This window comes from Dermacentor silvarum, chromosome 1 (genome assembly GCF_013339745.2).
Source record: "Dermacentor silvarum isolate Dsil-2018 chromosome 1, BIME_Dsil_1.4, whole genome shotgun sequence".
NCBI lineage: Eukaryota > Metazoa > Arthropoda > Arachnida > Ixodida > Ixodidae > Dermacentor > Dermacentor silvarum.
The window spans coordinates 344,104,058-344,237,027 of record NC_051154.1 but is presented as its reverse complement, the minus strand read 5'-3'; the positions used below and the strand labels follow the sequence as shown (position 1 = coordinate 344,237,027).

General features: G+C 45.4%; 1 protein-coding gene across 6 annotated transcripts; it reads left to right on the top strand.

The window, feature by feature from the left end:
* The first annotated feature begins 12,470 nt into the window (after positions 1-12,470).
* LOC119437380 (uncharacterized) lies at positions 12,471-100,212 on the top strand. 6 transcript variants are annotated; one of them, XM_049660487.1, is made up of 14 exons: positions 12,471-12,607; positions 18,244-18,310; positions 21,218-21,270; positions 33,018-33,149; positions 35,418-35,453; positions 41,182-41,216; positions 48,549-48,566; positions 51,128-51,209; positions 60,719-60,804; positions 65,226-65,283; positions 73,647-73,812; positions 80,923-81,150; positions 90,033-90,109; positions 100,053-100,212. In XM_049660487.1, the coding sequence occupies exons 2-13, from the start codon at positions 18,292-18,294 to the stop codon at positions 90,089-90,091; spliced, it is 972 nt and encodes a 323-aa protein (XP_049516444.1). In that variant the 5' UTR covers positions 12,471-12,607; positions 18,244-18,291; the 3' UTR covers positions 90,092-90,109; positions 100,053-100,212. The 6 variants fall into 6 exon arrangements, with proteins under 6 accessions (XP_049516444.1, XP_037560334.1, XP_037560336.1 ...); XM_037704406.2 differs by lacking the exon at positions 12,471-12,607 and adding an exon at positions 13,126-13,632; XM_037704408.2 differs by lacking the exons at positions 12,471-12,607; positions 35,418-35,453 and adding an exon at positions 13,127-13,632.
* Positions 100,213-132,970: the final 32,758 nt, after the last annotated feature.

Here is a 132,970-nt window from a genome sequence, read left to right as displayed (position 1 = left end):
CCAACGGCGCGACCTTGATGCGGCCCAATCCACTTCGACCGCAGCGCCGCCCCAGTATTTTTCCACGTCGGGCGCCTCACTGCAAAGCATGCGCCGCCCCAGCCGCTCGTCCCACTCGACCATATTCTAGTACACTCTACTTCTAGCAACTTACTAGCAACTGGAAAGACGCGCCACCCGGGACGATCGTAGCGGCGAGAAACTTGCTCGCCGGCCCCGCCCCGACGGCAGCGCAAACTCGTGACGTAGATACGGTGACGTAGCGTTTTCTTGGTTATTTACAATCCTTCCTTGAGGTCAATGTCGCGAGGTGCTGCGCTTTGCGGGTAGCTGCGCACACGTACTTTTAAAATTGATTTTAAATATGTTCTAAGCTATATTCACCGCTGATATTTTGTAGGCGATGAGTGTGTGTCCACCTAAATCGATATCATGAGTTATCTCGACTTCAAATTTTTGTGTCAGTGCTCCTTTAATATAATATAGATTATTGATATCTTTATATATAGTTATGTAATACTTTGACAAAACTGTAGTTTGATTATTATGCTTAGTTGCGCTTCAGCATGCATGGCCTAATTAAACACGCTTCATCTTCAGCCAAACATGAGCGCAGTGATATAAGGCCGATGTTTAAATTTATTTACATGTCTATAAGCGTGCCTGTTCTGTCCCTACATTTTTGCCGCATGCTCTTTTTTTAGAAACTCCTACTATATAAGAAAAAATAGAATTGTGCAAGCTGTAATTAATAACCGCACGAGCACCCAAAACGAACCACTCAATTGTACGTGTATAGCGGTGGTTGTTGCATGCAAGGCCTTCTCACTCGACGAACAGTTGTAAAACATTTGCATCAGCCACCGGCATCGTTCTCACGCATTTTAAGTCTAGTAGACTTCAAATCACTATGTCTATGTTAGCCTCCTGCAAGAGGCCGAAGGATTTGCTCAACACAGCGAGCAGTGAGTGCGGTTGGCAAACCAACATGATACACACAATTACTTCGTGCTTAGATCGGCATTCCCTATTTTGCCCTTTAAGACACAACATACAAAGGGGATCGCATAAAGAGAATCAAACAGCTATTTGTAAGTACACAATTTCCGTAACGTCGGTGAATGCGTCGTAAATGACTGGACCTACGAGACTTAAAAAAAAAAAAAGAGTTCATATGTCCTCCTTTCGCGGCAAAATAAAACAGAACACGGGATAACGACACAATCAGACTCCGCATGGTCATGCCGCATGCTTGGACCACTTCGACCCACACGCTAATAGAACAAACAGATCTATAACACAGCATTTAGTACTGCCTCGGGGGCTCGCACAGTCTGCAGCTGGTCGTTCGACCACTCGAAAAGTGTGATTCACACTGTACGGTATGCGGCTATTATACATAATTGCAGCGAAAATCATTGGTGCTCCGCTTATTTATTTTCGCACCTCCCTTAATATTGTCACTTTGGCTTTTGGGTATTCCCCGCATGTCTTATCTTGCAATGGGCAAAAAATTCTTTTCATCGCATTACAAAATTCGTAGATTACTACGAGATCGATTTAGTTCGTAGCTGCAGGTTTTAGGGAGGAATATCTCCTAACGTGCAATCTTAAGAGGCACGTGTATAAGAAACGTTTGAGAAGCTTAATTGACCAATAAATATTCATTATATGCTCGAAAATCGCTTCATTGCGCAAATGTATCCGTAACTTATTGTTGAACATATCACTCTGCTAAAAGTAAAAGGCAGCCATGAGCGTAATACTGCGCACTGGGCACGCGTTTTAATTAAACGCCCTCGCCTTCATTATGAACATTTGGCTGCTTCAACAAATACTACATAAAAGTGTAAAACAGTGCTGTGCAGAAGGTTAGCGTAACTCCAAGGATTTTGTGCATATACGCATTACCCGACGGTCTATAACACATAATTAATATCGTGTTTTGCCCAGAATACGTCACTGGGCCAGCTATCCGATTGGCTGCCCAGGGCGCGTCATCGATAATTTTTTCAACATTATGGCGAACAAATGTTGTTCGTAATAGTTTAGATGTTAGTAAATTTGTTTCTATAAAAAGAAAGTAACAGAAAGAGAATGCACAAGGATATGTATCACTACACAAAAAGCACTTCCGGCCCACAGCCGTCGGGTAATGCGTATATGCACAAAATCCTTGGAGTTAAGCTAACCTTCTGCACAGCACTGTTTTACACTTTTATGTAGTATTTGTTGAAGCAGCCAAATGTTCATAATGAAGGCGAGGGCGTTTAATTAAAACGCGTGCCCAGTGCGCAGTATTACGCTCATGGCTGCCTTTTACTTTTAGCAGAGTGATATGTTCAACAATAAGTTACGGATACATTTGCGCAATGAAGCGATTTTCGAGCATATAATGAATATTTATTGGTCAATTAAGCTTCTCAAACGTTTCTTATACATGTGCCTCTTAAAATTGCACGTTAGGAGATATTCCTCCCTAAAACCTGCAGCTACGAACTAAATTGATCTCGTAGTAATCTACGAATTTTGTAATGCGATGAAAAGAATTTTTTGCCCATTTCAAGATAAGACATGCGGGGAATACCAATACATAAAAGCCAAAGTGATAATATTAAGGGAAGTGCGAAAATAATAATCGGAACGCCAATGATTTTCGCTGCAATTATGTTCTCTTACAGACATGTTGAAAGTGGCGTTCGTCTTGTGATACTATCTCGGGATACGCCTTAGTCGCTGACTGGCTTCAATTCGGCAATTGCAAAATGTGTCCTTAAACAATAAAATTAAGAAGCGAATTTAGTTATTTATAACGTTAGCAAGTGATTATTCCTGGCGTTATCCGCTATTCCTGACGTCCGCCGATGCGGATAGTGTATATCGCTGAAAAAAACGTTGTCTTCGTCTCCGCAGCACTGCTTCTACAAGAATTACTGAATCATTCAGTGCGGCAGCCAGTGTAAAAGGTCTCGCACTTAAGCCTTACCAAATGAGTCACGATTACCTAAAAGAGTGGGGCCCTGGACCGAGAGGGTCCGACCACCCCTGCTTAAAATCTTTTCCGTTGCAATAAAGTTTCTATTATTATTATTATCATCATAGAGCTTTCAAGTCGCAGCCTGAATATAATTCTACTATAACGTCGGTGCTGCCATTTGTACAATTAAATATACCTGCTGTCGCAACACCCGAATGTGACAGTCGATCATGCACTCTGGGTGAGTCTGCGTGTTCGCGGCGATTGCTTCCGGCCATAGCATGAAGGTCATAAGCGCGTACGCATTCGGCAGCTGGCACCACAGACGACGCCTTCGCGAGTTACCTGTCGCATAGAGCGACAGCATTTCTTTCTTTTTCTTGTCTTTTTTTCTTTGGCTTGTTGTTGTACTTGCGAGCAACATGGCGAAGTGCATTCACACAAAATACATTGCACCAATTCTGTTCGTAAGAGCAGGTCCGAGCCGATCGACATGTTTGACATGTATTATTAGCGAAGGAGGCTGGCCGATGGCGAACAGTAGTTGTGAAGAATTCGGCCCCAGAAGAGGAAGAAAAAAAGAAAAAGAATTTTTTTTCCAAGGGTGACCGGATTTTGCTGTCGCAGAGAGATTATCCGGCCAGGTCAGAGCGCCCACCAATTTACCAATTTTCATCGCCTCTCCCTCACCGCTTGATCCCCGTATGGAGCTATGCCATTTTCGATGAAAAAAAAATTAGTGTGGCACTAATTTTCTAAAGGCGTCGCCATTAAATGACAGAATTTCGCACACAACCTTATGTCATCTTGTTTACGGGCGAGGGCTTTCTTGATATCTACAACGAATCCTGGCGAGACGGCATGCTTCCTAGGGGCTGGCCATAGTTCCGCCGCTAAACCTTGGCTAGTTCCCTTTGGAACTTTCTTCAAGCCGCCCAGTCGCATTCGCTATATCTTTGTGGGCATAGTGACGGAGAGGCTGCACGTCGGACGTCTGAAGTACTGGTTCCTGGAGTACCACAACGTTTACAAACCATGTGGCGCACTTCTGACGTCGTCACTCAACACTAGAAATGTCGTCGATTTGGTAACGTATACTAACGCGCTCAGTATGAGCTACAATACGCGACCGCTTTTCCACGAACTTTCGCGTTGTATAGGTTATACTAAGCGCGATATAGCATATACGTTCAGCACGAAAAAAAGCTGGGCGTGTTTCTGAGCAGATTTATTCCTCGGCGTCAAAGGGCGTATGACAACGTTGCGCACGAAGTCATCCTCGCCGCTCTCGAAGCGGTAGGCGAGGGCAGTGCATGGTATGTTTCTCTCTCTCTCTCTCTCTCAGCAATCGTTCTTTGTGAGCACCAAGGATGGATCTTCTTCGCATTAGACCTGCCCCACGGCGTCCCTCAGGGCTGCCTATACTGAGCCCTACGTTGTTCAGTTTCAGGTTACTTGGTCTCCTTGATCCCTTTCCAAGCACAGCTAAATTATTAATCTACGCGGATGACACGATGAGTCCTCAAAGTCGAAGACAATCGCATGTGAAGACAGCTCCATTTTTTTGGATACGTCCCGAGCGCCGGTGTTCTGAAATATCATTAAATTTGGCATGCTAATTTCGCGTTCCCAGGCGAGTGACAGTCGTCACAAAAGTGACCCCCCTCCCCCCACCTTCATTCAACGCGGCTGATTGCGTGGGAAAGGGAGAAGCTTTGCCAACCGAGAGCAGTATTAAGCGAAGCTGTTTATCATCAGCTATGGCCCCACTTCTAAACTGTCATGCTATACGGTATCATCTAGGTCGAGAGGGTCGAAACTCCCGCCTCTGAATGTGAAATTAGAGAACTGAAGTCCAAATTTAATTATGAACATTTCAGAATACAAAATAATACTCTAGACGTATGCAGCACAGTGCAGTTGTCTTCGAGTACGATTATCTTGATATAAATGTATACAATAATAACAAAATTAGGAACGCTAATTAACAAAGGTTTGTTAATTATGTATTTCCTGACCCTACTTCTTCAGGAAAATTGTCTCCGCCATAGCGCATAAACCACTTGTGCAAGCAGCATTTGCGCAGTTACTATTGCCTTTTGATTGAAATTATTGGTATAGTTCAACGTTGAAGGACCTGTATAAACCAAGGCACATGCCGAGAATGACAGCGGTCAAACTGAAATATTGAATGCACAAACATCCGGTACACTTGCAGAGTATCTCTTTGTAGAACGTCGCTGCCGTTAGCCTCCGCGACCACATCAACCCTCTCTTCTGTCCCTTCTGCGTAACTGTGTCAATGCGGGGACACCAACTAACTTCGTTTTCACATGTAGCTCTCCAAGGTATGTGCTTAGTGACATAGCTGGAAGAATGTTATAGTTTATAGGTCAGGCTGATGTTTGCCGCAACCGACACTGGAAAGACCAATAAAGATCACATTCTAATTTTTTTTAGCATACACTTTTAGGAAGTCAAGTTCTCTTTGCAATTCGAGGAATCGTAGAGCTTTTTTTTTTCAAAATTAGGTAGAAAAGTGTGTTAGCACTCCACCAATTCATTTATCGCAACGTGAACTTGACTTCCTCAATATATATGTTTCAAAAAGTTGACATTTAGTTGCACATATTGTGCGCGTAGCAAGCCACGTATATATTATTATTATCGGCAAGGTGAACTTAACGCTATTGGGTGAATTTTGAATTTCCGAATAAACTTAGTTGAAAGTTGTCACTTGTGGTGTGCATTTCATGTGCCTTCGTGTCCTCGTATTTTGTGCGCCATAGCTAGGTTAGCTATGCACATACTATAATCAGGTGTGCCGTTTCGAACAGGCCGGGCCTGCGGCCACTCTATAGGGACGCCAACCCTAATCTAGGATAATCATGTGGATTAAACCACGACAGTCTGGCACAAAGAAAATATTTTAACTGAAGTAGAGAGGGAAGAATATTCTAGCGCTACAGGTACCTACACTTTTACTCTGCGCTGAGATGAAAAAAAAATTACTAAAACACGTCCACGGCTTGCAATGATTAAGAGTGTATAGCGGTCGTACGGAAAGTTCTAGCAGCATAGCGTGCGCAACGAATTTAATTAAGGGAGCCAAACTATTTTACAGCACCCCCCCCCCCACCACCCCCCTTTCACTTCCTTTTTTTGCGTGCATACTATCCGCCCTAGAACATTTCGCGTTCATGCAACGAAAAATTTAAAGCTATCATATAATATTTATTATTTATATAATTATTACTTCTCACACTTCTACATTATGATGCGCTAGGCCGTTGTGCAGTGCGTATTTTGTCTACAGCTTATTTTAAACTACCTGCAGCCATGCACCAAGCACTATAATATAAACTAATGCAAAGAAGCGATATTATAAGGGCTTTCTGATTTTTTTTTTTTTTTAAAGAAAGTCCACAAGGCGTTGATGGCCCAACGGTCATAAATGTGTAGATTTCTTTTCAGAAGTAACACGAATTAAGGACCCTCAGACAGTTGCGTCTTCCTAAAATTGAAAAACATCCCTCCAGAAAAATATTGCAGTCTGTTTTTTTTTTTCATATAAGACAGTGACGCCTCAGGTTGCCACAAACATAGATAATCTGAGTAAAGGTTCTCGCACTTAAACATCCTGTCCTTACCTATATTTAAAGGGCCTCTCACCAGGTCTGGCCAGTTTGAGCTGACAACAATCGCGTCTGCTAAGTGTTACATTGCTACGCGCCGCGGAAAGAGCTTAAATTTCAAACCAAACGCCGTTCGCCCTTCTCGCGGGCGCCGCGCTCCCGGCCGGAGAGTGACGTCAGTCGCGCAAGATCACAACAAACATCGCCGTCATGGAGGAAGGAAAGCGCAGGAGAGGCCCCGGCGACACTGTACTACAGTGTACTAGAACACTGTAACTGTACCCCGGCCAGCATGGACGTGTTGGAGAAGTGTGGCGCAAGTCACGTGCTGTTTTTCGCAAAGGAGCACTGGGACGGGTACCCCAAACGTCAACGTTGCCATAGCAACTGCGCTCCTGAAGCTCTCGCTGCTACTCTCGGCCTCTGAAAAGTGAGATAAGATTTTTCCGCCGGTGTTTTTCGCGCAGCGCATTTTGTTCGCGAGAAAAGCTGACTTCGGAGTGTGGTGTGTAAGCTTGAAAGCTATGTTTTGGGTCTGTGAGTGTGAGTGCCAGCCAGCAGCAGATACACTCAAGCAATCACGGCGCGGGTGTTCGTCGTCTTCTTCAATGTACCACGGAACAACACAGAGCGCGTCTGCTTCATCAAAACTGCTATAAAGTTTTGTAGGCTTTGCTTTGACGCGCGTCGGCCGCACACACTTCTGGCGGTTGGTAACAATGCCAGTTGAAAACTCGCGCCCTGCTTGTGCCTATCAGCTCCGGTAGAGTGACCACTCTAGCTCCGACGAGTTGATTGGAGGCGCAAAGGAAGATGGCACACCAACATGACAGCACTTCCGGCTTCAAAAACATGACGTCAGAGCCTCTCCTATTTTGTTTCTTGCCTTGATTACAGTGTACTAGAAGGGGGCTGTGGGCTTACTCTCTGGCAGAGGCTATGCGATGCGGCGGCTCCACGAATGTCGCAAATAAGAGCTTCTCCGATACCCGAGCGGCGGCGCTGGCGTCGGTTTCAATGGCAGCAAGATAGAATTTGAGGAGCGATTGAGAGAGATGGCAGAAAAGCGGTGGGCAAGGAGAGTTTTCAGTTATTTGTACATGAGGAATGTTGATACAAAATGGAGGAAGCTGACCAGAAAACTGTCAATCAAATATTTGGACTGCAGGAGGGGTGCAAACCAGGAAACAGCGGTTAAGAAAAAGGTTAAGGAAACAGAGAGGGGTCTGTGGAAAACAGGGATGCAGACGAAATCAGCACTGGGCACATACCGAACTTTCAAGCAAGAAATTGCCAAAGAAAATATCTACGATAATTCTAGGGGAAGCTCTTTGTTGTTTGAAGCCAGGACGGGAGTATTGCGGACTAAGATGTACCGAGTCAAGTACCAAGGTATAGACACGTTGTGCTGTGCGTGTGGAGAAGAAGAGGAAACGGCTGAACACCTCATACTTTTCTGTAAGGGGCTTAACCCTACAGTGCAAGGCAACGGGGCTGATTTTTTCAAAGCATTGGGGTTTAGGGACAGTGAAGGCAAAATAGACTTTAAGCGGGTAGAAATGACCAAGCAGAGGTTATCTGATTGGTGGATAAAATTAAGGCAGGGGTGAAATTTCACCCACCACAAAGTACAAATTATGTTATGGTCATGGCTAGGTGGCGTATGCCACCGCCCGATTTAAAGGGTTCAGCCTCATCCATCCATCCATCCATCCTTGGAACGTGGGTGCGACGGCGCAGCTGCCTAGTGCCCGCCCAGTGCGCGATCATATTAGTTGGAGTTGCTGAGCTGCGTTGTTTTTTCTGTGGACGTCGTCGCGTGGGTTTTTTTTTTTTTCCTTCAGTGTTTTTTTTTTTTTTTTTTTTTTTGCACATAGCATGCAAGAGATTAGTATGCCTTGCAGTAACTGAGCCATGCCGCGGCATCGACAAAACCACTGTTACGCGCCTGGGTGCCAAACAGGCTATGTTTATGTGAAGGATGGGCCGAATTTGTCCTTGTTTGGCATCCCGAAGGATAAAAATAGGCGGAAAGAGTGGGAAAAGAACCTCCATAGAACCTCCCCTGGACGACACGAGCGCAGTATGCGAGCTCCATATCGAGCCACGTTTTGTGCTCAACTCCAACACAGTTCCTGATCACTGTGAATTGTTTTTCTTTTTATGGTGTAGTTAGGTCAGTTAGCGAAGGAAACTGCGAGGAAGGTACACTGGCCTCCCTACTGGAATTTGGCTCTTCGAAGCATCATGTGACAGAAATTAGTGCAGTCAAACTGCAGCTAGCGCTACTGCCACAGAGGCCACACAAACGTGGTACCCCAGCATTGCACAGGCCTGCGGGTTTCAAACGACCATAACCAGCACGTGGCCAGAAGCGACTCGAGGCTCACTTACCACATTGCGAGCTATGTTGCGCGGAAGTGTATTGTCAATTCCATCACAAAATAGCAAGAATGCATAAAGCTGCTCACTATGACGCCACCAGGCGAAAGTTTTCAACTTGCCCGGCTAACAATCTTCTGTGACCGAGGAGGCCTCCTTTATTCCTCCAGTCAGCTGTACGGCTTTGTGAAAATTCTAGATGATCTTTTCACAGAATGCTTCTCTCAGAGTGAGCTACACTCGGACAGCGTTATGGATATGCTGGCAGTTGTTAAGAGTAAGCTTTCCCTCGAAGTTGGCTGCAATGCGCACGCTCTTAGCCTCAGAGCTAAAATAATTAGTTTTTACATTGTCACACGTCTCCATTTTTATATGAAAGAAATTAACTGTGACAAGGCAGGAAAGCGGCAGAGGCTCAAGCAGCTGAAGTTGAGCCGTTGCACATGAGTTGAAGTGCATGAAACAATGGCTTGCTGTACTTCTTGCAAATAAAAGCTTTGTGTCAGCAACAGCCCTGTTAACTTCATTTTGCTTACCCTTATATAACTGTACATAAGCACAGGCCTGAGCCTTTGTCAAGTGAACTAGTTTTCACTTTTTGTTCAGGCCTCCCTCCATTTCTTTATGGAAAAAACAAACCTAATTTGATTTAATAAATCTTTGCCGGCGTAATGATGCTTAACAATAAGCGCGCAGAAGGCTACTGTGAAACATGGAACAACTAAAGTGGAACAATGACATATTTAAGCCATATATACAAATTCATTTTGGCTCAGCAAAGGCACAAATCTGGTTAGCATGCCTGATTTTTTTTAGCCCACCGGAGTAGTATGCGCGCACTGTTTTCTGTCTGACAAAATTTTACATTAGGTCGACACTGCATGAAACCGTATATTTGGTCACCGTCCCTTTCATTCAAAATTTTCTTTCAATTTTTTTTACGATTGCCCGATGATTCGGAAAACTCGAAGGCCCCTTCCACATAAGCAAAATCCGTCAGCGACGACCTCTTTGCCCAAAAGGTTCAAGAGTTAGGATAGGACAGCAAATTGCCCAAGAGTTGCCGTCTTCCTTTTCCACAAGATACTATTATGGCAAATATCATGTGGCCTAAACAAACATAGTGCTTGCTAAAGATATGTAAAGACTGTCAAGTATGCCAAAATTACAAACAAATAAGAGTGTGAACTGCTTCGAACTGAACCGACACAAACGCAAGGAAAATCAAAGCTTCTGCAAGCAAAGCTTCCATTGAAGTTGCCAGTGGCGCCACCTCTTGGATGCGACGCTGACTGCGTCAGAGGAGCGGCTGAGTGAGCCCACTGCCCCCTTCTAGTACACTGTACCTTGATGATCGCCGTGCTGTGGCGTCCCTCTCAGTGACACGTGACTTTGAGAATTATTCAAGGAAACAACAGTTCTTTGTTCAGTCTGTTGCTTCAATAGCCGAATTAAAGTTTAGAAAAATAATAACGCCTGTAAACCGAATGTCTGCGTGTGTTTGTTTTACTTCGCACCGTAGCAAGAGAGATGCACTTCCGTTTCGTCTGCTTGCTCCCACGTCGTGCAGTCGCGCGCACAGACACCGAAACGATGCCATTTTCTACCATGTTCCAGCGCGCGATCGTGCTCTGTGATCCGCTTGTGTCGGCCTCGGTGTTCGTGTGACACTGAGTTGCACCGCTAGTCAGGTGTCCTCGTGCACAGCGCGTAAAATCTTGCGCTGCGAAACCGCAACAGACGCCACAGCTCGCGCGCGACACCGTCAACGGAAGTGAGCCGCCCAGCAAAAAAAAAAAAAAAAAAAAAAAGCGAGGGGGAAAGATGTTAATAAAAAATTAAACAGAAGAAGGCGGGACCGGTGACGTTTGCAATTCGACGTTCCGGCCGTCGTGAAGTTGAATTACAGCTGAATGGAATCGTAAACTCAGCAGCTTTGAGGTATGTAGCACGAGCCGCAAAGGCCAGCTGCTTTCTCTTCAGTGTTTACTTCAGCAAATTAGTTTTTCAAAAGGGAAGCAAAAAAAAAATGAAGAGGGAGGGAATTTTGAAACCGGCAAGAATAAGATCATGGCATGTCGAAAGAAGAAGAAAAAAAAAAAAGGAAAATACAGCCATGCTTGAGTGAACTAAAAATCTGGGGAAAATGCATACAGAGCCAGAGCAGATCAACCAGCCTGTCCTCGACAAAGTGCTCTATATTATAGCTCCTAGCTGAGCTGGAACCAGCAAGATATTTTCCTTAATTGTCTACCGCAGGAATCTGCCTTAAAACTTCAAGACGTACAGTGGGGACAGAGGTCGCTAAAAGAGATAAACCGTGCTAGCACAGCACCGGTGAGAAAAAACCAATGGCAGATATTCCTCTGAGAAACAACACTTGGATTGTGTAAATTGGGAGCTATCACGGGGAAAAAAAGTGCGTAACCGACCCCTTACTTTATGAATGCGTGATCTTTTATTAAGACTTTCACGAAGCGGCAATAAAACTCGGAAGAAAAACTCAAATCAAACCGCAACTCCGTCTAACGAAAACTATACAAACGCACGAATGTCACCAACGCACGCAATAAACCTCTCCAGAGAGGCGCGTTCCTTCGAGATTGACTTTTAGAGTGGTCAAAGATCAATAGAAGCTAGTAGAGAACACAGAGGGATAATTCCACTGGATAACTTTTACAGACGCTACGTAATTCAATTAAGTAAAGGCGATCGTCGTTATGGCAGCTTGGCCTTTTAAATTCTTGTCCGTTCAAAATTTAGGTACATTTATATATATATATATATATATATATATATATATATATGGCATCGTTAAAAACAGACAGCGCCAGAACTGACTGAACATTATTAATTATTCTGTGAGATCTGTCGTTCCCACAGAAGTGAAAATTGTCCGAACTGCGAAAAATACTTCTGACACTTTTTTCCTGAGTAAGACTTTCGGCGAAGGGTTGTTTGTTACGCAGGGACGACGACGACAATGATGATGAACCTCTGCCATGGCTCCTTATATAACCTCCTTGGCTCATACCCACTAAGGGGGATACGCCAAGAATCGGGCGGCAGGAGGTAGCTCAAGAAAATTCTGATAATTGAGAATGAGAAAATCAAGGTAAAAAAAAAAAACAGAGGGGATATTGGAATAACTAGACTAGTATGCGAGCGAGAAGTCAGACTAACTGAAGGGTCAATTTTAAAAGAGGTTACAATCAAGGAGAAAAAAATATATTAATAAAGAATTTGGAGAAAGACATCGAGTGCACGCACATCGCGGGCGGCATTTTCGTCTTTCTTTTCTCTTTTGTGCCACCATTTCCATGTGGCTGTCATGTACTTGGTGTGAAAGGCAGGAGATTTCTCTCCAGGCGGAATATCTCGATTTGTCAATTGCACGTGACCTTCGCCGCTGCGGAGCTGGGGCACGCGATAGTCGGACGTCACCTGGAGTGATGACCGCAAATTGAGGTTCCTGTCACGAGCGAGTGCATGGCACGCGAGCAGCCGCAGCAGTGCGCAAGCTAGAAGCGAAGGACAACGCTGCTGTTCTTCCGAGGCTGGTCGTATCCGCGGTGACGCTACCTGACTGCTGTATATGCAGGCATAATTGCAGGTAAGACACCGCGGTTCTCAATCGTTCAGGGCCGACACGAGTGCTCGCGTTGTAGCAGGCGTAGGTCATCATGAAGGCAAACCCAATCGAGCTTTGTCTTACGAAGACGCCAGCTCGCATTATTTCTTTCTGAATGCGTTTAACGACTCTTACGACTGTCTTTTACAATAACGAACAGCAGCGATTGATTCGTCGATGAGAATAAGGCGCTAACGAAGTTCAATGGAGCACGGTGGCTATTGAGCAGCAGCATGCAGCAGTCTCAGGAAAGGTCGGTCAGGTTAAAGCTTTAGGTCAGCAAGATTCGCCACTGGCGGTCGTGGCTTTCAAAGCGAAACTAGATAGATGTGCGTAAAATGCGATCGATACGCGAGATCGTGGTGCAAGCAGACCACAATTTTTGCTAAATAATTAATGGCAGAGTTGCAGGAACGCTATGTCTAGGACTATCGAGGCCCCGACCTCCTCGTCTCAGCGCCGACAAATCCAGCGTGGCGTTGCGGCCGCCGCCGAGCAGCGAAGCAACACTGCGCTCATGGCGGCGCCTTCGCGTTGTCGTCGTGTTTCAGCTCATATTCGCTGGACGCGGCGGCAGCGGCATGAAACCACGGATTGACTGAGAAACGCACGACCGCGTTCGGTGGCGTGGCGACGCAACGTTTGCAGGCGACTTTGGGATCAACCGAGACCTGACAAGCACCGCCTGCAACGCTTTCACCGATCGGCGTTCGTTGTGCGGACACTGCCGGCAAGCACTCACCGCTGTTCCCTTCTTCGCTCCTGCTGGTCTTCGTTACGGTCGCTTGGTCTTTGCGGCGGTGGTTTGCGTGCACACACACACACGTGCGCGCGTGGTCGCAGCTGCTGTGCTCGTAACTCATCGCTTGAGAGTGATTTGTGTGGCAACCGCGCTGGACGTCATGGCCCACAGCGGAGGGGGCGGCGAGGACGCGACGACGCCCGGCGAAGCGCAGCAGCCGTCTTCGCCCGTGGAGATCACGCAGCAGCCCCGAGTGACGTTCGACGTAAGCTGCCCGCCAAGCCGGCATATCGGCCGCTCGTCCAGAACGGCGTGCGACCGGTCAAGCAGTTCGACCGGGCGAATGGCAGCTCAGCCTCTTGAGGCTCGCGCGCCGGGCTTGCGTTCACGAAACGGACCGCATGCGCGCGTTCGTCAGATGATGATGCGCCGTCGGCATGCCGTCAGCACGCACGGCAAGCTAAATTAAGCTGAGCTTTTCTCGCCACGCGTTTCTGCTTCCATCCTACGAAATGGTCAATAAGAAAATAGCGGGCCCTCGTCCGTAGCCGTTAAATTGTCGCAGGTAACTGCTGGAAATAGTAAGATGTGGTGAACATGCAGATATTAAAGGTTTCAGAGTACAAAAGAAAGAACACGAAACCAGGTGTTTTGTGTTCTTTCAGTACAGTGCCTATTTTGTGCCTTGCTACTTTTCCTTAGCTTGAAAGCTGCACATTATCCTGCGAACATGGCTTACTGTGTGTAAAGGGGAAGAGAGTGCTTATTTTCCGCTCTGTCGCCAAAATAGTTATTCTCGTGTTAAACTCTTGTTAGCACATGAGGATGTGCAGGCTGTGCCATTTAATGCGTGGTTGAGGAATCAGCAGAGCTGTGGCAGTGGCCAGAACAATTTATGACTTTACATTATTCATGTATCTGCCAAAAGCATATTTAGCTTATGTCACATTGATATGTTATCACTGGTGCTTGGCTATTAAGCTTTTGGAGAGTGTCATGCAAATGTGCCTCAAGTATGGCAACAACACTACATTACAAGTAGTGTAGCAGAAGTAATTCGTTGTGCACTTTTGCCTGAATTTCGTGCACAGAAAGTAAATGTAGGGGACTTAATGCTAGCGCAGCATTTGGTGGCATGTTATTTTTGCTTCCAAAGAAAAATAACACAATCTTATTTTTGATAGGTCTCCCTCCAGCAGCCTGTCAAAATCTGTAATGTAACCTATGCCACCGCTGGCACGCAGTTAAATTGGTGAGGAAGATCCAGGTTGAGGTGGTCTGTTTCTCAGTTGCACACCTATCCCTATTTGTGTCACTGTGTAGCTTAGCAGAATTTCGCCACCTGCTAAGAGTTTTCATTTCTTTCATGTCCATCCTTCACCATTTACTATCAATGCCAATTGAAATGCAGACAGCAAACAAAGCAGGGGGGGTGTATGGCTTTCAGTAGATGCAGCACAGCCTAGCGCAAAGCAGCAGTCATAAGTATGGATGACCGTCTGTGATGTGTCACATTCAGAGCTCTGTAAATCGGTGCCACACAGGCACTGACATTCATTTCATGCCTCAGCCATCTCGGCTCATGCGAGTAGGTGAGCGGCACTCATAGGTGCGTCAGAGTGCTCGTTCTGGTGCTGTCACTTGGTCCCTGTAGTGTCTTTTTACTTCTCTTCTCCATTCCCATTCTTGCTAATACAGCAGCACTGATGGCTAGCACAGGACCTCAGTTTGAAGAAATCGGGCGCCTCGTGAGCACTCAACGGGGTTCGATTTCCTAAAATTGAAGTTCTTAGCTTGCTCCCAATACTGTAATATTAACTAGAATTGGAGGGAGGAAAGAAGCAGACAAATTTTTTTATCAACTTCTTGGCTTCTATATCATCCTCAGTGGTATCTTGTTGCCTTTTCTTAGGCAAGTCTTGTTTCTTCTCTCCTCGAACTCCAACACGTGTTGTCTTGTTTTTAGTGTTGTGCTTATTGCTTCTCATTGCATGGGCAAACCGTTTTGCCTTCTCTTTCTCAGCCTTGGCTGCAATATCTGTGACCTTACTCGCTCTAGATATGGTTATTCCCAAGGCAACCTTTCCTCATCACTCCGCACATCCTTCTTATCATCCGCATTTCAAGTTGTAGCCACTTTACATTCATTGCAGAAAGCACTTCAGTTCCGGGCAGTGTTGCTGATCAGGGTATAGTGTCGTGCGCTTTGTTAACAAGTTCTCGTGGCAAAGATCTCTTTAAAGGCTTATTGATGTAAAACAGCTGCTCCACCAACCAGAAGTTATTCTGGTTGGCATAGCAGATTGCAAAAAAAAAAACAAGGACATAGACTTCATTCTGTCTTCGTCCTTAGCTGGTGACTGCAGAGTAGCATTTGTGCGAATGTATTGAATGGGATTTGCGAAAGAAAATGCAGGTGAAAGGACTGTAGTCTGTGCAGGTTGGTATACATTTACATTGTGAACAAAGCCCCAGCAGACAAAAAAAGAAGAAAGGCAGACACACAGATGCACTCTGTTACTGTGTGTGCCTGTTTTCTGCCTGTCCTACATCTTTGTCTGCTGGCATTTCTTTCCTAAAATGAAGTTTGGGAGAATATGTTTGCAACTGGGAAAAGTGATCTCTTGACCAAAGTATTTTTCCTGCAGATGGTGTCATGTGATTCCTTATACAGTGCATAGAACATTAATGATGTGTGGTGTTTTATGGCGCAAGGGCCATGGCCAAAGAGCGCCATGACAAATGGTATGTTATCGATAAATTGCAGATGGCGCGGACAATGCATTCCTAATGGTAGAGTGCATAGAACATTAAAATGGCTGATGTAGTACCGTATTTATTCACCTTTGATGCACCTTCAATTTGCACTCTATTTTCATGGCCACAGAGTGAGACAGACAGTAATGCCGATTTGTTCTCACATGGAAAATGAAAATTTATTGTATCTGAGCTACAGTTGACCAGGCGTCACTCATCGTTGCTGTGAGAGGCCTCCTCATCACTACCAACAGCCTAGAGCATCCGATGTCCAGATGTCGGTCGTATTTGAGATACACCACATTTCCTAAATGTCTTGCAGTGCCTAATGAGCTTATGGAATTGGGTTCAAAGCTACTGCTGCTTCCATAGCAGCAGCAACAAGCAGATTAATTTAAAAATTTTTAATGCCAATGACGATAACTTGTCATTTTTGTCATTTTGATTTCATGCTTGAATCTAACACGCATGTCATTTCTTAGTACATTTTTTCAGAAAAAAGGTGTCCATTAGAGTAGAGTAAATATGGTAATTGTAGATAGTAAGTTTACTGTTGCGGACAGGTGGACAAAGAACACGAAGGACATGAAATGCAGCTCTGCGTACCTACTAATCTTTACCTGCAAACGTAAACACTTATACGAGAACACTCACAATGAGATTACGGGCAATCATTCACATGTATGACAATGCATACAGCACAAAGGTAACTATCATGCCCATCTGCCACCCCTTTCTAGATACAACAGCTCCTTATCTGCGAGCTGAGCTGATGCTATGCATACACATGTGTCACCTAAGCGCACCATTTCCACTGCTTGAATGATTTCACTGTTGGTTTTGTCTAAATTCTGCTCAACAGCAAAACAATCGTCTAACAGTTTTTTGTCCATTCATCCACAACAGTGCATTGATTGTTATAGCTAACAATTGCCAACTTGACCAAGTCAATGCTGTGTGCTTTAAGTAACGCGTGAAATGTTTGAAAGCTGTGGGTCCTTATACCACGTCCTACACGCACTGGTTACCATCTTTGCTTGGCAGTCTGGCAAGAGCAAGGCATACCTGCTGATGAGTTAAATTGTTAGCGCTAACAAAGATTCCTGTATTTACGGACACTCATATAGCTGGAGAAGCTGCATATTGTAACATGTGCTTGAAGGCCTGCTGTGTGAAGGCTTTTGGCCACTGATTGGTGTCAGTGCTTTGTTCTGTGGTATACAGGGTGTCCTAGCTATCACGCAGCACGATTTAAAAAAGAGGAACGGCGTTACGCGAAGCAAACCTAGTGCGTATTGTTTCTAGTGCAGTGGAATAGCCGCCAGTAAGTTTTTTGTTACTGTGATTTAATTAGCTAATTGCAATTAATTATCTAACTCGAGAAGTACTGCCCTAATTGTCAAAGTGTCAATGAGAAAATTGTAGAGCAACACGAAAAACTCCCGATACAGCTTTCTGTTGCTCAGTATGTGCTACATAAAAGTGTTTTTTCGAGTGCGAAAGGAGCCCGCGAATACACGCAAAGTGCCTCGAGGGACCAGTCGCGCGGCAATTCTGCGTGTATTCGCGGGCTCCTTTTGCACTCGGAACAACACATTTATGTAGCACGTATTGAGCAACAGAAAGCTGTATTGGGGGGGTTTTCATGTTGCTCTACAATTTTCGCATTGACACTTTGACAATTAGGACACTACTTCTCGAATTAGATAATTAATTACAATTAGCTAATTAAATCTCAGTAACGAAAAAAATACTGGCGGCTACTCCACTGTACTGGAAACAATATGCACTAGGTTTGCTTCGCGTAACGACGTTCCTCTTTTTTTAAATCGTGCTGCGTGATAGCTGGGACACCCTGTATGTTGTCAGTGCCACTGTATGCGCTGGTTAACCACTGACTTCACATGCGGTTGGCTAGTGTGTTCAAAGTTAAGTGGCATACAGAAAAGGCACAGCCTGTGCTCAGGTTAAAGCTTTTGCATCTGTGCTACTGTTCAATAACTGGCACTGAATTTAGACCATTAGACTGTGTATCACCAAATAAAAAAAATCACTCACTGGTTAGTATCACAGTAGCTTTCAAAAATGAAATAACTATTGGTGTTCATGTCCGTTGTAGCTGGCAACGGTTACACGGCGGTGCTCGCCTGAGCAACAAGACACTCACATGGATGAAGAACTGCAGGGTGAGTTCTTTGACTGAGAAAGTCCAAGGAACAACATTTGTGCCGTCACTTGTGTTGCATTACAAAGTGCTCCTGTCCAGCACACCTGTCCAACTTTTCACTTCTTTCTTTGCACTGTCTGGGCAAAACGTTTATAACTGTTCCTGCTATGTTCAAACAATCTGCACGCTGTGAGTAGCTCACAGTCATATAGCCGGTGCGGCTGCTTTCTTCAAGTAAAAACAGCTGCTTTCTTTTTGCATGGTCATTGCTATCATCTACAGTGGATTCTGCACTACACTAGCATTGCCAGCAAGTACCTTTGCCTGATTGCTTTATTCCAAGCACCCAAGGAACTGGTGGACTGAATAGAGTAAGGCAGAAGTGACAAGAAGTAAATGTGACGGCATGCATTGACATTGCTTCTTGCATGTGTTGTTGAGCATGTGGCATGAGCCCAGGTTGACCGTGCATCGTGACCCAATACAAGAGCATGACCTGTGTTCTCTGAGCATGATGATAACTTGTGTTCCTTTTGTGTAATACTGGTGCTTTCATCGTTTTTGTTACCTAACATAATGTGCGAGAAGGGACCTGAGAAAATTTTAGGCTGGGTAGCCACAAATAAGCCGCCGGAGAGTTTAAAACTGAGCTTGGTTGGTACGTATTCGTGAGAATACATAGGGACTGTGCGAAAACACGGCACAAAATTAAGACAACACGAGCACCTTTGTTTGATCTTGTCCTGTTTTTTAGCACAGTCCCCAATGTTTTCGTACACAAATAGGCCACTGAGTGCAGCGCACTGCCGCAGAATATATACTTTTGAAAGCTGCTTGCAGTGACCTGAGTTTAGGTGCACTGTATATTGTGCTTAAAACTTTAAACAAGCATCTTTAAGCATGCTTTTGGGCCATGTTATCTGTTGAGTAATTCTCAGCATTTCTTTCACTTGGTGTGATGATCATGAATCAGTGATAAGTTGAACTGGTCACAAATTGCTGACCAGCTCATGAAACGGTTTATGTGGTCATCATTTGAATGAGGATCATATTGAGAGTGATGCCAGAATTTGTGGTCGCTGTCTTTTCATTTCACATTTCTGCGGTCAGTCTTGTTGATACATTTGATAACTGTGCATGATTAAAATAACTCAAGTGTGGACAGTGTGCCTGTGCATGGATGTCTTTTGCTGCTTTTGCTTTCACTGCCCCAGCTGATCCTTCAAAGGGATGTATTGAGAATACAGTCTCGGGAGGTGTGATGCAATCATTTCAGTGCTCATATAGACTTGGCAGTATTATGCTGACCATTGATCTATGTTCCCCAAGCAGCGTCTGTCCAAAAGCAAAACAGAAATGTATTTGCAGCACACCTCCCTTCATGCTTCCTTTATGGTACGTTCCACCGTTGTGCAGGGTGGTCAATGGGAGCATCAAGGTAATACAGTAGTACCCCGCTGATGCGTTTTTCACAGAACCGTAAAAAAAAACTAAAAAAAACGTAAGAGCCGGGAAACTCAAGAGCCGAAAAACAGGAAAAATTGAGAAATGAGAGCAGTGTCGAACTGCATACAAGATTATTTGAATTCTTACGTGTGAAAAAATTCGTAGTTTCGCCCTAAAGCTAAAGCATCGATTGTAATAGCAAATTAGCCGAGAGCCATACAAAGTAAGGATAGTAGCTTTATCGTCCGTATAAACTTATAAACATTCACTTATTAACTATATCAACAAGCATGATGTCAGCGCCCACAGGTAAACATGAAGACATCACACTCGATAAGCGCAGATATGCGCTGTCAAACGCTTGCGTGAGGAAGCGGCGCTGCAGCAGCTAGCGAAGTGACCTTCGTGCTGTTTATCGCTTCGACGCAAACTGAGCGCCGAGAACACACAGCACGCACAAAGCTACGAGCCGCCGACGCACTTACACTGCCTAGACCCTGCCCCCAACGCAGATCGCTTTCAAGATAAAGTCCGCGCGACCGCTTGCTGCCACGCAGTACGCAGTTGATGCCAGAGTACAAAGCCACCCGCTATCCCCCTTACTCCCTCACTGGTGCCTCGTGCGCAATGGAAGAAGGCATGCTTCCTCCCTGCTTTTCTTTCTTGCGTGCGTGAGATTAAGACGTGGACGTTGGCTCCCCTCGCACGCTTTCACTCCCACATGCAGCATACAGCGCGCAGCAACGTCGTTATCGCCCTTGGACTTTACATGGAACATCTATGCGCCAAAACCAATTTTAGGGCCACAACGCGTCATAGACACCATCTTTAGATAGCAAATACGGATCTCAAAGGCCATGCTTTTGCTGGCAGAAACTGAAAATATGTCATAGGTGCCGCCCCCGGCACTTTGGGCGGCTAATGCCATCATCGAGCCACCAAGCCAAGCGACATGAAAAGTCAAAATGGCCGCGTGGCAGTTGGCAAGGTATGATGCGGGAACAGTCCCACAGTTGCGACGCAAACGGCGGGGTTACCAATGCATTGGGTTCTATGGGAGCTGTGCCGGGACCGGCCGGAAACGACGTAACAGCCAGGAAAACGCAGCACCCGGGAACGTAACAGCGGGGTTCTACTGTAATAAAGCAATGGTTACTGCAAAAGCACAGTTTGAGGCGTGATTTGCTGATGCCTGTTAAATGTTTCTTTTGTTTGAGATTCTGCCCCTTTCTTGCTCCATTACAAAACCAATGGTAGTTAGACAATGTTGAATATATTGGCCACCCCTGTGATGGTACATTATCAGCTGCAACGTTTTCGATCATAGCTATTCACTTCTGCAGCAGAACCAATGCACAACATGCATAATGTTTTGCATTTGGCCAGCAAATATGAACAAGATAACCTCACTCTACTTAGCACAATTTGTAAACTATCCATGTTGTCAGCATGATCTTAACTGTTCTCTTGACTGACACAGCTCTGGGGCTTTGGGAGGAAGACATGACTGAGGAGCAAAAGGTGGAGCTGCTGGTAAGTGATGACACATGCTACTACAGCTTTCTGGTGTGTTTTGTTGAGCAACTGCAGTTTTTGCTTCATCAGAAAATAGTCTCTCGAGTAGTGGTAACACCTGCAGGTCCATATTTTTGTTTTAATTTTCTGACTTAACGTGAGAAGCTTGTCTTATTGCTCAGTGAACTCAGCAGGCACGACACAGATATGGATGACAGTAGGACAAACATGGACGACAAACTGCATTGTCAAGCGTGTTCCCTTTGTGTTGATTGATAAATTTATTGCACCATGAACCACTAACTCAAACACGAAACATTCTGAAAGTCATATTGCAAAGTGGTGTATTCAGACGGTTAGCTTTCAATACCTTGCATGTTCACTTGCAAACTATTTGCCATAACCGAATTTGAAATTACTGAAAGTTCAGTGCTTTGTGTTAATTAGCAGAGGGTGCGTTAGTGTGGTAAATGCTAATTCCTGGCACAGCCCTCCAAATTATTTCATTCATGACAGGAGCTGCAATGGGTCACTTTTTTCCTGTGACAAAGGCGCGTGCTAATGTAAGGGTGTTTCTGAAAGTACTAATACATCCCGTTTATTGCTTTAGAAACCACAATCATGGCCGCTGGATAAAAAAAAGGTGCGGCCTGCTGCGTGGGGCGCGCTGCAATGGGAGCGAACGTGACGGCCGTAGTTGCATTGTCGGCCGCTTGGCTGTGCCGAACGGCGCTAGCTGAGGGGGATGGAACGCTTCGGCTTGCACGCGCGACGGTGTTCCAAGCGCGTTCCTGACGCATTTGCTATGCCGATGCCAGACAACAGACCCCGGCGTGTGGCGCCGCGGCGGATCACATGGTTTTCGATGCACGCGGCAGGCCGCACTTTTTTTTTTATCCAGCGGCCGTGCCACAATCAACACAGGCATCACAACATTTCACACTACTGATCAACAGCTACACCACCCTATCATATTTACTTGTGTGAAGGCCTAACTGTTTTTCTGGATTTCTGATAGGGTGTGGGCTTTACACGAGGCAGGCTTATGGGTACTCATTGTAGCCTCGAACTGTGCTCAGACTGTTACGCAGCATAAAGCAACCACTAGCAATTGACTATGAACACTTTTATTCAGTAGTCCTCGTCGCTTCTGCTGCACTCGTAGTTTTTTCAAGCGAAGCTTGTTATGACTCACAGATTTCGGTGGCGTCCATCTATGACCAAATTATCATCAGCATTGGCTCGAGCGTCGTAGTCTTCTTTCGCAGCTTCTTCTTGGTTTGCGTTCGTGCTCGGTACGTGCTCGTGCCACTGCTCCCGCGTTCGTCGTCTGCTTCTACAGCTGGCTGCGTTGCCGCTAATCATTCCAGCACAGAATTTGACTTCTCCTCTGTTGTTGTAATTGGGGATGCGGCATTTATGAGTGTATGAGCCATGCATTGTCTTACGTAACGGGCAGATTTAATTTTGAAGCAATTTTATGGAAATCCATCCAGAATGAACGCGCTCGGGAAAGGGCTCGTCGTTGACGTGCCGATTCTAGCGTGAGGGCTTCCAAAGCCCAGGCGAAACGTCAGCGAAGAGCCGTAGACGCTGAGTTGCGGGAGCGCGATGTTGAGGCCAAACGTCAGTGTCGTCTTGCCCTCCAGGAACCTGATAACAGTAGTGCATGCCTCGGCAATGCTAGTGCCAACTTTCCCAGTGTGACAGGCCAGGTTTTAATGCGATTTTCTCAACCGGAACCTTGGAGCCAGCTGCAGTGCATGTGACTGGTTGTGGTTTGAGCACAACGTGGCACTCGTCAGTGCAATTCGTTCGGAGGAACACAGAAGAAACACACGACAAGCTTCACTTATCCCGATTTCCTCGACAGGGGAGGGGCTACTGATTTATTTGATGAGCTCGCCTATCAGTGCTCTTCCATAGTTGGTCATATTCCGTACCATCCATTACTGTTTGCGATTTCCATCACCTCGAGGCTCTTGATGACAGTCTTGAACAAAACTTGTGGTGTCTCACACGTGCTCTTGGGACAAAGGAACTGACAACACAGTAGTACAAACAATCAAAAGGGCATTTATTGGTCCTTTCATACCCTATTGCACCCTAGCCACATCACTATGCCGATGGGGGCGTGACAAATCGAGGAAGTCCCGACTCATCACGACCGGATAGCGAGCGAATATGTTCGCCCCATGCTAGACACCATCGCCTAGTCGTTCACGCGAACGGTGGCGGGTTCAAACGATCCGAGTTCGTCCAATCCGGTGTCCTGCTCTTAGCCTCGCGAGTCCGTCTCGCGAAGTGTGGATCGGCGCACGTGCGAAACGTCCGCATTGCTCGTCAACGTCAATCCAAAGCAGAACAGCCTTCTCCCTTTTGCACCCGCGTGATCCCCGTCGTCAGGTGGCGTTAGCAGCGCAACCCTCGCGCCCTCTCTCGTAACATCCACGCCGACCGCCGGTGGCGCTTAGCTACGCGTAGAAGCCATATTACAGGAGACGCGAGAGCCATGGAGAAAACAACATCAGGGGACGCATGAGAGTCGCGCATCCCCACATCCCCCAAACCTTAAATCGCTACATACTCCGGCAAAACATGTCACACGGTCTAACATCAACGCGTGCTTCGCGAACAAGATTTAGTACATGCGGCAGTGGCCACGCTGAGAAAATGTCCTTGCGCTGTCCACAACCTGCACGCCAACAGTGTGTCTGGGGCACACCACTGGCATCCGTTAGCTACAGGAGCAGCTCTGCAGACTCGACGGCACAACTCCAGGCTATGCTCCAGGCCAGGATCCGAAAACGGCGGCGCTCTGCTGGCGAGAGCTACAGTAGCCATTCGTGAATGCCGGCTCTTTTCCCAGCCGCCGAGGTTTGCGAGCCGGACACAGGCGGCCGCCAAAGTCGCTTCGTCGAACTGGCCACTGGCATCTCCGTTGCCAGGGGTAGCTCATTTGTAGGCCGGGGCACCTACGCAGGCAATGTGCAGGTGGCCGCAAACCAAGGTTGACTCCGCTCACGCTGCGTACACTCAGCGCACTCGACAAACATTAAAGTAGTGCAAGGGATAGGAATTCGGCATGCACATCCCATGTGGTACGGTGTTCAATACGGCTAGCTAAAGATCAGGCGGCCACTCAGATGCTAAGTTCACGTGAACAAAGCTCGCTTTCTTGAGTCGAATGAGTAATTTCAATTCGGGGTGCGAGGCGAACTACAATGAGGGAAGCAAAGTGTGACACCTCAACACCATGGTCCACCAGGTTGTGTCACTGCACGTGCGACAGGCTGCTTCGTAAAGCCTTTGGCCTAATGTGTCGCTACCCTGACAACAACAGGCATCCAAAAACAACACCTAAAATAGGCACAAGAACAGGCAGCTGCGAGGAGACGTTAGCTCTATGAGGTGATCCTACTCTGCTCGCTGCACACAGCATCCGAGTTGACTGTGGCCACCGTCCCAGACGGTGTCAGAGTGCCCGGTGCCAGGCCGCAATACCAGATAGCCCGTAGCGGCACCCGTGGTCCGCGACCACCTGGTTCCCAGAGCCGCGCCTTCCAAAGTCAAAAAGATAGAAGAAACTATTTACATAAAAAATTCGGACCACCCACAAGGCTTCCGTACTCACTCGCTTCAAGCTTGCAGATGCTTCGCAGGCGCTAGGCCTCGCTCTCCAAGGATGCAGACCACGTGGCTCTCGTACCGACGAGTGTTCTTCAAAACACCCGCGAAAAGGCTTAGCATGTTTAAATGTTCAAACACGCTACAGTAACCGTCGCCTCGCTCAAGAAAGCACACTGCCAGCGATCAAAATGCACACTAGGACTACGCTTCGGTTCAAACAAAGGTTGTCTCGAACTAAGCAAAAACTGTCAAAATTATCGTCCGATCTCCCAAGAGCCCCACGTTGGGCGCCAGATGTGGGGTTTCACATGTGCTCTTTGGACAAAGGAACGACAACACAGTAGTACAAACAGTCAAAAGAGCATTTATTGCTCCTTTCATACACTATTGCACCCTAGCCACATTACTACGCCGATAGGCACGCGACAAATCGAAGTCCGACTCACCGCGACCGGATAGCGGGCGAATATGTTCATCCCATGCTAGACACCATCGCCTAGTCATTCACGTGTACAGTCACGCGAACGGTGGCGGGTTCGAACGATCTGAGTTCGTCCATTCCGGTGTCCTGCTACTAGCCTCGCGAGACGGTCTCGCGAAGCGTGGATCGGCGCACGCTTGGAACGTCCGTATCGCTCACCGACGTCAATCCAAAGCGGAACAGCCTTCTCCCTTTTGTGCCTGCGTATCCCCCCTGTCAGGTGGCATTAGCAGCGCAACCTTCACGCCCTCTCTTGTAACATCCACGCTGACCGCCACCGGCGCTTAGCTACGCAGAGAAGCCATATTACAGGAGACGTGAGAGCCATGGAGAAAACATCATCAGGGGACGCATGAGAGTCGCGCATCCTCACAAACTGCACAACACGCATTCAAAATCTATATGCACACTTCTTGCAGTGATGCCCTGTTAATGTGCCCGAAAGAATGAGACAGCTAAACCTGCTAAACATTGCGCTACGGCACAGCCGATACGGTTGGAACACTCTGGATCTATGCCACTTGATGGCACTCTTGGGGGATACAGTGATAACGATGGCATCGTCAGCAGGACAGTAACTAGTGCCATGTAGTAGCAGCTTGCGGAAACTAACTAGCATGCGGTGGTGGCCTACAAGAATGCAACAACGTGCTGGTGCGATCTCGGAGGCCACGCATTTATCAAATTGCACTTCTAGAAACCGTTTTTTTTTCTTTCTAATTGTCCTCCAAAGTGGGGGTACGAGCCTTATATGAGGGCAGATGTAATCAAAATGCAAAAACACCCGTGTACATTGCCCATTTAGGTGCACACTAAAGAACCCCAGGTGGTCGAAATTATTCCAGACTACGGCATGCCTCATAATCAGATCGTGGATTTGGCACATAAAACCCCATAATTTAATTATTTTTTTTCACAAGAGGACAGACCAAATATGAGTAAATATGGTATTTTTTGACATTTCATGCACCTTTGGCTATGCATGTTGGCTAGCATTGTACAAGGTTTCCTGTTCCTCGCTGATAAATTTCGTTTTCCTCGTGTTGGTTATCCACTGTTTCTCAGTACATATGATGGCATCATTGCTAGAAGAATGTCCCGCACATAGTTCATGTTTGATCTCCTTGAAGCGGTGGAAACCAGGTGCGAAATCCAGTCTGTATTGTGTGTGCAGTAACGCACTCCAATCAAGGCCATGCGGGGCATGGCTGCAATTTCTTAAAACTGGTAACTGCGCTTGAGTTGCAAGAGAAAGGTTCCCTTCATCCGTGGTCTGACTTGAAATTCAAGGGTACTGTTATTGATGTTCGTAGAGTTATTTGCTGGACGAGTTGGTTCATATTAGTGGGTGGAAGAAACCAGTGGAAAAACATGAAGACAAAGAAGAACTACACAGAACAAGCACTGGACTTACAACTGAAAGTTTAATGAAAATGGTAGTCCCAACATAGAACCAGCAGTGCATGCGTCAACTTCAGCAATCTGACCCGGAACAAAGCTAACAAACAGGTATAGTAAGCTAGTCAAGCATTTCAAGACGTGTGCCAACTATCTAAAAACACGACCTCTGTTTCTGTGGGGAGTACTGAAGGATCACTCACGCATGAAATTTTGCCCTGTTTCTTGATTTCAAACACTTCACAAATTTACCGTTCATTCTTACTCTTTCCTTTGCCAATAATGCCTACTGATTTGAAATCTGGCATGCAGCCACAGCTCTTGCAGTGTAAAGGTAAGTTGCCACCAGTGCCTGTGGGGAGTGGATACCGGTGTTCGAACAGCCTGTTATTTATACATAGGCCACATGACAGAGGTATTTGGTACACGGCCGGCACCACGCGTTTTGTGTAGATGTTGGCATGCTTCTTTCCACAGATGCTGCTAGGGCCCGTTTTACTTGGTGCTATGTGCTTGCAAAGCCTGGAGGGCTTGCACAGCGCAAATAGCACAAGTCTTATGCCATTCCTTGTGGCTACCTTCTTGAGGCTGTGAGAAGTGCCATGTAAATATGGCATCACAGTTGTGTTGAACGCTTTTTGGACAGCTGCGTTATTTGCTCCATACCTGTTCTTTTTCTTCATCTTATTAAATGCAGTCTCAGCCACTGCCATCCATAAAGAAGCTGGGTACCCTGCGGACATTTGCCTGGCTACTTGCTCATGGAAACTAAGCTGCATGGAATAGGCACAACTTTTCTTTAAAGCATTCATGAGGCACAAGGAAGCAGTACCTCTCTTCACAAGTGTTGAGTGGCAAGATTCATAAGGAAAGGCAAGATTCATGCTTTTCTTGCTCTTGATGCATAATGCCAACAGAAATGGCCCTCCCTATTAAAATTTACCAATAGGTCAAGAAACCGTATCGAGTGCTTTGAAAAGCCTGGTGACCACATGACCTGTTTGGTGTTCAGTGCTCTATGGATGTTGTCTGCAATCCAATAAGCTTTGGGCCAATAGCGCGTTGTCGATTGATGTTGAGGACCTTTTTTATTCTATCCCGACAGTTGAACTATCTTTAGCAGTTCGTGAACTAATTGAACAAGGAGAGGTCAAGTTTATCAACTCTTGCTGTTTAACAGTCGATTCTTTCGCTTCTTTCGTTCTATCTGGCCAACACTGTGGTTTCATTTAATGACAGTGCTTCATGTTCAAAGAAAAGGAATTTGTATGGGCTCAAGTGTAGCTCCCATGCTTTGGCAGATATTTTTATGAAAACTTGACATTTTTAATAGCAGGTTACAGAATGAGAGGATTGTGCACGTTTTTAGGTATGTGGATGATTTAGTGCTTTTAAATCTTAATCAAAGTGACAGCATTGACTCACTTGCTGAAGAAATTTTAATGACTTTTGGATGATGCTTTCAGGATCTCAGGTTCACTTGCGAACTTTGCCAAGATCACTCGATACGGTTTCTTGACCTATTGGTAAACTTTAATAGAGAGGGCCATATCTGTTGGCATCACACACCAAGAACAAGAAAAGCATGAATCTTGCCTTTCTGTATGAATCTTGACCACATAAAGCCAACAGGCAATGAAGCCAAGGAAAGCATCGGGGAAATTAGGTGTGGTTGAAATTGGAATGTAGAAAAAATAATGAAGAAAAGGGAAATGAAAGTGGACGAAAAGACAACTTGTCGCCGGCGGGAGCCGAACACGCAACCTCCGCATTACGCGTGCTTTGCACTACCAATTGTGCTAGGGTGATGGCCACCAATTTGTCCACTAACTTGGGCATTTATGTTTACTAGATCTGGCCTTAGGAGTGTTAGTCAGCGCCACTCAGAACTATGGTGGGCAGATGTGGAACATCCTTTTTAGCGCGATGGCATCGCTTAACACGTAATCTGGGGAGAGCAGGCACGTGGCTTATAAACCCTTGCATGCTATCGTAATGACATCATGGCTGCCAGATTTGAGACCCTCGCAATGAATAAACGAGAGTCTGTTGGCTTTATGTCGTCGTGATTAACAAAATCGAGCCCCTGGGTTCCCCCTTCTTCTCTCATTTATGAATCTTGCCACTCAAAACTTGTGAAGAGAGGTATTGCTTCCTTGTGCCTCATGAATGCTTTAAAGAAAAGTTGTGCCTATTCCATGCAGCTTAGTTTCCATGAGCAAGTAGCCAGGCTAATGCCCGCAGGGTACCCAACTTCTTTGTTGATGGCCGTGGCCGTGGTATGGAGCGAATAGCGCAGCCGTTGTCCCAAAAGTGTTCAACACTACGGTGAAAAGGACAAAAGCTAATGCGAGAGTGTACTCCTCACAGATAAATAGGTCGCGTTTTTAGATTGTTGGCGCACGTCCTAATCACTGAAATGATGGCTTACTATGCCTGTTTGTTTGCTTTGTTCTGAGTCAGATTGCTGAAGTTGGCGCATGCGCTGCTGGTTCAATGGCGGGACTAACATTTTCATTAAACTTTCAGTTGTAAGTCCAGCACTTGTCCTGTGTAGTTCTTTTTTGTATATCCTGTTTTCCGTTAGTTTCTTTCATCTACTAGTGTTACTGATCAATCACATTTGCGAGATTTTGTCGGACTTGTCGGTTATATGTCCTGACAGCATTGGCACTGTGCCGCACTCGCTATCTTTGCAAAAGGCTAGAAACTCAGTTGGCCATATATGCAGTAGAACCTCGTTGATATGATCCCGTTTCCTACGATTTCCTGGCACCAACGTTCGCAATCGAGAACACGAAAAATTACCTAATACATTTACGCTTCTTTTTACTGGTTAATGCATTAACCCAGTAAACACAATTTTTTGCACCAACATTCAGTACATCGCCAAACTGCAATCTTGTGATAAGTTTTCCAGCTGCTAGATCGTGTGTGAGCAAGACGCGAGGCACACGTGATCGAGAACAGTAGGCGGCCACCATGGCAGCTTCCCCACAATACTCGTCCACCCATGGCCGGCATGCGCTCAGTTTTCGCTTCTGTTATCAGCAAATTACCTTGCGAATTGTTGCACATCACATTGACAGATATCGCTGCCAGCCCTATGCGATAAGCATCTTCACCTTAGTAATGTGCGTTGTTGGGTGAGTTCACTTATCTGTTTCACAGCGCGTGTAGCATAGTGCCATTGGAAGCGTACTGCAAACTTTTAATAGGCGATAATTTAAACGTGCTGCTGTACCTTGCTGCAGGCAGCGAGAAGTGTCATGTTTTGCTCTGGCGGCATTGTGTTCTGGCATTGTGCGCCAGCGTGATTTCATTTCTTTTTCCTTGCCATCTTAAAACGCTACGCAATAGGAAAACAACAAAGCGTGTTTCAGGCACTCGAGCCCTGACAGCTCAGCACGCATCAGTGTCTAGGACCACTACAATTTTCGCTGAGTGGGCACGTCAAAAGGTACCGCCAAAATGCCCAACTCGAAGAAGCTGCTGACCCAGGCCTAATTAAAAGAGCGCGAATTTAAGCTTGCCAAAGCTGCAAGAACGACAACGTGCGTCTTCGGCCACTTAGGCCCCTCAAGCTCGTTGTGTCGTTTCGTGCTGCAACGATTCACGCAACGCTTCAGCATTACAGTAGTTGTCAACTACAGTTGAGCCTGCCAAATTTTTTACGGGACTTCAGGTCGTACGTTTTCCCGGTTAGTATGTCTTTTTCTAGTGTTTTTTTCCAAAACGTATGAACGAGGTTTTACTGTACTTCAACGCTTCCAGCGCAGAGTCACGAAGAATCTAGGGACTGCTTATATCCCCAAAAAGAATTGCTTGATAACTAACGTTAACCCAGGGCTTTTAACTTGTAGTCAGGGTTACACTGTAGCATTCAGAGTTGCCTAGTATATGCACAGTCCAAGAAATCCAGGTAGGATCACTTGTTTTTTTTTTCTTTTGTCAGAGAGGGCACTGCACGTAACTTTTGTCTGCAGAAGGCTTCATCTTCAAGTTATTTAGATCACATGTGACCACTGCCATTTTTACACAGAACACCTTACCACAATTCGTCACTGGTAATGGTTTTATCTAGGAAGTTGTCATATTTAACCTCATATTGGTTCAGTAGGTCTTGCAGATGCTCGTTCTGCTCTTCTGTAATCATTTCGAAGACTTCTGTGGTGCATACTATGGGATATTGGAACTTTTCCAGCATTGTTTGCACAATGCAGTTGAAAGCGATATCAAGCGCCTTAGTTGTAACCCACCAATTTATGTGAGTGAGCAGGTTGAGGCATTCTTGATTTTGTGGTGTGACAGCTGTGTATGGCCGTCCTGAATGTGGCTCGTCTTTCATATTGCTGACCTCAGTCCTTCATCACTCCACCTGTCTTCTTGCTGTTCTCACACATCTGCTGTTTGTTCTCCACAAACATTTCCACAAGCTTGAGTGAATGTCAGTGGGTGCAGTATTTCCTGCGTGCAGAACTTCACTCACATTTATTTGTGTCCTGCTATACTACATACGCAAGTAATGCCAAATGACATGTTGTCAGATTGTCTGTCAGATTGTTCTGGTCTGTTGCATGATATTAGAATTTACTTGATTTTGACGAGAGGTTCCACTCCTCACTGCTTACTACAAGCACCTGCATGTACTCTGGGCGTATTTGCAAAGACTGCCAAGAACGTGAAACAAACGACGTGTTTCCAGATGTCTGATCCTAGTTTTTTAGCTTGGCTTTGAAAAAAATTCAATTTTATTTTTATTTCTCTATATTAGAAAAAATTTGGCAGTCTGCGTGTAAGCACGAGATACTAGGGTTAGGATAATGTAACGCTTGTATTCCAATGCTATTCCTTATCGCGCTTCAGCATGGTGCGGCATTCCACCTACATTATTGCAGGATCAGCTGGTTGTGGATGGGGCATGACGAGAAAGAAATAGAATCAACTGAAAGGAAGCCTTACAATATACTGACCTAGGAAACATTGCCTTCAGTGTGACCTTGGTGGAATTGTTTGTTTTTGCAAATAGCTTCTTGCCAGCACTTGGAAATACCACTGTCGCGTAGCAACTGCAAGCGTATTTGCTGTATGCCGTGATGCACACATGTGACTACCAACTGGCGGGGCTGTTGACTGTAGCCGTAATGTAGTGATGAGGCACCAAAATGCTCTGTTAGCATGCACCTTTTTAATCGCACTGTGAAAGCGTTTCTTTTTTTTTTTTCATAACAGCACTTTGAGAAAGCTTATCATTGGCTGCTGTGGCTGTGTCACAGTGCCTTTTGTTATCTTGCATTTCACTGACTTGCAATGAACTGCCTGCGGCCCTTAATTTCCTACCTTCATTTTTCCTTTCTTAATACAACAAAACTAGTACTACTATTACTTATTGTGAGCCAATTACTCGCTGCCTTGGGGAAGGCCATAGGTGTAGCAGCCATTTTGTCGGATGCATTTAGGAAGGCACATTCAAGCCAAATGTAACATGAATTGTAAAGGAACTAAAAACACCTTTTTTTTTATAACTATTCTTGGCAAAAATAATGTGCTCACGCTATGTGACGGGCAGCCAAGCATTCAGGGGCCATATTCTCAGTCTCTCACTATTTTCTAAAGGCTCTCACTATTGTGCGGTAAACGGCCAATGCAACACTTCACTGGTGTGATGGGCATCCAATCAGTGACTTAGCCAGTTGGCATGTGCTAAAATTCATATATCAGGAAGTGGTCTCAAACAAGCATACAGCCCCTGTAGCCACAATACATTACCTCTAAAAGAGGAATTGTGCCAGTGTTACAGGTATGTGAGAGAATTGAAAGAGAAATGTGTATGCCACTTTCTGTCCTGTTTGATTCTCACCAGCTATACTGTGCAGTGGCATCCGTAACTGCAGCTGGACCTGCTGTGGTACCCCAGTGGCTACGGAGTTGCGCTGCTGAGCTTGAGGTCATTAGTTCGATTCTGGCTGCAGCGGCTGCATTTCAATGTGTGTGAAATGCAAAACCGTGTTAAAGAAGCCCAGGTGGTCAAAATTAATCTGGTGTTCCCCCGCTGTGGCGTGCCTCTTAATAAGATTGTGGCTTTGGTATGTAGAATGCACAAATTTAATTCGTTAATTTTTTGCAGGTGGTTCTTGAAGTTTTGTTTGTTGTAGTAAAAGCGGTGTGGTTTATTTGTGCCAGCAAGCAAAAAAAAAAAAAAGATGCAGAGGCCTGGTTGTCCTCTCCAATGCATTTACCATCATGTGCTGTGCAGAGGGTCGTGGCTGCTTCCAAAGAGACAGCACAGAGGGAGGAGGCCGTGAGGCAGGGCCACTTTGCACCAGTCAAGCACCATGTCCCACCAGTGTCGACTGAAACCCGGGACCACATTACTTGGGACAGAAAGGTGCCTTTCTTATTTACTAGATAATTTTTTTTTGTCTCTTCTACAGCGATTATTCTTTTTCTTTTTTCATGGGATGTGGAATGTGCTTTTGAAGTCGTCACAGAATGTTAACTTCTGCTCCTGAGGAAGGGCATGCCAGTACACAATATCGAAGCAAAAGGCCTGTGAACAAGGGTGCTTTCAAACTTATGATGCTCATTCCTCTGATCCACATGGATTATGGCAGCGACTGACCAACACTCGTTAATTGCAAAGTAGTAAATATGGAGTGACGTTGCATTAAAAGACAAACATTCAACGCTATCAACTTTCAGTAAGGTTTTTCAGCAGGGAAAACCGCAATATCTGAGATGTTGTGTGAGGACATCAAAGCAGCCAGAGGAAAAGAAAAGTAGCAGTTCTAGGCACTCTTGTTCAGTGAAAGACTTTTACTCTTAGCTCATTTTAATTCCTCTGTTCCAATCCAGAAAAAGAAGTGCCAAAACAAAGATTAGATAACTTATGTGTGGAATGTGCTCTGTGGAATCTCAGAAAGTGGTTTTAGATAGTCAGCCTTGCCCATTTGACATAGCTAGTGTTATGCAGTCGTGCTTCATTAACATGGACACTTTGGTTCCCACACCATACTGTCGGTAAAGCAATTCGTCCATAATAATGAATGAGAATTTCACAAAGTCTGACCAAGTTGAAGCGCATTATTCTTGTTGCCGTTACCAAGAAATTGCGGTGCAATACCATGCTGTGATGGCAGACTTCACATTGATGGTATTCCCAATGATGGAGCCTTCAGTCAAAGAAAGAGCATCCAAAAGAAGGAGTGCAGCTAGAAGAGCTACAGCTTGTTGACAAAGCAAGCACATAAGAATAAAAGCTGCTTTGTCTCCACTGACTTCTGTGCACGAGAGTCCAGTAGAGCAGCTGAAAGAATGACGTAGAAGGACGAGACTTCTTTTCAGTAAGTGCACACACTTCAGAAAACACTTGAACACCGATACCATCGCATAAGTGTCACTATGGAAGACATTGTCTACTTGACACCATGGTCTACTTGACAGCACTGGCCAGTACTGTCAAGTAGACCATGGTGGGTCTTGCTGCTGGCAGAAAGCTGCACATATTTAACTGCCTGTATTTACAGAGCTTTTAGCTCCTTTCATTTAGAGGAGGCCCTGTATGTACCAACACTCTCCATATTAAACAGACAAAAATACATGAGCTCATGTGGCTGTTGTGCATTTTTGCTTGGTCCATTACATTTGAAATGTTTGGTTCCTGCAAAAATTGTTCATAGCTCAAGCAGGTCATCCGTAATAATGAGGGTCATAATAGCGAGGCACGACTGTATTTTACTAGCTTCCTGGTCAGAGAATTTTTGGCAAGTTAAGTCTGGGAAAACCTGGATAAAGAGAAATGGGTTTCAGAATTAAGTATCTACTGAACACTTGGAATTACGTTCACTCCATTACAAAGGCCTTTCTTGTTGATATCCAATTGCCACTGTCCTCTGCCCACCAAGCCTACACTATACCTGGTAGTAGTTCTCTCATTTTTTAGACCCAAGCTATCAAACAATCTCTGATCACACCCAACTGTTGTTGCTTGTCTAATGTAATTTTCACAAACTGAACAGCACAATCTTATTTGGTAAATGTAGAAATTCTTATGCTTAGCTTTTCTGTGTATACCAATGACACAGTTAGCAAATTGCTGATTTGCCTTGCAAGACTCTGAAGCAGGCTTCTAGCCTAGTCCCAAGACAATCAGAGGGATCTTGCATGCTATTAATATTAAGCTGCCCTGTCTACCACTGTATCGGCAGTGTCAGTAGGGTTTCACTGTCTTGAGGGAACCAGTGAAAATGCATAGAAGCTCTGTTGTGGTTAATTCCAGTGGTTACCTCTACATTTTGATGTTATGCACCATGTCGGGACTGTGTGCTTGTTATGCAGCAACAAGGATCTGAGAAACTCGTGAATTACTATCTTGTCTATAAAAGTCAAGTACATTTGCATGGTCGTTGAAATGCTGAATGGGGGAATACTAAACAGTTCAGAAATGACTAGTAGTGTTCTCATTGTGAAAGAAAGCGTTTTAAATGAGTTTTCTCTTTTGGTCTTTCTATTTTTTGATGAAATTGAGGAATTCAGCTCAACCTTGATACATTATAACAAAATTGTGGTTGCAGCAGAAAGTTTTGCTAAAAATTGTGAATTTTGTCAAGTCAAGGTTTTTATATGTCTCAGCAGCAAAAAAAACATTGCTTCACAGGTTCCTGTAACTGTCCTGGTGAATAACATGAAGTCCGTAAGCATTTATGAAAAGAATCTCTTGGGAATGTCGACCAGTAATTACAGGTTGAAAGGCAATGGTGCATGTGGTTTAGATTGTGCTGAGAGCAAAGCTTTTGTGTGGATTGTGTATTTGCTGGTGGTTGCCATCTCATGATTCCATACGTGTGCGTGTGTCATCAACATCATGGCCTGCCAGTGCTAAGCAGCCATTTTCTTGTTTACGACATTATTTTGGGTCGCAAAGCAAAATGTTCAGTCAATTCGCCTGCACCACTGTGAACCAGTTTACGGCAGTTCACGAGAAGTTCATAAATTGTGCAGCTCGATTTCTGCGGTGCAGGCGTTATGTTTTGTCTGACTAATGTGCACCAAGTGTGTAAGTTTCAGAGGTCCTGAACCCCTGGTATTATCGACGTCGTGAGGCATAAATACACCCTGCTCTTGAGTAAATACAGTGAAATCTCGATATAACGAACTTCAGGGGACCGTGGTAAATGGTTTGTTATTCTGAAAAGTTGTTATAGTGAAAGCCCCTAAATTAAACATTCCGTCCATTAACTTATCAGTTCATAAAATGTCATCATATGAGCTATCCATGAAGACGTCGCTGTTGGCTCTCGGCCCGCGCTGTTGCTATTTACCATAGATTCCCGCGCCACGCACCACCGAAGCACCGTGTAATGAGAGTGACGCGCTCAAAACAGATGCTGACGTCGAGAAAACTACCAACAAAAAGGAAGCTCCATGTCGCCTCTAATGCGCAATGTTTCTTGTTTGTTTATTTTCACAATCCTTGCCGTGGACACCGCAACTGTCTCCCTTGTGACATGCCGCTGTCACCGATTTGCGTGATCGTCGCGCTGCTTTCGAGTCTTTTTCGTAGCTTGTGGAGTGATTATCATGAGCGATTGACCTTTCGAGAGGCGGCCGCTTTCCGACGTGCCGATGCTGTGTGCCAGCGTAGTTTCTTTCTTTTATTTTTTTCTCGGGCGCCGTCTCAGGTTTTCCGGACCCGTGCGCCGCGGCGTCCGCTTGCTGCGCCTTGTCGTCTGCTAGCCTCCTGATTCGGTTGCCATGACTGGATACATGGAAATCTAAGAATGCCAGATTTTGGAATATGGGTTCGTAGTACTGAGGCGTTGTTAACATGACACAGAAACTAAATAACGATCGTTATTCTGAAAAGTTCGTTAATGTGGGGTTCATAGCAACGAGATTTCACTGTACAGCATACGTGCGCAAGCGGGGTTTCAGCGGCACTTGCTCCCGTGTTTTGTGTTTTCTGCAGTGCAGCTGCTTCGCACATACCATATTTACACGATTGTAAGTCGACTCGAATGTAGGTCGACCCCCCCAAAATTGCATGTCTCAAAAAAAAATTGTGTGTGTGTGTGTGTGTGTGTGTGGGAAGGGGGGGGGAGAAAAACCACGTGAGTGCATTTCACACAAGGGAAATTTATTGATGGGGTTTTTAAGACTACGCATCGTCACTAGAGTTGACCTCACTGGTACTGCTGCCGTCATAGCTGCTGCGGTCCCACAGCACATCGTCATCAAAAGTGAGTCCACACTTCGCGAACGACCGCACCACGACATCGCGCGGTACAGCCCCCCACGCAGAGAGGACCCACCCGCACACAGTAGCCAGAGAGGCCAAATTTTCTCGCGCTGAAGGCGCCACTGCCGCACCACACGTTCACCGACTCCAGACTTGCGTCCCGCTGCGCAGTTGTTAGTTTCCTCAACATGGAGGATAGCAGCCCGTTTGAACGCTGCTGAGAACGAGCGCTGAAAGTTCTTGGCACTCATGACAGGCGCGACGATTCAGCACAACAGCAGAAGTGACAGACGCGCGCCGTCGTCGAAAACAATCGTATCTCAAAGAAAAGCTCTTCCGCCAACTACTAATACCCTCCAAACAACGGCTCTTCCGCCAACTACCAATACCCCCCTAACGGCGGCTCTTCCGCCAGCTACCAATACCCCCTAAACGGCGGCTCTTCCATGATCGATGCTCCCACAAGAGCCGTGCGCTCGTGGTGCGCGCAATCAAAATGTATGCAATACAGTAAATTATTACGCTACGCTTCTACCGTAACCATAAAAACGTAGGTGCAAAGTTGTAACCACGCCGTAGCGCCCCTGATTTCTCATTTCTCTTGCCGTTACTAGCGGTACACGGTTCAGTTTCGATTCTAAGTCGACCCCCCAACATTGGATTGCCAAATTTGAAAAAAAGGGTCGACCTACAATCGTGTAAATACGGTATACATCTGCACCAAGTCGGTACCGACTGTAGAGAGAGTGCAGCAAGATCGCCATGAACCAGCCTGGCACCTTTGGAAACAAACAGCGTAGTTCGGACGATGCCAGTGCTGCACCGCTGAAAAAAATGGCAGGGTGCAGCACCTTGTGACTTTCTTCAGGTGGTGTAGGTGACTCGAACAGACCTAAAGATTATCATAGCGCTATCTGGAATAACATTGACATGGTGCAATGACACCAAAATAGTGCTTATTCCTTTTGTTGTTGCTGAGGCACTCGTAAGCTCACTTTCAGTTGATGTTTTTCCTCTTGTGACTGCTTGCTGACACATTTGAGAGCATATCCACCAGACCACAAGCACAAATGTGGCATGCTGAATGTGGTTTCGGTACTGGCACGACAGACGACAAAGTAACATGTTCCATCATTCGCTCAATTATGAGAGAGGATGCATGCAAATAATGAATGCTCTGTTGGCTGATGTTTTTCTTCAACTTATCACAAAGGCTATCACAAAGGCGGAGTACGAACTCCGCCTTTATGAAAGTGAACACCCAATCATGTGTCCTGCAATCTGCAGCAGCCGATTATTGCGCAGCCGTGAGGTGACTACAATAAGCTTAACACATGCTAATGCCAACTGCAGGTGCTGCTTTGAGCTTTCTTAGCCGACTGTTGCCATGGATTCAGATTCATAGTTCTTTCAACCACCGATTGCTGACTCAAGCAGCTGTCAAGCCTTTCCTAGTTGCAGGTTGGCGGCCAATGTAGAGTGCAGGACACGTGCTCGTGTGTTTCCTTTCATAGAAGCAGCATGTGTACTATTGTGCGCAGTGTGAGTTGTAACGTGAAAGCGCCTGGCAAAGCGGTTGTGCATTGTAGCTCATACTGAGCACGATAGTACTATCGACCCAAAAAGTTTTTACGGACCACGGGATCTCAGAAAACGCTAAATGTCTGGGCAGCCTTTAAAAGTAGCTAGTAAAACTGTACATCACAATGTTGTTCGCATATACCAGTAAAGGCTGGAAATGGGAATACCGGGGTGCGTTTTGAGGCTGCGGAGATATTCAGCTTTTTGTCAGATCTCTTGGTCCGTAAACTTTTTTTGGTCGATAGTAGAGGCATGTGATGTGCAAGGACTTGATAAAATTGAAACAGAACAAAATTAGTTAACTAAATTGGTGGGAAAAAGTACATGATCAATGGAACTAAGGTCAGGAAACTAAAAAAGTTTGTTTAATCACACATTTTGCTAAATTGAGCTTACTTTAGTGAGAGTTGACTAGCGAATTTCTTTTTTTTTTTACACATTTGCTTTTTTTTGTCTATTGATTGTCGGGAATGTCGTAGCAGTCATTTGAAATATACCAGGAGCCCTGTTGGCTGACTTATAATGTGGTGTGGCAGTTTCTAATACATGAGTTAGTCTAATGCAAAGCTTGATTCTTGCTCCTAATCGCTTAGATTGTGTATGATATTGGTGAATGAGCTATTTGTCGGCGCTACTGTCACTTGCAGTGAAGTGGTACCCAGGTCATGGAGCTACATTTTGACAGCAGAAACCTTGCTAGCTTTCAATGCAATAGTGTACTGAAAGGAAAGAAACAAAAAATTTGTGCTTTTTTCTGTTCTTTTTCAAGTAAAGAGGCTATGGGGATGCACTCGAACCCATTTACAACAATATTCAAGTGCCAAGAAAATCCTATTGTTATAACTGATAATGGTTTTAACCGGGTTGCATGAAAAAAGTGGAGGGGACAAACATTAAAACATTTTAATTAGACGGACAGAAGTGCAGCGGGGGGGAACCCCCATAAAGCATTACTCGTTATAACTATACTCAGATGTAACAATGCGCATCAGCCGCACCTTCAACTTTTGTGTGTGTTTATGGTAAAATTAACCATTTACTACTGTTCCCATGCCACATTATTGACTATAGCAAATAAATCTGGCGACTGGGTGTCTGTGTCGAAAATAAAAGAAATGCAAAATCCAGGGGAGGGGGGGATGTCAGCTGCTTTGCCACACCCAGCTTTGTGCCGAGCACCCCGCATGCCTTTGTCACAGTCATGACAAAGGCATGCGGGGACAAAGTCCCCCATCTCCCTTCCACACCTCTGAGGTCAGCAAAAAGATGAATGGGAGATGGGCGCAAGAGGCCAGTGATGCGATAAAGGCATGCCATGCGGGGTGCGCAGCACGAAGGTGGGTGTGGCAAAGCAGCTTGCATTTTTTTTTCTGGCTCAGACACACAGTAGTCAGATTTTATTGTTCTTATAACCAATTATGTGGCATGGGAGCATTGTAGTCAGCGGTTTATTTTAGGATAGAACACATACAAAAGTTGACAGTGCATCGGCCGATATATTGTTAAAAATTGGTATCGTTATAAGTGGGGTTTAACTGTATATGCTCTGCACTGCAACATCTAAATAAGAGCTTTTTGATTCTTGTGGCTGTAATCAGCTCATGAGTGGTTCATGGCACCAGTGTTGGGAGCAGTTCAGATGATGCACCAAATGCAACATGCTGATCAAGCACGTTGCTCAATTGCCTGGAGCAGGTTTTTCAATGTAGCGCAAACTTCCAGTCCATGCGTAAGAACTACTTTTTGAAAGCTTTGCATGTTGTGTGCCATAAAGGCTTCTTGCTCACTTTGGCAGTATGGATAAGCTAACCTAATTGACCCACACTGGTCTATTGTGTGAATACATGGCAACATCCTGGCAACAGCAGCAACAGCAAAATTTAAAAGTTGAAGGGGCAATTCCTGCTAGATGCATACAGAAACATTGTGTTTAGGACGCTTTCACACATCTATGGAAATGCCAGCTTAGTCAAAATATGTTACCTTCTCACCTAGGTGAGTGTTCTCTACAAGACGCTGTGCACTGTGGCTGTACTGGCTCACCAGCAGGTTTAAACATTCTCTGCACCATGGTGGCACCATACCTGCACTGCAGTAAAGAACCATAGAGCCACGGGGCAAGCTTTTGCACTGGATAATCTAGGGCTATGGTTCAGCGCACCATGAACTAGCACATGCAGCACATTGGGCCACCTGTAAATTGCAGAAAACAATTGTTTGCAGTTGACTCATCTCTACAAAATTATGTGCCTGCCCTTTTGAATGACCTTGGGCCATAGATTCAACTCCTTGCTATGATGGCTGCATTTTGATGGCGGCAAAGTCCAAAAATGTTTTGTGTACTTATAGATGAATGCCAGGTGATCAAGATTAATACGGAACCTTTCACAACAGTGTCATTCATAGCCCTATCATTGTTTTCGTTTTGTTACAACCCATGAATTTATTAGAAAATAACCTGTTTTTTAAATAGACAGGGTGTAATTTTAGGAGCTAAATGTACTGACTGGAGGCACTTGTGCAAATTGCTCGGTGTTGAACAGAGCTCAAACATTGATTGAAGTCAATGCATCTCACACTCTTTACCTTACCAATTTTTCAGAGCCCAGCAAAGGGAGGCCATGCAACGTCACCACAGTGAGTAGTTGTCAGTGTAGCCTTGATTACATTGAACACTGATCATCCATCAAATTTGTCCCAGCTGTAGTGCAACCATTCGATGCATTCTTGGGGGCTTGTGTGAATGGTTTATTTTAAAACATTACAAGCTCCCAGTTGCATGACATGTTACTGCCACCTCCTGAACAATGGCTTCAGGCAGGTGGGGGCTCCTTACGCTGCTCTTCCCTGTGACCCAAGTTGTCTACCAGCTCGGGTCACTGCGTATGCGCCCTGATAGACAACTTGCTGCTGTCTGACCTAGTAGACAACCATTGGGTACGTGCCACTGGGCATGTGCCCATGCAGACAACTTACACCCCATAATTACATAAGTGTAATCATTAATATCTCTACCAGTAACGAATTTCCCATCCCCAAATTACATATGCACCACCACTTGAATGCTAATCTCTATAATGTAGAGTCGTAGGTAGTCATCCCCCAAGGATGTGTTCTGCCTGCAGGTCATTGTACCAGAATGACACTGGAAATGTCAAAGATGACTACAATGTAGTTATTTTTGCCATTTTCCAGTGTTTCAAGCAAAATGACAAACTCCCCTATGTGGCCCTATATTATGGTTCCAAACTAGTATGGTGGCATTTGATGCAGCTGTACGGCTATTACTGTTTAGAATCAGTGTGAGTTCCTTTGCAGTAGTAGCTTGGCTGGTATGTTTTTTTCCAGCTACATTCACGATACTATTGCTGTCACATTAAGCCATAGCTTCATTAAAGGTGGCACTGAAATGTTTTTCTTGAAACCCGAGAAACAGGCTGGAACAGGTGTGATGGCTTTCAGTGAATATATATTCCCAAAATGTTTTTTATACTTCTATCGCCCAGGTGTACAAAGTCATGCAAACAGTACAAAAGAACTCAAAAGAGTTCAGGGTTTCTGGTATGCAAAGTGACCTCGGGGCGCTATTTCTAAAACTTCCCAACGAGCGCATTGTTTACTTTCCTCGTTCCCCCTTAACTCACCAGTTCCTCTTAGCTGGAATGACGCTGATAGCAGTGCCCTGCCCTTTGCTCCTGTCTTGCTTTTTCTTCTTTCCACGGTGCACTTATGGTAACCTTTGAGTTTAACGTCTGACAAGGTTGCCCTGGAGCGACAAAAGAGCAGCGACAGGACGAATGAGAGGCATTTACAACTGCTGATTCTGTTTTCTAGAAGATCTAGTAGGGTTGGCAATCATGCATGAGCTTTACCGCATGAGTAATTCATGGTCATGAGCGATTACCCAATGGCTCGGAGCCATCTATGGGTCGTCGCACTAGCTCTATTAGTCATCAAAAAAAAAAAGATCTGGGGCTTCAAAAGCCGCAGGAGAACTGCTCGAGAGGGTAGGCATCCAGCTGCATGCAGCAAAATATTTGGCTCGCACATTCATGGCAGCATTGTCTGCAAATCAAGAACTTTTCCTACCATGCTCAGAAAGTGGTTCAGTGCCCCTTTAACGATCCAGTATGTGATTCAGCAATTTTAATACAAAAGCCTGCCATGCAGTTATGGGCTCTCAGGAGCAAATACTGACTGAAAGGTGCATTCAGTAGAGGAAAGGCTTGCCGTTTATGCGAATGCTTCCCATTTTTTTGCTTTTCCTGGAAAAAATGACAGATGATCTTCAGCAACAAAGATAGTTATGTCAAGGTAAAATGTAGGAAGCAGCATCAATGACGTAGAAACTTGGACCGGTTGGTGTAGCAAAATTGAGATTTTTTAGGACGAGCGCTTAAACGAAGGAAAAAGAAAGTGCTATGTGTTTGTCCTTTTCATTGTGCTTTGTATAATGCGCTGGTCCTACAACATCTGAAGTAGGAAGCAGGTTGCTGTGCAAGTTTCGTGACCGTGATTCAGCACATGGGCTGAGTCTGTGCACAGAGCCATGTTCTGCTCTTACATAGCACATTTCAGTGAGGGTTTGGGCTAACCTGTAAGCCCATTACCAGCCCACAAACCAGGCTTCAACGTCACCACCTTCCCTCTTGTGGTGTGGGCCTGGCATAAAGGGCATCATATGGGATGGGCGAGCTACGTAGAAAGCCAGACTGACCGCATTGCCAATTGTTTGCACAGAACTGTAGTGCTGTGTTGAGCACTGAGTATTACAAGCTACTTGTCATTGCACTTGCTGTGCACTTTGGGTGAAAGAGCTGAATTTAAGCGCTTGCAATGAATACTAAGCAAAGAATATCATGCAAAAGAATGCCTCAACTCCGCGACTGTTGTCAGACATTTTCCTTGGTAACAAAACTTATGAAGAGCCACAAGGGAATTTGCTAAAAGCAGCAGATCTAAAGGTATACCTTCAAATCTTGTCAGCAAATGTTTGCATGGTGAGTTACAGTAAAAGGCCTGCAGACACACAGCGAGTCATGTGTTTTGTTTTTCTCGGCCCTGAATTGGGTTGGGTATGTGCGTTGCAGAAGTGAACCACGAAGATGCCAGCACAGTGCAATTTGCAAAGTTCTGGCAAACCTTTTATGAAGTGGTTAGTGTGTTTGGTCTTTGAAGTGCCGTTGTTGCTTCACCACTGTTAAATAGAGTAGGTAGACTAGTAGGCATCAGTCTACCCTATGGAAGACAAGTGAGTGATATACTCGTACAATGGCTACCCACTGCAAAACTTGTGGTTGCACACTAGACTTCAGCAAATGTACTGTGCTTTAAGCAGTTTGAGAATACTTATGCATGTTTGCTTTTTTATGCATACCTGTTCAAGTTTTGCAAAGGGCTGCAGGCACATTACAATGCCTTTTTATTAGCCTAACTAAAAAAGTCTCAGTTTTGGCAGTTTCGGCCAAAAGGCGAAGCATCAATTGTGATAGACAGTTGTTCGAAGTAAGGTTAGTAGTTTTATCGGCTGTATAAATTGCAGTAATCATTCTCTTACTAGCTAAATTAAAGGGGCCCTGAACCACTCTTTATCGAAGTGAAAAAAGGCACATGAAGTGAAAATAGGTTATTTCAGAAATACTTTGCAGCAAAAAGTACTTCAATGCGTTCAGCTTAAGCGGAGTTATTGGCAATCAAACATGGCCTCCGCTGTGCTCCCGTTCCTTTTTCAATGCCTTGCACTATGAAGGCTACAACAAAGTGGGGTGGAGCCACAACGTTCTGCCTTCAAAGTGTCACTGTGACGTGCAGTTTAAATTTTATTTTGGATGTTAACGTAGACGTCGTGACTTCAGATTTTGGTGCCTACGATGCGCTAAACGTAAGCCGAACGCAGTTATCCTCAGCGAGCCGCAGTGCGCTTAGCCAGTGGACTCGTGGCAGCACCCCGCGACGGCCGCGGTATCTGCGCTGCGTAGACCACCACAGCTACCAATAGCAGCCGTGTATGGGAATGCCCTTTATTACGAAATAAAGTATTCAGAAGAGAGTGAGGATCGTGGCTTCTGTTGAAAAGAGAGCGTTTGAGAGAAATGTGACCGCACTCCGCTTGCGAGCTCCATGCACTGCGTACGACAGCAAAACTTGGCTGAGATGTTCATAGCAACGTATGTTACCTGCGGACTATGTTATTTAACCAAGCTCGAGGGGTGGTTCAGGGCCCTTTTAACAAGCATGGCATCATGCTCGCGCAAGCAAACATGAACAAATCTCAGTCAGTGGCCGCGTACACTCGCTGTCAGAACGCTGCCGTGATTAGAGCAGCTGCAGCGGCGAGTGAAACACTTTGTGCTGCCTTTAGTTTCAAAGCTTCTTTGAAACTTGAGATTACGCGTCCTCCAGCGATAGGTGCGAGAACACAGTGCACACAAAGCGACACGCCATCTCGGCTCTTGTAGCCATTGTACCTGCCTCATATTATGTCCAAGATGATAGGGCATGTGTGGCCACGCTAATTCGTGCCAAGCACAGCATGACCGAGCTATAGCGCGTTTACCTGCCTCCCTTCCTCCCCCTTAAAGTGTGCTACCCCTCCCTCTCCCCCTTTTGCGCACAACACTGGGCAAGCGGGAAGATGGCATCCATCAAGCCACCATCCTTCTCAAGTCACACTCTCATGCTTTCTCTTGCACCTACAGTAACCAGCACCGTGGGGTGCGATAGGATCTTACCATGCTTGAACTGTATGCGGATTATCATGGCGACAGTGGAAATTCGCTTGGAGTGTCCCTATGATTGCTATCACAATAACGGATAATTAGGTATCTAAGCAGGCCTTAGCAATGTGATGCTACTTCCTTAATTTGACATCTGTGGTGGGCCGACAGAAGCATGTCTTTGTTCTTACCCTATCATATCTAATACCCGTGCCACACGGGCAAAGTAAAGTGCACTTTGAGCGAGTGCACTTCAGCGCGCTGAGTGTCACTTTGGCGGTGCGCTGCTACACGAGAAAGAAAAGTGTTCTTTCAAATTGATGGCCATGGCAACCGGGGGTCAGACGGGAAAGCACATATTTATTAGTATGTATAAAATGTGTGCACAAAAACAGTTTATTATTGTTAGAAACAACATTTACAATCCACCTTTATAAGCACCGGCAACGACGGCAACTTAACCAGCAACAGTCAAAACGACTCGATCCGCCAAAGAACTGTGCAGTCATTATCCGGCGTGGTCGTGAACAGTCCAAGAGCAAGAGTAGTTTTTTTTGCTGTTCTTGTTGTTTTTTTTGTGGTGTGGCACATTTTATTATCTTGTAACGTTAGCAATTTAAAACAATCTTATTAAAAATTACTCCTGACTCTTCTTTCAATATAACTTTATGTATCTTCTAAGCATTGCTAACGAGGCTACACACTTCGCGGGGTTCGCCGAACACACTCGACGGCGAGTGCGCTCTGCGGTGAGTGTCACTAAGCGTTCCCGTGTGGCAGCCTTCGATTGACACTAGCCACGAAGTGCACTCGCTCAAAGTGCACTTTACTTTGCCCGTGTGGCACGGGTATAGCCATTTTTCTTCATTATTGGCCACCTAGCATCACTAGTGTCGCTCACATGTGTTTCCCAAGATATTTATTTCACAGCGTAGTAGTAACTACGTGATTTGTCAGTGTTTGTGTTGTGTCAAGTCCTTTCTTGTCACTTATTGCATGCTGTTTTCTCCCTTTCATGAGCTAGCTATCCCCGTGATGCACCCTTTACACCTCATGGCCATCCTGGCTTCTTGCTGCAGGCGGGCGAGGAGGCATTTGTGTCCCTCATACCATGCTAGGCACTTGGACAAGATCGGGGCGTTCACATTTCGTGTCTTGCAAAACCTTTGGAAGCTGTTTTTTGGCAGTTATTTGGGCCAGTTGCAGAATTTTATTTTGCTTCTAGAACCTTTGCTTGGGTGAAATGGCAAACTAAACCATGTTCCTTATTGAACCTTTTCGCGGAGCAGTTTGCTCTAGAGGAACGAGATGGCACCTTTAGCGGCGCACCATATGTTGCCTCAGCAAATGCGCACGAATATGAAACCACTACTGCTTTTGCCCTAATACTGTTCGATCAGCTGTCGGAAATGCAAGTGGGTGTTCGCTAATGCACTGTGCCCAATTCATGCTGCAAAATGTGTAACGATAAAAGGAAGATGTGTGCGGTAGTTAGCTGCAAAAGTAGTGATTCCCATATTAAGGAATGGAATCAACCTGTCGCCACTGCTACATAAGGACTGCCTGTGTTGCCAGGCCTTCGCGATGCACGGCTTTCCTCGAGGATAAAAAAAAATAATTCATCCACCAGCGCTGTATAGCTAACCTCCAAAGAAAGGACTTCAACTCCGCAACGTCGGCACTTAAAAGGGCCCGAAGTGGAGAAATACATTTGAAGTGAAAATAGGCTATTTGACAATCACTTTTCCGCAAAAAGTACTTCAATGCTTTCAGCAGAAGCGGAGTTATTGGCAATCAAACACGGCCTCCATTGTGCTCCCCTTCCTCCTTCAATGCCTTGCACTGCGAAGGCTATAGCGGAGTTGGGTGGGGCCACAACACTCCGCCTCGTAAACCTAACCATGGCGCGCAGTTCAAATTTCATTTCGGACTTCCGATTTTGGTGCCTGCGAAGCGCTAAATGTAAGCCAAACGCATTTGTCCTCAGCGAGCAGCAGTGCGCTTAGCCACTGGACTCGGGGCGGCACCTTGAGGCGGCCGCGGTGTAGCTGACCGCCGCGACCAATAGCAACCGTGTATTGGAGTGTGCTTTATTATGAAATAAAGTACACAGAAAAGAGCGAGGATCGTGGGGTCTTTTGAAACAAGAGCGTTTGAGAGAAAGGTGACTTCGCGTTCCGCTTGTGAGTTCCACGGACCGCGTACAACAACAGAACTTGGCTGAGATGTTCACAACAGCGTATGCTACTCGCAGACTATGTTATTTCACCAAGCCAGAGGGGTGATTCAGGGCCCCTTTAAGAGTGAGTACTGCTCGTTACAAAAGGAAGTAACGCCACTTACTGGCATAGTAAGTTTCTCGCACATTATTTACACATCTACCCCTACTTGCACGCAAACTTACACCCGCCCTGTTGCCAACATATCAATAATAAGTGAAGTGAATGGGTGCACACTTGAATCAATGTGCCGAAGCATGAGTGACGGCGAGTACACCGACAAGACACGAATGTTGGAAGCTGAACGTTTTGTGACGGTCCACAAAGTAAGCAGGGGACTAGCGATAATATGTCTTTGCTACAAGCTACCGCAAAGTACAGAACATTTACATTCCAAGCTTTGTGCGCCGCTAAATCAAATCTATCGCAGCAGAGCACACCCGCGAGCGATTAGGCTGAAAATAAACAATGAAATAGTGGCCACACCAAGGAGCTTTACTGAGTCAGAAACATGACAAGCCGCTGCTTCAAAATGTTCGCCAAATAAAGAATGAGCACAGTAATCCTGATTTAATTCATAAGCGGAAAGCTTGGACAGGTTGGAATACATTTCTAGCCCCACTTTTAGTACAAGCACCATATACGCTGCTCGCGCCATTTGGACAAGGTGTAATGAGCTCTGAAAGCACCTACATGTCCTCTAAAACTGGGGCTAAGGCTTCGTGTCATCCACACAGTCACTGTCTACGATATGCGTCGAAACGAAGGTTTGCTGCGCCGCACTGACGTCACGCGCTTGCATTGTAAACATGGAGGCAGCTGAGGCAAGCAATGGAGGTGTCACCACATGATCAAACATGGCAGTGCCCACGGGAGCACCGGGAAAAGGGTCAATAACGGAGTTTTTCTTTCTGCATCAGCTCCTATGTGTAGCAGAGTGAAGACAGAAAATTCTGTTGTAGAGAAGACGTCTGTGAAAATGGTGTTTGGTGCAGCGGTGTTCTACTGTAGACATTTCTCATTTGATTTTGCAGAGATTGGTGGGCCACAGAGTAAGTATATTTGCTCAGCATGCATTTTAAAAGTTTATGTGACTGTATTTCGAAGTAGATTGATTTAATATGAGACGGGGGCATTGTATATGTCCATTTTTTTGTCTCTTGCGCCTACTGAAGGGGGCTATGAGAACTGGTGAACACTCTTAGAAGCCTCCGAAGTCAAATACACCCCGCCATATACAACTGAAGCTGTGCACTGATGCTGCTTTGATTTTTATTCGTAAATGTGTATGCCTGAAGGCACTGTGAACACCACTGTGAACCACAGTGTAGTAAAACGTATTGTTAAATTTGTCCTTTTTTATTGCGAGGTAATCGTTTGTTGGCATGTTGTGCAATTTATATATTATATTGCTTGTAGACAATGAGAGAAGCAAAATTTAGACAATTTTTCAATAGCACTAGCAGATTTGGCAGCACTTAAGTCAAGGTGAGCACCGGTTGAAAGTAAAAGATAGTCTGCCCCTTCAAATGTCGACCATCTTACTTCAGGTCAGTAAGCTCTGGCATTTCAAAAATGCTATAATGGGCTGTTAATACGAATGTGTTTTTTCTGTTCCCCATGGCTACATGCTTGGGTAATGCATATTGCCTCTGGCCAACTCCTTTTGCTGTTTGCTCATGCATTTGGAAAGCTTTCACAATAATGGCCCAAGGTAGTAGCATACCACCTTCTAATTAATTATACTTATTTGTAGGCACCATTACCCGTTGTCACATGTCTACAGACCACAGTGTGGCCAGGGCTGATGCCAAGTTGTGTATTGGGACTTCTCTTGTCTCCCCATCATGTGCTATGGGGAGGCCTCATTTTAGTGTTGCTGGGGGAATTTTGACATTTTTAACAACGGAAAGGAGCTAGCTGTGCACTAAACAGTGCACTAAAAACTAATTTCTGAATGCAACATGCCTTCATAGTCTCATCGCACAGTGCACTGTCCTGTCAATATAAGGGCAGCTGAATGGAAGGACTTAATTGGCAGGAACTAATTGCAGGTTGCGCGAGAAGCGCTTGTATCATTTTACTTTCATATTCTAATTTTCCTGTCTTTGTAGTTGCACTTAAAACAGCTTCAACATTACAACATTTTAAAGCCGGTTAGACATTATCCATAATATTTTTCTTCCATAATGTTGGGATAACTGGGCACCCCAGCGCACAGTATTTTATGTTATATATTAACATTCAGCAACAACTCTTGCTATCGCTCTAAACTACAGTATACTATGTTCATCACTGACAATTTCCATTGATTTAGTGTGAGCTGTCACTAAAACGTAAATCAATGTTTGAACATCGGACTCGCTGAAATTTTATCATCCTTTGCGCGCATAAAACCTGAGTGGCGCACGTTACTGAACAACACACCTCTTAGGAATACAGTAGTAAAAAGCTCGAATACTCTGAAAAGTATGTCATTCATACGTTACCATGGTGTTACGCTGTATACTCTGAGAAATGTTTGCACCCTTTGGGGTCTATTTCGCGTGCCTTTCCTTTCTTTAACGCTGTGCGCCTGGCATTTTCAGGTCACTGGTTGTGTATCTGCAAAAAATAAAATGGCATTGTGCAATAGCTTCAAATGTACACCTATGAGCAAAAGTATACTGGACCACAGGGTCGCCGAAAAAACTGAATTTCTTCGTAATTAATAAGCATTAACTGGAATTAATGGGTACACTGAAAAGCTCGCAATGACAAGTTTGGACTGCAGTCCTCAACTTCAAGTTGCGTTCACAGGCAGAGGAAAAAATCGGCTTTACCGCGCAACCCCTAGTCTGTACACTTATCTCTTAATCATAACAATGTTCGAAGTCTAAGTAAGTTGCGAGGTGCAGTGTCCATCTGAGCAAGTATGTAGTCATCTGGATAAAATGCAATATGTGTTGCATGAAATTATGTAATTTGTCGGTTAGAAATTCAAATAATAAATGATGCCTTTTTTTTTCTGGCTTTTTTGTCCAGGGCAAAAACAAAAAGTTTTTTTTCCCAAAATGTTTTTTTCTCGACACTCTGCATCACTAGAAAAAATTGGCCAGGGCTTAGTGCAGCAGCTAAACCCATGTTGGCTTTGGCTAGAGGTACTGTCAACAGAGCAAGATGATGAAAGACAGTGAAACGGCATTCCATTCGAGTTCCTTTTACTGTTGTTAGCACTGGGGAAGTCTCTCTTGTTTGTGCATTTGTCTGCTCATAGAGTTCCTGATTCAGCTCTGCCAGTCTGTGCAGTACTATGTTGCCACGTGACAGTCTATTCTGAGGTCGTGAACCAGGAGCTGAAAATCGTGATGTTGCCACAGGGTGGAGAATACCAGTCTTCCGTATTTCCCATAATCTCGGACACTGGAACAGCATGAGACCGCTGGGTGCATGACTAGTCTGTTTTCTATTGTGTTTAGGTGCACATTAAAGAACCTAGATGTTGAAAGTAATCCAGAGTAACCCCACTACAGCGTTCCTCATAATCATGTCATGGGTTTGGCACGTAAAACCCCAGATTTCACTTTTTATTTCTTCAAAATAGTTTCAATTAACCCCAACATTTCACTTGCAGGGGCAGCGACGATGACGAGTGGCCCACACCGAGCAGTGCCAAGCAATCTAGACCCTCCAGGCGACAGCCAGTTGCACTCAAGGTGTGTGGGCATTTTTGTGAACCCCATGATAATGCTGCATTCTGGGCAAGTTGTTGTGCATGCATGCTCTGAAAGATAGGGTGAGAAATATGTGTTTTCCATATCCTCTTTGTTGTACGCATCTTTTCTTTTTTTTTCTTTTTTCTTTTACCCGTGGGGTATCATTCAGACATGATTTGGCACTGCTAGTTGTGGTATGGATTTTAAAATTCCACACTAATCACTGCTTTTTGCAAATCAGTTCTGCGGAAGCCTGCAATGCAGTGGAGGTAGTTTTATGGAATGGGAAAAATTCTCATCCACCCGACTGTAGTATGAAGCTGCAGGGGAAACTCATACGGACGGGTTGTCCTCCACCCTTATATCGGTGATTGACAGTCAGGTGGATGACATTTTCTTTCTTTTATGATCCTTACTTTCCCTTATGACTTTTCTCTCTCTCTCTATGATCCTTACTTTGGCACTAATCCCGTTTGAGCAAACTAGTGCAGACTCGTTTGCCTAAAGAGACTTCAATTGGGTTATAACTGCCTGCAGCAGGGTGTGAGCATATTTGTGTGCAAATTAGAGTCTTATGCAGGTCTGTGTCGTTTTCATCCAAGGTGGCCTGCTGTTTTCTAAAATCTTTCTTGGGGTTAAGAGTGCACATTTCGTAAGCAGAGACAATGTATACTGATTCTGCTTTGCTTGTACTAGAACTGTATTTGCATAAATATAACATGACAGTACATACTGTACAAGGATGGACATTTAACGTCTGAGATTATAAAGCACTAGGTAAATTCTCAGATGAGATTGCAGTTTTGGCACTTAGATCCACAAAATTTAATTAATTTTCAGAGAGCGCATGCGTAAGGCTGTGTTGGTTGCACAGGGGGTTGCCTAGGCAGAACTTTGTCAGGATAGAGCACTTAGCAGAGGAGCTGCAAATCAAAAAAACAAGCTGGTGTAGACTGGAGGCTTTGGGTGCATAGAAAGAACTAGGACAAGGAGCCCTTAACCAAATATGATAATTCAGGAAGCATTGCTCATAGAAGCAAACTTTGAGGCCTCTGCTGTGAATAGAAAAAACAAAAAAAAGTTGTGGATACAAAGAGCAGATAAGTCTGTATGGAATACATTTGGTAGGACTGGCAAAAAAATTATTTTAGGTGGCAGTTTCTCTGTACATATTTGACAATATTAGCATTTTGCTTTGTCGGTCTTTCTGATCAAGGGATTCTTGCAAAAAAGCAGTGAAAACCTAGAAAAATGCTGAGAATGTTTATTCGCTAGACACTTTGTTAAAAAGATACTGAAGAGGAATAATGAAGTGAGCTGTATTAGTGAACTACACCCCTGCAGGAATGAAACAGTCTCTCTTAACCCTAAGGGGAGGCTTGCTAGCCTGAAAAGATACAAGAATGATGGACGGGTGGCAGCACCACCCCGAACTTGACACACTAGCTTGCTGTGACGTGGATTTTGACATCTGCTTGGGTCTAGCTAAGTCTTTATCAGTAAAGGACTATGCACTGCATTCTAAAAGAACCATCGACTCAACCCAGCAAGTTTTCAGAACTTTTCCTTTGCCAAAACAGCCAAAATATGAGGAAACACTTCGGAGTCTGGGACATCACACTGATGTACCTACATGGAGGCTACGGTTCAAAGTTCAAAAGCTGAAAGTTTTTCATTTTCTCTAGTAATAATTGTTTTCCTGCCAAATGAGTGAAGTATTGAGAGGTTAGCATTCTAGACTAATTTAGTAATTTTCTTTTAGTTTTTAGTGTTCCTCTGCATGCATCTGTGTATGGTATGAAGTGGAATTTTTCAGCGAATAGTTAATCTCGAGGTGTGATTTGAAACCTAGCGGGGATGCCAAATTTGTGCCAACATGACGAGTTTGCTTTTGTATGAACTTTTTTTCACCTTTAAAGATCCTTATGCTCTGTTTGGAACCATGCACTGAATATTACACGAGCCTTTATTCCAGTTACGCACTTCACAATGCATTTGGTTGTGTCTTTCAGCAACAGAGTGCATTTATACCTGCAGTAATCCATCTGCAGGGCTTGGCAGTAGTTTTTTACTTTCTTAGTAGCTTCACAGGTTTGTCACTTGTCCAGTGACCCGCCGCAGTAGCTCACTGACTATGGCATCACACTGCTGAGCTCGAGGTCGAGGGTTCGAACCCGGACGCAGTGGCCGCGTTCTGATAGGGTGTAATGCAAAAATGCTCGTGTACTGTGCGTTGGGTGCACGTTAAAGAACCCCAGGGGCTCAGAATAATCCAGAGTCCCTCACTAACACCAAGCCTCATAATCAGGTCCTGGTTTTGGAACATAAAACCTCAGAATTTAATACATGTTTAACTTGCCCAGTGGCCTAAAAGGCTTCGCATTTATGTACATAGGCAATGCAGTGTAGCATGAAAGAGGCAGGGTTAGGCATTTTTTTTTTACTGGAACTGTAAATAGGTAGCATGTGCAAATATTATTCTAAATTTCGAATACGAATCTTATAGTCCTAGCTATTTCATTTGAGAATTCACTATTCGAATATGTTTCCATCCAGATAGTATAAGGAATAACAAGTTAACACTTACTGGAGTCTCGAGAGAGAAAGGCCAATGGAAATGGTGATTGCTTTGAATGATTCTGCTGCAGGAGCTCCGATTTTGTTGCAAAGAGGCACCAGTTCTCGAGCTAACGCACGGGTCAGATAACTTGTGCTCAATAATCAGTACAAATAGATTGCATTGCATTCTAAAAGAGGCAAAGACCATAGCTATTGCAAAGTTCAGGCCCTCTTCCATGGTCTTTGTTGTGGTGTCAACTGGTGCTCCTTATGTGCACCGCAGCTCATTGGCAGCTGAAGAGGGTAGTGGTGCACTTGTTATATGCACTTGTTATAGAGAAACAACTGAGCCATCGGGAATGCCCAAATTTATTTGTTGTAGAGGCAAATACGTTGTAGTGGTCATCGCTTTATAGTAGGGGTGTGCGGATATTAAATTTTTTATTTCGAAGCGAATTCAAATACAGTCGAAACCATTTATAACAATATTCAAGTGCTGCGAAAATTACATTGTTATAACCAGTAATTGTTATAACCAGGTTGCTTGAAAAAAAGCAAAATAGGGGGATGGCAGAGCTGTTGTGAGAAAACTACAATGGAGGCCGTTGCCCCTCCCCACCACCTTCCTCCATCCGGCTGCTGATTGTGTTGTGCCAGTCACGTGTAACAAGCCTCAGCTGTCGGCGTTCAAGACTGGCAGTGCTATAACAACTGTAAAGCAAAGTGGGGTCACGGACGGCAAGTGGCAAGTACAGTTGAATCTCAATAATTCGAACTTGAAGGGGCCCGATAATTTGTTCGAATTAAAAGAAGTTTGAATTAAAAAAAGGACTTATTTTTGTAGTATTCGTGCACCATAGCACGATGTATGAATGGTGCGAGTCGTGAAATGCGGCGCGCAAGCACGTAGCGAGCGAGGGCCCCGAAACTGCCCATGCCGGCCAACGCTCGCTTCCCGATAACGGCAGAAAATGAAACTTAGGGAGCGAGCGGCGCCGGCAGGGCAACCATTAAAGGTGAGGGAGGAGGGCGGCGGCGAAGCGGATTTGGCCTTGGAAACACCGTCGCTTCGATGGCAGTGGCTTCGGTGGTTCCCCTCGCCCTCCCTCTCAACTCCCTCGTAACTCCCCCACCTTCGACTGTCTCCGTGCGTGCCCGCCGCCGTGCCGGCGCCGCCACACCCGCCTGCCTGGCGCCAGCTTAGCCCGCTCCCTGAAGTTTCGTGCTGTGCCGTTATCGGGAAGTTGGCCAGACTGGGCCTCCGCCGCTGCTTCCCTCTGTGCCGCAGCCGCAGCGTTGGCTGAGACGTCGGCACGTACACGCGCGTTTCGGCGTGGGGTTAAACGGCGACCTTGCCATGTAAGAGTGAAGTTTCCGCTGCATTTTTTTTTTTTTTTTCTTTTTCGCCGCGCAGCGTTGAGGGGTCTCTTTCTTCTAAGCTTTTGCTCTATGGCGGGATCGGAGAAATGCCGGTCAGAGGCACCGCCGCATGATTTGGCGCACTGCTGAGGGTATTGTCGGTGTGCCATATGTTCGAATTAACCGTTGCAAATGCTTTCTTGTTCGAATTACCGGGCATTTTCGCCCATAGGAATACACATAACTTTGACGGGACCACAGCGTCAGTTCGAATTAAGTGTGTTCCTTCGAATTAACGAGATTCGACTGTATAAGTCACTGCTGTCTCAGACAAAGCACGCTTTTTTAAAGCAGTTTCACACCATAGAAATGCTTACTTTGGACCACGCACCAAAGATAAACTGCACGGCCATCAATAGATTGATCTTCAAGTCTGGTTGCGGCCTGCTTGTCCGTGTAGTCATGTCCATCATCAAAACTAACTTGTTATGCGGCGACGATACATGACCTTAAAATTGGCGATCATGCCGGCTTCGATAGGCTGCAAGCCTGCTGTCGTGTTCGGTGGCAGGAAAAAAGCTTCCACACTAGAGAGCTTAGGCATGGAGTGGTGCGCACTACAATTATCTAGGATGAACGCCACCTTCCTCTTAGATCACTCGATACGTTGATCTAACTCCAAGATCCACTCATGTAAAAGTTCTTGCGTCATCCATGCTTTGTGGTTGTGAAGGTAGCATACCAGTAACCTGGCAGCTACCATGGAAGCAGTGGGGATTTTTAAAATTCCCAATGACAAATGCAGGGCACTTGTCACTCACGTCCATGTTGGTGCACAAAAACACAGTGAGGCGGAGCTTGCTGTTTTTGCTGTGCTTACACATGTCTCCTTTGAGTGCATGTGTCTTGGATGGCAACATCTGGAAAAACAGTCCTATTTCGTCGCCATTATATACGTCGGTGTCAACGTACCTAGTTGTCGAGGATGCGGGGCAGTGTTTCCTCCACTCACTTCTGCTTCGCCTCATTGTCAAGCGAAGCCCCTCGCTGGTGGCTTTGTAAACAATGCCATGCCTCTCTTTGAAGGGCTATACCTAAAGCCCCTCTGTGTCTAAAAGTAGCGCCAACCACTTCCCTCCTCCGTTCCACGGTACCGCTTGGCGCAGCCAGCGCGATCTCTACAGTGGTGCCGCCCATGTCGACCCTGCCGCAGCAGACGACGGCTAACACGCTACCAGAGGAAATCCACGGAAAGCTTCGTTCGAGCCCTGCGGAGCAGTTTTTGAGGCGAGATTTTGCTTCGTCAGTGAGTAATTGGCCTTAATAATGCTGTTTTGGAAGCGACAATGCGAGACGGCCCATTAGCAAGTGTGCAGCTAGCTTTTGCGCTCGCCGGATGGTAAACAAAAAAAAGCACTTTGCCCTCACCTTGTCGGTTGCGGCAACTGAAGGCGCAGCAGCCCGCCATCACAAGGAAGTTCTTGTCCTCAACACGTTTGATCCATTTGCGTGCACAGCACTTCGTCGCACAGGTCCGAGAATAGCGGTCGGAGCACGCTGGAAAGAAAAAAAATATATACAAAAGCGCAACACGTGCTTCCACATGGCACGGATGGTCAATGGGGGAGCAGAGGAGGCTGGGGCGACAGGAGGTGGCGAGGAAGAAAAGCCGGGGCGAGCGCAGTGGCGGCAAGATCTAAGAAAGGCGCTACTTTAGTAAGATTGAGGGGCTTTAGCTATACCCAGCCACCACTTGGCTGGATGTCCACATTGTTGATAAATAGGGCAAACTGCTTCGCCTTTGAGGCCAGAATTGGCCCAGTGATGGGCAAGTTCATGGCATGGGCACCGAGAAACCACTCGTAGAGGGCCTCTTCCACCTCCTTATAGGCGTTTGTGCCCATTGTCTACCGAGTAGTTTTCTTTGTCGAACTTCTCTGCCGAGCGGATGATTGTCGACACTGTTGGTTGCGGTAGTCCGTACTTCTTCACCGAGTCAACACTTTTTTTACCGTCATTGTAGTCCTTCACCATACTGCACTTCATTTCCACATCTGCTTTCTTTTCATCGGCAACGTTGTGCATTGCAATGTGGTTGTGCATTGCAATGTGGCCATGTGGTTTCTCTGCAACGTTGTGCAGAGAAACCACATGGCCAGGAACGACTGCGACACAACCAACAAAGACGAGCACGAGCGATTAATCCGTTGGCAGAACTGCACAGAATGCGGGGCCAGCAATGTCTTTATCTACAGGCCGGCGAGCTATCTGGGAGCAGCACTGTGAGAGCAGTTGGCGTGGTCCATTAGTGTTTCGAAGGGTGGCACGACATAGAGTTATGGGTGCAGCCCATTCGTGTTTGGAGGGTTGGAAGGGCGACGGGAGAGAGGCGTGCGAATCTGGCGATGCGGAGAAGGCTGTTAAGCAGGTTCTATTGCATGAGCGCACGGGGGCCATTGGGGTGGCGGGCGAGGGTGCAGCAGCTTGAATTTCTTTTTGTTTTTTCTTTTCGAGGATTTTGCATTCTATTACCTTTATGGCATGGACACCCAGAAGCCAGACTTCATCGTTATAACCGATAATGCCGCATGGGGGCATTGCAGTAAGCAGGTTATTTCACCATAGAAAACACAAAAGTTGACGCTGTAGCAGTTTCTTATTGTTATAACCGATATATTGTTGAAACCGTTGTCGTTATAAGTGGGTTCGACTGTAAGGAAAACCAAGTGTGAATAGAATCTAATATTTGTCGAATATGAATACTATTGGTATTGTAAAAATGCATTTATTTTCAGCAACCACAGGTACAAGAAGAAAAAAAAGCAAGTATATTGCACAGCAATGTATAGAAAAATTATGCTTTTACTACACTTTTGCTTAAGAGTGTCATAACTGCAGTTATTTAATGTTGTCATGAAGGAAGGATAGCTGCTCAGCATGTTCAGGGACCAGCAACACCCTTCTGCATGTGACAAGTCCTTCAGATACCAAAAAAGGCCTCTCATTGGACTCACTGTCTGGTATCAGCAGGTCGAGCCAACAGTGAGCACCATGCTTACACCACCACTCGCATTAATATTCTTTAGGCCCAAAATTTCATCATGCACATATCTTTTAACCTGTACTTGTGGCAGTGAAAATTGCTACCAGAAGCAAGGGACAATTGCTGCTGGTTGATGAGCTTATCAGTCTTTCCACAGTGCTGACTTTTTTTTTTATTAAAAAAATGATGCTACATGTTTTTTTTTATTAGTACATTAGTTCAAGTCAATAGACTTAATTTGGGAAATGAAAAAAATATGAAGGATGGCTTTTTATATTAAAAAGATTTTTGAAGTACCGCAAATTTAACACTAAATCTAAACTTGAGCATTTCACATGAATTTTTAGTGCAGCGTAGGGTAAACTTATTTGCCTCAAATTTCAACAACTTTGATGGCAACAGGCTGACAATATTTGAAAACCATGCTCCACAGAAATGGAGAAAGAATCTCAACCTTGACCAATAGTGTGCGATGTTCTGTTATTGCTATCTTTTTCTCTCCACAAAGTGGTAATGCTCTGTAATAATTAATTATAATCGATTCTGTTGAGCTGTTGAGCCATACTCTATCACTAAGCATTTTAAGAGCCGTAGCCACAACACTTTCTTTGGGAGCTAAGCAAAATGCGGCTTAGGCAAAATTCGCAAAAAGCGCTTCCGACTGACCAGGCGCTTCTATATTTTTTCCAGCGCTTCCAATTTTTCTCGCAAAACTAAAAACTAAGATTGATTTCATGTTTTTTGGCACTCAGGCAGCAAAATATATTTCTTCATTGAAATTTTATCAAAAAAAGTTGTTGCAGTTTCACCCGAAAGGCGAAGCATCAATTGCGATAGCAAATTTGTAGAGAGCTATACGGAGTAAGGATAGTAGTTTTATCAGCTGTACAAACTTGGACATGCAGCAGCACCGGCAACACACAGAACTGTTGTCGACGCCGTTGGCGTTTTGCCCGCGTTCGCACAAAACGCGCGCGGCGTTGGGGACTATTGCCGGAGCCTCTGGCTGCGGCTCGGAGGTTTTCAACGAGATCAGAACGGGACACTCGTCGATCAGTGTCGGAAGTCTTTACCACCTTCTCGCCTCACAACATTTTTATATAAATAGGCATTTTGTGCCGCAGCTAAACGTCGCCTCCCTTCCCTCCCCTCCCCATGGCCTTTCGCGTGTCTGAAGAAGTCGCGTTTGCTCTACATATATGGTGATTGTAAAGGAGGAAAGAGACGCTTGATTCTGCAGTCCTTAAGGGAGCACGGCGCAGAACTGCGCGTTTGTTCTCCGCCGTGCGTTCACTCCCCGTGAAAGCGCGCGTCCCTCGCACCCTTTCACTCGCACATACAGCGTTCGGCGCGCGGCGACAATTTCATCGCCTTTGACGTCATACGGAACCTCACGGCGACGCCGACGACAGAAATCTGCTTTGGAGTGTCCATATAATTGCTATCGCAATAAAAAGTTTCGAATATTCGCATGGTCGCTACTTTGTAGGTGTTAACAATACAAATGAAGGATAGGAATTCGGCCAGGACATACGGAACTCTTCATTACACAGCTCTTTTCATTGGGTGACTGTGCCATGTATTGTCTTTTTGAAACATCTGCACTCGCGCTTTCTTCATGAAACACTTGGTAATCATCTCTTGCACTGTCGTGCAAAGAGGCACTGTAATTCTGTGCTATTTCAGCGGGATGCAAGCATTTTAGGCTCCTCATGTGGGTTGCTGATAGCACTTGATGCTGCACAGAGAAGTTCTTTATTAGCTATTGGCAGGATTTGCTGTAGACACGAAGTACACAGTAGACTTCCACTAACTCTACCCTGGCAGGGCGTACAAAATTAGTTCAAATTATCATACCTTTGAGTTTAAGCTTTTCTTTTTTGTTGACAATGGGGGGAACCTTTTGGAAATTTTGCACATGATCAAATAATTAACTGCACTTAAATTTACAGAAATCCTTTCTTGTTCCAACTGCAGATGTTGTACTGACACAGTTCAGAAATTGGCACTGCATAGTAGCCAAGCTACCGCTAGCTAGCAGTAGCTTGGCAGCGTTATTGGTAGTGACAGCTCCATTTTCTTCTGTGTTTTTACAGCTTAATATGCTAGACCTCGACTGAACTGCTTAATCATGAGAGAAGTGTGTGATACCAGAAAATGGCAGTGATAGTGATAAGGTAATGTTGCTAATGCATAAGTGTATTTCTATGAGCTTTACATATAGCAGAACCATGCTAGACGCAGCTTCATTGCATTCACCATAATGCTGCAGAATTCCACTGTTACGAAAGTAGGTTTCTTGCTGGTGCTTCTTTTCATTCTTTTGATGTTGTTTAAGTGTTCCTATAATTTTTAAATGTTTTAAATGCTAATGCAAGCAAGCCTTGCTGCAAAGAAGCTGGCATTTCACCAGCTTCTCTAGGAGTCGATGTGGTATTTTGCCGCTGGCATTGTGCTCCGTCGAAGAACTTGCTTGTGATGGTTTAAATATCCCCGTCTCACGACTTGTCAAAGAAGTAAATGTGCAACTGTTTCCCATTTATTGCAGTCAACGGTGCGCCGAGTGTACAGCATGGAGCACCGACTCAACTTGCAGTGGGGAAAGACAGATGAAAAGGAGCTGGAAGATGCCAGGTCAGTTATGATGAACATGTCCTTGTGTATTAGTCTTATTAAAGGGGCACTCGATTCGGTTTTGCCATATTAAAGTTATATTTGCAAATTTTTCACACAGGACAATGGATGTGGAGAAGGACACACTTACAAAGCACTGTACGAAAATGCACATTCAAGCCTTTTTATAATGAAAGGGGTTATCATGAACTAATAACTATAACGAAAAAACTAATTGTAATTCTCCTTGAAATTCTCATCAAGCCCGAAAATTTCCGTTAAATGAATAAAACAAACATTTTAGCTCATAATGACATACCTGCCAACTCTTCCGAATTTTCCGTAAAATGTACGAATTTGGACCCATTTTACGATTTTACGAATGTCGGCTCAATTTTTACGAAAAAGTGGTTGTATTTGAGAAATTATTTTTTAAAATTCCTAATAAAGTCACACTGTTGCTGATGGGTGGGGGCGCCACTTACATAGGGGCGCATAGAGATGGGGGTGTGCACCGTAACCTTTATTGTTTGCAGAGTAAGGACATTTTTCACTCTGTGACGTTGCCTTCGTCATCAGGTCGTTGGACGACCTGATGACGGCCGGACATCACTGGTTGTCGTTACTCTCAACATAGAGACCCACCTGTACGTAAGTGGCGCCCCCAGAGACGACGGGGATTTCGGGTGGATGCAGCAGGCACAGTTTCTGTATCGGAGGCTGTGGCTTGTCGTCTCGCCTGTCAAAAAGCCTTCGCTAGGCTTTTTTCCCGAGTATGACCTGTTTTGTGGGCCTCACTTTTTTTTTGTGCGATGTGCTGCTGCATCGGGCGCAGTGCGACTCCGGTGTTTCGTAGCCGTAGTGGCTGTGAAGTGTGATGGCATGCTCGTAGCCTCGTCACTACTAGACTCTATCAGTACTTCCAAGTGTGTTTGTGAAGTCGTACTCCTCTGCAGAATTCCCGTGCGCACCCCCCCCCCCCCCCCCCGGTCGCGAGTTTATGAATGTGACAGTATTGAGGTTGGCAGGTATGTAATGAAGTTTTGCTGATTATTTCACATCGATTAGGCCGAAATCTGGTAGCACGTAGTGATGCTAGTCACTGATCTGGTGGAGCAGTTCAGTACTTCCGTGGGGTGTCTGCTACCTGGCAATGCACCAAACTGGCTGTGCTGCCAAGTAGATGGCCATGCCTGCGCTCAGTCTAGCCTACACTCGACTGCTGCTGCTCGCCACCACACTCCGTCACCGCACTCTGCCAACTCCCACACTCTCCTGTACTTTGTAAGCACGTAACATGCTGCACCTTGGTTGGGGTTTGTGCACTATTACGCCAGAACAAAACGTGAAGTGTTTTGTTCCGGCATAATAATGCATGACCCTCATCAAAACACGACCTGAATATGACTCTCAACAAAATGCAGTGGAGTGCATGGGTTGCAGTACCAAGAGGAAGGACACTTTGGTACATGCTGTGCCGTCCAAAACGCAGCTGCATTAAACTGCGGCACACGCACACTTGAGGATCATTTTACGTCCTTAGGCTCTATTTTATAGTGATCAATTTTGTGTTCCATTCTTTTTGCCCTTAGTCATTGACTCAGCCGTTGATGCCGAGATCAGCCACATGGCACGATGAATAATGGAAAATGAAATGGCACTGTTACAAGCTAAGAGCTCTGCTTTCATGTTCTTGATGATCACTTGGCTTATCAATGTTTCGTGAATGTCCCTGGGTGAGTACTGCAAGTCTCTGGTGCGCTTACTGATTTCGTGCTACGCTTGTTGCTGGACACCAGCGTATTGAAAAGCCTTTTTGTTGTTTACGGGTATCTACTAATGTACGGTGATGATGGTTGCACGAAATCAGAGGCTTGCAGCGCTCCACAGGCACCCTCATAAAATGCTGGTAATACCTGTTACACTGCTACTTTTGCGTGTACTACAACGGTGAACGTGGATTACCTTTGACAGCTGCATTAAAGAAAGCAGTCATCTTGCTGACGAAGACACAGCAGAAAGCAACTTTCTGCAGCCCTTTAGCGGTGCACTAGGTTTTTAATCCGAGCTAGTTAGTAAGATAGCATCTGTAAAGGGGACAGCGCAAAACGCTGGACAAGGGATCACTTTTAGTGTTATGCTCCAAGCTTTTGCATCAGCCTAGGCTTACCCTAGTGGTAAATCACTGCAACCCTCCCATCCGTGTGGGCAATGTTAACCCCGAAGGTGGAAAACCATTATAATGAAGTGTAATGGATATAATGATACAGTCAACTTCCGTTCGAGCCTGACGGGACCAACAAAACTGGTCGAATTATCCGGCAGGTCGAAATAAACAAAAGGCAGAAAAAAAAAATGCTGATACACTGTTGATTCACTTAACAATATTTGCCTTTAAAGTTAGCTTTGCCGCAATGGAGCGGTGTTATTCGGTGGAGCATATCAAGCAAAGAACGGTGCCACTGTTATGGGACATAGCATGTGTTCATTAAGAGGAAGCTTTAGCTCTAGCCCCATTCCGATGCCACCTATTCAAATGTATGTAAAATGCAAAAACACTTTTCTTAAAAAACTACACAGCCGATTTTTATAGAATTTGTTGCATTCGAGAGGGGAAGTTAAGTTCTAGTGACTGTTGGAAGCAGAATTTTGATTTAAGGCCCGAGTCTCTTAAAAGGAATTTTTTTAATTGGTAGGTCCGAAAAAAATAAAAGGACGTAGTTTAAAAATTCGTAGCTCTGCACCAAGAACAGATATCGCAGTTCTATAAACAGCATCGGTTAGAGCATCCAAAGCGAACATATTTGATGTACCAATTTATATCTTACGTGAATTTGTTACATTTTTTACATGGTTTATGTCTCTACTCAGATAGTCATTTATGTAAGAGCCATGTATAATACATCAATTTTGGCCGCTTTAGATGTACTATGGATGCATTTACAGAATTTTTTTATCGTTAGTCATTACTGAGTTGCCGAGATGTAAACTCGTTATCTTAGTTTTCAGAAAATTTGCAATTTTCACCAATTTTTTAAAAATTGATGGCCTGAATCAAAAATTTGCTACCAGCAGTCGCTAGGTCTTATTTTTTTCTTTTAAATGCAGCAAACCAAATTCAAATTCAAACCAAAATCAAATTTGGTGTAGTAGTTGCCGAGAAAATTGATTTCTCCTTTCTCATGTATTCAGATAGGAGCCCCCGAGCTAAAGCTTATTCTTAATTTACACAAGCACACATGCCATCTCCGGTCCCAGTACAAGCACTGAGAGGCCTAATAAGTTTACTGGCAGGCCTTCAGAGCTTTAGGTAGACCCCCGCTCTTTTGTTGGCTTTAAACATCCCCTCAACTTTCCGAGTTATTTTCATCTTACTGCCTTCCTTTTTGCTAGTTTTCCCAAAGCACAGATGGTTTTTCTCTGCTTCTCGGTGCAAAGAGCGTGCACGCGCATATAATTAAGGAACACGTGCTAGGCCCGCCCCGTTACCAATCTCGTATACGAGACACACATGGCAGGCGAGAAGAGGGCTTAAATTGCCACAGCAACGTCAGAAACAGCTCTGAATGCCTGCCAGTATGCTTATTAGGCGTCTAGGTGCTTGTACTGGGACTGCAGGCGGCATAAGTCTACCTGTATAATTAAAATTGTGTACTACGTCCTGTGACAGTAACCCCTTTCTATTCTTGGCATGCTACACTGCATAACACGGCTGTATTGCAGCAAAGCTGACTAGCGAAGTTCGAATTATTTGGGGAAGGTCAATTTTGAGATCGAAATAACTGGTGTTTGAGCCCATAGAAATGTATGGGCACCAGTCGGGACCTTTGGTTGGGATCAGACTAACCGAAAGAATGAATTAACCAGAGTCAAGCTAATAGAAGTCTACTGCAGTGAGGTTTTACCATAGAGTAACATTGTATGGCGCTCGAGGATTGGTATAGTGTACAATTAGAAATATAGAATCCTGATGAATTCCAACTGCTTTCTATTTCACACGCTGACCCTACAACTCGAAGAGCTGTAGTGTAGGAGTTTGTAAGAGTGGCTTGTTGGGCTAGTTGGTACATGGTACTTGGTAAGGTTAGGCCGGCAAACGGAAACGATAAGTAGAAAGAATTGGTGAGGTGAGTCGCAGAGAAAGGAACAGGAAAGGTGTGCTGGCAAACGGAAACAATAACTAGAAAGCATTGTGAGGTGAGACGCAGAGAAAGGAACAGGAAGGGTGCTCCAGCACCCTTCCTGTTCCTTTCTCTGTGTCTTGCCTCACAATTCTTTCTAGTTACTGTTTCCGTTCGCCGACATACCCTTACCAAATAGGAGTTTGTGTCATACAGAAGACTTAAGATTAAAGGGGGACATGGCTAATGTAAATTGGCTAATGGCAAATGCCAGGCCAGTGTTGTTATGTATGTAAGTGCTCATAACAGTTCTTGTCACAGGTTGTCCCGTGTCAGCCTGAATGCTGAAGGCCCAGCTGGCCCCAATGTTTTGTGCAATGTGAGTACCCTGGAGCCAACTTGAAGCAGTTCCAGCTGTGCTGCTTGTTTTTTGCATGCATTTCCCATGCTGTGGAAATTTTATGACCCCGACAGATGTAAATGCAGTGTAACCATTGACCAGTCTCTCATCCAAAGAAAAATGTGTGCAAAAGACATTTATTGTGGGTCTGTGAATATTAAAATTTTTATATATAAAACTACTATTATTATTATCATCATTATTATTGATATGCAAAGATGAAGTCCAAGCAGGTAGGTTACAATGAAGCTCAAAGAAGCAAAATACAGTCACTTAACATTCAACTTATGCAATGAGTCAAGCGGGATCGCAAATACTGAAGCTCCTCGCCAAGCAGCCAGCATTCTTCTTTGCCAAGTTCACTTAAGTCAATGTTAAAGACTAAAATATGTGATGCCAGGGACTTTTATTACAACAAATACACTAGCTACACTCATGAAAGCTACCCAAGCAAATTTTTGTAAAACTGTTAATGCTGCATCCCCAATCTCATCAACATTCATTATTAATGACCAACCCTCTTCTGTTCCTTCTATATCAAAAGCATTTAATAACTATTTCAAGTCAGTTTTTCGTACTGATGACTGTACGAGTCCAAGCATCAGTGCTTGGACTAGTAACATCAGCCAGAAAGTTAATTGATCACTTGCTCAGCCCTAATAAAAATTATTTTAAAAATAAAGGCAGTCTTTCTGCAGTGTCTTGAGTGAGCACACCCCTAGCATTTAGGCAACAATGACGTCTGCTGCTCATGCATTCAATCGAGGTGAGCTTTCTGCTAGATGTTAAACTGTGATATATTTTAATTAATGTTGTGTGATTAAATATTTTCCTACCCAATAAATGTTCTACCTTGCACTATAATCAGAACTGTGAGATAGATTTCTTTTTTTCCTTTTTTTTTATTGCATCTCTTAAAGGGGCCCTGAAACACTTTTTGAACATAGTAAGAAAACAGCCAATCTGTCGTGGAGGCTGCTGTGAACATGTGAGCCAGATATTACTGCACTGCATGCAGCAGGGAATTTACAACCTTGTGTCAAAAACAGCGATCGCTTGCTCTCGCTTCTGCAATGCCGTCATGCAGCGTCATCGAAAGGAGCTGGCTCAGCAACGCTATTGTCTGATTTTGCGATCACGAGAGTATTCTCAGAAATACATAATTGCTAATTTTGAGTTTAATAAATGAAAAATATATACGTCTGCGATCTCAAAAAGACAGAAAAGTCATTTCACCTTTGCACTTCGTGTAGCTCGTAGCTGTGTCAGCTGTGCATGGCCTCCAAGATAGCAGCGGCGTGATGCGTGGTGTAGTCTGCCGCGGCACTCAAATTTTGGCCGGGGCTTTGCCCTCTTGGCTTCTCCACTGTGTAGCTTCCAGCGTACAAGCAGAGATGAAACGAAAGAGAAAGCCGGGTATCGGTGCGATAACTCCTTTTATAGTTGAAGGATTTGAAAAATTTTTGTGGCATGAGATTCACAAGACAATGTCCTTTAATAGCGAGGCTATTCTATGATTACTTAGAAATGGGTTTCAGGGCCCCTTTAAGAGGCCACTGTCCAGGTCCCATAAGAAATTTTGTTTATACACTAAGTTGTGCATAGACTCCGGAGTGTTTTACCGCAAGAATTTATTAAATTGGTTCAATATTCGAGAGTTTTAGTGTGTCCATAATTGTGAACATCGTGAACACTATTACGCTGCTGCCAAAAATTTACACCAGAAGCGAAGTAGAACAAACTTCTTTAGTGCAATATTAGCTCTCTGTTTGTCTCTGCGCCACCATGTGGCTGCGCCATGCAGGCCACTCACGTTTGCACCTCTGCCCGTCCAACAAAATGCCCAGTCCACCTGCATTTAGCAGAATGTCTGACACTCTAAAACTCTCCCTTAAAGGAGATGGGAGAAATCCAAAGGTCTCATTGCCGTGGTGCCATGAGGTGGGCTTCACTGCAAGATCAACACACTCTGCCTTTGCCTCGGCTTGCATCCGCTGATGACATTCCTTCTCTGCGTTCTCCCATACTGGAATCTAAGGAGCACGTCACGTTTGCATCACAAGCCCCCACATCCCTTCTTTTTCTTCAGTTTCATTTTTGCTGCGCAATATACTTCCGCGGGCGGTTTTGCGCGTGCGGCGTTAGATGATTCACCAAAGTCACGTGCCATAATCTGTCACGTGCCACATTGCAGGCACTGCATCTGATGCAGAGGCATTTTATGTGTGGGATGTTAATTATCTGGCAGGGCTACATGGGGTTTCATTTTAAGTTTCAGCTGTTTTTTTACACCATGCAGTGGTTTGATACTTTGTAGACACAATTGTAAGTGCGTGATCTACTCGCCATGCTTGCCTCTTTGCAATACTCAAACCCTGTGAGGGGCTCTTTAAGGGAGTACACCGTTCTTAAAACTCTCTTCTTGTGTGTCTTTTATCAATTTGTGGCATGGCCTCTGCATGGGGCAGCATCAGCTGTCCTTCGTCATGTTATGACACCATTGTGTATGCACCTGTGTGTATGCAGGCAATTTGTAATACAGTGAAATCTTGATATAACGAACTTCAGGGGACCGCGGTAAATGGTTCGTTATTCTGAAAAGTGGTTATACAGTCCAGTAGCACACCCATGATCTCTGCCAGGGGGGGGTTGACAGTTTGCCAATACCATCTAAACCAACGTTTATAGAACCTGCTGAAGTTCTATAAACGTTGATCTAAACAGCACTACTTTCGATTTCTTCACGGGAAATTGTAAAAAAAATTCGCTTTTTGCGAGTGTGCAGACGATTGCGCGTCTTACATCTTAGTTGCAGTACTCAAATGCGTAAGGAAAGAAAAGGGGTTAAACAAAAGGGGGGGTTAAGTCGGCCTCAGGGGGGGGGGGGGGTTACAACCCCCGAATCCCCCCCGTCGGTGCGCCACTGATACAGTCGAATCTCGTTAATTCGAACACGCTTAATTCGAACTGCTGGTTTATTCGAACTGACGCTGTGGTCCCGTCAAAGTTATGTGTATTTCAATAAGCGAAAGCACTCGGTAATTCGAATGCAAATGCATTTGCGACGGTTAATTCGAACATACCGCGGACCGACAATACTCTCAGCAGCGCGCCAAATAACGCGGTGGCGCCTCCGACCAGCATTACTCCGACACCGCCATAGAGCAAAAGCTTAGGAGAGACCCCTTAATGCAGCAACGGAGGCCCAGTCCGGCCAACGAAACTGCCTACACCGGCAAATGCTCGTCTCCCGATAACGACAGACAGTGAAACTTCAGGGAGCGGGTTAAGCTGGCGCCGGGCCGGCTGGACCGGCGGCGCCAGCACCCACGCTGGCAAACACTCGCTTCCCGATAACGGCAGAAAACGAAACTTCAAGGAGCGGGCTAATCTGCATTGGCCGGCTGTACCGGCGGCGCCGGCACAGTGGTGGACACGCACGGATACAGTCGAAGGGGAGGGAGCTGAGATAGAGGGCGAGGGGAGCCACTGAAGCCACTGTCACCGAAGCGGCGGAGTTGCCGAGGCCAAATCCTCTTCCCTGCCGCCCTCCTCCCTCACCTTCGACAATCTCCGCGCGCGCGCGCCCGTCGCTGTTCGGCGCCGTCTGCACCTTGAAGTAGTTTCGTTTGCTGCCGTTATCGGGAACCAAGCGTTGCCTGGCGTGGACGGTTGCGTGCCGCGAAATTTCACGACTCGCACCGTTCGTTCATCTTGCTATGGTGCTTGAATACTTCAAAAATACGTCCTTCCATTAATTCGAACTTCTTTTAATTCGAACAAATTTTTGGGCCCCTTCGAGTTCGAATTATCGAGATTCGACTGTACTGAGACGTTAACATGACAGGGAAACTAAATAACGATCGTTATTCTGAAAAGTTCAGTATTCTGAAGTTCGTAGGTACTGAAACATTTTGCATTGAAACTTTTAGCAGGGGATTTCTGAAAAGTTCATTAATCTGAAAAGTTTGTTAATGTGGTGTTCATAGTAACGAGATTTTACTGTAGTTGCTACAGGCAAATGATAAAGTTGCATTGAACAGAGGTAGCATGGGCCTGTGGGCAGTTAGTAGACCTCTGAACCTCTTTTTATCGAAGTGGACAAATGCATTTGAAGTTAAAATAGACTATTTCAGAAATAATTTGCCGCATTGTGGATTTGAACGTAGACGGCACTACTTCCAATTTTGGCGCCTACGATGGGCCAAATGTAAGCCAACCGCAGTTGTCCTCAGCAAGCCGCAGTTTGCTTAGCCAGTGGACTTGTCATCGCACCCCGCGGCTGTCGCGGTATCTATGCTACGTAGCAGACCACAGCTACATGCAGCTGTAGTGCGTATGCGCAGCAGCGTTTGCTTTGTGCACGACAGAGCTTGAGTGTGTGGTCGTGCTGAAATGCTCTAATCTGACCATGTTACGTGGTACGGACCGGCTTTGTCCTTTACCAGCTTGACTGACGAATAGTAGCCACATCCAACTTGCACATTTGTGAAGCGTTATCTATTATAACCAGAAGTGGCCAGAAGTGAGCGCGCTCTAACAAGTGTGCGTGTGATCTGTCCTTAGGTTTCGCCTGGTTCGAGGCTAGTTGAGTGTTCAAAGCTAGTCGAAATTAGCGGGTCCCAACTTCTACAACACTAATAAGCAGGGTATCCAAAGGTGAATTCTTACGCGGGCGGCAAAGTGGGAGCAGATTATAGTCTGCTTCTTATGGAAGTACGTAATTACAGTAGAACCTCGCTGATACGTTCCCGCTTAATACGATTTCCCGGCTCCTACGTTCGCAATCGCGAAAAATAAAACTCCATTGAGGAATGTGTTAATACGTTCCGGTTAATACGTTCCCGGAAAATACGATTATTCGGCAGCAACGTTCAGCATTGCAGCAAACTGCGGTTGTATGATACGTTCTGCAGCGAAAAATTATCATTCAGGTGTGCAAAAAGGCCGCTCTCATGTGCTTGTGAAGCGCTAAGTGGCAGATAGCCCCCGCTCGACTTCTCTGCAGTGCTCAACCCCCCCTTCCGCGACTTCTCTGCATTGCTCGTTCGCCCGAAGTGAGGAAGCGTGGCAGCAGCGGCCAGCGAATTGACCTTTGCACTACCTCGCTTCAACGCGAACTACTAAGCGGCGAAAACAGGGGGACGCTGCGCGCGCGCGGCGCTACGATTCGTCGAGATTGTAGCTACCGTATCGTAGCAGAGGCAGTGGCGGACGAGGCGTCTGAAGACTGCAGCGAGAACGAAGGCTTGCGCCCACCGGCTACCTTCGCCGAAGCCCTTGCTGGCCTGGAAGCCTTACAAAGCTTCTTTCGCACGAAAGACGGAAATGCGGACAAGCGCCTGCAATGTGCGCAAAAGCAGTTGTTCCTGTCCAAATGTGTGACGCACCAGCAGAAAATACAGTCGAATCTCGATAATTTGAACTCGAAGGGGCCCGAAAATTTGTTCGAATTAAAAGGACTGATTTGTGCACCATAGCGCCACGTACGAACGGTGCGAGTCGTGAAATATCGCGGCGCGCAAGCACATAGCGAGCGAGGACCCTGAAACTGCCCACGCCGGCCAACGCTCGCAGCCCGATAGCGCCTCTTGCTCTTCACAACCACAATCGCTCTCTCTCTCTCGCAGCCGATAACGGCAGTGAACGAAACTTCAGGGAGCGGGCCACGCCGGCACGGCGACGCGCGCGCACGGTGACCGTCGAAGGTGTGGGAGGAGGGCGGCAGGAAAGCGCATTTGGCCTCGGCAACCCCATCGCTTCGGTGGCTCCCCTCGCTCTCCCTCTCAACTCCCTCGTAGCTCCCTCACCTTCGACTGTCTCCGTGTGCGATTGCGCTCAATCTCGCACACGCGAAGGAGAAAGGGTGGGGTGCGCGAGAGGCACTGGAGAAGGGGGGGGGGGGAGTTATACTGCGGCGGCGGCTGCGCGGGCCGTATCGTGAAAGCGATCTGCGACCCGCAAAAAGTGCACACCCGCAGGTCGTTGTACTCTAGCATCAACTGGGACTGTATTCTGAAACGATCCACTTCGGCGATCATACGTTCAGTAAATCAACCTACTGCTTACCCGTGACGTCATCAGCATGCACTATCAACATGCGCTCTCGAACGCTTCACAACACACGAAAGAACGCACCAGGCGAGTGCAGAGTGGCTGGAGTGTGCTGTTTTCGAGTGTACCAGCCACAGTACGACGCAGACACGTTCGTTTATTCATGGGAGCACCTAACGACACCGTGACACCAAATTGACGTAGACCGGAACTGATAGATGATGCTATTTATTTTCCGGTTTCGCTAAAACAGCCAATCAACGCGGGCCGTTGGCAGAGGCGTGACCAAGGCAATAGTATCGCCAAAGTGGATCATTTCAGCATGCGTATCTTGAAAGCGATCTGCGTTGGGGGCAGAGTCTAGGCAGTGTAGGTGCGTCGGCGGCTCATAAGTTTGTGTATACTGGTATTCTCGGCGCTCAGTTTGCGTTGAGGCGATAGACAGCACGAAGGTCACTTCGCTTGCTGCTGCTGCCGCGTTTCCTCACGCCAGCGTTTTGACAGTGAGTGTCTGCGCTCATCGAGTGTGATGTGTTAAAGTTTGCCTGTGTGCGCTGACACCATGCTTGTTAATATAGTTAATAAGCGAATGTTTACAAGTTTATAAGAATGATAAAGCTATACTATCCTTACTTTGTATAGTTGTCTACTAATTTGATATTGCAATCGATGCTTCGGCTTTCGGGCGGAACTACCACTTTTTTTTCAAACGTAAGAATTCGAACAAAATTGTGTGCAGTTCACCACTACTCTCATTTCTTAGTTTTTTATGTTTCTCGGCTCTTGCGTTTCGCGGCTCTCGCATTTTTTTTTTACGTTCCTGTGAAAAACGTATCAGCGGGGTTCTACTGTAGTACCTTATCATGTTGTTTTATGGTGATATCACATTACAAGAACAGTTATCATTGATTTCCCAGCTGAGAGCACTAAAGGGGCACTTGTGGCAAACATTGAATTAACCTATAGTGTCACAATGTCACAACGTTTGTTTTATTCCTAGAAATTACTTTGTTGCCAAGTGTATTGAGGCTATAAGGGCTGCACAGTTCTTCTGCTGTTCAAATATTTGTGATGACCATGATCTCCAAATTAGCTATGCTAGGGATCTTGGAGGTCATGTTCTGCTGGGCACTTTTGCCTGCTTTGAGTCGGGTGTCTGTACGGAGGGGTGCCACAAGTGTAAAAACAGAAAGCATAAGCAGCACGCTGTCGAGAAGCACTAGTGAGTTTTTCTATAGGAAAATTTAATTAACTTGGCCAATCTGCATTTTTCATGTTGAAATGCGAAGTTATTTATTTTATTGTATGTGGTTCACTACATTTCACTAATAGTACACTAATAGTACAGTATGTTATTGTCATTGTGGGCTGGTAGTGTATATTTACAGTGACAACACTATTCCCATCCTACATTTACATTACTTTCTCATTCATGAAAGATCTGTTCTTGGGCACTGATGAATGCTAATCTGTTAAGCTTCACTTAATATTTCTCTATAGTGTGCCTTAAAGGAAGGTGCCCTTTAGTGCAACACAGTTGGAAGCAACTCCATGTTGCTAGTTGTTGCTCCATGTTGACTGAACCGAAATTCTTCATGTAATGCGGAGGATGTGGTTTCAGTCCCCACCTGCAGCATCGGGCAAGTTTCTGAAGTAGGCGAAATCTGCAACAGCAGATTATCTGGTAAAGTCACTGTGATCTATAAACAATGTATTGCTTGTCAGTCTCTGCTGTTCCAAGTTGGCTGCTGCTGGTGTGTTGTGTCTAAAGGTAAAATATTGTTAATGAGGTGCTTATGTATCCCTCAAAAGGTGCGTACTTCGAGCAAATTTATAGAACCCCCCTCCCTCCTTGGTGTTGTGTCCAAGGATTGTGCGAATTTTAATGTTCATAGGTTGGCAGATATGTAGTTATTTCTACATTTAATTAAACAACAATTAAGTTACCCTCTTCTTTATCTGGCTTCATTGTCTGCCACTTTGTATGGTTATCCATGTGATATTGTGTTCCACCACCGTGTAGTTGGTGCTGTTGTTATGCGGTGTCATTCCTACTGGTAATCCCACATGGTATTTTTCCTCTAGATTAAGTCCCAGCCATGGTGGCTGCATTCCGATAGGGCCAGAATATAAATACAATCACATACCACTCTTTGGGTTCCCATTAAGGGATCCCCGGGGGTCAAAATTAATTTGGAGTCCTCCGGCTGTATAGGGTCTCTCAGAGCCCCTGTGTTGCTATGGGGTGTTAAACCCCATCGCTGAATTGTATGTTGTGGTTTTGACAGGGTGGATGGACGAACCTACCTGCTCTGCTCGAGTCGTGGTCGTCGATGCATGCCGCGCTGAAGCAGGCCCAGTCATCGCCGGGACTGCCTCTGCGGCCGTGGAGCGAATGCAGGGAGGCACTTCCGTCACTGCTCAGCATCCAGGACAGCAGGCCACGAGAGTTCGGTAATGCAGCCAAACACATTTCACGTTACGATTGTCACTATTGTTTTCTGCATCGTGAAAGAGTGTGTTAAAGATAAAATACTCTGTGGCTTTTCAGGACTCGCCCTCAACTGTTTTATGTATCCACTCATTTTTGCACACTGCCTGTTAGCGATGTGCTTAGACTTTGAGCATAGCCATCAACCAGCACAAAATAAACAACATTCTAGTTTGTCTGTTGACCTAATCATTTGATATTTTTCAGGAACAGGAGTCAGTGCAGTGTTGTGTTCTTGGGTTAAGTTAGAAAAAAGGAAATGGAGAAAGAGAAAATGTCATTGCACAAAGGCAGAGAATGCACCTGGATTGTAAGACATGAAGAAGATGTGGAGAAGACGTGAAGAGCACAGTGCAGTCAAAATTACCATTTTAATTACAGCTATGTTTTCAGAGGGAAGGTTGGCTCCTGTGTTAATGTTGCACAAAGCTGCAAAGGAATTCAGGTGGATGCCGAAATTCTCTCTGATGAACCTGCCTCCACTGTGCGGGTTTCCATGTAAACCATTTCACTATAACTACTTCTACAAAATTGATTTTCTGAGGTGCGAGATGCACACTGATCTCAAAATGCAGGCCAGAAGTGACCGTCTAGTCCAGCTCCATCGGTGCTGTTGTTGATCAGCACCGTGTGATGAATAATTGTGGCAATAGGGCAGTGTTGACTGCTATGACCAGACCACCTTTCCTCCTTCACAACACTGAAGTGGTGTAGAGGTAGTGAGTTCGATATGGCATTCTATGCGGCCAGTGGGTTCTGAAACATAGCAGCACACTGAGCTGTGACGTGAGACTGAGAAAAAGCTGTGTAGAACCCAAATGCTGGGCATGCAACACGTGCAGGCTTGTCGCTATTTAATGACAGATTGCCGATTTTTAAGGGGAGATGCGTCTCAAAAATCTATTGTATAAAGTTTAATCTCCTATTATCAAATGTGTTTTTAGTTTATCAATACCTTATTTAGTTATGTTCCTGTGCCCCCTGGTAAAAAAAGTGGTAAATGTATGGTCTCTTGCATAAATTTGAGGCTTCGTATCATGACTAAGCGTGTTATAAAATCGCCAACATTGTTCCACATAAGGCACAGATTGCAAGGTAGCTGAAAAATTAGTTTGTTTCGCTTCATTACCTAAAGACAAAAATGTTAATCTCAATTGCCATTTTAAGAACAATACTTTTTCCACTTTCAGGGGGCACAGAAAAATAACTCAGTAAGATTTTGATAAGCTAAAAGCATATTTAAAAAATGGGAGATTAAACTCTACACAGTACATAAATTTTATCCAGTTAGCTTTATTATTAATGAGAACAGATTTCTGATTTCATTTTTTTTTTAATGAATGCCTGCAATAGCTTAAGTAAACTTGGAACCTCACCAGAATGTAGAAACTTAGCTGCACATTGCTCAAGGTATGCTTGCAAACTGTGATTTGACAGTCTGATTGTTCTTGTCATGCAGAATGTGCTGGAAGTTTTCAAAAATATGAAAGCTTCCCACATAGCTTCACGGTTACATGGGAAGTGTTCAACTTGTTGTCTGTGGCATTAGTTGGAATGAAATGGAGCTTTAAAAGAAAAATGGAGAAGACATACATGCAAGCTTGACCTAGCTAAAAAAACACCCGTAACCATGTTCAGCCTGTTTATTCTAGCTATATTTGTTAATTTCCAGCATTGTGATTGAACAGTTGCTAGTCTGCGCTTGTGTGTATTGCATCTCAGTTCTTCACATCCTTTTTTAGCTTCGTAGAGCAATGCAGTGTCCCACTATGGCACTGAGCTGCTGGAACCATGAATGAGTTAAAGGGTGTTTCACATAAAAAGAAAAAAAATTAATAGAGGTGAGTCCGATGCTTAGGGCATGCAAAGGCTGCCAATATGGTGACTCAATCGGAAAAGGCACAATGGGGATCACAGGGTTGTCCTCTCCTTGGGGAAACGCCCCATTGTTCAAAGCAAGTTTAGTATTTCTTATAGGAAGAAAATTGCCAATATAAGAGCCTTGGATGGCTTCTGCTGTAATGTATGTTTGGCACAGCGATGCTCATTCAATGAAACATTATTCCTTTATTTGTCGATGCTGAGACTGATTTCTCACTGACATGAACTCATTGCTGACTAAGATTGCCGCAGTAAAACATCACTATAATTAAGTTGAGTGAGTGGCCCTTATTTCGTTATATCCTTTACTTCTCTGTAACGATTGTTGGCCTTCATGGCTAACATATTCCACCAGATAAGGGGGTTCCATTTGTAACCACTGGGGAAGCCAATGCAAAAACACTGTGCCCCGCCGAAGGACCCCGAAAAGTAGTTATTTGCCACGTCTTTGTCAATGAGATGACTGCTTTTTTTAATGCAGCTATCAACGCTAATCCATCTTCGCCTTCGTTGTGCACGTGCAAGTAACAGCATAACAGATCTTACAGCATTTTGCAAGAGTGCCAGCAGAGCGTTTCAAGCTTTTGATTTCGTACGACTCCCACTGCCATACACAAGCCGCGGGTAACGTGGCTCGCGCAGGCAAGGCCTGGGCGTGACTGCCGAGATTGTGCCAGGGAGATCTCGGAGGCCAGGTCCAGCTGCGGCTGCCTGCGTGCCATGCTGCAGAGAAAGAGAGCAGTGAATGCGCTAACTTTTTTAACCGTGCAGCATGGTGCAACTCGCGCAGGCTTGCGTGTGACCCCCGAGATTGCACCGGGGATATGTCGGAGGCCACACCCAGCTGCACCTGCCTGTGCGGTGTGCAGTATAAGTGAATGCGCTAGTCTTTCACGCACCATGCCGCCATGCGTATCCGCGTAGCCTGGGGCGGCTAGCGCAGCCAGACAACCAACTCGCGAGGGAGAGAGGTCAGTGGAGAAGTGCGATGGTGAGCCGCTGCTTGTGTACAGCTACGTGCAGCGGTGAGAAAGACCAGTGTTGCTCAGTGGCGTATCCGATGTGGGGAGGCAGGAGTTTTGAACTGCCGCAGCGAACGAGTGCCGAACCCCATGGAAAGCGATGTACTCGGCGCACAACAGTCGGGTTTTTTTTTTTTGTTTTGGAGACGAATCTAGTTCGTTACATCCATTGGTAGGACAATTTCACTTCACTAAAGCAAGCATCTAAATACCATGGATCTCTATGGGAATTTCAAGGGGAATTTCATTTATTTGATTATATCCATTATTTTGGTATATCCCATTTGATTATAACGAGCTTTGAGTGTATTTTCCATGTATGAGCTTTTTGGCAAGACGGCAGGAGCAGTCACCCACAATCTACCAAGTCCGGGAGGGTTCACAAAGAAGGCTTCGCTTTAAAAAGAAGACATTGTTTTATGCTGACATTCAGTGGGGGCCATTGCATGGAATCAAGGGCTTGCCCACCCGTTTGCTCAGTGGCTATGGCATTGTACGGCTGAGCACAAGGCTGTAGGTTTGATCTCGGCCGTGGCAGCTGCATTCCGATGGGGGCAGAATGCAAAAACGCTCATGGTCCGTGCATTGAGTGCACGGTAAAGAACTCCAGGCAGTCAAAATAAATCCGGAACCCTCCGCTACAGCGTCTCTCATAACCTACTGCACAGTTTCGGTCCGCCAAACCCTACAATGTATTTTTTAATCACAGGCTTGCGGCACTCCACTCACGTACAGCTACGAGCTTTCTACAAAGTCAAGCACTCTGGCAGCATGTGCACAAGACTGAGATAAGCAGAGTTGGAAACACAAGCAGAGATAATATTTTGTAATGATCTATTTAATTTTCCATTTTTCCTATTTGTCGCTTCAAGTGCCAGTCAACAGCAGCACTTGGCTTCGTCTGACCCAGTGATGAAAGGAGAAAAAGAAAGGAAAATTGAATGGATCATTCGAAAATATAGTCTCAGAATGGTGGAAAACTTCTTGGCTGTGCACATGCAGCACTTTATCGTGGCAGGTACCGAAGCATCCTTCCTCCGTACCACAAGCCACATGCTCCGCTGTTCGCGTTTCATCCTAGTGTAATAGCATAGAACCTTCGAACAAGGCGCCGAGTGCAAGAGTTGGCGTCGTTGGCAGAGTGTAGTGTGAGGTGGCAGTGGTAGAGCTTATGCGTTATGGAGGGAAAAAAGGTCCTATCTGCTCCATCGTGTGAGTAGCCATGACTCGGCAGTTGCTGGCAGTGCAATGTGTCGGCAGACAACTTGTGCCGGCACATTACAGCCTAACCGGCTCGAGATGGTCAGTAAGTCTTCGTCTTGAACTAAAACAAAAGTTTATTAATATTCATTTGAAGGAAATTTTTGCTTCGCTGAAATGAGATTTAAATGCATGGGTTTCTATGAGAGTGCCAGGGTGAGAATGGTTGGTACTTTGTTATCTCTGTTCATATAACAAAACTCAACTTTAATACCTTCTTAGAGGTACCATTTTCATAGACTAAATCAGTGCATAACTCGTAGTCATCATGGTCCTAGCGTTATACCTTCTGCTGTACACACTAAAATAGTTTTGTATACTTTTTCTTTACTCAAGACAGTTGAACATAGTAATTTAGTATTCGCTCAAGCGCAGTAATTGCTAGCCATACAAGATAATGGTGTACCACTTTACATGCCATATTTACTCGCCAGTAGCGCACCCAGGATCTCTGCCAGGGGGGGGTTGACAGTTTGCCAATACCATTTAAAGAGCGCTAATTTCACTTTCTTCGGGGGAAATTGTCAAAAAATGCGCTTTTTGCGAGTGTGCAGACGATTGCGCGTCTTACATCTTAGTTGCAGTACTGAAATGCGTTAGGAAAGAAAAGGGGTTAAACAAAAGAGGGGGTTAAGTCAGCCTCAGGGGGGGGTTACAACCCCCGAATCACCCCCCGTCGGTGCGCCACTGTTACTCGCACAATGCTCGCACCCTCCACATTGGCTATCAAAAAAATTGATTTTTTTCTTTTTCCTCGAGTAGTCCTTGCACCCTTGAAAATTGCTCAGGTAACCGGGCACCGACCAGCAAGGGATCAGCGAAGCTTACACAGCGTCTGAATAGGTCAGACCAGAGTCATCTTATTTATCCGTTTAGTGACTAGGTTTAGCTATAGCGTCTCAAATAAAGGGCCTTTGCAGTTTCTACTTCTGTAAAACCTGTGTTCTTGTTACAAAGGTGTAAGTGCTGCTTGGAATACTTGTTTGAACTTAGAGTGGCTGGCATGAAAACCCCAATTTACAGCGACTTTGTTTTTCATTTTTCTATTTAACACCTAGAACGTGTTCTTGCAAATTTTCCCCGCATAATTGTCGCACCCTCCAACTTCACATCAATTTTTAGTGGGAAAAAAATGGGAGCATTTTGTGAAACAGTTTATTCGTGCTTCCACTTATCTGATACTTCCCAGTTCGTGCAGTACGAAATGTTAAATGCCAGTTGTTTCGCACTTCATAGTTCTGCAGTTCTGGTTAATCTTGACACATTATTTTGAATTCGTAAATCTGTTCGTACTGCATGCCTTCACATTTTGTCTGTCCTTTCCCTGCTCCTGCTGAAGCCCATGTGTGGTGCAGTATGTACAAATAAATAAATAATGCAGGCATCTAATAGTGGAAGATTAGTCTTACAGCCCTTCGTGTCTAACTAAACTATCTCACCACGTTCAGAGCATATGCGCATCTGTCCTGAAGGCAGCATCAGTCAGTGCTTGCTGCTTTCCCATTGTATGTACTTGGGCTCTAAGCGACCTTGATGTTCAGGCTAGCTATGTTTTGTATTTTGCTAGCAGATTATTGTGGTGGCGGGGAGGCATATTTGCTGAACCCTGCTCCTATGATAGAAATTTTTATCCTTACCTCCCTGCCCCCTTCATCAGTCAGTATAAGCCGGTTCATCTTGGTAACAAAAATGATGAAATCAAAGCTTAAAAAGAAAAAGCTAGGTGCTTCAAACCATAGTGGCCCTGATTATGAACAAGGAGATAACGAATTATCTCCTTGTTATAACAAAGTAAACCTTAAATTTTTCTCCCTGATAGTACCAGCATGTAATGAATGCATGCTTATAATGAATGTATAAGAAATAATGAAGGTATTTTTGTGTTGGCTACGACCTCAGTAAAATGAGGTTTGACTACTACTGACATTCTTTGTGGCGGTGGCATAGTGAAATGTGTCATGAAATCGGTCTAACTTGAAGGTGCTGTTAGCACTTGAATACTAACGAGGTGTTTCCCTATGAGTGGACAGCCCTGTACATTTATTAGAGCCGGTTGTGAAAGTCCGTCTGGCTTCTCTAATTAGCCTACTAAAAGCTAATTTGATTTTAATGTATAGTGAGCTCCATTTTCAGAGATTACAACATAATAAATCGATGAAAATATGAAAAACAGATTGCCACTGGCAGTGACTTACTATGAAAAAAAATATTGGCCAGACTTTGTAGCATATTGCACTAAGTATATCCCCATTTTACTTAGTGTGCTCAACATTCTATTGCAAATTGAACAATCTGTGAAAGAATTTATCAACTGTTATCAAATTTTTATGGGACAGCTGTGGTGTGAACAAACAAAATGTGATCTCAGCTATGTCATTCCCCATTTGGTTGATCACAGAAGGTTTCAGGATCATAAAAGCATCCCTTTTGACACGTGGTAACAGCAGAAGCCACCAAGCTTATATTTTTTCATTTTTCTTCTTACTCTTGTGTTTCTAGTCTATCGTGCAACTGACTACGATTATTTTTCTTCATGATCTTTCTTGCACATATTTTTTTATACATTTAATGTGCCATTCTGAACATTGTATTTATGTGCAACCATCTTGACTAATGTCCGCAGCAAATGTATTAAATGTCTCTGCTGCTACTTCTGGGACGAAGGGTTCAGGAAGACCGAGTCAACTTGCATGTAGTTTTACATGGACCCTGTGTCCTTCTAACAAAACATGCTCTCACAATTTTTCTGCCATTTCCATGTGTTGTGCTCACTACCCAGCTTGAACCAGTGGGGTGCACTGCCTTTACAACAACCACAGAATGGTTTCATCTCAGCTGCCCGACCTCAGCTTTAAGCTGCACCATAGTAACTTTTACCTGAACTGCTGTGGGCTGGGTCGCGGCGTGCAGGTAAAGCAACACAGCTGGTAATACCTGGCCCAAGTGGCCTCGGCACGTCTGCACATGGACAGGATGAGTGCAACTCTGGAGATTCTACTCCGGAGATTCCCGGGTACAACCGGCATGGCTGGAGCGCTATACGCCGTTGCCGCCGCCGCCGCCGCAGGAGCAGGCGGCAGAGAAGCTTGGTGATGCGAAGCAGCGTGAACCTCCGTGAGGTCATGATGTGCAAGCGAGGTTAGAACCGGTGTGATCGTGTGGCTTTCACCGACGCGTTTTCGGAGCAGCATAGCTTGGTGTCTGGCGTGCAGGCTGCAGGGCAGTCTATTTTGGTGGCATTGACGTGTGGGCTGTGACAAGTGTCAGATGCAACACAACCCTGGCCAGACGTTGCAACTTGCACTGGTGCTAGTAGTCTGTGGGCCAAAGTTTGGGTGGATGTTGTTCCAGGCAGGCCAGTGGCTTCTTCGCTATCAATGTAGTGTGGCAACATGCTACACTGTGGCAGAGTGAGTGCCGAGTCATTTCAAGGCAATTGTGAGACATGTTCCCTCTAAAAGTGGATGTCTACTCAGCTGGAACCTGTACTGTGCTTTCCATGCCTGCAGTAGTTCCACAGGAGAGAGCAGTTAGTGTATATGTGTCACTTGGCTATACCACCAAGCAAATTTTTTCATAGAGCGAGGGGGCCAGGGATCTGCACCCACTGGTTATGCTTTATGAAAATGCTTGAGGAATGCTTCTTGATTAGTGTGAGAATAACACTCACCATTTCTATGTGTGTAGTTCTACTTGTAGTCATCCTGCCTCGGTGCCAGGCTGCTACAGTATATAGTAGTGGCATGGGCCCATATTTTTACTGTAGTCGGTGCATGTGTGAAACGGAATTCGTATCAGTTTGTATCAATTACTTGTGCTAAATGTTCTTGAGACTTATTCATTGACTCTGCAAGTCTTCTAACTGCCACTAGGATCCATTTCTTAAAGAAGGAAAAACTGCACTTTGCAATTTTAAAAAAGAATAACGTACTTCGTCTTACTATTTGATTTTCATCTCACCTTGTAGCTAAATTGGAGTAGCAGGTTATTGTTATATTTATTCCTGGCCGTCATGGCACACATCACCAGCAGCTTCCACATGTAGTTTGGCACCCAGCTCCTAGCCACCAGCAGTTGCCGTCTGTCATCAGCGGGATTTTACCATGCCACACTTCACATAAATGCCATAAGTAGTTTCATTGAGAGCTATCTGCATTTATATTCCCAGCGTGGCACATTTTGGTACAACCTCTTTGGCAAAGATGTCGTGGAATAAAGGAATCTTCGCCATGAGAGTGGAGTGGAAAGCTTGTTTATTCTTCAGAGCCCTGATCAGTCGCATCCGTCGTGTAGAATGTTCTATAAACTAGACACTGTGCGAGCCTCCTCTCGGGCCACGCCTGTCGTCCTCTTCAACCAGCACATATTTTAATAGATGTGTCCATGTGCAGGGACAGTATTCAACATGTGATCATATTGCTGTGTGGACATTTCAAGCCAGGGACTGCAGATCTTAAGATGCATTTTAAGTATGCAGACCATTTCTCTTCTCAGAAGCAACTAAAATGACTTTGGTGGTATATTTCAAACACCATAGATTAACTTATTCACTATATATGTGTATATATATATATATATAATAATTTCTTAGTCAAAATGGCATTTTAGCTTGACGGTTAATAGGTACAATGCCGTCTTGCTATGGTGTCATGATCAGCATTGAAGTTTTGCTGTACTCGTGGACAACTTTCTTTGGCAATGAAGGGAAAGCTAGAGGGGTGAAGCTTCTACACTGTGTTACTACGCCAAGTAGTCCAGCAGCATTTGACAGCAGAAGAGAAACGCAGGAAAATAAGCAATGTTTAACACTCACTGATGTATTTTGTCTTTTACTGTTATAAATTAATGTTTTCTCTTCCCCAGCTTAAACTGACATGGATGAGAATGTAGAACCTTTTTCAAGAGCGCTCTTGCACGTGCTTTTTTTTTTTTTTGCCTTTGTGGCTTTCCCGTTGTTGGCACAGGGCATGTTCATCATCCTCTGTGTTTATAACCACCCTTGCCTGTGACCACCTCTACACTCTTCAGTCTTTTTTGGGAGTAACAGCACTGGGTAGAAGCTGTCTTCGTGCAGTTGTAGTACAGTTCAAGAAGTTGCGTACATTGCATTTCGGCAATAACTTTCTCCAGTCATTTGAGACAAGTTGATTGTGCTGACCAAAATTATAGCAGCAGCTTGTGGCAGAAGTTGTGTGGCAGTTGCCAATAAGCTATCTAATTAAAAAAAATCATGCTAAATAAATTTTGAATTAACTTCAGCGCACATACTGCAATTGCAGAGCTGAAGCCACTTAATAGTCAAGGCATGCCTTTGAAGCTAGCACCAGTTTCAAGATATCCCTCTGTAAGCTGTAAGCGAAATATAAATTTGTGTTCCATGTAGTTTTGTCCTATGGTCTTTAACCCTTTTAGGCGCCAATGAATTCTGTTGATTGAAAACTTACTTTCACCGCATTTCTTGCATATTCAAAATAATAAAAAGCCTAGAGCTACGGAATAGATTAAGAATTTTAAATTCTTTAGCAAGTTTTGTCAAGTTTGCAGACTATGGATTCCATGCGAAAACTCACTACAGGAACATTACATACAAGAACATCAACTATTTCATGTCAAGCAGCCTTCAAAAGCACCTATCTAGGCACTTGAAAATTATGCCTGGTGCAACACACTTTGAAATACAATGAAAGGAGTGAACCCACTACATAGGACGACATACTTGCACCGAGCAGGTACAGACAACTGTCTACCTTCTCACTCGTTTTACGAAACCATTTCGTCATGCCCATTATTCAAATTTGCCGCACAATTCCAATCGGAAATATTTCAAGAAGTATGCGACAAATTTTAAATATTGTTACTTTAATCAGTGCTTTTGCTGTTGACGCACTTTACACACTTTACAATGACACACTTTACAATGATACACACGAAGTGCCAGTGCATTTCTCTGCCGTGTTTGGGTACAGATATCTCAAAACCAACGCCAGTTTCAGGATTCCTACTAAAGTGGACAGGCCAAGAGCACTGACTGGCTTTGATTCTGCTATTTATGTTCAGAAGCTTAATTAAAAGTCAATTAGTGAAAATTGGCTAGTTTTTGGTGACTGTCACACAATTTCTTATACTATCCACCACTGCTATGAACTTCGGCTAACAAAAATTATCCTTCCTCAACCCTCCTGTTTTTAATAATTGCAGACAGTTGTCACTGAAACAACACATACATGCAGTCCTTAATTTTAATTGGGCTTAATCATTGTTCTCACTGCACAGTGTGAGTGTCGCATTCATGCCATAGTACCTTGAACATGTTTATTGTCTCTATTCTTTCTTTGTTGTGGTGCAAGTTACTACACCATACCACACGATTATTGTACATCAAAAGATCACGCATAGCAAGTGTGAAGGCTGGGGAATGCTTAAACTTATTTTTATTTGACGCTGTAGTTGGTCTCATTATGCTGGACCTTGCACCATCAGCTGCCATGTGTTAATTAACTCACTGTCAAACTTACTAGTGCCCACTCCAAGAGTGCCTGGTTGTTGTACCAAAATGTCCGCACCCTGGGATCCTCTTGTACCAAAGAGGTTGTCCCAAAGTGACCTGCAGTACAAAACTGTATGCTGAAAAAATGCCCACTCTACATGTATGAGTTACTTTAATAAAAGGCGGAAGGCTGCTTAATCACAGCAAGGTTGGTTTACTATATTATAGGAAAAGCCTTGGTTTCACTGCAGCAAAGTCCAACTGCTCTTGCCACCGCACTGCCTGTTGACGCTGCTCCACTGCATGTACTTTCTTCTCTGTTCTGCTGTATCTGCATGCGTTTTTGTTTCGGAATGCTTGCTTCTCTTTTTAGTGCACATATTTCTCTGTGCTCCCATGCATGCACCTTTGTTTCTATGCATTTGTTTACCTTATCATCATGGTGCTTTGCTTATGAATGCCTGATGCTTTGTTTAACTCAAGCTCTATCACAGCACAAACTTAGAATGCTGGTTAGGTAGCTGTGGCTGGCTTGTTTCACCATAGTGCTCTTTGTGTCATCTACAGATGATTTGAAGGCAATTTAGGGTTGTTGAAATTGAACTACCGTGCCCCATCTATAAAGGGGATTTGCTGATGAAGTTAGGGGGGGGGGGGGGGGGGTTGTAAAAGAGGCAGCCAAATTTTGAGTGGCCTGCAAATGGTGTATTTGCATGAATATAGCAAGAGTTTTTTTTGTATTTTCTAGAAATATCGGCCTGAGAAAGTACCTCACGTATTCAGAGTATTACTTAGAATATAAGAGATTTTTTCTCCTATTTTGCTCCAAATGTGCAAGAGCTCGGCTTATAGATGACTCAGCTTTGCGGGAAAGCTAACTTCTGGATGGCAGGAGGCAAGATTCTAATCAGCTTTAGTGAGAAAGCTTATCGAGGGAGATGAGATCCAGTAGCCTGGTTCACTGCAGCTACCACGCCGATGCGCATTGATGCGAATTGCTGTGCATATTGAACTTGCACACACACACATCTGCTCCTCGAGACAGCACGTCGCATTTCTGCTACGTTTTAGCATAGGACTGCGAGGTATTTGTCACTGTGATGGGCACCTGAATGAGCACCAGTGGTCTCACATGGGCTTGCATTGCAGTAATGGACCATGCTATACAGCTTCATTTGTTTGCGATGTAAGTGTAACAGTATTTTTTCTGAGTTTTCAAAATTCTTCCCTCACATTATATTCATGCAAGTACTGCATTATACAATGTCGTGCAGTGTTCTGCTATTGTGTAGTTTGGTGAACACTTAAGCTTGCCCATGAAAAATCATCTCCTGAAATGAGCAAAGTAAGATGTTTATTTTTATGGGGATTGATAATTACAAAAAGAAACATTGCGAGAACTATTTAGAATTGCACAAAATGAGCAAAATATGCTTCTTTAGAGTATGCTTTAGGATATAGTTACAATTTGGCAATGCACCCAACTACACATCATACAGATTGCCTGGCATTTCATGCATTTTGCAGTGACAGCTGATGAGAACTGCAGTTTATACAGTACAAAGTATGCAGTATAGAACCCCCCCTCCCCCCGAAATTTGTGTATGACATGCCAGGGCAGGTTTATTGGCATGCTGAAGCACTATGCATGGCATATGGTCAGAACAAGACATTCTGTGTTGATAGTTTTGTCACAGGCACAAAGTGTGCTTGTGTACTCGCATTTTCAGCTCAGAAGTGTAACAATTTGATAGTTTAATGTATCCCATTAGGATGTCAGGTGTTTGAATTAATTTGCTTACTTTGGAGATACATCATTCCATCATGAACATGCAAATTTCTGAGCCATATGGAAGATGTGTGTGAACTCTCGAGGCGAGCTTGTTACTGTACCACCTGTTAATTTAAAATGCATCGGCATCATAAAATGAAATCATCATATTGCAAGATAGCATACTGCAAGCTTTATTATTAGACACACATTTAATGATTTTAATGATTTCAAATTCTTCTAGTTTGTGCAAAAATAGCTTTTTCGTCTGTTGGTTTGTTTCTAGTTCATTTTTTTTTTTGGCTTGGAACTACTGCAGAATTTTCTAAACATGGGCTCTACACAGCATGTATGCACATGGTGTCTATGCACACACCACACCGCTTCTTGTTTGCAGGCTTTCCAACTTCAGTCCTGGTGTGTGTTTAGGTTATCTAGAGCTAAGACACAGAACTAGTGGATAATAGCAATGCATTGGGAGTTTGGTTCACTTACATAGCTAGCCCTCACATCTGAATGCTCAAAAATTTGTTGCAAGTGCCCTCAATAATATTCTGACACAGAAACAGATATTGGCCAAAGTACTGTCATTTTGTTATTCTAGCTTTATCAGGAAAACAAATTTGTGTGAACCACAACAAAGCAAAAGTATGGCACCTTTTTTCTCTGCAGCGAGAAGTCTCCATGACGTTTCCTGTTTGCCAAGTTATTCTTAGTGCACGAATTGAGTAAAGCCTGCTGCTTCCCACAATCTGGCTGGCCACACTGTGTAGTTGCTTTAGAATTCAAATCCTCGAGTCAATCATCAAATATGTTTTTTCATTTTCCTTGAATTTGCTTTGCTTTTAACATGCATGCCCTTGCTCTTGGTATTTACCTCTGCTTGCACTTCTGGTTTCTTTGGTTTCTGGTTTCTGCTTTCTTTGTTGGCTTGCTAGCAGTGTAACCTCCTTGCATTGTTACATAGATGTCAGTGTAATATAATCAGAAGGTGAGTACCAGTTTCAGAGAGACTGCAGGACTTGAACACCATCTCCAAAGACAGCAAGCTTTTGTGCCAGTGCCTAAAACTAGGCCACACTAGTATGTGCACTATTGCGCATGATGGGCGCTAATATGTACACCATAGAATTTTGCAGTTAGCAGCAGCATAAGAAATGTCAATTAGGTCATAAGCCAAAGTTCTGTTTTTCATCGATGGATACAGTGAGAAGCAAATGCCACCTTCAAGTGTGGAAATGTGCAGTGTCCATTACCCCTTTCAGTGTCACTGACATACCGGTACATTTCCGTGTTTCTGTCCCGGCATGCCACTGATGTACCAGTACGTTCTCCAGTCAGATGTGCACAGTAGCATGAAGTTAGCGCCTTTTGAGGTAGTTCCACCATGTGTTGTATATTTCTAGAAGCATATTTTCTCTTCTATCTAGGTTTGCTCAGTCTGGATTATTGTTAGCACGCTGCAGAATGCGCCCCTTCGTGTGCGTGGTGGCAATGTGCAGGGCACGCATCTGCAGATGGGAGGGGTGGCTCTTCGGACTTAGCACACCGCTACTGCAGGAATTTTCCGCTCAAGTATTCACACCGTAGCGCAAGGCCACCACTTTGGTGTGTTTCTGCTATCTGTCGTACGTCTATGGAAAGTTCTTTGTTTTTGTTTTTACTCTGACACAGTGGCGCTATTGCAGAAGTGTGCACCTCAGAACAAAACTAAGTAGCAGGTGCAAAATGAAAATAGAAATGTGAGCACCATAATAAGAGTGGACTTTCCATCATCCATGTCATTTTATCCCTCTGCATAACCGAAAATAAACCGTTGTGTTTCTTTTATGATAATGTGAGAAAGAAATCAGACTCTGAGAGTGCATCACCTCTGAAAAAACCAGACACTGAAAAGGTTAAGCCAGGTTCTTTTCTGTGTGTATGACAACAAACACTTCACACAAGGTGGGAAGGGTTTGTAATTTAAAAGCCTTTCCATATGATGCACCTGTATAAATTTTCAGATAGCTGTCAGCTAGGGTTAACTTGTGTAGGTCAACACTAGTGAGCCACCATAATACTGCTCACGTGGAAGCACAGTAGTAAAATCAGGGAATGCTGGCAGTTCACCAGTAAATTTGCCGATCCACGAAAGCAGACAACTCGTGCAGGGAACTGAAACACCAAAAGGTTTCAAGTGGTTCATATGATATATTTCCGTGTGCACATCACGTCTAGGGCGGGGGGAATGGATTGATGTGTAATTTGGCAGCCATGTAATGCATCTGCCCACCTAGAGTAGTGTGGTGCTTTGTTTGTTTTAGTTCTTGCACAGCAAGCATAGCGGTCTGTGTGAACCCTTTTCCAAAACAACACGCCCCTCAAAAGCCAGGCGCCTGGCAGGGGAGGGCTGCTTGTACCCACCTTACAAACCGATGGGTGTCCAGTGGTTGGAGTCGAGCCACCCACCTCCCGTGACAGCTGGGTGCCTGACTTACTAGGAACATGGATTGAAAATCCATTCTCTAAATGTCAACACTTTATTTCCATTCAGCACAAAACTGCAAGGAGGGGACATAATGGCTGCTAAAGAATAGGAAGGCAAGGGCTTTCCTCTTGTTGCATTAACTTGCCCTCATTGCTTCGTTGGTGTGTTAATCCCTCACACAGTGCATTCTGCTGTACATTGTTATGCTGCTTTTGTCAGGTTTCTTGATATGAAGTTTTGCACCTCATTATTACCTCAATTATACTTACAAGAATATCCTCTGAGCAGCATGAAGCAGTGTGCAGAGTGCATCTTTGCATGATTCTGATTGTATACTGAATGATGATGAAATGTCCTTGCCTGTAACTGCCAGCCTCTATGGACAGCAGGACACGTGTAGCTCACCAATGAAATGTGCTGCAACTGTTACTGATTTCTTCTGGGGTGCATTGTGGTAATATTGACTGTTAGTGCACCACACACTAGGAGAACACCATTCTCGGTGTTTCCTTGAGTGCTGTTTAGCATCCGCCGGCTGTGTTGTTGTGCCGCCAAGCACGAGGTCACAGGTTCGATTCCTAGCCTTGGCAGTCTTATTTTGAATGCAAAAATACTCTACTATGCTTTCGATGTGCATTAAATTGAAATCATCCAGAGCCCTTCACTAAGGCATATCTCATAGCTCATGAGTGTTTGGGCTGTTAAACCCCATAATTTAAGTGCTATGTAGTGTAAATGGGATCGTTATAGGCTATAACGATCACATTTACACTACATAGCACCTAAATTATGGGGTCATGAGTTTACACAGTGGGCTGTAACTTATAGCCCACTGTGTAAACTCATGACTACATTATCTTTTATGAGGAATATGCTGTATGTGCTGTACGGGCACCGTGAGTGCTCCGAAGCAATTTTCTTTTGTTCACAGTGTCGATTGACATGTCTACAGAGCTTTCCAAACTTGGAGCTACTAACTGACAAGCTCTTATAGAAATATGCAGTCACAATGAGGAATGAAATCCTATACATCACATGGTGGCCATGAAGAGCTGTGACCAATGCATGTAAGTATACATGGTGGCCATAAAGAGCTGTGACCAATGCATGTAAGTATGGTGTGTGAAGTGATTCCAAGTTTTCCACTACTGCTCATCTAGAGGTTGATCATAAGCAAGAGTTAGGTTGGTCATAATGCAAGACATCGTAAAGAAAGCTGCTTTGTGAGACTTGCGAGTGATGAATTTGTTTTCTTTTTGGTTAATGAGCTTTGTCCTTCTCCTTTCATGCAGATGAAAAAGGCCCTGACCTGTGCTCCGCCAGTGCCATGGATGCCAGCAGCGACACTTAAAGCTGCCACGGGACCTGAGTAAGTGTCAAGTCACTGCACTATCACTACGGAAGCCAGGCTTGCCAGTTTTTACATTGTGGCCCTTGAGGAAGTTCATCAAGGAGAGCTGCAGTGGTGAACATCCAAGTTTTTATCATGTGGCTCAGTGTTTGGTGTACCCACGCTTCTGTTTCCATTTTACATTTCTTTTTGACTCTACAAAAACAACCAAAAGCAGTAGTCCATGGTTATACCCCGTAGTAAAACCATGGTAGATAACACACCCGATTAATGTTGCAATTATTCTGTAGCACTCAGAGAAAGGCATATTAGTGAGATTATGTACAAGACTGGTATCTGCAGTTTAATAGCAAAATTAAAGAATATAAACTACACAAAACTAAAATATTATGATGGTGGTCACCATGAGATCATGGTGGGTTGCGAGGCCTGATGGGCGATGAGCCACCGAGGCCGATTCCACTGCCACATGCTCAACGTCCCTTTTTAGAATGCCTTATTCACCCAGCCGTGACCTTGTTTTAGGCCAAGCCAGGCTCAAGGCAAACCATACCTTTTATATCCCTGCATTCCCATTATCTCTCAGCACCATTTAAGAAAACTCGCATAGGATGGTGGCACTAGGTTTCCCTCTAGTTAATATTGCACACACACGAACAGCTGAGATAGGAGGCTGGTGCAGAACGTATTGCGCAGACACGCACATTAATAAGGGTGTCATGAAAAAGATGTCAGGACAGGGATTATCCAACCTTGTACAATAATCGCTGGAAAATTTTTAGAGTAGCACAACCAGGCGGAGCATGGCGGCAGCCTCCCAAGACTATGGTCGTGCCATTTGGGGGGATTTACGAAGAATAAAATGAGCTCGTCAGTGACCGTTGTGGTGTACTGGGGAACTCAAATGCACCGTAGTTCAATGCAGCCCCGCTTTTCGTGGTTTGCACCTGCTACTTGACGAAGAAGAAAAAGAAGTTGTGCTTGATTGCACATGCCAGAGAGAACATCGGTATAAACTCAAAGACGCTTTTCTTCTTGGTCTAATGTACATGTTACTGGCAACGAACGAGGATGGCCATCATAAAGAGGCTTGGGAACCAGTCATGGCTTATCAAGTGGCAGAAGAGTGAAGTGCATCATCACCTGGACCATATCAAAGCTGTAGTGAAGAAATCCACAAGAAGCAATGCATCCCCATTCGCTGAGGAACAAGGTGACCAAAACAACACACTGCTGACACCGCACACAATCAACTCGGCATTGTACCACAACTGCACAAACTTTTGGGACCTGCGCCGAGTGCCTTCTTTCCGAGCCTGGTCACAGTAAAAGAAGTCTTGTTTGATTGCACTTGCCAGAGAGAACATCGGAATAAACAGGAAGATGGTTTTCTTGTAAGTCTAATACCGTATTTGCACGAATATATTGCGAGCTTTTTTTTGTTCTTTTTTTCTTTTTTTCACCTTTTTTTTTTGGAGTGTGGGGGGGAGAATTTGCGGCCTCTAGACGTGCCTTGCGTTATATATTCCCATTCATGACACTGTTACAAATGCGAGCAGCTAGTCCCCACCGCAGTGAACGGACAGGCGTCGACCAGCAAAAGACGTGCGTTTATTCCAAACACGTTAACTTACAGAAAAATGGGGTGGGGGAGAAGGAAGGAACAAAGTAACGAATCATGCGCAGTGTTCCACCACAACTGCTGCCTTGCAGATTGTCACATTTCTCTTCCCTTAGAATCCGTAACGCTCCACGGGTTTTCTTTCACGGGTGAAGCGATTCAGCTGGGGTTGAACATCTATGACGTCCACTGGCGTTTCCTGAAGGGGTGCGTTTCTATCACTGGACTGCGTACTGGTCTCCTCCATGCCATTGCTTGGGACTGCAGCGGATTTTACGTCAGGCATTCGTTTGCAAACCTAGTCTTCATGTCGGTGAACGACACCGTTGTCCGTCTCTACAGACACCACTCTAGAACATGCCGTTGACTTGACCTTGCCAGGGGTCCACTTGTCTCCAGTTTCGTAATTTCGCACATACACAGCATCACCTGGCGCGAACGTCCACTGCACACACCATCCATCAAATTCGTCGGGGGGGGGGGGGACTGACAGGTTCCTGGAGGGAAAAGATATATCGTTTTGTCCAGTTTGTAACCCAGAAGCAATTCAGAGGGTGAAAACCCGGACTCTTGTGGCGTGTTGCGATAATGGCATAGAAGTCTCGCTAAGATGCGTGCAGGGCCATTGCGCCTGCCTTCTTCAAGCCGTCCTTTACAGTGTGTACAGCACGTTCTGCCCGTCTGTTACTCTGAGGGTGATGGGGGGGGTATGCATATGAACGATGCCATTTTTTCTGCATAAACTGAACAAATTCCCAGCCGATGAATTGCGCACCATTATCTGAGACAACAGTGGGAGGTAACCCAAAACGACTGAACAGAGTACGCAGGGCTTCGACTGTACTCCGGGATGTTGCCTGGGACAAGGGAATGGCTTCTATCCATTTACTGTGTAGCCTAGACCATCTCTCATGCGTTTCAGGTCAGCTTACTGGTTCTTGTACGGGTGGCATTGGCAGTGCTTCGACGCAGTTTCTACAACTCAAGACGATGCGGTGAATATCTTCATCTAACCTAGGCCACCAGAACTTCGACCTCGCAACCGCCTTCATGGTAGAAACCCCCTGATGAGCAGCATGCAACAACTTCCAAGAGCCTCGTACGGACCACTGCTGGCACTACAACCCGATGGCCCCTGTACAGCAACCCCCGATGAACCGAGAGCTCGTGCTGCTTGATTCTCTTGGCCAACCATCGACGACATACCTGTACACCACAGAAAGCATGACCTCAATCGATGTTAACGCTTGTTCCTTGACAGGAATAGCCGGCTCGTCTGACTGGTGCAGCATGAGCACGCAGTCCGTTGAATCTTCCTCGGCGCCAACTTTGTCCTGCAAAGGTTGAGGCAAATGACTCAGTGCATCAGCGGTTACCAGTTGTGTACCGGGCTTGTAATGTAGATGATACTTGTAAGCACCAAGGAGAAGCGCCCATCTTTGAATTCTTGCTGTGGCCATCATAGGTGTTTGACGGTCTGGTCTTAGCAAGCCCAGCAATGGCTGGTGATCCGTAACCAGACAATTCTCGCTCAAGTAGGTTATCTTGAAACCTTGTGACACCAAATACAAGTGCAAGTGCCTCTCGCTCAATTTGAGAATAGTTTCTTTCGGCAACTGTCAACATTTGAGATCTGAATCCGATAGGTCGCTGCTCACCATCAATGCAATGAAAGAGAACGGCACCAATGCCATAAAGCTATGTGTTGCATTCCAACAGGAGTTCACGGTTCGGATTGAAACTGTTGCCGACTTGTAAGAAATTCGCACTGGTAGTATGCTGAGAACTGGAAGTTTTCCAAGATAACAAGATAGCATGATATGCGATTCCTGTAGTGGCAGCCACTACCAATGGTGGGCTTCGTAGACGTCTTTCTGTATAACACAAACTGGAGAGCTGGTGTCAATGTCCATATTTACTTTCACGCCATTCCACTTGAAAATTTCTCGTAAAGATGGAACCAGCAGCGAGCAGTGCGAGCCTCACTGTCGCTTTCGGCACTTGCGCCCTGTACCATCATGGTGATCGTTCTGTTCACGGTTTTGTGCTGCCTGTACATCCGAGCTAAATGCCCTTGTTGGTCGCGCTTGAAACACCTACGCTTGCGTACCGGGCAAGTTGCACCGCGGTGACTCGGAACTACCACAGCACTTGCACTGCTTTTCATTTCCACGCTGTTCAACCTTTCCATATGTAGACTGGTGCTCTTGCTTCATCCTTAAAACATTTCCTTGCTCTGACGACGTTGTGCCCATACATTTCGCGTCTCTTTCTGCATTTTCTGCTGCTAATGCCAGTAACTGCGCATCCTTCAGAGTCAATTCCTTCTTTGCAAGCAGCTGCATTTGTAGATTCTTTGATTGCACTCCGTATACAATCCGTTCCCTTAGCATCCTGTCCCTCATAGAACCAAAGTTAGTATTGTGCAAGCCTTCGAATTTCTACCATGAACATGTGCACTGATTCACCTTCCTGCTAACATTGGCTGAAAAACTTGAAGCTTTCTGCAATTTCATGCGGTTCAGGATCATAGCAGTCGTTAAGTGCCTTCACAGCTTCATCATACTTTTCGGAGCTTGGCTTGTCTGGCGTAAGTCTTTCACATAAGGTATCGATTGTCTTCAATCCAAGTGCGGCTACCAACAATGCTCGCTTCTTAGCTTCATAATAGGTTTCAGCTTTGATAAGGTAAGACGACCACTTATCTCTGTCTTCGTCGAACTCTGACAGTGCGTGGCTCATGGTGGTCCGTGGGTCCATTTCATCGTCGTGCGTGGGTGAAATCCTCGTCGTCACTGTTACAAACGCGGGCGGCTAGGCCGCACCGCAGTGAACGGACAGGCGTCGACCAGCAAAAGACGTGCAAGTTTATTCCAAACACATGAACTTGTAGAAAAACACGGTGGGGGAGAAGGAAGGAACAAAGTAACAAATCATACTGCGCAACCGCAACTGCTGCCTTGTAGAGTGCCACAGGCCCGAATACTATAATGCTTCTTTTTCTACAGCAGCTGCATTGAGCTATACCATTAGGCACCACTGCTATCGCTACTGCTAAAGGAGCCCTCCTGCACTTGCCACTGCTGCAGCAAGCTGCAAGTTGCCATTGTGCAATGCACGCATCTCTCTTTTCATAATTTTGAATGCTGTCAGTGCCGCATCGATGTGGTTACAGCAGTGTTGTACAGGCCTGTCAACAAGCGGTCTATGAAGTCACGTAGTGGATAGCACACAATCCGTGAAAGGTTTTGTTTTCTATTGTATCGCGGACATTTCTGCAGTGCTGCCTTGGTGAATGTCACGGAGGATGCCGCCGTTCTTGCTGACAGTAACAAAGACGTCAGCACTAGAGATGTAAGCAGTTGAAAAAAAAAAACATTGATAATTTCGGAAAGAAACAGGTTTTTATTTTTTTCAACCAGGATAAAATTGAAAAAATAAGAGCTTCCCTGTGGACGTTTTTTTAAAGGCTTTTGCAAGGGAATTTGGTCAAAGGAGATTTGGAGTCTGCAAAGCACCTGTATCCATCCACGTGGTGGCAAGGACTTTGCTTCAACCATCCCTTGAGCCCACTCGCCTGTTGCATACTGCAGATTCCCCTTTCTTTTGCAGCGTCTGAAATAAGCTGGTCTGAGTTTTGAAATGTGTACACCAAGCTACGCAACAGGCTTGCAGGGGATCACGTGCAAAAATTTGTGTACCTGCACTCGAATCTCAATGTCCGGAAGGCTTCGTCCGCTGCACAGCGAAGCGTTGCCGCCTCACGCGGAAGTGAATCGGACACAGATTAATCCAAATGTCGGTCTTGAAGCTTTGATGTGAAATCAATGCCTTGACGTGAAATCGTGCCTAGATTTTGAACCTGGAAGCTCTGCTGGCACATTTGTGATGCAATAATGCAACAATTATATTCTTTTCAGTGTTAAAAAAATAAATGTTGGGTTTTTCGTAGCTCTGTGCTCAATTGTCTTTTTTTAATTTTTCGTACATTTCTGAAAAAGATGTGAAAGAAACCAGTTTTTTTCACGCCCCTCAAAATTTAGTGAAATTTTACATCTCTAGTCAGCACTAATTCTTTCACTTCATTTTGCGACGGCAGTTCGCAGTAGCAATGAGTAAAGCCCTGCGGGCATCCATTTTTGTGTTGTTTCCCGCTTCTTCAGGGCATCATTTTGCGTTATAATCATAGCATATATATTTTTCTTTTTCTGAGAGACAAAGTATCCCCTCGCGTTATATTCATGGTTGCTTTATTTACGTGCAAATACGGTACATGTTAACTGTAGTATGAGCTCATTGGTTTTTGACGGTTAAATAGCACAGGAAGCGAAGACTGGCAGGAGAAATGCACTCACCACAAAGCACTGTAGTGTGTGTGCATTCCTTCAGCCTGTCTTCATTTCCTCCACTGTTTTTCTGTCAAAAGCCGTGATGAACCAACTAACCCAACGTCACACGTCTGCAGTGAGAGCTTTGGTGTTCTTCAAATAGAGTGCTTAGGACAGGCCTTAAAAGAGTACCGACATGAAAAGTTTGTGTCCCGTTTTTTATTTTTCTGGTAGCTTTCGACTCCATAATAAGGGTATGAAGCCTCGATTCCTCGAGAGTGACCCAATAAATTATTTAGCATCTGCTATACAAACCATTAAAAATTCGCGTCAAGCACAGTGCGGCTTCGGACATGAAAAGGGAGACTCATTACATCGCCAAAAGTGGTGTCGGCAGTGGTCACATGGTTTCACGAACAGCTGACTGGCATACTCTTAGCTCGTCGGTCAGCTCAGTGGGGTGATTTAAGGCCGCACAATGACCATGTCCTTTAAAGCTGGCAAATTTCATTGTCTAGAAATCAAAATAGCATATTTCATTGCTCCATACAGAGGACAATATGTACAAGAGTTTCTCATAAGCATACATTTACGTTGGCACTGTGTAATATGAGGAAAGCGTGCAGATAGTCTTGGAGACAAAAAGTGTTCATATTAGTTCTTTAATCTCATGAGAGTGCCTGAGTAAATGTGAAGCTCATCTAAAATGTAAATTATTTTTGCCTCTATGCATACGTTCAAATTTAGTGAATCGTTTGTGTGTTTATGTGTCAATTTATATAGAAGCATGGTGTGAATAGCCGTATGTGAAACACTAGTAAACTGCAAAGCATTAATTCACTGCATTACACTTTTGTCCCAGTGCTCTCACATTGTTTTTACTCATGAGAAGGATGAAGTCAAGGAACGATCTGGCAATCCTCATATGCAGCATGCACATGTGTGCTCATAGGACTTGCCGAATATACTTTAGAGCAAAAGTGTACATCCTCTCCCCCGGCATGCTAATCATGACTCACCCATACGATTCTGATTTATGCTAGCCACATCATTCCACATAGTGAACTGATAATTACTCCATCACAGCTAGTGTAGCATAACCTGGTAATGAGTGTCTTGATTATGTGACTTGAAACAACATGGTGCCGTGTTCTGTGACATGCAACAGCGATGGCTGCATCGAGTGGAATAAGCACAATACAGTAGAACCCCGCTGTTACGTTCCCGGCTGATGCGTTTTCCCGGCTGTTACGTCATTTTTGGCCGGTCCCGGCACAGCTCCAATAGAACCCAACGCATTGGTAACCCCGTCGTTGCATCACAACTGTGGGACCCTCCCCGCATCATACGTTGCAAACTGCCACCCCGCGCTGGCCTGAGCGGCCTATTTGACTTTTCATGTCGCTTGGCTTGGTGGCTTGACGATGGCATTGGCCGCCCAAAGTGCCGGGGGTGCACCTATGACATATTTTCGGTTTCCGCCAGCAAAAGTATAGCCCTTGAGATCCGTATTTGCTATCTAAAGATGGTGTCTATGACGCGTTGTGGCCCTAAAATTGGTTTTGGCCAGTGTTGTACACGTTCCTCTAAAACAGGAACAAAAGCTCGTTCCTCGTTCCTTCCCAATCTTGGAACAAGTTTCCGTTACAAGTTCCTTTAATGCGAAAGGAACGCATTCCAGTTACACTTCGAACATTGGAACGTGTTGTTACATTAACGTTAAATTAGATTTTTTAATTAAAATATAGTGCCGGATAATCCTGAGGCGAAATAAAGTGAGCAATTTATAGAACTCACATCGAACTACGTATATTATACGAATTTGAAAATTGCCAGCAGCAGATTATCTGGAGATAAAAAGAATCCAAATAAACACTCCTAGACGAATTTTTTCAGTGAGCACTGGACATTTTACAGACATGTCTAACTGCAACTTCAGTGCTCATCTATTACAAGTGCAACACATATGGCACTTTCTATTTCGGTCTTCAAATGCGCAGTTAGGATACTGCAGATGTGCAAATAGACAGTTGCTCCCATGCACCAATATAATTAAATTTCTTGCACAAGAAACCGCATCGAAAGGAACAATACATAGGCTTTTAATGAATGCAGATTCAATATTAAAGTATGAGTGGGGAAAAATGTCCAGAATACATATTTGCAACTTGGGAAAGTCCCGTGTTTGAACTTAGCAAGATTGCATCTCGATGTTGGTATCCGACAGACCAACCCGTTTTTTTGTCAGCACTTCGTTGGCAATGTTGAAGAGCTGTTCCATCGAAGAGCTTGAGGGTACTGAAATGTTGTACTTGAGGAAACGTTGGTTCAGTCCCTCAAAGTTCTTAATCTGCGACAGCGGATAGTCAACTGGTACCAGCATGTACCGCGACAGCTCGTCCTGTGCCTCGGCTAGAAGGGTTTGGTTCTCGAAGAACGAGAAGGAATTCTTCGGCCGCGGTCGAGGTGGTGACATCTTCGCTAGCTGGTTTGGTCACCGCAGCCAGCTCTTTTTATGTTGATGGTCGCCTGGTCTCGCATAGAACTGTCTGGGATCCATGATGGCTAAAATCTTGGGATTAGGCAACTGGTGACAACGAGCTCGTGCTTTCTTTTGAGAAAAAATTTTTTTTTAAAATGCACTATAATCACGTAACAGGCAAGCGGTAGTTCTTTGCGCCTCACGAGGTCGCCCATCAGCCCTGCATGATGTGCTGCGTACATGCGTGCGTCTGTTCAGGGTCGTGAAACATTTACAGAAGGAACGCCGTTTCCTCTGCCGTAAACCTAACGAGTTACCGTTACAGTTCCACCGACCCTTAACGGAACGGTGGCGTTCCTCTGTTCCTCCTAAAAGGAACTAATTCCAGGAACGCCATACTGTACAACACTGGTTTTGGCTCATAGATGTTCCGTGTAAAGTCCAAGGGCGATAACTGCCGTCGCCGCGCGCCGTATGCTGTATGTGCGAGTAAAAGTGTGCAAGGGGAGCCGACGACTGCGTCTAAATCTCTCGCGCGCAAGAAAAGAAAAGCAGGGAGGAAGCGCGCCTTCTTCCGTTGCGCTTGAGGTACCGGCGAGGGAGCGAGAGGGGAGGGATAGCGGGCGGCGTAATACTCTGGCATCAACTGCGTACTGCGCGGCAGCGCTCGGTCCGTATCTTGAAAGCGGTTTGTGTTGGGTGCAGAATGTTGTTGTTGTTGTGCAGAATCCCGGCCACGGCGGCCGCATTTCGATGGGGGCAAAATGTGAAAACACCCGTGTACTTAGATTTAGGTGCACGTTAAAGAACCCCAGCTGGTCCAAATTTCCGGAGTCCCCCACTATGGCGTGCCTCATAATCAGAACTGGTTTTGGCACGTAAAACCCCATAATTTAATTTAATTTTAGAATGCTTGTTAATATAGTTAGCATATAAGCGAATGTTTACAAGTTTATATAGACAATAAAACTACTATCCGTACTTTGTATAGCTGTCTACTAATTTGCTATCACAATCGATGCTTCAGCTTTCGGGCGAAACCAACTTTTTTTTACACGTAAGAATTAAAATAATATTGTGTGCAGTTCAACACTGCTCTCATTTCTCAATTTTTGCTGTTTCTGGGCTCTTGCGTTTCCCGGCTCTTACATTTTTTTTACAGACGCATGAAAAGCGTATCAGCGGGGTTCTACATAAAACTTTGCTATCTTGTTTAGCACTTGCTTTTGTGATATCGAGTTACATTACGGAGCTTCTATGAATGTATGTAATGGTGACTGAAGCACTGCTCATAATGTTTGACAGCTTACTACTCCCTCTGTACATTGAGATTGATATCTTTGATTTTGTACATTAAAAAAGTTGTTTTTGCTCATAGGATGCCTACTATGTAGCAAATTAATGCCACTTCAGTCATCCTCAGAGATATGCATTGTTACGATTTACTTTGTGTTGCGTGTTTGCCTTCTGTCTGCACAATGCTGATTAGTTTGTGCGACTTATTGGTTGCTGCATTTCCTTGCTTCGCAGGTCAGAGCTGCCACTTGGCCGCCGTTCTTGCCGACGGGTGAGAAGAGGGTCACTGTGGTTTCGCATGGATGCTCAAAAGAATATTTTTGCACTCTTGTGTTCTCACTCGCAGTCTTTCTTTTGTTTTGCATTCTACAAGAATAAATCCAGTATTCTTGCACATTGCTGGGCAGCTACTCGCGCACTGGACAGTGGCAAGTGCGACACTTTGATGACGTTGACATGTAAGCTGGTGTGACGCTGCGGATGGGAAAGGAGGCCATGGGTGTAACCACTGATCTCCTCTAGGGGGAGTGAATTTTAGTGGAAGTTAGAGTTAGTGTATAGGCTCCCAGGGAGCCTATGCAGTAACTCTAGTGGAGGTCAGTGGGTGTAACATCGTACAATGAATATGACACATGAGTTCTGCAGAAGCCTGGAAGATGGAGGATGGTTTATGACAGGACACATTGCTGGGCAGCTACTCGCGTACCCCACTGTAGCGCACAGCGACAAAGGAAACCCATGCTCCGTATGGGTTATCACACTGGGTTCTCTCTAATGCCATTTAAGGGTTCCGCGAGCAGTCGGAATGAGTATAACCTCATCCCGTTTTTCGCCTTTCTCTTCCACAACTTATCGATTTAGAGAAAAATTTGCAGTGCATTTTGGGTTTAACGAAGTCATTGCACACCACACCTGCAATTCGGTATGTTTGCGAGCAGCGCGAGACCCAACGCGGCAGCAGCGCGCAAGACTCGTTCGTCATTGTACGATTTGTAACAGCTTGCGAGCCCACGCTGGCCGCACTGAGCGCTTTTCAATTCGCACTCGCGAGCGCAGTTTGTAACACGTGAGGAGGAATCAACCTGCAAGCTGAGAGCCACTTCCAAGTTTAGCGCCATCTGCCTGGTCAACTCTTGTTGCTGACGGTAAAATATTGACGGACACGTGGGGCGCGATCACGCATTTTATGCTTAAAGCGTCGGTGACGGCAAGATTTTTTGGTTAAAACTGGTTTGCTACCGCACTGCGTAGGTTCCATAAAATTTTTTAAAAATCGGGGAAGTTTTCACTCAATCGCGCAAAGCTTAGGCACATCGAAGCTTACTGGCTGCTACTGCTAGGTATGAACTTGGTTGCTGCTAGGTCTTAACTTGGTTTAACGTAACTACGCATGGAAAAAGATAATTTTCGGAGGTACCTTCCCTTTCGCGACATTTCACGTGAGTAGCGCTGGACGCGTGGGCGCCTACGAGTGACAGCACTCCTGGCATGCCACAAACTCAGGCAGGCTAACCAAGTTTGGTACAGTGCCAAGAATGCTGCTGCTTGCCGACGCCGAAGGCCTTGGAGGCTAGCTGCTCGATATCAATCGGCCAGCTTTGCTGGGTCTTGAGCTTTGCGCGGCCTAGTGCAAGCTTTCCCTTTTTTTTTCTCCTAGCTCAGCGTGCCGCGGCGAGAAGAGGCAGGGGTCGGGAAGGCAGGGAGCTGGCGAGGAGGACACTGCATGCGCATGCACGCGGTCTCCTCCTCTTCCGGGTTGCCATGGCTACCACAGCTACGCACCACAAATTAAGGCTGGCTTAAACAGCTTCGCTGTTAGAAACCTGGAAGAACGCATGACACATGTTTCAATGCTCGAGGGGCACCGCTGCATGCCGGGCGACGCAGGCATTTAAGCTTAGTGTTGCGATCAGCACGTCGAAGACTATTCCGCACCACGAATGATATTTGTGTTTGCAAAACATAAAATACGGTATTGTGAGTCCGACACTTCTTTTGCTTGAGAACACAAATAAGTTTATAAAATAATGTGCAGTGCCTAGAGCGTTAGCCAGATGGTTAGCGCATGCTGCATTGCGTGTAAAATTTTGTTTGTTTACCCAACGGGAGCATAGACTATTAAACATAGCAATATAGGCTGGTTTCTATATTTAATAGTTTATGCAAAATCGCTTGTCTGCGTGTTACCGTGAGTTCCCCATCAAGAGAAATGACCTGTGAGTTTGAAGGTAATACGCCGAACCGTAAGAACGGAGGCCACACGCAGACGCGGCAGGGGTATATGAGGCCCTGCCTCCCTGTTCCCCCGAGACATGCTGGCACTTCAGCGCTTACAGTACTTAATGAGCGTGCAGCAGCCCCTCCCCTCTTCCCCCTTAATCATCTATAAGCTTTAATGATTCCTTATAGTCAGTGGCGTAGCCAGGGGGAGGCTGACCGGGCTTCAGCACCCTGCAGAAGAAACTTTTCAGCCGGCGCTCTGTTCCCTTTTATGCCTGGCACATCGCCTATCAACAGTCCTAGGCCAGTATTTTGTAGCGATGCGTTATGCTTAATTCTATACTAGTCTTATCCACCGCTCACAGCCGGCTGATCCTGTTGATAATGTGAGCGAACCGTCGCTCTGACCACTGACCAAGCGTGAAAAGGCATTAGCATCGGAAAGGCATCACTACAAAATACCAGCCGTATTTTTGGCCAGTTTACAACAACACTTGGCATTGCATAACCATAAAATGCCAATATCGTAAGAGAAAAAAGGTTCTTGGAAACCACCGAGTGGGCGTATGCAACCTTAGCCACCCACGAAATAAAATCCTGGCTATGCGCCTGCTTATAAGCACATCGGTGCAAAGAGAGAGAGGTTCCACGGCGCTCTGGGACAGCTGGTGGGCTCCCCCTAGGCCAGAAAGTTTGAGAATCCCTGCATACGGGGTTTCTCCAAAAAGTTTTGCAGTGTAACAAAAATATTTGTATTGGTTCAGGGTTCGAACTCGGGAACAACGAACCCAGCGTTCGTCTTCATCTTGTCCGGTTCTTGTTCATGTAACTGATACTCCCCATTAACCAGGACCAACGCCTGTCTGGGGGTGGGGGGTCACTTTACCATTTGAGCTAACGAGGAGCGAAGCTGACGTAATCAGCTTGAAGCACAGGAACACAGAATATGACAAATTTGTTCTGCAGAAGTCCACGAGGTGGAGGAAAGTCTGTGAAAGGGAAGTTATCCACCTTACAACAGCATGAAGCCACCACGGGTTCAAACTAGACGAAACTCCGAGGCTTGCTTTCTGAGAGGCCCATGTGGGTTTCTTTTGTAGCTTTGTGCTATAAGGTCAAGTGGCTGATAATTTCCCCTTCGACATTATACACGGTGCCGCCTTTCACTGTACGCTGGAATAGAAATACCGACATAGTGTAACTCGCCGTGGTTACTTTGTGGCTATGTTGTTCGACTGCTAAGCACGAGGTCGTGGGATCAAATTCAGGTCACGGCATCCACATTTCGATGGGGGCGAAATGCAAGAACGCCCGTGTACTTCGACTTTAGGTGCACATCAAACAACCCCCCGGTGGTCATAATCCGGAGTCCCCCACTAGGGCATGCCTCATAATCAGATCGTGGTTTTGGCACGTAAAACCCCCTTTAAGTTCTGACGTAGTGTAGACTCGTGAGCACTCTTTCGAGACTGACTGGTTTCCTCGACCATAAACGATTTGTCCGTGATCACACCGCAATGTAAATGGCGTCATGTTGACGTCATAAAGATAGGTATTTACCTGTGTTCAGGTCGTCATTGGGTGGAAAAGGTCATCAAAATTCAGGTTTGTTTTCTGTTAAAGTTTGAATGCACAAATGCAGTGAAGTTACAACTATTTCCTGTAGGACTTAACCAGCTCCGAGTAATATATGTGATAAGGGTAGCTGGCCCAGAAATTTGAAGGTTGCTCCGCCACATGTCTTGGCCGCATTACTGTAGGGGATGGAATGCGTAAATGTTTGCGGCACCGTTGCTTTGGTGCAGTTTGAAATTTAAAAAATCTCAGGTGGTCAAAATTAATTCAGAGCGCTCCACTACGTCCTCCTTAGCCTCTGTGTTGCTTTGGGACATTAAACTTAATCGGTGAGAGAGAGAAAGCACTTTATTTGCACCGGTCAGAGAGTATGGGTGATCGGGATGAGACCAGGGGCGGATCCAGGTTTTTTCTGAGGGGGGGGGTCAGCTTCTGTCGATGGTGATGATGATAGTAGCCTTTCTTATTTACCGAAATTTACCGTTTTTCCTCACGATAAACCCGCGTTTTATACGGCTAAAGCAACACCTGTAGCCCTCCGTGGTGGCTCAGTCAGCTCAGGCGTTGAGCACGAGATCGCGGGATCAAATCCTGGCCGCGGCGGCCGTATTTCGATGGAGGCGAAATGCAAAAGCGCCCGTGTTCTTGCGTTGTAGTGCAGGTTAAAGAACCCCAGGTGGTCAAAATTAATCCGGAGCCTTCCACTACGGCGTGCCTCATAATCAGAACTGGTTTTGGCACGTAAAACCCCAGAAAGAGGAAGAAGACCTGTAGCGAAGCCAGGTATCGGTTTCTCCGAGCTTATAGGAAAAGGACGTTACCCAATACAGCCATGTGCTTGGCGGCTACGCCTGATAATACAGGGTGTTCAAAACTAAGCTTTATGGTTTTCTTAAAGTTAGGCACTGGGAGGCACGCAAAGACCACCTGTGCAAATAAGTTATGTGGCTAGGGGGGCACAAAGTGAGATGATAATTATCGCTGTGAGCAGCCCAATTAACTAAAATTGAACAATAATTTTTTGTTGACTGCAGTAAGTGGGTATGTTTGTATTGAAAACTTAGAGACAGTCGAGTTTCTACACAGTATCAGTCGGAAGAATTATTCTAGCGTGTCTGTGCTCCTAGATATCAGACTCCAAATTTCAATTGTCGTACTGCGCAGAATAATCGAGAGTAAAGACGCGACAATTCTCATGAATTCCCGTGAATGATCATGAAGCTCAGTGACCACTTCTGTGGAGGGATGGCGGTGCCATCTGCTCTCTTGAGTCGTGGTGGTGTGTTGACTAGAGGAACGTTCTTGAATACGGGCGTAACGCTCCGCTCCAACGCAGCAAGCACTACGCTGGTTGTTTACGATATGCGAATCACCGCGTATGAAGACTCACGACACCACCTACAAGAATAACGATGTGGCATAGTAGGCGAGAGCGCGAGCCAGCGTCTTCATGTTTTGTTTCCCACGCGACGTCGTCCTTTTACACAAGGCGCGCATCTGCTCCCGTTTCTCTAACCACGCGACGCCATCCTAGGCCCGCGCGCTGGCGTTGGCCACTGACGTCACGCTCCACCACTTCGTAGCCGCAGCTCGAGGCTTCGCCCCACTCCGCGAGCACGCCCACTCAGATAAACGGATCCAGCGGCTTTGACTCTACTATGCTTAATGTACGGCAATAAAACTGCGAAGTTACAATGAAAAACTTGTAGCGTACGAACGGCACTGTGCTCGTACTGGATATTGCCAATGTGTAACTGTGATCACAATGAGTGCTACAGTTAAAAAAAAGTTGCCTATGCGTAGTTCTTAGTTTAGCTGTTAGTTGTTATTATTTATATATGAACACCTCAGCAAGAGATCTCTTTCATTAAGCAGGTTGGTCGCGGAACCGATGACAGCCAATGAGGCAACCGTTGACACCCCAAGGGGAAACTAAGTTAATCAGGCGCGAAGGCGCTCGAGCGGACCTCGGCGTGTTTGGCAAAAGGGACGTCCCCTCGTTCATTCGACGCCACCGACGGGACGAGTAAGGCACGGCAGGCGCCAGGAGGTCCAAGGTGTTCATGAGAAAAAATAACTACGGCAACTTCGCGACACCACACTCCTACGGAATACAACTAAGCTTGTGAGCGAGCTAGCTTTACTTCTACCAGGCTGATACCACTGGTACTCGCGAAAAATGCTTTTGAAGAATGCTGGTGGCCATTTTTTTTTTGCGACAGGGCGATTCCCCTGTCAGCGAGGGGGCGATGTAGAAATCTGAGGGGGGGGGGTCAGGACATCCGGACATCCCCCCTGGATCCGCGCCTGGGTGAGACGCAGTTCCCCCTTTCACTGTCTACCTCCCCCCTAGACGTCGGTCGGAATCAGTTGGCTTCCGGCGGGGGCCTGGGCTTGACGGATGACTTGTTTTTGGGCTTGTTCTTCCTGGCTATGGAGGGAGGATTCCCATGACTCTTTGTTCCCATGTAGACCGTTTAGCGCTCAGCAAGCCCAGGTCATGTGGTTTAGGGTTGCTGTGCCTTCACAGTTTTTGCATTTTAAAGTGCACCTCAGGATGCCATTTGTATAGGATATACGGGTTTGGGAAGGTACCACCTGTCTGCAGTTTTCGCCAGATTACTTCCTTCTTTGTGAGAGATCTATTGGGGGGGGGGGGGGGAGAAAGGGTTCTCCTGCCCATTCTATAGTGTAGTAGAATTTCTCTATATGTGGTTAAGTCTTGCTTTTTAAACAAGGAGTAGTCTGCCTGCACTGGGCCCCGGTGTGTGAGTCCTCGGACGACCTCGGCGATCTCGTTCCCTGTGAGTCCACTATGGGCGGGTGCCCTTATTATTCTAATTAGGTCATTGGGTACATTCTCCTTGCCTGCTTGCAGAATTTTGGTAGCCTCTTTGGACACCGTACCAGTGTCATAGGCTTTGATTGCAGTTTTAGAATCGGTGATGATTATTCTGGTTGTTGGGTTTGTGATTGCCAGGGCAATCGCCGCCATCGCTGCCTCCTCTGGTGAAGAGTGTCTCGCACTATAGCTCGAGATTAGCTCGCCTTTGTCGCTAACTACTACTGCAGCGTAGTGCCCTTCTGGATACTCTGCCGCATCGGTGTACACTACTACTTGTGTTTGGAGGAGGGAGCTTTGGAGTCTTTGGACTCTGCTTCTCCTGCGTTCCTTGTTGTGTATGGGGTGCATGTTTCTTGGAATGGGGAGTATTCTTAACCTGTTGGCAATTTCATTGGGGATGGCGGTTATCCCCTCTCACGATTCTAGATTCCAGTAGCCTAGTTTCCTAAGGATGGTTCTGCCCGTTTTGCTGCCAGTTAGTCTGACATATTGTGCCGTGAGTTTCGCCTCGCACATTTCCTCTAAGGTGTTTGACACTCCTAGGTTGAGGATCGTCTCAGTTGATGTGCATGCTGGTAAACCTAGGCTGGTTTTGACACCTTTCCTGATGAGGATGTCTACCTTGCCTCTCTCTCTGCTTTAGTCGTCTTTAAGTACGGTGAGAGCATTAGTTTTTTAGTACTGTGATGACGGTGGTGATTAGTACAAAACCATAATCAAGTCTAAACTTGTATTTTTCAATTACGCATCATAGTGTCATGACATCACAGATTCACGGTATTTTTGCATATGTGCACCATCTATGTAGTATCAAATTTAACTAAAATTGTCAGGTTGAGCTGTTGCTTATGAATTCCCTGTGCTACCTCCGCGGACCCAGCAAGGCAGAAGATGACTGCCAGCCGGGCTGCCAGCGTCATGGATATGTATAGCATGAACGTTTGAGCACGGCTGCTCGATGAAACTCATGAGGTGCGGCCTGCCACGTCGCCCGAAACCGGTGTGAGGCGCTTAGTTCTCCGCGCCAGCACAGCGGCGCCACTGCTCCTGGACCGTAGCGGTGGCTTGCTTTTGTATGGGAAGGTTGAAAAGGTAATGAAATGGTGGGAATTCACCAAGGATAGAAGCAAGGATGTCCTGTCTCCATTGTTGTTCACGCTTTACGATAAGGGTATAGAAAGACGACTGGTGGAACAGCGAATTAGGGTTTGATTTATCCTGCATGCGTGATGGACAAATGGTACAACGAAGGTCCCTGGACTGATGTATGCAAACGACATTGTGCTACTCGCGGACAATGAAAAAGATTTACAGATACTTGTGAATATCTGGCAATGCAGCAACAAATCTAGGCCTTAAGTTTAGCACAGAGAAATCAGGAATTATGATCTTTAATGAAGAGACGAGTAATTACGTCGTGTCAATTCAACAGCGAGTCATACCCATAGTCAAGCAATTAAAGTACCTCGGGATGCACATAAACGAAGGAAAGAATTGTTAAAGCAACCACCAAGGTCATCTGAAAATAAAGGAGAACGGAATGCAACAATAATGAAACAGCACTGTGGGGCTACAATAAGTACAAGGTGGTGCGTGGAATCTGGAAAGGAGTAATGGTGCCAGCACCAACGTTCGCAAATGCCATTCTATGCTTAAAATTGTATATCTTGTCGGGGTTGGAAGTTAACCAAAGATCAGTAGGCCGGTTGTCTTTGGGAGCGCACGGGAAAACCACAAATGAGGTAGTGAAGGGTGACATGGGTTGGGCCGCTTTGAAATCGGACAAGCACAGAGCAAAATTATTTTTGAAGAAAGGCTCAGGAACATGGATCGAAATAAATGGGCGGCTAAAGTGCACAAGTATCTGTACCTGAAAAGCGTGGACACAGAATGGAGGAAGAGGTCAAGGAAGTTGGCAACCAAGTACAGGATAATCGAAACTGTAAATAGACAACCAGGAGTCATCAGAAAGAAAGTGAGAGAAATAGAGACTGTGAATTGGATGCAAAGAATGGAAACAAAAAGGGCCATGGAGATTTACAAGAATGAGAAGAAAGAAATTAGACAGGAAAATATGTAGGATAACACAAAGGGCAGTTCCTTGCTATTTGAGGCTCGAGCCGGTTGTCTAAGGACCAAAACATACCAGAGCAAATATTCGGAACTAGATGAGGCATGTGTATGCTGCAGTAAAGATCCAGAGACCACTCAGCACATCCTAATGGAATGCGAAGGGATTCACCCAGCGAGAACTGTAGGTAATGTACAACTTCCATAAGCGCTTGAGTTTAAAGTGGAAGGAAACATCAACCAATCAGCCGTAGAGATAAGCAAGAGACGATTAGAGTACTGGTGGAAAAAAGCAGGGAAGAGATTGATACGACCTGATCTCTTAAAATCATAGGTAGCGGTACAAGGTAGATTTTTTTGGGGAAAAAAAGGTTAATGAGAGGTATACAAAAGTGCTAGATAAACAACATATATAGTATACCTGATTAAATCAAGCAGGCTAGGTGACTATTTGTCACCGCCCCGTTTTAAAAAGGATGCCATTAAATCAATATCAGGCGCGCGGGTAGGAGCGTTTCTTTGGCGGCGTCCGCATTTTTCGCACAGCGGCCGCGCTTCGCATTTACATTTTGTTAACGCGAGAGTTACGCCTTTCTGTTTTCAAAATATAAAATAAAATCTCAACGCTGCCTGCAAGGATATCAATATACCCAGGAGTCGGTATTCGGCCGCTAATAGGATCACATATGCCCGGACGGTGCACCTCTGCCGCTGGTTTCTAGCCTTATGACCATCGTTCAAGAGAACGGGTTAGTTCTTTATCGAGATACAGTACTGCTGATACAGTGGGCGCTTCTGCTGAGTGCTGATTCACTTGACGTGCTTGTTTGGTGGTTAAAAAAAGAAAAAAAAAACTTTAAATGAAACTTCTTACAAATGCGTGCATGCAAAATGACATAGGTTTGTATAACTATTTTCTGCTAGATTTCTAAATGGGGTAGATAGCAGTTTGCAATTTGCTTAGAAACACCTTACACAATTTCTCGGTGTGGCCGTCGGTGACGTGAAGCAAACACACCAATTAAAAATGTGTCCCTCAGCTCCCAAATGCTTCCTTTGGCTCTTGTCCCTGTCGAGAAATGTTTGTCAGCCATGCTTTATGGCGTTCTACGTCGAACGGAAACTCAGGGTACCGGATTAATGGTTCTTTTCTTGCGTGACTAACACAGCTGCGGCACGTGCAACATGACAGTGCCACATCCAACACGACAAGGACCTCAGGGGCATAGCCAGGGAGGGGGGGGGGCTGATGGGGCTTCAGCCCCTCCCCCCCCCCCCCCCCCCGAAATTTTTTCGTGCTGGCATGCATCACCGACCAAAACAACCACTGGCGCCGGGAATCATTTTGGACTTTGGCTACAATGTCTTTTTCACGCTCGAAAAGACATTCCGGCATGAAGATTGCAAACTCGGGCTGGATTTCGTGGCAAAGCCCTTGCACCTGGAGTCCCATAACGTAAGGAGCCCCATCGGAGCACAAACTTTCAAGTGCTTCTCGATAGCGAGTGGGCACATTGTGGCATCTCGCAGCGGCCGCGGAATCTATGGAGCGCATGGATTTCAATTCCAAAACTTTATGGGTATAAAGTTCTGATAAACTTTTGACGCGAAAGGTGCGATGATGTTTCCAAAGGCGTGCTTTAGATTTTCAATTCTGGAATTTTATGGGTTTAAAGTTCTTATAAACTTGGGCCAACATATGTGCGCACTGGAGCCCTCGGGTCTAAGCCGTTCCAGAAATGGAAGCACGCACTCGCAATCTTCCACACACACGAAAATACTAAATGTCACCGTGACTGTCAGCTGGCAGCTAATAATTTTCTCCAAACATATTCAGGAAGCGCGCCCAATGTGATCGATTAGCTGAACCAGGGCAGGCAAAGTAAAATAAGAGAAGACAGAATAATGTTAACGGCCTATTATTTAAGCAGTTCTTTTTTGTGGGCGACAAGGTCTTGCTCTCCGTGGCCATAGGGACAGTGGTCCCATGGATTTAAGCAAAGCCCCCGCTGAAAATACTGGTATTTTTAGAGCGCTTCTTCGCATGCGAGCTGATTGTGGAGATTCATATCTGAAGAACCATTTGGAAAGTTGCCTCAGTAATGCCTCGTATTTAAGCCCACATGTACAAAACGAAATTATAAAAATTTGTGGTGATATTATCACAGAAAGCCTAGATGCAAAAGTAAACGCTGCACGTTGCTTCTCCATACTTGCTGACGAAACGACGGATATGGCTGGAATAAAAAAGCTTACTGTTTGTGCAAGGTACCTAAACAAGGATGCCAACGAAATCGAGGGAGTGTTTGTAGGTTTTAGCACCAGAATAGGTGCCCTCTCTCATTACGATTGCAGGTTCTATGTAAATGTGTACAAACTGCTGCCGATTCTAGTCACCCTTCCAGTGACCACTGTCAGCGCAGAGAGAATATTTTTTAACATGAGATTACTAAAAAACTACTTGCGCTCTACAATGTCTGAGAAACGCATGGTTAGGCTGGCGCTTCTATACGCCCACAGAGACGTCGGCAACTTCCCCGCCGAGTGAAGTTTATCCTTTAGATAGCGAAGTAGCAAAAATCAATGCAAGTAAAAAGCTCTGTTCCTTCTCGGTCCATAAAACTCATAATTATGAAAATGTATGACTGTTCATTAGCTTTTAAAACCGCAGAAATTTTCGCCATTTATTCTAACAGTTAGCATCATGATCAAAATTATCATGTGAATACGAAAATTACGAGGACATCAATAACCAATTTCGACCGACCTTGCTCATTGAAAGCCTGGCTGGCCCATGCAGCGTTTCCCAACACACTTGGATATTGGGTAGTTATACTTGCCGCATCATCTGTGGCTTTCGTTCGGCCTTTTATTGCGATAGCAAATATATGGACACTCAAAAGCAGATTTCTGCCGTCGGCGTCGCCGTCGCCGTGAGGTTCCGTATGACGTCAATGGAGATGAAATCGTCGCCGCGCGCCGAACGCTGTATGTGCGAGTGAAAGCGCGCGAGGGGCGCGCGCTTTCACGGAGAGTGAACGCACGGCGGAGAACAAACGCGCGTTCTGCGCCGTGCTCGCTTAAGGGCTGCAGAAGTAGGCGTCTCTTTCCTCCTTTACAATCACCATACATGTAGAGCAAACGCGCCTTCTTCCGACGCGCGAGAGGCCGTGGGGGAGGGGGAGGGAAGGGAGGCGACGTTTAGCTGCGGCACTAAGTGCCTATTTATATCAGAGGCTCCGGCAACAGTCACCAACGCCGCATGCATTTTGAGCGAACGCGGGCAAAACGCCGACGGCGTCGACAACAGTTCTGTGTGTCGCCGGTGCTGCTGCATGTCCAAGTTTATACAGCTGATAAAGCTAATATCATTACTCCGTATAGCTCTCTACAATTTTGCTATCGCAATTGATGCTTCGCCTTTCAGATGAAACTACGACAACTTTTCTTTCCTTTTTAGCTACCTGCTTTTACTTATTTTTTGAACCGAAGCAATACCATTCATTAATTTTGGATGCAGAACATTTGTTGCTGTTCTGCAGCCAGTTAAATTACACATTTTCGTACTGATATTTGCATTATTTCTCAATTATTCTACCCATATGGTTCTGTCGCGACCGCCGCATGGCCCTAGTACATATCACGATTTCGGCGATTATAGTTTTGTTCTTGCCTGGATGGTCTCTCTTTCTATGCGTAAAGTTTATTATCTGTGACTGCGCAACATTGTATTTGTCTTGTTTGACGCATTATATTCATGACGTTTGCTTAAATACGTAGATTTATTGGATACTTATACGCATATTTAAATATCTTGTTGCGAGGCTTTGTTTATACAAGCAGTGAACTTTGTTTCCAGCTACACTTTCTTGCCCTTTATCAAGTTGTGTCTTCGTATTTATATATTCCATTCTATCTTCGCCATTCGAATGTATATCTTGCAAAACTCCTGCTTTTTATATGTACTCACTGTTGCGATTATAATATCGGTGTAATTACAATACACGACCGGTAACAGCTGCTCCTGCACAATCTATTGCAACGATGGTCCGCGTCATTGAGTTTTTCCCTGGCCGTTGCATATGTGCAAAAATGTAAACGAAGTTCGTGAATGACAAATATTCATCAAAATATTTGTCCTCAACTTGTTCATTTCATGGCCTTTACGTTTTTCATATCAGCTGCGTGCACTGCTTTGCTGGTTTCGAACTGATATAGTTCTAAAGTTCGTGTGATATTTTCTTTACTTATTAAATAGACAAAAAATGCGGAAGCATTGATATCAGTTATTTCTGCCACAATTTTTGGGGACATACAAGTATATTCTTTCATGAAAAAAAATACATATTTTAATTGACAGTGCTTAGCGTTCAATAATTCATTTGTAGCATCTAATATAAAATGGCATTGACAGTCGCAATGTAGTTATTATTCATGTATGTGATCCCTCGACAAATTCTATAAGGAGGAGGCCGCGCTGCAACGTGAGCCCCCCCTGAACAAAATTTCTGGTTACGCCACTGAAGGACCACGACACATTTGCATAAACGCCGACTACGGGGGGGGGGGGGGGGGAGGGGGGCAGAGCCCCGGCCCCTAAAGTGTCATTACTGGAGTTCTGTTACCCACATAATTTGAGGATTCTTTTACACTGACTTTACCTTTTCACTTTTGTTGTGGCCAAAAGCTTACTGCATCACTGTTGGCGCAGACGTGCACGGCTTTTAACTTTTACTTTCGCTTTATTTCGGCAAATCCTGACAATAGGAGGACAAGTGCACGAGAAGCACTAGCGGCGGCTATCTCGTCCGTGTTTCCTCACTTCAACATTTTTTTTAAATTTCCGCTGAGACAATTAATGCACAGACAATGTATTTAAATACATATACAGGACAAAGTTTATTATATTCTTTAAAGAGGAGGTAGCCAACTGAGTGGATACCTAGAGAATGAATATGTTGATGTATGTTCAGCTCACTTCAAATTACTTTGCGTGCTTTTTTGACCCTGAAAAAAACCTGCAGACTTCAGTGAACCGTTCGGCAGAGTCTTCTATCAACAGCGTGTGAAAAGCACGTGATTGATATGTGTCTCAATATTGATTCTCTTTCCAGTAGGCAATGCTAACGACTGGCGACAACAAAAAAGAAAAAAAAAGAGCTCTTCTAATTATTTACAACATTCACGCATTATGGATGGAAATATCGCCTCTTGCATGCAGAGGCCATAAATACGGGGTGTTTCAGCAAACACTTTCAACAAATTTTTAAAGGTTGCCTGTGGCAGATAGCACAATTCTAGTTCATGAGCTGGTCTACTTGAAGAGGCGGACATTACTTGCAGAAAAAATTGTAATGCATAATCAACTAATTAACAAAAATTCACCAATTAGCTTTTTAACATATTAACCTATGGGCCATGTTGCCGTTTACAAATTCTAGCCGTGGAGTTTGCAAGGCGGATGCACTAGGAACTAATTCTCAGGATGGCACTAGTTTTGAGATATTAATTCCCGAACATTGCGGAGAAATGCATTGGCGTTCCAGTTACTTTTGTGCTTACCCGCCGTGGTTGCTTAGTGGCTATGGTGTAGGAAGGACTGCTAAAAAAATTTTATTATGGGGTTTTATTTGCCAAAACCAGTTCAGATTATGAGGCACGCCGTAGTGGAGGACTCCGGAAATTTGGACCACCTGGACTGCTAAGCATGAGATCGCGGGATCAAATCGTGGCCACAGCGGCTGCATTTCGATGGGGGCGAAATGCTAGAACACCCGTATACTTAGATTTAGGTGCACGTTAAAGACCCCAAGGTGGTCTAAATAATTCCAGAGTCCTCCACTACGGCGTGCCTCATAATCAGATCGTGGTTTTGGCACGTAGAACCCAAAAATTTATATATCTATTCATACTTTTGTGCTTCGATGCATAAAACGACGTTTTGTTAAGAAAGGGACTGGCACGCCAATGCATTTCTCCGCAAAGTTAGAGAATTAATATCTCGACACTGGTGTGAGCCTCGAGATATTAATTCGAATAGAATTAGTTCCAAGTGGATCCGAACTCCGCGGCTAGAATTTGTAAATGGCAACTTGGTATGGTATGAAGAACTTTATTTTGGTCCTGAGGAATCAGTCTGGGAGTGATGCGGGCCGCTCCCACATCGGGACAGAGAGGCCGAGCCCCTCTTCCGCCACACGGGCCCTCTGGACAGCCCCGAGTTGGTCCGCCAGTATCCGCTGCCACCACCCTTCACCTTGAGAACCATCATGCACCGGCCAACGCCGAGCAGCGGCAGAGCATGTATTCTAAATCGAGCAAACCCCCACACTTACTGCAATAGGCTGAAACCCCTCAGTCCGTATTAATTTTATTCATGACTGCAGAAAAGCACCTAGATGCGTAGTTTCCGTTGGTGCCGCGCGGGTGCGCTGCAGTCAACCGGCTGTACGGGCGCGCGAATGTAAATGCGCTACCGGCGCAGGGTATGTCCGCGTCTGCAGAAGCCTTAATGTAACCGCCTGTGGCCTATTTAATTTAGAATGTGGCAGGGGGAATGCCCTGCGCTCTAAGTAATAGTGCTTGGTGATCTCGTTGTAGGTTAACATCTGGTCCCTGAACTCAGGAGCGGGTGATCCAGCCCCATCAGGGAGGGCACGGCACTCTAATCCTCGTGCCTCCCTGTGCGCCACCTAGCTCGTTGAGATTACGCGGGGCTCTCTCCACTGACCCCATGAGCGCCGGAAACCAAGTAACTGTATGCGGAGCAGTAGCGCACCCAGGATCTCTGCCAGGGGGTTGACAGTTTGCCAATACCATCTAAACAGCACTAATTTCGCTTTCGTCACGGTAAATTGTAAAAAAATGCGCTTTTTGCGAGTGTGCAGACGATTGCGCATCTTACATCTTAGTTGCAGCACTCAAATGCATAAGGAAAGAAAAGGGGTTAAACAAAAGGGGGGGTTAAGTCGGCCTCAGGGGGGGGGGGGTTACAACCCCCGAATCCCCCCCCCCCCGTCGGTGCGCCAATGATGCGGAGTGATATCCCTACCCTGCAGCAGTCTGGCAACATGGGCCCTAAGGTAATTAGCTAAAAACTTAATTGGTTAATTTTGTTAATTAGTTGATTATGCATTTCAGTTTATTGTGCAAGTAATGTCCGCCTCTTCCAGTAGACGAGTTCATCAACTAGAATTGTGCTGTCTACCACAAGCAACCTTTAAACATTTTTGAAAGTGTTCGCTGAAACACCTTGTGTATAGAATTCACTCAGTAACCGAAATGATGCCAAGCCGGATTCATTCGAAATCAGAATCAATAGAAGTGTAGAAGTCATGCGCAGCAGCGCTTATACTCGGACTCAAAGTACTAAAAAATAAAGAGTGCAGTTTGGCCGGAAAGGCGGAGCAGTATTAGTGATAGCGAAGAAGATAATTACACGAAGGAAGGATCGCACCCGTGTAAGGGCCGCACCTCCTACTTGATAGCCAATATTACAAAAAAAGTCATCAAACCGAGAAGCAATCGCGTTCCGTGCGCTGCTTCTGATCTGGCTCAACAGCGAATTGCCGCGCCTAGCGTACTTTCGCGCGTCGCTACTGGGTGTCGAGAGGAGGCGATCGCGGGGGTTTACGGCGGATTTCATACTCGTAGTTAGAAAAATGAGGTCAAGTAGCCCGGTCCCATGAAAGGCCCGTCAAAATCGCGACAGAAAAGTGCGGCCCTTACACGAGTCTATTGACCCTTTTCGCGGAGCAGTTTGTTTTAGAGAAACGAGATGGCGCTCACAGCGGCGCGTCATACCTCTCCTCAGCGACCGCGCACGAATACGAAACCATTACTGCTTCTACCTTGCTTCTGTGCAATCAGCTGTCGGAAATGCAACTGAGTTTTCGCTAAACACACTGTGCTCCGATCATGCTAGATTGAATCATCTGGATGGAAGACGTGTGCAGTAGTTGGCTGGAAAAATAGTGACTGGCATGTTAAGGAATAGAATGAATCTGTGTGGCCTAGTTTGCGGACCGCTGCTGCAACTGTCCGAATGTGTTACCGGCACTTCATGATGTACAGCTTTCGTCGAGGATACAGAAATTTGCTCATCCGCCAGCCTTAATTGTATCGCTAATCTTCAAAGAAAGGGCTTCATCCCCAGAACGTCGGCAAGGTGAGTACCACTCGTTAAACAATGACAAAGGGAGTAGCGCCGCTTCCTCTCATAGGAAGTTTCGCGCACGTTATCTATACACATCTGTCCCAAATGGCAGGAAAACTTACGCCCACTCTATCGCTGACGTCTCAAGAATAAGTGAATGGGCGCACACTTGAATATATGCGCACTGTATACGCACAATAAATGACGGACTACACCTATGGCACACGAGTGGTCGAAGCTGAGTGTTTCGTGATGGTCCACAAGAGTAAGCGAGTTACTAGCTGTAATATATATTTGCTACAAGGTATTACAATGTACAAAACAGCTACATTTCAAGCATCGTGCGCAGCAAGAACAAATCTATCGGAACTGAGCACACCCGCGAGCGATTAAGCAGAAAATAATCAGATAGTGGCCGCACCGAGGAACGTCACTGAGTCAGAAACTGACAAGCCACTGCTTCAAAATATTTGCCGAATAAAGAAAAAAGAGAAAAACACACGAATCCGGACTGAATTCATAATCGGAAAGCTGGGATAGCTTGGAATACATATTTAGCCCCGCTTTTTGAACAAGCACCATATACGCTGCTTGCGCCGTTTGGACATAGCTTAATCAGCTCCGAAAGCGCTTTTGCATGTTCTCTGAAGCTGTGATCAAAGCTTCGTGTCGTCCACCTAGTCACCGTCTACGATATCGCCGAAAACGGCGGTTTTCTAAGCCGCGCCGGCGTCATACACTTCCATTGTAAACAAGGAGGCAACAGAGGCAGTTGAGGCAAGCAATGGACGTGTCACCACGTGATCAAACATGGCAGCGCCCACGGGATCGCCGCGAAAAGGGTCAATAGACCTTTTCATTGGGCGAGGAGGAAAGGGCGCACGACGAGCCTTTCCTCCTCTCTGGCTTGTGCGAGCCGGCGCGGCTTGAATGTGTTGCCGGTCGCGCGCTGCGGAACGATTCGGAGGTGTTTTAGCTAGTTCTGAGTGCAATTTACGGGATGTCAGTTCTTACAAGGTCGTCGAACAACCACTGTGTAGCCTAGTTGCCTCCAGTATATGGATATTTCTCTTGGATGTGCAAAAATGCGACACGCATCATCAGCCGCGGTGTGTGTATGTGTTGTAAACTATGTTGGATGTATCGGTTTTCACTCGACGAACAGTTGTTGTAAAACATTTGCATCAGCCACCGGCATCGTTCTCACGCATTTTAAGTCTAGTAGACTTCAAATCACTATGTCTACGTTAGCCTCCTGCAAGAGGCCGAAGGATTTGCTCAACACAGCGAGCAGTGCGGTTGGCAAACCAACATGATACACACAATTACTTCGTGCTTAGATCGGCATTCCCTATTCTGCCCTTTAAGACACAATATACAAAGGGGATCGCATAAAGAGAATCAAACAGCTAGTTGTAAGTACACAATTTCCGTAACGCGGTGAATGCGTCGTAAATGACTGGACCTACGAGACTTTAAAAAAAAAAAAGAGTTCATATGTCCTCCTTTCGCGGCAAAATAAAACAGAACACGGGATAACGACACAATCAGACTCCGCATGGTCATGCCGTATGCTTGGACCACTTGGACCCATACGCTAATAGAACAAACAGATCTATAACACAGCATTTAGTACTGCCTCGGGGGCTCGCACAGTCTGCAGCTGGTCGTTCGACCACTCGAAAAGTGTGATTCACACTGTACGGTATGCGGTTATTATTAACCAAATTATTTTATTTGTAGGCGGAAACCTTGCCCAGCAAACAAGGCAGTCGCCCAGTGTATCTACACATAACAACATGAACGCTTGTCAAAGTGAACAGCACGACTTATTCTCCAGCAGTTAACGGTACCCACGCTGTTAGGATCGTGAAATGTTTCGTAACTACTGTGGGTTCTTAGTGTCTCACAGGAGACCAACCACCGCGGGTTCGAGCTTAGCGAGCCACCGGGCCGCGTCAGCCGTCGCCTCCAGCACCGCTCGCGCGCGAGCAGCGCCGAAAGGGGCTACCGAGCGACGCACACAAAAACACAGTAAAGCCCTGAGTTGACGGAAACCGTTTACTGAAACCGTCGGCACCAGCACTGCACAAACGCCCGCACGGAGGGGAGCCAAAGGGGTCCCGCACCAGGGCGAAAATACAATAACAGGCGCCTATAGCACGTCGCGGCGAGAGCACAGGCTCAAGCTGGGACACGCCACTAGGAAAAGTCCCGGCGGCTATGCTACTTGCTCTGGCGATAACCAATGGGTCAACTCGCGAGAGCACGGGCAATATCCTTCGGCTTAGGCTTTCGGCAAGTGCGGCTCGGCGAGGTACGACCTCGCGCGAGCACTAATGGCACCGCTCGTCGGCTTAGCGTCGGGAAAGGATCAGCACAAAGTACGCGCTCCCCGCACGGGCAAAGGCCACGTGCGCGAGCTCCAGTCCTAGTCACAAAGGTGTCGGCGGACGAGAGGAAAGCATGAACGTACCGTGCGCTGGTCCCGGAGAGAAGTCCCCGCTTCGCCGCTAGCGACCGACAACCGCCGCGTCGTGACGTCAGCGCTCCGCCCTCACCGCCAACCGCCTAAGGTCCCTGTATTTTTCAAAGGTAGCGCAAACTCCTCCTCTCCGCGCCGTTTCCCCTCGCCCAGTGAGCGAAGTGCGCGGCCGCTACCGCCCGCTTCATATTGTATCGCATGCGGCGCGTTGAAGTGCTTGCTTGAAACGCGACTGTTCTGGGCGCATTTTCACAAGGCTGTTCGTACGTGAGATTTCTACGTAAGATATGTAGTACCCTTAATTATTAGTAGAACTTGCATCGCTCAGACAAGGAAAACGAAAGGTAGAACAAGTGAAACGCAATACTCAGCAGTCTTTACTACTGCTGATTGTTTCTCGGAATCGAATGGTGTTCTGTTTACCTGACGCATTCACGAAAACAGAGGTACTACATCAAACGATGCACACACAACACGGCGGAGACATTTATGTACTAAATACCCTCAACGTGTTTTTTTTTTTTTTTTGTTCGAAAATGCATTCGCGCTTTTCTTTCCCCTTCAGTTATATGCCTTGGTTCCCGTGTGTGCGCGCGCTTTCTGCATTTTGCTCTTTAATTGTCGACTCTTTCATTATGCTCATTTTATTAGAGGTCATGCTGGTATTCATATTGCCAAAATGAGCCCTTTTGTTCGCCGCAGAGCATAAACCGGGACTTTTTTTGTTTTACTCAGTTGTTGGTTGATGGTGAACTCGCGAACGCACCCACCTAACCGCGTTCATCACTAACTGGTTGAGAACAGCGATCAGAAACCCCCTCAGTAATGGCCTCCCTCGGTGGCAGTCAATTTTTTTTCTTCCGATACGGTGGAGCCATATCGCTCGCCGCTTGAGGTTTCGTTTGCCACGAGGAACTGCAAAAAGCTTGCCCCCCTTGGCAATGCTATTCGAACATCCAACAGCACAGCAAGTCGGATTCGTGCTGCAGCCGAGCGCGTCTTCGAAAATGTAAAAAGCCTACGCTCACGCACAGCGCACACGTTTCCCGGTGTTTCTACGCTCACTAATGGCGCCGTTTTCCCGCGATGACGAAAGCCGCGCCGGTTATTCGTCACGTGCCAAGCCTCGTCCAATGGGAGAGCGGAAAACGGCGAAGAAGTCAGGAGAGGGGTAGAGGGCGGGGAGGAAATTCTCCTTTCCTATTTGAACAATGGTTTGCGCTACCTTTGGAACATACAGGGACCTTACAACCGCCGCGTGCGCAGCGCCACCGCGGGAACCGGTTAGGCGGCGCGGGCGGAGAAGGAGGCCAGCGGGGAACGATGGCGAGGGATGGCAGAGCAGGCGAAGCGCGCGCAATCATGCCGGCGCAACCCTCAATCCCCACATCCTCCTCTCCTTAAATGCCCCCCTACCAGCCTGGCGAAACAGCTAGTAGGGGCTTATGCACCAAAGACAATTGAGTCTTTCATGCACAAGCTAAATGCTAACCTCAGCCCAGCAAGTACTCTAAAACACCGCGTTCCGACATATAAAACAAAACACTTTCATGCACTATAAAAATAATAATTATATAACCCTCAATCCCCACACTACTCGTAGCAGCTAAACCAGAGCTTAGAATTATAGTGCTGAGAATGCTGCCGTAAGGTAACATTCATGAAACGAATTTTTAGAAATACCTAACTGATATCCGAGGCTGATTGTAAGCTCAAACAAACGCGCACACCTCGCGCTGGGTGCTCCGTCCGCCTTAACACCAGCAGTTACTCCAGCCGCTGAATTACTTCAGACTTGAATTCCTTCACTATGCCTCACAGCACCATTCCCCACGTAGAAGACGCCATTTCATGCTAAATAGACCGCGCGAGTGCGAAAAAATCTACCAGAAACTGCCGCCGAGCGTAACCACAGCATACAACACGGGCGTTCGCCCACGCCAGCATGCCAACTGCCCATAGATGGCGCCACTGCCTACGCAATGGCGGCGCCCATGAAAAAATGGTCTATACGTTAGTTATATATATAGTGGCCATATAAATTGTAGTAAACATTCACCTAAAATTAAAATAGCAAGCATAGTGTAATACACGGAGTAATGCACGGACCATGTAAACCTGTAAACACCTCGCTGGATTGCATTGAATTGAATTTTTACTTTGCAACAAGAAAAAGTTATGAGGAGGACAGCTAAAAGAACAGCTTGAGGAGCCCTGACCCCCTAGCACACGGGGATGCATAAAAGCGTGCTGTTAAGAGAGTACAACCTACTAAGAGGAAATACAGGAGTTATAAAACGTCACTCGAAAAGATGATTATAAAGCAGTCATTAAGAAAAATTGAAATCATCATATCACACCATTACACAAACATTAAACGCAGTTGTCTTGATGATGTACCAGATATGTCAATATTATTTTCTTTTGTTATGTGGTTTAGAAGTGTAGGCAATTGAAATGTTACCATTTGATTTCCGTAATTGGTTCTACATTTGGCGACATACCACACTTCAGGATGGCGTACATTAGAAGCAAGGAAGCTTTTCTCTACCCTTGCTAGGCTTGTCATGGCATCATTATTTTTCAGCAAACCGAGTTTATATAAACGGCATAGCTTGTAATCATACATTGATGGAACCTGAATGATGTGGTGCTTCTTAAACAAGTCTGCAGTGTGGTAGCTATATGGTACTGTACAGGCTATGCGTAAATCCCTTTTTTGCAGGACAGTAAGTTTGCTAATGTTTGCAGCTGTTGTTGTTGACCATACAAGAAACGCGTAATTTAATAGAGAAGAAAATAAAGAGTTTTATATGAGTAAGTTAACAGAGGTTACCCGCCGGAGTGGCTCAGTCAGCTAAGGCGTTGCGCTCCTGAGCATGAGGTCGCGGGATCGAATCCCGGCCCCGGCGGCCGCATTTCGATGGAGCCGAAATGCAAAAACGCCCGTGTGCTTGCGTTGTAGTGCACGTTAAAGAACCCCAGGTGGTCAAAATTAATCCGGAGCCCTCTACTACGGCGTGCCTCATAATCAGAACTGGTTTTGGCACGTAAAACCCCAGAAAGAAGTGAACAGAGGTAGGAAAATAGTAGTGGCGGCGCATAATGCCGGTTGTCCTGGGTAGTTAATTAATAATGTAGTTCACGTGATCATCTCATGTCATGTTTCGTGAAAAATACACGCCCACTGATTTGAAGCTTTTTACCACTTCAATTTTAGAGTTATTTAACGAAATGGTGGGTAACTGGGCATAAGTGCGGCGGGTTGTGAAATAAAACAGCCTTCGTTTTATCAATGTTTAACCCGCCGTGGTTGCTTAGTGGCTATGGTGTCGGGCTGCTGAGCACGAGGTCGCGGGATCGAATCCCGGCCACGGCGGCCGCATTTCGATGGGGGCGGAATGCGAAAACACCCGTGTACTTAGATTTATGTGTACGTTAAAGAACATCAGGTGGTCCAAATTTCCGGAGTCCCCCACTACGGTGTGCCTCATAATCGGATCGTGGTTTTGGCACGTAGAACCCCACAATTTAAGTTTGTTATCAATGTTTAGTTTTGACCTCGAGCACTCACTTTCACAACGCAAGCATTATGAAGAACGCCGGCAGCGGAGGCGAACGGTTCATACAGCCACGCCATTCACTGCAATTCCGAAAATTAGATTCATCATCATTGTCTGCCTATTTTTATGTTCACTACAGACGACCTCTGTTAGTGATCTGCAATGACCTCTTTCTCTTAACTCTGCAAAGGGGCGCGGAAAGACAGCCCGGCAAGGAAGACAGCGCGCATGAAGTTAGCAGCCGTCCCTGCTCGCCCTTTATCATTGTACCCTCCAATGATTACCAACAATTAGATATGGCACGTGGGCCCTATAATTAAGCGTCAGCCGCGCACAGTCATTCACAGCTACGGCAGGGCTAGAGGAGAAGCCGCGTGCTCTCCTTCCCATTCGCGTTTGATTACGTGACCTACAACTAACACGAATATTGACCGCGTGGGAAATAATGCCCATCAAGCCGCCCATCCTTTTCGGCTCACTGTTACGTGCTTTTTCTCGTACCCACAGTGTATGGGTCGCTCATTTATATGGCTTTTGGATTTAATACGGAACATCACGGCGACAACGACGACAACGGCGAAAATGTGCCTGGAGTGTCGATATAATTGCTGTCGCCATAAAGCGAGAAATAGAAAATTGTTAGCGAAGGGTATATATATATATATATATATATATATATATATATATATATATATATATATACAGGGTGTTTCAGCGAACACTTTCAAAAATTCTTAAAGGTTGCCTGTTGCAGATAGCACAATTCTAGTTCATGAGCCGGTCTACTCGAAGAGGCGGACAATAATTGCACAAGAAATTGAAATGCATAATCGAATAATTAACATAAACTCACTAATTAAGTTTTCAACTAATTACCTGATGGCCCATATTGTAATTTACAAATTGTAGCCGTGGAGTACGCAAGATGGATCCACTTGGAACGAATTCTCGGGATGACACCAGTTTCGAGATATTAATTCTCGAACTTTGCGGAGAAATGCATTGACGTTCCAGTTAATTTTGAGCTTCAATGCATGAAGTGACGTTTTGTTAAGAACCTAACTGGAACGCCAATGCATTTCTCCGCAAAGTTCTGGAATTAATATCTCGAAACTGGTGTCATCCCGAGAATTCGTTCCAAGTGGGATCGCCTTGCGAACTCCACGGCTACAATTTATAAATTGCAATATGGGCCATCAGGTAATCAGTTAAAAAGTTAGTTAGTGAATTTTTGTTAATTAGTCAATTATGAATTTCAATTTTTTCTGCAAGTAATGTCCGCCTCTTCGAGTAGACCAGCTCGTTAACTAAAATTGGGCTATCTGCCACAGGCAACCTTAAATAAATTTTGAAAGTGTTCGCTGAAACACCCTGTATATATATATATATATATATATATATATATATATATATATATATATATATATATATATATATATATATATATGTGTGTGTGTGTGTGTGTGTGTGTGTGTGTGTGTGTGTGTGTGTGTGTGTGTGTGTGTGTGTGTGTTGGTAGGGCCCCAGCTCTCCCTCCCCCCCCCCCCCCGGAAAAATGAAAACTTTCCGCCTATGCCCACGTGTGCGGACAAAAGGCGTGCAAGCGAGACGCGAAATTTCTCCCGCGGCGCCTTCCCGGGGGAAAGCAGTGCCGCAGCAGTAGCGCCACCCCTAAACAAAGCGGCGGCAAATGTCAACTTTCGTTTCACTGCTCCGCCCATCGCCGCGCGACGTGGCAGGCCGCACCTCGTGCGTTTCATCTAAAGCCCTTTAGTTTCATCGAGTGGCCGTGGTCTGAGTGCGGTGGGGTCGTGCGGGGACCCAGGGGGCCTGGGAGGTCCCAAATGCCCTGTCAGAATTAACAAAGTTTTTTCCTCCTTCCTCCTTTAACTATGCGTGCAAAGGCCGTCTAAGTAAACGTCATGGAAAACGTGTGGAAATGATGTCAACGTATAATTCCGCTCCCATCTTTAGCTTTCGCGTTTCTTGGGCACCGCATACAAAATGAGCGTTTTAGCCCCCTAATATTAAAGCCTTGACGTGTGATGCAGTGGTGAAGTTTAAGCTTTTCTTTTATGGTAGTGGAAGGGGGGGGGGGGTGCAAGGTAATTCTTTAGCTCAAGTATGGTGGGTGGAACAGCATCGTTTTTTCAACAGCAAGAAATCCTTCCTAGGTAGCTCAATTTCGCCTTTGCGACTGGGTTTTGTGTATGATTCTGCTCTGCAATGACCGGCCTGCAGGCCTCCGCATGCGAGTTTAGGGCTTTAGGCACAGCCGGTCTTGAGTACGCGCGCTCGTACTCCAGGTGCAGTTTTTCTGCGTGGTGCAGGGTTGCACCCCCCCCCCCCCCACCCCCACCCCTGTTTTCTTTAATGTATTCCACTACCTTCAGGCAGACTTCCTCAAATTAAAGGGAACCTGAAACGATGTTCTACATATGCAATGAGTTAGGAGGGTAGGTCATTGGCGCTCTGTGTAAACTGTGCAATTCATTGTTAGTCTTAAACATCTGCGTCACTGCAATCACAGCGGCACAGCTCCCCGCATTTTCAGCCTCCTCTGCCTATTCTGCGTAGAATGGGTAAGATGATGTCACTCAGACAAACGATCTGATTAGCAATTCCCACATGACGTCGTCAACAACATATTAAAGCACGCCATTCAAGGTTATTAAAAAGGTTATTAACAGCATATGTTTACATCGTAAGTTCTGTACCTGCAAAAGTCAAAACATATATGCAACAAATGGCAGACATCCGACTAGGAATGCGGATTGTCTATGCTACAGCTGTTTTATGTACGCTTGTAATTGAGTGCGCATGTGATAAAGATTCACAGCAGCGGTGGACAAAATTCGTGTCATGATCGCTAATACAATTAACGAAATTTCACTATAGCGGGTGTTTCTGCGAAGACAAGCAATTAAAAAAAGTTGCCTGTGGCAGATAGCACAATTCTGGTCCTTGAGCTGGTCTACTCGAAGAGGCGGACATTGCTTGCACAAGAAATTGAAATGCATATTTGACTAAATCATAAAAAACGCTCACTAATTCAAATTTTAACTAATTGCCTTATGGCACATGCCGTGCGCTGTGTTTTCGCGGCTTAGTTCGCGTTGATGAGAGAAGCAGCACGAAAGTCAATTCGCTCGCGACCGCGCTTCTTCACTCCAGCGTTCTGACAGCGAGTTTCCTCGATCATCGAGTGAGATGTGTTCATGTTTGCTTGTGCCCGCGGGACACCATGTTTATTCATTCATTTAATATGCCTATGTTTACAAGTTTATACGGATGATAACACTACTATATCCTTACTTCGTTTAGATGTCCACTAGTTGCTATCGCAATCGATGCTTCGCCTTTCGGGCGAAGCTGCGACTTTCTTCCTCCGCGACTACCGAGGCTATAGGGACCTTGTAGAACAGCTGGCTTCCTTCATGGCCGCATATAGCCGCAAACTGTTGTGTGCCTCAGCGTCGGTTCGCCGTGCTCACGCCAACTGGCAGGAAAGAAGCCTTCTTTCGATTCTAGGGAACAGCTGGCCAAGTAACTGCATGGCCGTCAATCGCCGCAACCTGTTCTGCACCTCGGTGTCGGCAGCGTCGGTTCGCCGCGCTCGCGCATATACTGGAAAGCCTTCTTTCGATTACTAAAGACTCTGGCAAGAGTTCGTGCGCCATCTTCTCCGTCACAAGAGATTATGAGGAACCAAGGAACTTTTGTATGCAGCACAGTCGTCAGACGGTCGAATGTAAACAAAGCGGACGTGGTCGAGACGCGGCGTCTCCTTGTGGTGCTGCAGACTCGTTATATAGCAATTATGCGTGTGAGTTGTCATCTCTAAGAACGGTGTGGTGTGTGCATATGCGTGTCGCACTCGTTTGACGGTGACGTAAAGGGTGTTTGAGTCGAAAGGCTTCCAACAGAACGGTCCAGTGTTTCGGTTGTAGCGATAGGCCTACTTGTGGTCAAAGCAAAAGCAGCTGATTGCTTGAAAATGACTGCGTCAGAGGCATACTTTGCAGGTGAAGGAGTCTCTCAATGAATTTAAGCTCATGCTATTGGTAACGCAGCATTGATATTTAACCTGCAGCCTGCGTTCTACTCAATTTACCTGTGCAAGCAATATCAGTGTGCCAATTGTTGACTGTTTATCGTGATGTGCTGAGCGTTGGTTCGCTGCCGCTCACTCTCAGAAACTCGACTTGCTAAATCTATGTATCGCCAGCTATCGCTTGAATGCAACCATGGAGCACGTAAGTATACTTGCGTAGTCTATAGCTTAAGTGTTGTATGTCGGAAACTTGGAATGTTTTTTTAAGACCCATACAATTGAGCGTTTACGTGTTTTATGTTTGTGTAAGGAGATAATTGTCTACGAGCAGTTATAACGCACATATACTGCTACAAATAATTTTATTTATCGTGTTCCCGTCCGTATTTTTTGCTGCCAAATGAAAGTGGCATAGCAAAGATCAACGCAAGTTGCGTAAATGTGAGTGCCTCGCTGCGAAACCGCTCGCACGTATCGCGTTCACATTTCACACAAAGAAAGCATCTCGTAGAGCATGCATTTTGATGCAGCATTTTGGTGCAATATTGCTTGTCTCATTCGGAATAAATCAGAATAAGCGTCGCTTACGTCGCAGCCTAGCAGAAAGTGTGCAATATGCGGGAACAGAACCTGCGGAATCACGGCGCCGTCAATGCAACGGCGAAACAAAGCTGGTGCCGTGTTTCAGCCATGGCTTCAACCGTAAAGGCCCTGTCACACATTATTATTCAAAATTCGTAGTATGAGCCCATCCTGATAACGCTATCGGATTACGGTCGCTCACGTGTAGCATATGTGGACATAGCTTGTTTCCTTCTAAAATTTCTGTGGGTGTGGCGTCGCTGTTTTGCCAAGTAGACGTACGTAGCGGATGTCTCCGACGTTGCTGACGCGCTGAGATCACAAAGAAAAGATGAGATCACAAAGAAAAGATGTGACATCAGCGTGACGAAGTTTGGAGCGGAAGCACGTTTGTAGTGCCGCTGATCTTTTGATTTTTCATGATGTTTAGGAGACATTGGCGCCGGCTACTCCCTTTCACATAGACACATGGAGGTAATGAGCACCACAGACATGAAAAAAATCATATACAATCACACTCAAGCTAATATAAATAAGTCAAATACTTAGTATTAAAGTCACGTCATTAAAAAAAATTGCGACAGACCCATCTCACGGTGGATGTCGACGTTAATGCAATTAGCACTGAATCAATGTAGCGACAAACCGCATTGCCAGAGCAGAGACGTGTCATGTTCGAGCCAGGTTCTCTCAGCATAGCAGCCCAAAATGACTACGTCACAATCACTAAATGACTCCGTCCTTTATGACCTGGCTTTACATCGCTAAATATTGATTCGACTCGGGTATCTGAAGGCCTCCTAAAGTGTCATCGAGGGACTAGCCTAGATAGTTCATCCAGAGAACGTAATACTTCCATACCGTAATCTAATTATCCGTTGGCGCGAGTAATCATCCAGATATTTCAAGTCAAACCCTTGGCAAGGCCACTTCTCCAAACGGTCGGTAAAACTGTCTCTCCTTCGAGATCACGAAAAAATGTTATTGTCTTTCAAGCAGCTGTGATTTTTTTTATTCAACAAGTAATAAAGCAGCTGCATGGAAACCACTCCGAGGCACCAAGAAACTATCCTGCCTCTCGGGAGCAGCTTCGTAAACAACAGCACTTCTGCGAAAATCCCGCACTAGATAAAATCTGCATTTAGCATAACGTCAGTGGGCTGAAAAATATTGAGGATTGTACAAATATATAACGTAAATATTCTACCATTAAAACTGTGCGCTATTAATACGACCGGTATTAAAATGCCAAAGCCTATGTGGGCTATAATAATACCCGCCGGGGTGACTCAGTCAGCTAAGGCGTTGCGCTGCCGAGCACGAGGTCGCGGGATCGAATCCCGGCCCCGGCGGCCGCATTTCGATGTTGGCGAAATGCAAAAAACGCCCGTGTGCTTGCGTTGTAGTGCACGTTAAAGAACCCCAGGTGGTCAAAATTAATCCGGAGCCCTCCACTACAGCGTGCCTCATAATCAGAACTGGTTTTGGCACTTAAAGCCCCAGAAAGAAGAATGGACTACAATAGTACGCAGTTATTGTTCACGCCGCAAGCGTTCGCACTTAACGCTTTCATTGCGCAAACGAGAAGATGATTAAGGGGGCTCATGGTAGGGTCAAGCATGTCCCACCACTTTTTCATATCCATCATATGGCATCATATGCGTGCCACGATGTGTTGGTGCCACCAACAAAGGTCGTGGGTTCGAGCGCCTTAATTAACTCTGCTCTAATTAGGATAGAGTTAATTAAGACACTTACGACTTCTGGTGGCAGTCGTACCCACGACCTTTGGTGGGAGAAACCAATAGGAAGTAACAGCGCAATCGAATGAGGATGTCAAGTAATTTAATAAATATCTCGTAAGCGCGCAGGCATTCACCTTCATCCTCTCTAGCGTATGCTAAAGCTACTGTCAACTTTTCATTCTCGTTGCTTGTTCCTCGATGCTGCTGGTCGGAGAATATGTGTTCGCAGGTGTTATGTCGGTCAAATTTCGCAATGAATGTCACGCGACGCACTGACAGCTCTTGCAGTATGACGGGGTCTACAAGTTTTTTTTTTTTATCTAAGCATGGCGCTGCAGAAATTTCACAATTCGATGTACACACGTGACCTTTACCCGTACAATAAACACGTAACCCATGCAGCCTTAGTCAACGTGTGTGTCTGCTACACGTGAGACCCATAACACGGCAAAATTTGTCCGTGACGTGTAAAACGCGTCAAGGATATACTGAAATAGTAAGAATCAACATAGTGTTGTAGGGGTCAATGCAAACAATTTATGAGTACATGCAATTCCTCGCGTCATTCACGTGAATCGTGTTTAGCTTCCTTACTTTACACACAAAGAATGTTGGACGCGACAGCGCTGTTTTTTGAATACGCGCAATCACGTCTTTCGGCTCTCGCGAGCAGTGATCACATGCATGCCTAATAAGAATTATGGCTAATCTCTGAAAGCTTAGCAAGCATTATATTCGACACTTTGCATAGAAATTAGAAAACCTCACAGACGTTGCTACCATATGCGCCGGTGTATGTGTTCGTCGCACGCTGCATTTTCAGTAATCGTTAGATAATAGGTCATGCAAGCGTAAAATCCAGGCTCGTAATCATGAAGTGAGCGATCGAATTGTACTGGCAAAATAATAACAAATGAAATGAAAGTGAAAAAAAAAGTACACCATCTTCCCGTAGGGGAACCCTGAGTAGTATGCGAAGTAGTCATGGGGTCGACCACGGCGCTGACACTGGCGTTGACGCTGGCGCTGTCCGTGGCACTCATCGCGGCGTTGCGTATAGGTAAGATTTCCGACGCTGCTCCACGAGTAATGGCTGATCTCGTCGAAAACCTTCGAGCCGCCCCCAGAGGCACCGGCAACAATCACCAACTCCACGCGCGTTCGGTGCGAACGCGGATAAAACGCCGACGGCGTCGACGGCAGTTCTGCGCGTTGTGGCGCCCCCCAGCCGAGTATACAGCGCCTACAGTCGCGCCTCTAACCTAAGCTGCTTCGCATTATCTTGCAAAGGAAATGGTTATGCGCAAACAAAACACGGACACAGTAATAGACGCGGACGAGCGCAAACTTTCAACTGACTATTTTTTTCTGCGTTGTCAATATATACTCTCAATGACGTATGTACAACAGCGGTGATCACATGACACACTTCAACGATTACAACGTGCCGCGCAAGAACATCATCTAAGTTTCTTTTAAAAAAAGTTGTCGCAGTTTCACCTTAAAGGCGGAGCATCAATTGCGATAGCAAATTTGTAGAGAGCTATACGAGTAATGATAGTAGCTTAATCAGCTGTATAAACTTGGACATGCAGCAGCACCGGCAACACGCAGAACTGTTGTCGACGCCGTCGGCGTTTTGCCCGCGTTCGCACAAAATGCGTGCGGCGTTGGTGACTGTTGCCGGAGCCTCTGATATAAATAGGCACTTGGTGCCGCAGCTAAACGTCGCCTCCCCCCCCCCCCCCCCGGCCTTTCGCGCGTCGGAAGAGGGCGCGTTTGCTCTACATATATAGTGATTGTAAAGGAGGAAAGAGACAGAGACGCCTACTTCTGCAGCCCTTAAGGGAGCACGGCGCAGAACGCGTGTTTGTTCTCCGCCGTGCGTTCACTCCCCGTGAAAGCGCGCGTCCCTCGCACCCTTTCACACGCACATACAGCGTTCGGCGGCGCGCGGCGACGATTTCATCTCTATTGACGTCATACGGAACCTCACGGCGACGGCGACGGCGACGCCGACGGCAGAAATCTGCTTTGGAGTGTCCATATAATTGCTATCGCAATAATAAATTGATGTACCACTTATACTGAAAGTTTGCACTCGTCCGCGTCTATTACTGTGTCCGTGTTTTGTTTGCGCATAACCATTTCCTTTGCAAGTATGAACCAACTCGCCCAGCAGAAGGTTTTACTTCGCATTATCGCGCGCGGAGCCGCAGGTGTTGGCATTCGTTGCGCAATCCGGAGAGGAGAGGAGCGTCGGAGAGGAGGAGGTATGCCGAGAGGAGAGATGAGACAAGGAGAGGAGGGGGAGGAGGATGCGCATGCGCAGTGAGGGTGTGGACGCCGCACGGCGGAGGGAGGGAGGGAGTGACATAGCCCCGACCATAAGCTGCTTCGCATCTAAAAAGCGCTGCTGGCAATGCCGCGCGAGCGCGGCTCCTACGCGTATGAGGAGTGGCTTTCCAGCATAAGTTCGGGGCCCAAGATGGCGTACCTTGGCGCAACTCTGGCTCCCTATACAGTCTCTTTTAGGGAAGGAAACACTTTTCCGAGTGTTCTTTTTGCAGTCACAGAAGCGCAGAGCAAGATTAGTTTGAAAGAAAGGCTCAGGAACATAGATCGAAATAAATGGGCGGCTAAAGTGCACACGTGTCTGTACCTAAAGAGCGTGGACACATAATGGAGGAAGAGGTCAAGAAAGTTGGCAACCAAGTACAGGGTAATCGAAACTGTAAATTGACAACCAGGAGTCATCAAAAAGAAAGTGAGACAGAGACAGTGAATTGGATGCAAAGAATGAAAACAAGAAGACCATGGAGATTTACAAGAATGGGAAGAAAAACAATTAGAAAGGCAAGCTTAAGAATGGCACGACACAGTTAACACGGACATGAGGTGCTCGTCCCGTCACTTCATGTCCCTGTATTTTGTGTCTTGGCATTCTTAACCTTGAGCTATGTACCAACTTGCCCAGCAGAGAGTTTTAATCAATTATAATGGGGGAAATCTGTACGATAACACAAAGGTCAGTGCCTTGCTATTTGAAGCTCGAGCTGGTTGCCTAATGACAAAAAAAAAACATACTGTAGCAAATATTCGCAACAAGATGAGGCATGTGTCTGCTGCAGCGAAAATCCGGCGATCACTCAGCACTTCCTAGTGGAATGCGAAGGGATTCACCCAGTGAGACTCGCAGGCAACGTACACCGATTCAGAACTTTATTTCCAACAATTTGCGGGGGGTCCTTAGGCGAAAAGCTGTTGCAAACGGCTTGAAAGTGCCTGAAGACCCTTCATGACAGCACGACAGTCAGCCTACAGGATAAGAGAGCTAATACATTAGTTAACATTCTATGAGATGATTGAAACGTGTTAGAATTAACTGGTGTTAACAAAACAGTGCTAATTGTACAGAGTTACAATGTGATGATAAAGAAATACACATTGCCACTTTGTACCACGACAAAACTAGCATAAACGCATTGAGTATATCAAATACAGAATGAAACAGTATCATAGCAACGTCTATACATATACATGTAACATTAGTGAGAATCCATCCACGAGTTCTTGCGTACAGGCTGATGAGAAAATATCTCTCTCTCTCTCTCTCTCTCTCTATATATATATATATATATATATATATAGAGAGAGAGAGAGAGAGAGAGAGATAGCAGTTTTATGGGCAAAAATTCTGTCGCATCTCTCTCCAGGTAAGGGCAGCAATATTTAATGCCTTGGTTTTTATACTTATCAATAAGTGAAGGCACTTTATAGGTTAGTGATTGCAATAGATAATTACTATTTATTTATTTATTTATTTATTTATTTATTTATTTATTTATTTATACACGT

Excerpts from the sequence above, each read along its gene's own strand:
- LOC119437380 (XM_037704406.2), top strand. The coding sequence starts at position 13,528 with ATGGCCCACAGCGGAGGGGGCGGCGAGGACGCGACGACGCCCGGCGAA. Across the intron at positions 51,210-60,718 it reads GACAGCCAGTTGCACTCAAG|TCAACGGTGCGCCGAGTGTA; the intron begins GTGTGTGGGCAT and ends CATTTATTGCAG. Across the intron at positions 65,284-73,646 it reads GCCCCAATGTTTTGTGCAAT|GGTGGATGGACGAACCTACC; the intron begins GTGAGTACCCTG and ends TGGTTTTGACAG.